At 44.9% G+C, this 144,179-nt stretch overlaps 1 protein-coding gene across 7 annotated transcripts; it reads right to left on the reverse strand.

Moving 5' to 3' along the window:
• Positions 1 to 13,775: 13,775 nt before the first annotated feature.
• On the reverse strand, positions 13,776 to 85,982 carry EP300 (E1A binding protein p300). Of its 7 annotated transcripts, none has more exons than XM_056523733.1 (32): positions 84,660 to 85,982; positions 70,118 to 70,737; positions 67,423 to 67,593; positions 66,009 to 66,294; positions 65,019 to 65,132; positions 64,667 to 64,912; positions 63,730 to 63,823; positions 62,567 to 62,704; positions 62,219 to 62,336; positions 61,581 to 61,755; positions 59,509 to 59,586; positions 59,227 to 59,330; positions 58,574 to 58,768; positions 57,784 to 58,245; positions 54,394 to 54,579; positions 52,142 to 52,292; positions 50,545 to 50,663; positions 48,606 to 48,866; positions 47,417 to 47,505; positions 39,018 to 39,128; positions 35,721 to 35,759; positions 35,228 to 35,284; positions 32,989 to 33,066; positions 31,337 to 31,404; positions 31,103 to 31,253; positions 26,860 to 27,006; positions 25,459 to 25,572; positions 25,205 to 25,370; positions 23,654 to 23,818; positions 22,899 to 23,060; positions 19,233 to 19,514; positions 13,776 to 17,940 (listed from the first exon to the last, which is right to left on the reverse strand). In XM_056523733.1, the coding sequence occupies exons 1-32, from the start codon at positions 84,970 to 84,972 to the stop codon at positions 15,715 to 15,717; spliced, it is 7,686 nt and encodes a 2,561-aa protein (XP_056379708.1). In that variant the 5' UTR covers positions 84,973 to 85,982; the 3' UTR covers positions 13,776 to 15,714. The 7 variants fall into 7 exon arrangements, with proteins under 7 accessions (XP_056379708.1, XP_056379709.1, XP_056379710.1 ...); XM_056523734.1 differs by having other exon boundaries at positions 13,777 to 17,940; positions 48,606 to 48,845; XM_056523735.1 differs by having other exon boundaries at positions 13,777 to 17,940; positions 39,018 to 39,098.
• Between the last annotated feature and the right edge of the window lie 58,197 nt (positions 85,983 to 144,179).

The raw sequence follows: 144,179 nt of genomic DNA on the forward strand, positions 1-144,179 counted from the left end.
GGAGGGGGCGTGTCTCCCTTGTGGTGGTGGGAGGGTGCATGTCTCCCTTGTGGCGGTGGGAGGGGATTGGTGTGTGTGTGGTGGGAGGGGGCGTGTCTCCCTTGTGGTGGTGGTAGGGGATTGGTGTGTGTGGTGGGAGGGGGCGTGTCTCCCTTGTGGCGGTGGGAGGGGATTGGTGTGTGTGTGTGGTGGGAGGGGCGTGTCTCCCTTGTGGCGGTGGGAGGGAATTGGTGTGTCTGCTCATGCAGCCTTGTCCAGGAGTCATCTCTTGTCCATGACAATGGACATGCTGATGCAGAACTGGTGAGCGTCTCAGTAGGTATGGGGACCCCTGGTGGTGGGATTTTTCAGGAGCAGTTTTCATTATTAAATGATATAAAGAAAAATGTAAACAGTCATATTACAAAAGGTCTTTAATTTTCATCAGTAACTAGATACAAAAAGGTTTTGGATCTGACCGTGTCCATTTAATAATTTATGAACTGAATGACCATTTATACTTTGCATTAGGGCTTAGGGTAATTGGCCTTTGCAGTATTTCTACACTTTGTATCATGTCATAACCAAGTGTTTTCCTACCAGTGTGCTTGCAGCTGTTGCAATACTACAACTCCCAGCATGCCCGGAATTGTAGTTTTGCAACAGCTGGAGGCACGCTGGTTGGGAAAGGCTGTCATAACCTGTACTGCTTATTAATTGTGTAATTGATGACACGTCAGAAATGCCCCCATATTAAAATGGAAAGTATTTTTATTATACAACATTAGCAAATCCTCAAATGTCGTGGGAGAATTTTTCAGTTTTGTAAGGTGCGGCCTATTTAACTATTTTCTTATTACTATGCATTTTTTGTGTGTGTGTGAAATAAAACGGCACCTTTTTTGAAGAACCTTTTTGTCTGTGTCTTTTTATTTTCTTCAGAATAAAAGGAGAGACTAAGATATGTTACCAAATTCATTAACAATTCTGAAATCTGCGTGTTCATTAGAAAAATTGTCCAGCGAAACTACAGAAAGATATTGAAGGGAGACCGATGCAGTTGCCTCCCATGTTGGAACCCTGTCCACAAACTTAAAGGGGTACTCCACTCACAGGCATCTTATTCTCTATCCACAAGATATGTGTCTGATCGCGTGGGGATCCAGCCGGCAGAGACCCACCATAATCTTCTGCCTGACAACCTCTTCACTCTGTGCCGGATTTCCACAGCCCAAAGCTGTGGCTGTTACGCCCCCTCCATTTATCTCTATGGGAAATCCCTCCATAGACATTCATGGAGGGGGCAATGACAACCATAGCCACCCGAAGTCTAGCACAGCCGGCGTTCAAAACATAATTGTCAGAACTCCAGGCTGGAGAGCACGGGCTCCCAGTGGTCAGACCCTCCGCGATCAGACATCTTATCCCCTATCCTTTTGGATAGGATATCTAGGACCGCAGTACTCCTTTAACCCCTTAATGACCACGGACGTAAATATACGTCCTGGTTTGGCGGAACTTCACGCACCAGGACGTACATTTAAGTCCTGTGAATGACCGCGAGAATCGGATCGGTGCTCGCGTCATACACTGCAGGTTCCGGCTACTATCAGCAGCCAGGGACCAGCCGGTAATGGCCAACATCCACGATCGCGCGGATGTCCGCCATTAACCCCTGAGATGCTGTGATTGATCCAATCATCTGTAATGGCGGACGGAGGTCCCCTCACTTGGCTCAGTTCATCTCCCGGCGTCTCCTGCCCTGGTCTGGTCTGAGATCGAGCAGACCAGAGCAGAAGATCACAGATAATACTGATCAGTGCTATGTCCTATGCATAGCACTGAACAGTATTAGCAATCAAATGATTGCTATAGATAGTCCCCTATAGGGAAATAAAAAGTGGTGTAAAAAAAAAAAAAAAAAAAAAAAATTTTAAAATAAGTTTAAAAAAAAAAAGTGAAATCCCCTCCCCCAATAAAAATTGTCAGTTTTTTATAAACATATTTGGTATGGCCGCGTGCGTAAATGTCAGAACTATCAAAATATAATGTTAATGGTCCCGTACGGTGAATGGCGTAAATGTAAAAAAAATTTAAAAGTCCAAAAATGCTGCTTTGTCACATTTTATTCAAAACAAATAATAAATGATATACGTTTTATTTATGCAAATGTGGTATCGATAAAAAGTACAGATGACTGCTCAAAAAATGAGCCCTCATACCGCCCTATATACGGAAAAATGAATAAGTTATAGGTGGTCAAAATAGGGCGATTTTAGATTACTGATATTGTACAAAAAGTTCGATTTTTTTTTTTTTTATAAGCAGTACAAAAATATAAAAGTATCTAGCCATGGGTATCATTTATCATATTGACCCACAGAATAAAGAACACTTTTCATTTTTACCGTAAATTGTACAGTGTGAACAAAAAAACCTCAAATGTGCAAAATTGTGGTTTTCATTTAAATTTCCTCCCTAAAATATTTTTTGGGGATTGCCGTACATTTTATGGTAAAATGAGGTTTCATTACAAAGTACAATTGGTCACGCAAAAAACAAGCCCTTATATGGGTTGGTAGATGGAAATATAAGTTATGGATTTTAGAAGGCGAGGAGGAAAAAACTAAAATGCAAAAATTAAATTGTCCTGGTCCTTAAGGGGTTAAAGTCCCATGTAGGAAAATTAATCCCGGGTGGAGGGAGTCTACAATGAAGTTGTTCCTGTCAGAAAAGAGTTCTCAAATTGAGGGCGAACGTGAGGGCTCTTCTGTTTTGCCGTAAGATGTCAAAACATCTTCCCCTTAAAACCAGGGCCCTCATTAGATACTTTTAGAGCAATATTATTCTCCACTGGGGCAGACACCCACGGGGTCCAGATGTACTTTTCTCTCAATGGCCACCAAGTCCAATCTTGCATAGTGTTTGTAGGATTGGACAATGTGTGCTTAGGGAGGCTAATGTCCAGTGCACCTTGGTCCGGACCACAGATGTGTCTGTTATAGGTGGGGGGCCCAGCTGGGAAAACATTAGGTTTAAGAAAGATCCAGAATAAAGGTTGTTTTCATTGAATCAGAGCAACTAAGGACAATACGTTCGGCCCTGGTACAATTTTGTCATCGAGGACAGCACTGAAAAGGTTTAAAGGGTTACTCTGCCCCTAGACATCTTATCCCCTATCCAAAGGATAGGGGGATAAGATGTCTGATCACAGGAGTCCTGCTGCCCCTGGCATTCGTTTAGAGCATTGGGTACAGCATCAGAGGCTTGTGACAGACACGTCCCCTCAATTCAAGTCTATGGGAGGGGGCATCACTGACATCACACCCCCTCCCATAGACTTACATTGAGGGAGTGTGGTCATGACATCAGGAGTCTCTGCATCGCCAGTCATCTGCCACAGAGCCGCAGCCGAGATTGCAGGGGCCCCCAATCAGACATCTTATTCCCTTATCCTTTGGATAGGGGATAAGATGTCTAGGGGCAGAGTCCCCCCTTTAATTCATCCTTTATCCAATTAATGGAAGAATCAGATTTTTTTTTTTTCCCTCATGGGAAATTGATAAGCTTCCCAAGATCCAAGTGATTCATATCAGAAACACTTTGAATTCCAAGGCAGGCTGTCTCAGCAGAAGTCACATGAATCTGGTGTTTTTTTTTTCAGCTGGAAGTCTTTCTCCAGGGGACAGAGAGGTTCAGCAGTCCAGAAAGCCAGGGTAAGGCTGGGTCCACACTACGTTTTGTCCCATACGGGAGCGCATACGGCAGGGGGGAGCTAAAAGCTCGCGCTCCCGTATGTGACCGTATGCGCTCCCGTATGTCATTCATTTCAATGAGCCGACCGGAGTGAAACGTTCGGTCCGGTCGGCTCATTTTTGCGCCGTATGCGCTTTTAAACCGGACCTAAAACTGTGGTCAACCACGGTTTTAGGTCCGGTTGTAAAAGCGCATACGGCGCAAAAATGAGCCGACCGGACCGAACGTTTCACTCCGGTCGGCTCATTGAAGTGAATGGCATACGGGAACGCATACGGTCACATACGGGAGCGCGAGCTTTTAGCTCCCTCCTGCCGTATGCGCTCCCGTATGGGACAAAACGTAGTGTGGACCCAGCCTAAATTGGAACTTATCCTATTTCTGCTCCATCTTAAGATGAGATCATCCAGACTGCTTAACCATTAGTTGGAGAAAAATCCTCATCTGTGTATTTCCTACCCTATTAATGAGGATACTCAACAAGATCATGGAGGGCCAAGTAGCAGCCATTGTGATTCTACCATTACAGCCCAGAAGGGTGTGGTATCAGCTCACGTTAAAGGTATCAAGCGGATACTTTTGGGAATTCCCTGTCTTCAGACTTCTTACTCATCTGTCTGTTTCATCATTGCCCCGAGAAGCTTCATCTCACAGCTTAGTTACTGAAAGATTCATCTTGAAACAAAAAGGTCATCAGAAAACCTCAACATGTAGATGGCTTCCCATAATCGTGGTCTAGGACCATTGTAAAAATATTCTGGTGCTCCTGGCAAACTGTTAACTCTCCTTTACCCAACATGTTGACTAAACATAGTGCGAGAAACACCATTTGGAGACTACTACTCTAAGCTAGAATTTTTATTTTTTATTTTTTTGGTTATCTACCAGAAAGTTGCAACCTCTGGTCACCAAGCCGATGCAGTCATAAGATCTAAGTGTTTAAAGCTCTTACTCAACCTCTTTCAGAAGCAAGAGTTGAAATTTCTTTCCTTTCCTGCAAAGACACAGACCCAAATTTTTCAACAGTTAAGTTTTGCACTGGATTATCCCCTTATTTTTTTATTTAATCAGCTGGTGCCAGAAAGGTAAACAGATTTGTAAATTACTTCTATGTAAAAATCTTAATCCTTCCAGTACTTAGCTGCTGTATGCTTCACAGGAAGTTATTTTTTTTTTTAATTTCCTTTCTGTCTGACCACAGTGCTCTCTGCTGACACCTCTATCAGTGCTCAGGAACTGTCCAGAGTAGGAGCAAATCCCCATAGCAAACCTCTCCTACTCTGGACAGTTCCTGACATGGACAGAGGTGTCAGCAGAGAGCACTGTGGTCAGACAGAAAAGAAATTTGAAAAGCACCTCCTGTGGAGCATACAGCAGCTAAGTAGTACTGGAAGGATTAAGATTTTTAAATGGAAGTAATTTACAAATCTGTTTAACTTTCTGGCACCAGTTGATTTAAAAAAAAAATATATATAGTTTCCATTGGAGTAACTCCTTTAAAGCTAGACAACGTTAACTGAAACCAGTCACAGAATTCAGCAAATCTATCACAGTAGCAAAGACCGTTAAATTCGGTGCAGCCTTAAAGGGGTTATCCAGGAAAATATAAATGAGAGATTCTATATCTATCTCAACTGGCTCCAGAAAGTTAAACAGATTTGTAAATTATATAAAAAGCAAGTGTGTGTGTGTGTGTGTGTGCAGCTCACAAACCAAAAATCCGAGGATGTAATTGGTTATATGCCGAAACCCCAACGGCCGGGAATAAAATATATAGGAAAAGGATATATAACCCTTCTAGGATTTTACCCCGAAAGGTACACAATGAATTCCAAATAAATATAGAGATGCTTCAATTAATAAAATTTTTTTTTAACAAACATATATAAAACAATTGTATTAAATTATTATAATCCTGGCACAGATGTATTAAAGGTGAAAGTCCACTGGGCCCTATGTTGTTAATCGCCAAAATATAATAATTTTATATTTAATATAATAATTTTATATTTAATATAATATATTTAATAATTTAATATAATAATATTTAATAATTTAATATAATAATTTACTTAAATTCCTACTGAAGAAAGGGTCATGCAATATAGCGAAAGAACCCTAAAACACGTCTAGGTCAATTACCGCACCTTGCAATACACATATGGTGTTAACCTGGCATAGAGACTCACGATTCATTGGAAGCGACAACCATTGCAGTTGCAGTCTGGTCTGGATTATCACCATGATTTGCCACCAACCCGAACCTGCTGGGAAAGATCTAACTTCCATCCGCCTTGAGAACACATTCTCCATTACCATCCACCACAAGGGACGCCAGCGCTGTGCCCGCCCTGTAACATCATCACAGGAGCAGTACGGAGGCCACTGGGGACGTTGTGCCAAACGCACCCCTGCACAAGCAAAACTCTGCACAAGTGACAGCCCTGTGCCAGCGCAGTCGGCGTATGGTGGACGGAGATATCATCGATCGTCAGGAGCGGGTGAGATACATTGTATCAGCAGTGTTCAGTACAGATCAGTTCAAAACCTGTATCAGCTAAAAAGACTGAAACAAGTAACTATATATTGGATACACTATTATATCATTTATTACAAAGGCTACATCTGCTTTTACATCTACTGCAAAAACTTTTTTGTATCCGCTGTACCAAAAAAGGACATGATATTTCTTTCCAGACTGGAACTTCCAGTAATACTTATTATACAGTTGCCAGAACTTAAAGTCTTCCATTAAATTATTATATTTTGGCGATTAACACCACTAGGGCTCAGTGTACTTTCACCTTTAATACATCTGTGCCAGGATTATAGTAATTTTATACAATTGTTTTATACATGTTTATTAATTTTTTTTATTAATTGAAGCATCTATATTAATTTGGAATTCATTGTGTACCTTTTGGGGTAAAATCCTAGAAGGATTGGTTATATATCCTTTTCCTATAGATTTGTAAATTACTTCTATTAAAAAAATCTTAATCCTGTCAGTACTTATGAGCTTCTGAAGTTAAGGTTGTTCTTTTCTGTCTAAGTCCTCTCTGATGACACGTGTGTCGGGAAACGCCCAGTTTAGAAGCAAATCCCTATAGCAAACCTCTTCTAAAATGGACGTTTCCCGAGACAGGTGTCATCAGAGAGGACTTAGACAGAAAAGAACAACCTTAACTTCAGAAGCTCATAAGTACTGAAAGGATTAAGATTTTTTTTAATAGAAGTAATTTACAAATCTGTTTAACTTTCTGGAGCCAGTTGATAAAATATCAACTAAAAGTATATAAAAGTTTTTTCATGGAATACCCCTTTAAACTGTCTAGTCCCAGTTTCATATCTAACGTTTATGCCCGCCTTAGGTCTTTAAAAAAAAATGTGCCTTTGTGAACCTAGCCCAAGAGCCATTTTTTTTTTTTTTTTTTTTGACAAAAAAAGCTACCATATCTAGAGCAGGATGGAACCTTCAATGGCCCCAACTATCTGTTTAGCAGAAGGGGGGCTGCAACCTGATATACCAAAGTACTTTGTTCCATAGGAAAGTGCTCATTGGTTAATGCAATATGGTAGGGACTTCTAACTAACCATTGAGCACTTTCCCTTAATACAGAAGAAATATTTTGATACCTATCACACAGTTGCAGGTCATATGGGTGAGAGGAGCCTGCATTAAGGGTACAGTCCCAAGTACTGTATAAAATAGTCTGCAGCAGCAGGAAATATGCTGCATAATCTCAGATGATCATACACAGGGCTAGCTGGCGGCAGCCATGCGTTTTCAGCAAAGATTGAAGGCAGAGCCGCGTGACTGACACTTGGCCCCACCTCCAGTCCTCACTGAAAGCACAGGGCTGCCGCCGGCTAGCCCTATGTGAAAGATCATCTGATAATACACAGCATATTTCCCGCTGCTGCAGATTTTGCACAGCGTGAAATACGCTGCGTAAGCGGTACATGGGACCGGATAACACGCTTTAAAGAAAATATCCGTCCACTTCAGCACATTGCAGTATGGTGCCAGAGGAGATGCCTCAACTTTAATGTGTACCTACGTTAACTTTTTTTTTTTTACATAATGTAGATAATATTTGTATATTTGTAAAATAAATGTATTGAAAAAATGCTGTCCCTACAGCTATTTCCTGTGTGTCTCTATGGAGGAGACCAAAAAGGAGATTTTTTTTGTACTCACCGTAAAATCTCTCTCGTAGTCTTCATTGGGGGACACCTATACTGATGGGTATATGCTCTTGCCACCAAGAGGCGCTGACTCTAGGAAAAGGAGTCGGCTCCTCACTGGCAGGATATACCTACCCACTGGAAGTGAGGAAATCAGTTTTGTCACAAAGCAGTAGGAAAAAAAACAAAGAAATGTCCGAAGGACCCTAGTAAAGAATCCTGGATAAATAAAAAAACAACCAGAAAAGAATATCCGGACAAAAAAAAAAAAAAGAAATGGGTGGGTGCGGTGTCTCCAAATAAAGGCTACGAGAAAGAATTTACGGTGAGTACAAAAAAAAAAAAATATATCCTTTTCTCGGTCGCTCTTCATTGGGGGGACACCTATACTGATGGGACGTACCAAAGCAGGGTGGGAACAACCACCACTAGCGAAAGAATCGGTCCCGTGACCGAACCCACTTGTCCATAAGGCCAGCGGACAAGACCCCAGGCCAGAGAAAATTGAGGCCTAAAAACAGGGCTCCAGGAAGGTCCCCCAGCCATGGAGATAGACTGGGCCGCCAAAGGAAGGGACCGTCCTTTGCAGGGACTCTAAACCTACAGTCCTCTTAGAGACCAGAAAAAGTAGACTAGGAAGCCAGAGGGGCCGGAACCATCCCGGAAGGAGGTAGGAAATCAACTCTAAGGAACACAGAACCAGACAGAGGGCTGGCCCGGCTGGGAAACAAAAATTCCGCCCGCCACGAGCACCATAGCTCAACTGGTGTAATCCAGACTACCGAAACGCCCTCCATTTCGAGAGAACATGGACCCTGAAGGAGAAGAGGGAAGGGAATAATAGCCAAGAAGCAGGGGAATGTCCAGAAAAGGGACATCTCGGAACACCAGAGCAACAGACACGGGAAATTGAGTCACCTGGAAGATGGAGACGAAAGAATAAACGGCCAAGAAAAAAGTGGAAGACCCTGAAAAGGAGTATCTAGAACACTGGAGCGGCCAACACTCGAAGGGTAAATAAACCCAACGTCCACGAAATGCTCCAGGTGACAAAAATCCGTGCAGAGATAGAATTAGTGCGATACAGAAAGACCGCCTCATAAATAAGATCACAGGGAAATCATGACAGGACCACTACACAAGCACGAGACCTCAACCATCACTAAGGCCCAAAGAACCAGGAGGGCCAACCTAGAGAAGAAGGCACACCACAGTGTTCAGGATAGTGGCCAAGACAAGGAGGCAAATAGGTCCTGGGCCCCAGCGGTTCGAGCGGACCATAGCATTCCAAAGCAACAAGCTGTCAGGATAGGAACAGAGGGGGAACAAAAGGGAACCGCGGCTTGGACTCCCAGGCTCTGAGCACAGAAAGGTAACTCTAGAAAACTGGAGTCAGTGTAGCGCTACTGACAAAGTCAAGGGAAGGTCGGAACAAACCCTACCAGGGAGATTGTGCAGAGGGGGGGAGGAGAGCAATGGCAGGACCCAAACGACAGACTGAGGCTAGTTGCAATAGTGGGCAGTAAGCACACAGGCAGCGAGCAAAAAAACAGGGCCCAGCCAGATATCCCACCTATAAAGTGGGATGAGAGAGATGACTCCAGCTCTGTGGTAGTAGAAAGCAACCAGCAAAATAGTCCCCCTAGTGGAGGGGAAAACCAGGGGTGGTGGAGATGGAACTCAGGCACTGACCATGCCAAGTCCCCTGATCCCCGTAAAAGGAGGATTGTCAAAGTGCACCAGGCACTGTAGGAGCAGAGCCAGGCCGCCCTGCGGCAACGGACAAAGCACTGGGTGGACAAAGCCCCCAGGAACTCTGCAAGAACATACAAATGCAAGGAACACACACACACACAGCAACCAACAGCGTTGAGGGGAGCACCCCATAGGGGTAAAACCCCGGGGCAGATGGGCACCAACGGAGCCAGTCTAGTCTTGTGAAAGGCAACCTAGCAGGTGCCTGAGCCACCCTGCACAGGAATCACCCTGCGCTGAACTGACTGACACCCCACCAGGCCCCATGCAAGAAAAGAGGTACTCAACTGCCGCAGACCTGTGGAAACAAGATTACAGGAAGGTCCGGAGCACACCCCACCAACAGAAGGGAAGATGTGCTCTACACGTGCCGAGGAACCTAACATAAGTAGGGACACAGACATGAATACCTCTCGATAGTAGTAAGGAACCAAGGGGGAGATTTATCAAAGTCTGTGCAGAGGAAAAGTTGACCAGTTGCCCATAGCGACAAATTAGATTGCTTCTTTTATTTTGAAAAGGGCCTCTGAGAAATGAAAGAAGCAATCTGATTGGTTGCTATGGGCAACTGGTCAACTTTTCCTCCACACGTTTTGATAAATCTCCCCAAGATTGCAGACATCCAAGTCCGCAGAATGAAAGACAGGCTCAGCACCCAATGGTGTGTCACAACCATGTCCCTAGCAGACCAACTTGGCACTCTTAGAAAGGGGAACAGACTGCAGTTGCCGTGATAAGCCATGGAACCTGTAAGAAACGCCCACACCCCATTTCCTAATGGTGCCCCACACCAGGAATGCTGTCACAGATGCAAGTGATGAAGGAGATATGTGGGGCAGGAAACATGCAGAGACTGTTTGAATGGTATAACCGGTTCCATGAACCCACAGACACAAACTTCATGGAACTTCACATGGAAAGTGAGACACCGGGATGCAGTGACGGGAACGTCAGGAAAGGGGGAGGTGACCTGGTGGATTAGAAACCCTGCACACACAGTCTGGCTATAGGGACCATGGCCACTCCTGGTTCCGAAGTCAGAACCACACATTGAAAGTGGGTTACCAGCTTTCAGCCGTGAGAACGGCAGACATTCAGAGAGGGACCTGGTAAAGCATGGAACCCTGCGAACCAGTATGTGGTGCATTGTATAGGGCACATGGAGCAACATGGGTTGACTCAGAACTACACCGCAGCAGTGGGATACCTGAACTTCCATCCACAGAATGGGAAGTGTATGGTAGTTGACCCGACATAGCAGTAAATCATGGCTGACCGGATTCCTGAATGCACAGGATCACTCCTTGGAACCCTCCCCACAGAACGTGGGGTACCGGAGTGCGGCCGATCCGATGGGCAACCTGGTGGTGCAGTACACCATGCAGACGAAATCTGGATGACTGGCATCATCCCTGTGCACTTGCAGGAACCCTTGTCCAGAGTCCTCCCACACAGAAAGGTACAGGAAAACACCGCCAAGCATGTGGCAGCCCAGTGGTTCCCTGTCACCCTGGAAGATCAGGGGAGGTTGAGGAGCCCTTGATCGCATCCCTGTCGCCCTGAAAAGGGTCGATAGGACACATAGGGTCACTTCTTCGGACACCGCGCCATAGCAGTGGGACCGTAACTCTTGAAGGGCAACCTAGAGGTGTAGGAGACCATGAAGACCACTGTCCAACTTACTGACACAGGGTCTCCTTATCCCCACCATCCTGGCAGATCAGGGGAGGCTAATGAGCCGTGGATTGTATCCCTCTCACTCTGTACAAAAACAATTGTACACACTGGGTCACTCCTTCGGACACAACTTGTTAGCAGTGGGAGCCGTAATTCCAGCTTCGGATGCGGCAGCCATGTGTAGTTACTGGCGGCAGAGGAAACCAAGCAGACCACTGTCTGTGGTATTGGGTACAGTCCATGTAGGAACACATGCTTAACCTTGCACTAGAAGTTTGTGGTGGTGGGGGGGGGGGGGGGGGGGGGATAAGAGATGGGTCCAGCACACTAGCCAGAGTCCGAAGACCTATAACGACCTGTGGGAGAAAATTTATACCACTGCGGACACAAGAGAACAAAACACCTGGGAAAGGCCCTCAGCTAAGGTCAAGGATGCATCTGCAGGGGCATTCCACTAGTGTCTCACCCTGGGAAAGGGGCTGGAATGCGGCTGTGGGCACAGCAGACCTGTCATTGCAGAAATGCCACGCACAATATCCCTGAGCTGGCGAAACGACCTTTGCCTCTTCAGGTAATAAAACAGGGTGGAGGAAGCGAATATTAAAGTGGCCCCCAAAAACAACATTTAGTATATTTTCCCCAGACCGGAAACCCAGCAAGTTTAAACCGGTAAAAATCAGACATCAAAAGACTGCAATAGCCGCCACAAGGGGAAGCCAAACAAGAGACCAGAAAGTACTAGTGAATGGCCACAAGAGGGGGGGTAAGAACAAGGACTGAGATTTTTTTTGTAAATAAAAAAAGAGTGCAGGAAGCAGTGCGCTGCGCAGGGACCCCGAGGCCAAAACCTGCCAGACCTCCGGGAAAGAAAGGATAAGAACTGCCGACAGAGCGCCCCCGTCCCCTGCAGTATGCCCAGTCACTGCCGAGCAGGGAGCAGCGGATATCGCACGCTGCGGGGAGATGCCGGAGCCGAATGGCAGGCCCCGGCATCCAAGTGCTCGTCCTCCCGGGAACAAGGCGAGGGGCAGAGCATGAGAGGCGTATAATGGGGGAAAGTAAAGTGTGGGCAGCGAAAAAGGCAGCCAGCAGAGGAGCAGAGACAGCGCACATCTTACCGAGCCCCCACACCCAAGAGACCCCCCCCAAAAAAATGTCAGGGATATCCCCCCGATGACAACCCCCAATAATCCTTAGGATTAACCCCTGTCAAGGTAAAAGCAGGGGGCGGGCGGGTGTTAAGGGGGGAGGTTGAGGATTGCTGCAGATGGGGCTGCCAATAGCGTGACCAGGAGGCCACAAGGTTAGCCCAGCACAGCCACATGTAATGGCGGCTGAGGAGCCCGTGCTGGGGAAAAGGGAACTCAGGATGGGGAAACCGTAAGCGGAGTACAGAAAAGGGGGGGGGGGGGGGGGTTGTTAGACAATCACCAACAGACTCCATCTTCTCATACTCACCCCAGCGTCTTCAACCAGCTTATGGCAACGCTGCATCATACCAGGCTAAGATAGTGGGGTGAGCAGGGGCAGTGGGGGATCCGGACCCAGGGTACAACCTCCAGGTGCTGGCCATTGGCAAGAAGGGGTTGACAGTACATACTATGTCTGTGCCCCTTTGTCGCATATGGGGGAACAGGTAGCGTCATGCTCCTGAACCCTCCCCTCAAAAAGGGAAACAAAAAGGGAGGAAAAAAAGCTAACTAAACAGCCCTTACTAGAAAATAATAAAGGACCAGGTCTGGGGAGCTCCCAGACCTGTGTCTTGACTCCTATTGACACTAGCTAAAACTGATTTCCTCACTTCCAGTGGGCGGGTATATCCTGCCAGGGAGGAGTCGACTTTTCCTAGTGTCAGCGCCTCCTAGTGGCAAGAGCATATACCCATCAGTATAGGTGTCCCCCAATTTAGAGCGACCGAGAAATACAGGAAGTGAGGGTGGACAAGTAGGGCTCTGTGCAGGCTCCTGGCCTATCAATCATCCTTATGAGCCGGGAGTGTGTCACAGAGCCCCGCTTGTCCCCGTTGCACAGAGCCCTGCTTGTCTTCAGTGTACAGTGCCCTGCTTGTTCACCCACACTTCCTGTATTTGGACACCTCACAGACAAAATAAACATTTTTTAAATCAATGCATAATACAAATATACATATAAATGGTATCTACATTATATAGAAAGTTTTTTATAACGACAGGTACACTTAAAGTGATTGTCCAGCGAATCGATAAACCTGTGTTTATTGTCAAAGAATAATAAAGCAACTCACTAATCTTTTATTAGCCATAGCGAAGAAATCTTCCATATCAGCTCTGCTCTCTCCGTTGTAAACGGTGATGTCACAGGCCCTGAAAGCAATCTGTTCCATCTCTCCTGTCAGCACAGGGCAAGACCAGTGATATGAAGAGGGGAGCCGGTATTAGTGCTTTTTAGATATAGGACTTACAGCTGCAACATTCAGATGGCAGGGTGAGAATTTGTTGTAAACAACATGAAAGCATGGATCCATCCTGCCTTATATCAATGGTTCAAGTTACTTAAATTTTCATTTGAGGGCTGCAATGTTCGTGTAACCAAAGCTGGAGATCCACCCATGGCGTAGTATAATAAATCTATGGATCAGATTAAACAAAATCAGGAATTGCTCAGCGACTATACCTGCACCATGGTAGAAATAAGACTACTCAGAATTTTCATCTGTCTCACACAGTTTATTTAACAATAAGTAATAAATGAAATGCAACAATTTGTACAGTGATTTAAATCTTGTATTTAGGAGAGCCCGGTTCATTGCATGATTTACACCATTTAACACCACGTTATTGAAAGAGGAGGGGGGGAGGGAGACATGGAAAGACAGTCTCTTTCCTGTTTCTCCATGTACAAATTTTCCAAAAAGGAGAAAAAGGATTGAACAGTCATGACCAGCATCATGGAGAACACTGGCATTCTCAGTTCTCTTTTATTCTGATGTTACAGTAACATGAATGGGGGTAATAAAAAAAAATAACCCCAAAAAAATAAAAAAAAATAAAACAAAAGTGTTTTAATAACTAATAACCTTTTCCAGAATCTACAGTCCAATAAATATAGTACATCTGACCTGGCTGGTGCAATAATATACTAAAAAATAAAATATATTTCCTTGATGCCCCTTTGAAACATGTATACATAACACCATTTAGGTTGCAAATACTTGCCTTAACAGAATATTTTTTCTGGGCTTCTCTTGTAAAGATAAGGTACACAAGGCAAAAGGGGAAGGGGGGGGGGGGGGGGGGGGGGAGGGGTAAAAATTTACATTATTCTTATGCCTTGTACCCGATCCACTCCCAGCACAGAAAAGAAGGGTGGGGCTATTTTATTTATATATAGATTTATTTATATATATATGTATATATATATATATTTATATCTCTTCTGTTTTAAAGCAACATTAAACCATCCTCTGAAAACCTCTGTGTTCGCAGCACAGCAGTCCCTTTCTCACCCAATTTCATACCATCCATGCCCGGGAATAGGGCAACTGACCATACAAAAATAACAAAACAAAAAAAAAAAAAAAAAGAACAAACCCTTTCCGGCTGTGATTCACGATTCCTTTACCAAAGGAGTCAGATATAATATAATATTTTGGTTATTTTAATAAATAAAATATTATAGTATATATGTAATAAAATCACAGCCCCTGGAAAAAGTGTGAGCCCTGTGTCGAGTGCAACTTGTGGCCAGTGAAAGAATTCTATTGACGTGGATTAGAGACAATGACGAAGACGAGGATGGTAACACAGGGGGGGATTGGGGGAAAAAAATGGCTATACAGAAACCGTCTAACACCAAATAAAAGCAGTCAACGTTTTATCCATTTTCATTAATTTAAGAAAATTAAGACCAAAAAAAAATAATAATTCACAACATAAAAACAGATACTCATGTGTTAGGTGTGGAGAAGATAAGGAGCTAGGGAATACTCTGCATCATAACAGGAAGATATCAAGAGGCTGGCCCAGCCACTGAAAATATATTCTTTGTAATAATTATAATAACAATATTAATATATGCCCCTCCCCACTGTCTGCAGGCCTTTTAGTTTTTTTTTGTTTTTTTTTACCCTAAGCACAGCGTCTCTGGAGAATTAAAAAAAAAATATGAAAAAAAAAAATTTTTTTTTGAAAATACCCACAAGCCCTTCTTCCCACCCTCCCCAATCCACAAAAAGAAACACAGCTGTTCTTCAGTATAAAAAGTCAGTCTGAGAAGAAAATAAGTTTGTTTTTCTTTTCTGGATTTTTTTTTTTTACACGTAGTCTTTTGCCAATGTAAAGGATGGAAGTGCGACTTCCTTCTGTCCCTCCCCCCCAAGTCTTAGTGGATGTCTAGTGTACTCTGTGAAAGGCTGGGATTAAGGTCCGAGTTGTCTCCACTCAGACCCAGGTCAGAGATTCCCCCTCCGTGAAGACCAGCCATCTGAGACAGCATAGCTGAGGGATCCGGGCTCCCGTAGTGTCCTTGATCCATAGGGTTCCCTTGCCCTACGCCTACCATTCCCGGATGAGGCGAACTTGTCTGGGGAGAAACGTGATGAGGGGATGGCTGGGGCTGCATGCGAGGAGATGGGCTAGAATGAGGGGGTTGGGATTGGGGACGTGGAGATGGTACGGGCTGGGGGGACCGCACCTGGTTACTTAATGAAGGAGGGAGTTGCTGGCCTTGGAGGTGGGGCGACTGGGCAGGACCCGGCAGCATATGTTGCTGTGGACTCATTGGATTCTGCTGTGCTGGAGATCCAATCTGCTGGTGCAAAAGGCGCTGCTGGAAGGTCTGCAAACTATTGCCAGCATCTCCAGGAATTCCCTGGCTCATCTGTGCAATGCTACCTTGTTGCATCTGCATATGGTGCTGAAGTCGTTGCTGCTGCGTATAACCGCCCATAACCTGGTGCTGCTGAAACTGACTATGGTTCACCATCCCAGGACCAGCTCCTTGTTGCTGTTGCTGCTGTTGTTGTTGTTGCTGCTGCTGCTGCTGTTGTTGCTGCTGCTGCTGCTGTTGTTGTTGCTGATGCATCATTTGTTGACGTCGAAGAATCATTTCCCGGAACTGTGACGATATTCCAGCATGGTTCATGTTCACCTGTTGGCCCTGTGAATTCATCCCCACAATACCTGTTTGCGAAGGTGGCTGTTGTTGAGGTGACTGCTGCTGAGGTGCTTGAGGTGGCTGGGACATGGTAGGGCGCGGTCCTATTGCCTGCATCGGATTCATGCCCTGCATGCCTGCATTGGAGTGCACAACTTGGGATGGCATTCCTGGCATGTTGCCAACACCCTGTGGGGCTTGGTTGCTGGCGTATTTGGCTGCTCTCTGCTTGATGAAAGCGGCCAAAAGCTGCGGATTAGAGTGCAGGATATTCAGTACCTGCTGCTGTTGCATTGGTGAACTGGGAGATCGTAGAGTGCGCAGAAGGTTTTGAAGTGCAGCTTGCGGCAAGGTGCCTTGCTTAGCTTGGCTTGGTCCAGGAACTTGTCCCATACCTGGCTGACCAGGAGGCATATTTATTGGTTGCCCCTGTTGTACAGGCATGACAGGTGTTCTCTGCATGTTTGGCTGCATTGCTTGGGGTTGGCCAAGGCCGGTTTGTACCCATGGAGGTTGTGGCTGCTGTTGGGGCTGTTGCATGCCTGCTGGATTCATTCCAGAATCCATAAGACTGGGTCCTCGTGGACCTTGCTGTGGATTCATTCCCATTGGCTGCATGGGTTGCATTTGGTGCGAGTTCATCATGGGCCTAGGGAAAATCTGAGTCTTTGCCATTTGCCTTTGAGTCTCTGCTGCCCGCTGAATTTGCATGGCTATCTCCACAGCCGCAGGCGGAGGACCAGGCTGCTGCACCGATCCTCCCTGGGGTGGTGTGGGTGGAGTCATTTGTCCAGCTGCCTTGCCTTGTGATATATTACTGGAGGACTGAGCACGTCCCATACCATATGGAGGCATACTATTGGGTGGTGGTGGCTGAGGCTGCGATGATTGCTGGGACTGAGGTTGAGGGGTCTGTGGTGTTGGAGGTTGCTGTCCAGTGGGTGTTGTTGGGCCAGCAGAATTTGGTGAGGGAAGCCCTTGCTGGGGAACAACTACACCTGTTCTCTGCATGCTAGCCATACGCCTCCGCAGCATTTGGGCTTGCTGAAGTCTGTGCTGTAGTTGTTGCTGCCGTAATTTCTGCTTGATATTGAGGCAGAAGGGCACAGGGCACTTGTTCTCTTGGCAGTGTTTAGCATGATAGCAACAGAGAGCAATGAGTTGCTTGCAAATAGGACAGCCGCCATTGGTCTTGCGTTTGCAGCCCTTTGTGTGCTGAACCACCCTTTTCATCTTCTGGCAAGATGGCAGAGAACAGTTTGCATTACGGCACTGGCAAGCATGAACCAAAGACTGGATGCAACGTTGTATGCTGAGTCGGCGAGAATCTCCAGGACTTTGTATTGCGGCCGATTGCTGATTGTTACTCTCATCATCCAAACCAAGCCCAAGTTTCTCCATTTTGTGCTCATGGGTTTTTGTACTAAAGCAAGTATTGCACAAATCGTAATCCTGAATAGGAAAGAAAAAAGAAAAAAAAAAAGGCTTGATCAGTAAAACTTGGAATCTGAAACATTTTGTAATTAGATTAGAAATGTAAAAATATATTGTATCACATTTATATATCCACTGCTGAAAAAATAAAGGGAACACTAATATAACACATCCTAGATCTGAATGAATGAACTAATCGTATGAAATACTTTCGTCTTTACATAGTTGAATGTGCTGACAACAAAATCACACAAAAATTATCAATGGAAATCAAATTTATCAACCCATGGAGGTCTGGATATGGAGTCTATCACGTCTGTCATGTGCTCAGTGTGAACCTGCTTTCATCTGTAAAGAACACAGGGCGCCAGTGGCAAATTTGCCAATCTTGGTGTTCTCTGGCAAATGCCAAACGTCCTGCACGGTATTGGGCCACAACCCCCACTTGTGGATGTCGGGCCCTCATACCACACTCATGGAGTCTGTTTCTGATCGTTTGAGTGGACACATGCATATTTGTGGCCTGCTGGAGGTCATTTTGAAGGGCTCTGGCAGTGCTCCTCCAAAGACGGAGGTGGTGGTCCTGCTGCTGGGTTGTTGCCCTCCTACAGCCTCCTCCACGTCTCCTGATGTACTGGCCTTTCTCCTGGTAGCGCCTCCATGCTCTGGACACTACGCTGACAGACACAGCAAACCTTCTTGCCACAGCTCGCATTGATGTGCTATCCTGGATGAGCTGCACTATCTGAGACAGTGGTGTGGGTTGTAGACTCCGTCTCATGCTACCACTAGAGTGAAAGCACCGCCAGCATTCAAAAGTGACCAAAACATCAGCCAGGAAGCATAGGAACTAAGTGGTCTGTGGTCACCACCTGCAGAACCACTCCTTTATTGGGGGGTGTCTTGCTAATTTCCCATAATTTCCACCTGTTGTCTGTTCCATTTGCACAACAGCATGTGAAATTGATTGTCAATCAGTGTTGCTTCCTGAGTGGACAGTGGGATTGACTTGGAGTTACACTGTGTTGTTTCAGTGTTCCTTTTTTGAGCAGTGTACATCTCTATAATCCATACATCTTTTATACAATATTTAATTTATTTTTTCACTTTTTATTTTCCTTTATTTTAATTAACTTAAGGACACACACCCTCTGATCAAACTATTTACATTACAATTAAATTCTACATCAGCCGTGCACTGGGCACAAGAAATTGTACGTCTTAAAAGCATAACTATGTATCAGGCCCTTTTTACGCTGATCTTGGTACAGGCAATAAAATTGTAATAAGTAATAATACCGCAAGCTTACCTCACAAACCGTGCAGTGCCATCTGGTTTCCACATGATGCTTGCATTCATTGCAGGTGTAAACAAAGCGGTCCTGGCTCTGGGTGTGAAGTTCCACTAACATGCACATTGTCGACCATTTGGCTCTACGTAGAGAAGAGAACTCTAGGTGTTTGTCCCTGGCCAGAGTTAGGAAGGCATCCCGTCCATCCATCAAGTCACAAGGGATTAGGGGATCTGGTTCCACAATTGGGGGAAGAGTGTTGGCAGTGGGGGCAGCGATCAGACGGATAACAAAAAAGACCTATAAAAATAAAAAAAATTACAGTAAAAATTAAGAATAATGATAAAATTCTGAACAAATGAGAACTAGTTTAAAGCTATAGGACAGCGTTTCCCAACCAGTGTACCTCCAGCTGTTGTAATATAGCAACAGCTGGAGGCACACTGGTTGAGAAACACTTTTAGGGTAAAAATATAATTGTCTATATAAGAGTAATGCAGAAGCAAGAGAGACTCGGCAACTCACCATTTCTTGCAGAAATCACGTTCCTTTATTCCAAAAGGTAAGACTGATAACACATTAAGGCAGGGGAGGGCAGCAGAAGAGGCGTAGCTTGAAGAAGTGCCAACCTGGCACGAAACCGTGCAGTCCTACCCGCACCCCCTGCCTCTTCTGCTGCCCTCCCCTGCCTTAATGTGTTATCCGTCTTACCTTTTGGAATAAAGGAACGTGATTTCTGCAAGAAATGGTGAGTTGCCGAGTCTCTTGCTTCTGCATTACACTGATTGTAGGTCTATTCTTGTGGCACCACCTGATTCTGCACCTGTGACAGCCGGCAGCAACATACACGCTCTCCAGTTCAGACGTTGCGTCTTTTCTACATTATATATTATTTATATATATAATATATTTAAATATTATATATATATATATATATATATATATATATATATATATATATATATATATATCACAATAATTCTCTCTCTCTATAATTATACACACAGTCATGGCTTATTTGCTTTGTGTGTATTGGAACTAAACCAAAAAAGGGAGGGAAAAAAAAGCAAATTGGACATAATGTCACCAAACTCCAAAAATGGGCTGGAAATGACATCAGTCGCTTCCTATAACCATCAATAAGCTTCTTACACCTCTCAGCGAGAATGTTTGACCACTCTTCCTTTGCAAAACTGCTGCAAGTCCCTTATCCACAGATGTTCAATGGGATTAGATCTGGACTCATTGTTGCCACTTCAGAACTCTCCAGCACTTTGTTGCCATCCATTTCTGGGGGCTTTTTGACTATGTTTGGGGTCATTGTCCTGCTGGAAGACCCTAGATCCCTGATTCAAACCCAGCTTTCTGACACTGGGCTGTATAGCGCGACCCAAAATCTGTTGGTAATCCTCCGATTTCATGATGCCTTGTACACATTCAAGGCCCCCAGTGCCAGAGGCAACAAAACAACCCCAAAACATCATTGAACCTCCACCATATTTCACTGTAGGTACTGTGTTCTTTTCTTTGTAGGCCTCATTTCGTTTTCAGTAAACAGTAGAATGATGTGCTTTGCCAAAAAGCTCTATCTTGGTCTCCTCTGTCCACAAGACATTTTCCCAGAAGGATTTTGGTTACTCAAGTTCATTTTGGCAAAATGTAGTCTTGCTTTATGTCTGTGTCAACAGTGGGGTCCTCCTGTGTCTCCTGCCATAGCGTTTCATTTCGACGGATAGTTCGCGCTGACACTGATGCTCCCTGAGCCTGCAGGACAGCTTGAATATCTTTGGAACTTGTTTGGGGCTGCTTATCCACCATCCGGACTATCCTGCATTGACACTTATCATCAATTTTTCTCTTCCGTCCACGCCCAGGGAGATTAGCTACAGTGCCATGGGTTGCAAACTTCTTGATAATGTTGCGCACTGTGGACAAAGACAAATCTAGATCTCTGGAGATGGACTTGTAACCTTGAGATTGTTGATATTTTCCACAATTTTGGTTCTCAAGTCCTCAGACAGTTCTCTTCTCTTTCTGTTGTCCATGCTTAGTGTGGTACACACAGACACACAAGACTAAGTGAACTTCTCTCCTTTTTATCTGCTTTCAGGTGTGATTTTTATATTGCCCACACCTGTTACTTGCCCCAGGTGAGTTTAGAGGAGCATCACATGCTTGAAACAATCCTATTTTTCCACAACTTTGAAAGGGTGGCAATAATTTTGTCCAGCCCATTTTTGGAGTTTGGTGTGACATTATGTCCAATTTGCTTTTTTACTCCTTTTTTGGTTTAGTTCCAATACACACAAAGGGAATAAACATGTGTACAGCAAAACATGTGTTACTGCAATCCTTTTCTGTGAGAAATACTTAAATTTCTAGAAAAATTTCAGGGATGCCAACATTTACGGCCATGAGACAGTGTGTGTGCAGGGGCGGACACAGACAGCAGAGGGCCCCTGTGCAAAGAATGTGCCTGCCCCCCATATGTCTATTGTTCAGGAACCCCCCCCGCTCTCATTACCCCTCCTGCTTCCATTAACCCCCTGCTCCTTGCATTCACCTCATCCTGCCCATCCACTTCTATTACCCCCCCCCCTCATGCTTCCATTGCCCCCCCCCTGCTCTTTCTTCCATTCACCCCTCCTGCCCCTGCTTCCATTCACCCCCTCCACTTCCATTACCCCCTGCTCCTTCCATTCTCCCCATCCTACCCCTTCTTCCATTCACCCCCATGCTTCCACTACTCCCCTGCACCCATTAACCCCTCCACCTTCCATTCACCCCATCCTGCCCCTATCCTTAGGTAGATAGATCGATATGAGAGATCGATAGATATGAGATTGATAGGACATAGATCAGTGTTTTCCAACCAGGGTGTCTCCAGCTATTGCAAAACTACAACTCCCAGCATGTCTGGACTGTAGTTTTGCAACAGCTGGAGGCACCATGGTAGTGAATCACTGATCTATGCCCAGTCTACCTATCTATATATCATAGTGTTTACCAACCAGTGTGTCTCCAGCTGTTGCAAAACTACAACTCCCAGCACTCCCTTTTTGTGTCTAACTCCCAGCATGCCTGGACAGCCAAAGGCTGTCCTGGCATGCTGGGAGTTGTAGTCTTGCAACATGTAGGTACTTTTGTTGAGAAACACTGCAAACTTGCAAAGCCCTAACCCGCTCATCTTTATAAAGTTACCTACTGTTCACACAGCCCACGGCCCTCAACTCACCGGGGATGCCATGTAATCCGAGACAGGGGCCACATGATGCCGGGGATGAAGAGGAGCTGAGGCAGTTGTTCCTCATGAAGTTATCGGGGGATGAAGCACGGCCTGATGCAGGGACAGGTCAGAGGGCTTGGAGCTAACTTCCTGCCTGTGCGGGGCACGTCTACTCCAACCAGCCCCTCTGCTCTTAGAGCGACAGTTACACTAATTGGGGGGGGGGAGGGGGGGGGGCTGGGGGGCTCCCTCTCAAGGCCCGGGCCCAGCGTACAGATACCTCTATAGCTATGCCACTGGCGGTGGGCCCCCTTACTTGCTGGGCCCTTGTGCAGTTGAACCTGCTGCACATATGGTTTGTCCGCTCCTGTGTGCGCGCGCGCATATATATTTTTTTATCTATATATCTGTAGTACATGACCTGCATTATATCGGTGTCAGCTTGATGAACCACCCACCTCTTTGTGTTTCTCCATAGTCGCATACAGTTTCTGAGACAAATCATTGGAAACGTTAGGCATTCCAGGTTTCTTCTTACTTCCTCGACTTAAACTGCTCTTGTTCTTACTGGTCTTTTTATTGTTCTTCTTCTTAGCGTTTTTGCTATCACCTTTTCCAACCTTATTGAATAGAAAATAAAGAAAATTTTTATATTTTCTGCCAATTAGTGGTTAAAAAAAAAAAAAAACAACAACAACATTTTAATAAAGTTTTCAGACACAAGATGTTTTCCAGCAAAACACATTTATCACCTTTCCACAGCATAGGTGATAAATGTCTTATTGCTGAGGGCTCCACTGCTAGGACCCCCATTATCACCAGTATGGAAGCTGCACAAAAGGGAGAGATGACCGGAAGATGCAGCCATCGTGCTTCCGGTGCCACTTGCATCTTCCCCTTTCTCTTTTTTAACAACGAAAACAAAAAAGGGAAAACCTTTTAATACTGCACCTAGAATATTAAAAATTTTAGAAAATATAGTCTTTACAGACTGCCAAAAAACACCAAAAGCTAAAAATAAGCATATACATACTCTATAATGATTTATAGAAGAGAGATCGAGATATATATATATATATATATATATATATATATATATATATATATATATATATATATATATATATATATATATAAATATATTATATATATATAAATATAAAGATATATTTAAGTTTATGAACTTGTAGTTTAAAAAGGAACCTGCATTTACCTCAATGCTTTCACTGCCGGTATTTTCTTCCCGCTTTCTTTCTTCCTCCTCCTGTTCTAACTCTTTAATACTTTCTTCTAGAACATTTGGCCAGAAGTCGCCTTCAAAATATGGCAACTCCTTTGCGCTTGTCAGCCTGTCCTCTGTTGCCTGCTTAAAAATATCCTGTTTGGGGAAAACAAATGTGATGGAAGTTACACAAGATGCACAAAAAGTATCTAAAAGGTGATGTTACTGAACGATTTCTAGGAGTCTGTTCTAACAATGATATTTTATAAAAAAAAAAAAAAAAAAAAATTATATCTACCGTATTTATCGGCGTATAACACGCATTTTTTAAGTGTTATACGCCGATAAGCGGGCGCTTTAAATCAATGAACTGCAGCGGCTTTTGCAGGGGCAGAGACCTGCCGTCTTCTCTGCCCCTGCCTGTCCTGGGGTCTAGAGCCCTGCTGCCGACGCTTCTCTCCCCCTGGCTATCGGTGCCGCTGCCCCATTGCAGGCGCCGATAGCCAGGGGGAGAGAAGCGGCGCCGGCATTGGGGCAGCGGCGCCGACAGACGGGGGAGAGAAGGGGAAGCGGCACCCATTGCCGGCGCCGCTGCCCCCCCCCCCCCCCATTCCCGCTTGTATAATTACCTGTTGCCAGGGTCGGATCCACGCTGCTTCAGGCCTCCGGTGTGCGTCCCCTGCGTCGTTGCTATGCACTGCGAGACGCAATGACGAGTGACGTCACTCGTCATTGCGTCTCGCAGCGCATAGCAACGACGCAGGGGACGCACACCAGAGGCCTGAAGCAGCGTGGACCCGACCCCGGCAACAGGTAATTATACAAGCGGGAATGGGGGAGGCAATGGGGCCGCTGCCCCTACTCTCCCCCTGTCGGCGCCGCTGCCCCATTACCGGCGCCGACAGCCAGGGAGAGAGAAGGGGCAGCGGCGCCGATAGCAGGGGGAGAGAAGCGGCGGCAACAGGGCTCTAGACCCCAGGAAAGGCAGGGGGAGAGAAGCGGGCAGCGACGGCCTCTCTCCCCCTGCCTTTCCTGGGGGCTTCTGCGGGGTCAGAAACAGTTAATCGGGGTATACGAATGCACCCTAATTTTACCAAGGATATTTGGGTAAAAAACTTTTTTTTACCCAAATATCCTTGGTAAAATGAGGGTGCGTGTTATACCCCGATAAATACGGTAAATAAAAAACTTTGTAGGGAACTATTAAAACATATCTATATACTTTACAACATCCTATTAAATAGGGCAGTGTTTCCCAACTAGGGTGCCTCCAACTGTTGCCAAACTACAACTCCCAGCATGCCCAGACAGCCGAAGGCTGTCTGGGCATGCTGGGAGTTGTAGTTTGGCCACAGCTGGAGGCACCCTAGTTGGGAAACACTTAATAGGTAATGGCATTTGAACAAATTTTACGACGATCAATAGTTTGGGGGGGTATAAAAAATGCTTCTTTCTCCTGCTATCAAACTCCCCCTAAAAATTTTATATCCGAATTAAAAAGCCTGCAATCCGATTCCCATTTTCTCAACAAGCCACACAGACCTTGTAGTCATGAACGATGCGCTCTGACACAGACTTGTCCAACATCTTCTTGTACCATTCTTGTAGGCGTTTGGGTTTTGGTATCTTCTGGTCCATGGGGTGACAGTGGAAGATGTAGTCATCGCCCTCACTAGGAGGACAGGCCCATATATGCCCTGTTGTGTACCTGGCAGAAGACGGGAAATAGGTTGGTCATGTAGGACTACCATTTTACCTGGTAAGGTGACTGACTTAACACAGGCTGTGGCACTTACCCAAGTCTCTTCACATACTCCAAGTAGCCAATTAGGATTTCATGGTAGACCGCCGTTCTTAGATGCCTTGGCCGAAAAAAGTGAACACTATCCAGATAGGAAATGTATACTCGCCTAAAAGACAAAACAGGAAACAAATAAATAAAGAGATCTAAAAGTATACCAACATATACATATTGATAGCCGGGGGTAAGGTCCCCAAAAAGAGTGGGAGAACACAAATTTATCATTAAAACTGAACCTTTATTGTATCTTTCAAACATTTGTAACCGCGACCCCTTTACAGCGCAGGAAGGGAAACTTTTTTTTTATTTTTTATATGAGTGAGGTTTGACCAATATTTGTTTTATTTTCTGACTAAAAGATAGTCCATTATCCAGCATAATAAATAGATTTATTCTCTTTTGGAGTAAAAACACCATTGTCACCTATGCAGTGGTGTTTGGTGGCAGTCAGTCAATCTTGGCTGCCACCAAAACTATTAAATAGTTTGTTGTTTTTAAACTGGGAACCAACCTTAATATTTAGTTATTTTATTCATTTATTTTAAAGGGCAGGTCACCTTAAAGATTTATATATAACTTTGTGAAAGTAGTTCCAGGATAACATGTCTTCTATTCATGCAAATCTCCATTCTGGGCTAAGTAGTCAAGTGGGCCGTCCTTACTTAGTGACTGACAGCTATTTGTGTATTAAGAGTACTGTCAATCACTGAGTAGGACCACGCTTGACAAGGGGGAACTCCGGTGGAAACAAGTAGAAAAGAAAGGATTTCAATCAACTGGTGCCTAAAAGTTAAAAGAGATTTGTAAATTACTTCTATTAAAAAAATCTTAATCCTTCCAGTACTTATTAGCTGCTATATAATACAGAGACATTTGTTAATTTCTTTCCAGTGTGACAACAGTGCTCTCTGCTGACAGCTCTCTCCGTGTCAGAAACTGTCCAGATTAGAATCATATCCCCATAGAAAACCTCTCCTGCTCTGGACAGTTCCTGACACGGACAGAGGTGTCAGCAGAGAGCACTCTGGTCAGGCTGGAAAAAACTTCACACATTTCTCTGTAGTATATACAGCAGCTGATAAGTATTAGATGGGTTAAGATTTTTAAATAGAAGTGATTTCCAAATATGTTTAACTTTCTTGCACCAGTTGATTTGAAAAAAAAAAAAAATTTCCACCGGAGTTCCCCTTTAAAGTGGGATGCCCAGCAGTCCGTCTGATGACATGAGTTTCAGCACTAACCTCAGGCAACAGGATTGCACTTTTAGTTTAACAGTATCTTGTAGCCAGCCACCTTAAATTACGCTTGAATTAGTTTTGCATCCTGTCCTTGCCCTGAGCGCTCCATTGTCAGACATTAAGTAATCATTTAGATCCGATCTGTTATTGATACCTACCTCTGGTTGGGTTGTGGACAATCAGAGCCATATTCCTGTACATGCATGCCAAAGAAGCACAATTCTGCACCATCCACTTCTTCGAAGGCAAATAAGGCTTTTGTCCGATAAGGAAAGGATTCTGCCATTTCTCCAGTGTCCACAAACCTAAAATACACATCAAACGTTACATTTAAGCCTTCTCTGAAGTATTCAGGTGAACATTTATTAAGTAAACTGCATGCTGACATTTCAAGTATCAACACAACTATTGCAAATATTGAAGTATTTATTACAATTTCTTGTAATCATTTGGCCCATCTAGTCTGCCCAATAATCTGAATCCTATCAATAGTCCAGAGCATATCCAGCGGGAGATGGCCTTGGAAGCCGGGAGCCCCTTGCGTCTCCCATCAGGAAGAAAAAACAAAAGAATCAAACCTCCGGAAGTAGGAAGTGACCAACAAGTAGGTCCCAACCGCTCGAACCAGCTTGTGAAGCCGGCGTTCCCGCGCATGAGAAGGGGACGAGCAGAAAGAAGGCAACACTATCTCCTCGTTCAAGTGAAATTAAGTCACAACCTTGGGTTAAAAGGAGAGTACCGTCGTAGGACCACCTTGTCTTGGTGAAGCACCAGAAAAGGGGAACAGCAAGAGAGGGCAGCCAACTCAGACACACAGCAACCTGACATGATGGGGACAAGGAATGTCACCTTCCAGGAAAGGAATCGAAGGGAAACCTGCCCAAAAGGCTAAAATTGAGTGCCCTGCAGAGCATCCAAAACGAGGTTGAGGTTCCAAAGTGCAGTGGGGGACCGGAACAGAGACCTCGTGAGCCATGCCCTGTAAAAAAGTGCACAAATGAAAGTTGGCAGCAATGGGGCGTTGGAAAAAAACAAAGTGCCGAAACCTGCACCTTGATGGAACTGAGGGCAAGGCGCGTTTCCAGGCCCGATTGCAAAAAGGCCAAGAGATTTGGCATGGAAAAAAAGGTGGGAGAGAGAGAACGAGCCTCACACCAACAGAAATATGCCCAACAGGTACAGTGGTATATCCTGGCGGACAAGGGCTTCAGGATACCGAGCATGGTCCGGATCACACGGGTAGAGAATTGCGCGCCCTCAAAATCGCGGTTTCAACCGCCACGCAGTCAAACGCAGCAGAAGTGAACTGGGGTGGCAGAGAGGACATAAAGAGGTCGGGACGATCCGGAAGATGGAAGGGAACATCTGCCAAGAGACTGACCACGTCCATGTACCACACGCAACAAGGCCAATCCGGAGCCACCAGGATCGCCGAGACACCCTCCGCCTTAAGCTTCTAGATGACCCTGGGAAGAACTGGAAGAGGAGGGAAGAGGTAGGGGAGAGTGAAGGGGGTCCAAGGAACCATGAGGGCATCCACTGCCAGGGCCAGGGGATCCCGCGACCTGGAAACTAAGCAAGGGCCTTTCCTGTTCCAGCGGGACGCGAAGAGATTCACGTCTGGAGTTCCCCAGCAGTGACAGATCTGAGCATAGACCTCTGGGTGAAGGGACCACTCGCCAGTGGTGGAGCGACTTAGAAAGTCCGCTTCCCAATTGTCGATCACGGGAATGTGAACCGCTGATATGACTGGAACGTGAAGTTCCACCCAAGAGAGGAGGACTTCAACACTTCCCTCATGGCCGCTGAGCTGCGATTGCGGTCCTGGTGATTGATGTATGCCACGGCTGTGGCGTTGTCCGTCTGCACCCGTTCCGGAAGACCCCGCAGCAACTCAAGTGAAGAAGGCACAGGAAGATCGCACGGTGCTCTAGAACATTGATGGGTAGGCCGGGCTCCGAAGGGGTCCAACAGCCCTGGACCATTTTGTCCCAAAAGACAACACCCCCCCCTCCCCTCCCACCACCACCACATCCGAGGAGACTCACATCCGTGGTCAGAACATGCCAACGGAGAGGCAGTAAGGAGCAGCCCGGAGGAGAGGAGACCAAAGCCACCAAAGGAGGGAGTGGTGAACTCTGAGCAGAAGCCTGATCCCGTGGTGGAGAGGGGGGATTTGTCCCACAGAGAGGATGGGCCACTGGAGGGGACGGTACCGAAATTGAGCAACGAGAACTGCCTTCATGGAAGCCACCATCCTGCCCAGAACAGACATGCAAGCACGGACGGACAGAAATCAGACCCGGCCACCGAAGTAAGCAAATTCCCAACAGCTCCCGGAGCTTGCCCTCCGGAAGAGTGAATCGAGCCGCCGCTGCATCGAAGCAGATCCCGGGAATAGTGAGAGATTGGGATGGAGACAGGTTGGATTTCTCACAGTTGATAATCCAACCGAAACTAGAGTTTCTGCAGAGTGATGTTGAGAATGACCCAATTCTGCTCCAGGGAGGGCACCTTGATGAGAAGGTCGCCCAGACAGGGTAGGACGGAGACACCGCGAGAGCGGAGGACAGCCACGACTGCCGCCAGCATCTTCGTGAAGACTTGTGGTGCAGTCGCCAGCCCGAACGGCAGGGCGACAAACTGAAAATGACCCGCAGGAACCGTGAACCTGAGAAAATGCTGGGTGGCCAGGAAGATAGGAATGTGCAAATTGGCGTCCTGTATGTCCACGGAAGAGAGGAATTCCCCCGGATGCATGGAGGAGACAACTGACCGCAGGGATTCCATCCGGAAGTGTTGCAGCAGTACATGATGTTTTAGAAGCTTCAAGTCGAGAATGGGCCGAACAGTGCCGCCCTTCTTGGGAACTACGAAAAGATAGGAGTAGAACCCTGAAAAACACCAGGCACGATCACGCACTGGAACAGGAGGGTGTGAAGGTCCACCTGAAAAGCGGGAGACCGAGGGGGGGGGGGCAGTATCTGAAAAAATTATCCCGGGGGAATAGAAGAGAATTCGATTTCGATGGCAATAGGACATGACCTGACGAACCCAAGCATCCTAAACGTGCGCCAGCCAAACGTCCCTAAAGAGGGACAGACGACCACCCACCTGAGTGTGAAGACTCGGATGGGGGCGCACCCTCAGGCAATAGGAGGCTTGCGAGTCCCGGACTTGGAAGAGGGGCGGTTGGAGCAGGGGCCCCAATTCCAGGAGGGGCGAGACTTGAAGGACGGCCCCCTCCTATCCGGTGAGGTCGCCGGTTTGTGTGAGTGACCCGAGAAACGAAAAGGAGCGAAAAGAAGTCTTCCGTGGCGAGTCCGATATTGGGGCAAATGAGAACTCTTGCCCCCAGTAGACTCAGAGATGATCTCATCTAGGTGCTTGCCAAAGAGACGAGACCCCACAAAGGGAAGCTCAGTAAGGAAAGCTTAGAGGCTGCATCGACATTCCAAGCCTTAAGCCACATGGAGCGCCGAAGAGCCACTAGATTGCTCGAGGTAAAGGCAGCGCAGCGAGCCGACTCGAAGAAGGCCGAGCAGAGGTAGTCTCCTGCACTGGCAATGTGCTGAGCTAGATCTGCCAAATCTCCGGGGGATGCACCCGCTAAAATCCCCTGACGCAACTGACCGGCCCAAATCAAAAAGGGCCTTGGACACCCAAGTAGAGACAAAGGCTGAAGCCAAAGCTGAACCTGCCGTCTCAAAAGCAAATTTCGTCAAATGTTCAATGCGCTTATCAGAGGGATGATTAAAAGGAGGGGTCCTAGGGTCGGACATAAGCACTAGTAAGTCAGACAGCCAGCAAGAAAAGGAGAGATCTCATGAAACCACCGAGACTCTCTTTGGAACTTCACCTGGAAAATGAGTAACCGGACTGTAACCGCGGGAGCGGCAAGAATGGGGAAGGTGACCTGGTGGAGTAGAAAGCCATGCAGACACAGTCTGGCTATCTGGCATAGGAATCATCACCACACAGGGTGCTGTAGACAAATCGACCGAGAAAAGTTTCTTAGTGGTAGCCAAGCATGGTCAGTGTTTTTAAATTTAATTGCTATGGGGTGGACAGTGATCGCCCCATTACTGTCCTCAAAATCTATCAGTCGCAGACATTGAAAGTAGAGGCAAGATGAACTGTCTAGTTGCTCTGCTCTAAAGGGAACACAATCCCCTGAATAGGGTTTACAGCATAAGGACACCCAGTGATCAGTCTCACTTATTCAATTCTGCCAATAAAGGCCATCATGAGCCAACCTAACATTTTTGCAAACATCTAGAGTTGGCATAACTTTTGAATATAATTTTAGAACACAACCCAAAAAGTCCCCCACACTGTGGGATACAGAAAGAGGCTACATGTAAGCAAATTGTTAACCCCCAGCTTCTGTCCAGTACTTACTTTGCCTTCATCCCGGGCTTTACTTCGACTGTTTTATCAGACGCATGAACGACACGCACTGACACTTCTCCAGCCTCAGTATTTGCTTGTCTTCGCAGATATTCGTTGACACGATTCTCCAAAAAGGTGCCCAATCTTGTAGTTGGGAGCCCTGTAGAGAGAGTTTGTAAATGTGAAATTAATGCAATGCCAAGCATCAGGCAGCGCTATCAGGGTTTCCTCTCAACCACTTACGTTTTGCAGAAAACTTGTTCTCTTTTCTGGTCCGGCCAGTTTTCTTTAAGCAGCCGTCACACACAAAACTGCAGTTTGGAAAAGAAATCACAATTTTATAAAACAGAATAAAAAATTAAAAAAATATAACAGTAAGAGTCAACTTAAAAGGCTTAGCTACCTTACAAAATCTGACTTTATAACTGTAATCCTGTACATATAAAGTTAATGCAGAGATCTCGTCTCTATTAATCCCCAGGACTATATCTATAATACAGTGGCCACTTGTTTCCACACCAGCACAGAACAGTGAGAACTATGGAACTCTGCATGAGAAAGTTATCAAGGGAATGTCATTTAAAAGTAATATTACCCAATATAGTTTATGTATTACTGGTGCAGAAATGTCATATTTGGGGTCATAAAAGAAAAACTGTCTTTTTTGCCTTCTTTCAGATCAGCACTGCAGGGCAATAGGTAAGAAGAGATGGACCCGCAGTTAGGGCTGGGCGGTATACCGGTTCATACCGAATACCGAAATAGTTTTGCTGCACGATATGAATTTTGACCCATATTGTAATACCAGTTTGGCCCCTCCCCTTCAGGAATGAATGAATTATCAGCCCAGCGCTGCACTGTACCCATCGGGGAACTAATCATATGTGACCCGCGAGCGCTGTTCTGCCCCCCCTCTCCCCAATTAATTATAAGAGATACCATTATACACCGTGGAACCGCCATAAGTTACAAAAATACCGCGATACACATTTGGCCATACCGCCCAGCCCTACCCGCGGTATTGTTTAACAAGTATCATACAGTGACCTCAGGGTCCCTTTTTAAAAAATAAAATGTGCGTTTTAACTAACTTGCAGGTTCCCAGGGCTATAAGTATTGTATGTGTTACCCCCAGCATTTCCTGTATGTGATCGTAGTGACTTAAAGGGTACCTCTCAAATAAACTTTTGATATATTTTAGATTAATGAATGTTGAATAACTTTCCAATAGCACGTTAGTGGAAAATATGCTTCTTTCTATTGTATTTTTCCCGATCAGTCCTGTCAGCAAGAATTTCTGACTCATGCTGGAGTCCTAAACACTCAGAGCTGCCAGCCTGCTTTGTTCACAGCCAAACAGGCTGTGAACAAAGCAGGCTGGCAGCTCTGAGTGTTCTCCTTTGTGAACAAAGCAGACTGGCAGCTCGTAGTGTTTAGGACTCCAGCATGAGTCTGAAATGCTTGCTGCCGGGACTGGTAGGGAGACCCCTAGTGGTCATTTCTTCAAAGTGGAAAATTAAATAGAAAGAAGCATATTTTTTAATAACATGCAATTGTAAAGTTATTCTGCATACATTAATCTATAATATATCAAAAGTTTTTTTGATGAGAGGTACCCTTTAAATGGTATTTCCAGGGAAAAACCCATCGTGGGCCTATTCATTGGATAGGATTACAGTGAAAAGGTGACAGCAGTAGATACATAAAACAATCCCTGAAGCTCAATCCCATATGGGACAAATGCCCATACCTCATACGAGATAAGCATTATGTATGTTTTTAGAAGATTTTTATTTTATTTATTTTTTACCTCAGAAATGTAATCTTGTATTCTGGACATGCAGCAGTTACATTTTCCCATTGACAACCTAAAACTATGTGAAGAGAGAACTCACCCCGTTGGCCAAATGGTGTCATTGTGTAGGACACAAATTTGGTGCATTTTCCGACCACATTCCAAGCATTCCACTAACCTAAAATTAGAAGATCCATAGTTATACATCAGCTTCATCTCAAGAGAGGTTTTGTTGCATAGACATAAAGAGGTCTAAACTTGTCTGTTGCAGAGATGTGAATATAAGCCCTGACAGCCGAGCCCTTAAAACATTTCTGCACTTCAGCAGCACAATTTCTAAGAAGAAAAAACTTCACATTAAAAATACCAAAAGTTCACATTAACTATGGCTGCTGCACCACAATTTCGCTGCGCCTCCAAGTGCATGAAAACTGTAGTGCACAGCAATTGACACACACTACGCCGCCAGTGTTCCTACGCACAAAATAATGACCTACCTTTCCTAAAGCAAGCCATATAGCAGAAGGTGTAAAACAGACAAACTTGAATATATATCCTGAAAACAGGGGTCAATGTCCCTCAAATGAGAAGCAAAATATCTATTCTCTATGGGTTTTCCAAACATGATACTTTTGGCAATGTGCAGAAGTCCCATACAGAGTGAATGGCAGGGTGGTCGAGCATGCACACTGCTCCACCGTTCATTTAGGGGACAAATGACCTTCGTTCTCATTATCAGTGGGTGTCCTCTGTGATCATACTTCCAATGATCAGCCACATATATCCTAGTGTGTAGTTAGGGCAGTGTTTCCCAACCAGGGTGCCTCCAGATGTTGCAAAACTACAACTCCCAGCATGCCTGAACAGGCTTTGGTTGTCCAGGCATGCTGGGAGTTGTAGTTTTGCAACACCTGGAGGCAACATGGTTGGGAAACACTGAGCTAGGGGCATAAGTTTGGATAACTGATGACCCTTTAGGCATTACATATTGCCCATCCAAATCAGAGGAGAACTGTATAATGTGGGAAAGCACCTCCAGAGGAAGAGACACTCCAGAGGACCTCCCACCCCCATCCCCACTTAACGTTAGCAAACAGAAAATATAAAATATGGATTTTCTATACTAGACAACCCCAAACCCATGTAAGATCTTGAGCAGCTCTTAGTGTCCTTAAGATTCTAGACCAGTTTTTCCCAACCAGGGTGCCTCCAGCTGTTGCAAAACTACAACTCCCAGCATGCCCGGAGCAAAGTTCAGTACACTATAAGGACCCAATGGGGCAATATTTCCATACCAGGGTGCCTCCAGCTGTTGCCAAACTACAACTCCCAGCATGCCTAGAGCAAAGTTCAGTACAATATAAGGACCCAATGGGCCAATCTTTCCATACCAGGGTGCCTCCAGCTGTTGCAAAACTACAACTCCCAGCATGCCCAAAGCAAAGTTCAGTACACTATAAGGACCCAATGGGGCAATATTTCCATACCAGGGTGCCTCCAGCTGTTGCAAAACTACAACTCCCAGCATGCCCGGAGCAAAGTTCAGTACACTATAAGGACCAAATGGGGCAATATTTCCATACCAGGGTGCCTCCAGCTGTTGCAAAACTACAACTCCCAGCATGCCCAAAGCAAAGTTCAGTACACTATAAGGACCCAATGGGGCAATGTTTCCATACCAGGGTGCCTCCAGCTGTTGCAAAACTACAACTCCCAGCATGCCCGGAGCAAAGTTCAGTACAATATAAGGACCCAATGGGGCAATGTTTCCCCAACCAGGGTGCCTCCAGCTGTTGCAAAACTACAACTCCCAGCATGCCTGGACAGCCTTCGGCTGTCCAGGCATACTGGGAGTTGTAGTTTTGCAACAGCTGGAGGCACCCTGGTTGGGGAAACACTGGTCCAAACTATAAAACCCCTAAATAGTAGATATTTAACCAAGACTAAGCTGCTTCACAGTATTGCTCTAATGTACCTAAAATATAGTTGTGTGCTTGCATATATCCTTCAATGTGTCTGACCAATGCAAAGGCTGTTATTCAATATTTGGGGGTTTCCCATCAGAAAAAGTTATCCCCCTATTGGTGATGTTGAGAACAGGGAACCTTAGTCTCCCGTTACAATAGAATGGCGGGTTGTGCATGCGTGCTACCGCTCCAATCATTCTCTATGAACACTGTACTTGGCTGTTTCCACAGAAAATGAGTGGAGGCGCCACATGTGGACCCCGTCTCTCCATTCTAACGTGAGATAAAGGTCCCTGAACTTGAGAGCTGTGGGAACTTTCTCAAAATGGGTAAACCACTTATTATAAATGTAACATGACAGCAGATACATACAGTTCTGGGTCCAGGGTGTCGTTTTTCCGTTTGGAGAACTGTTCTTTGCTGATGGTTCTACGATAAACACAAAAACAATAAACACACAATAAAACACAGTTTACTAACATGCAGTTAAAGGGATTGTCTAACCCAGCATTTCCCAACCAAGGTGCCTGCAGCTGTTGCAAAACAACAACTCCTAGCATGCCAAGGCAGCCAAAGGCTGTCCAGGCATGCAGGGTGTTGTAGTTTCGCAACAGCTGGAGGCACCCTGGTTGGGAAATACTGGTCTAACCATTAAAGCGTTACGGTCACAAACTTTTGACAGTCAGATCTGACTACTGGCCGCAAAACCAACTAGTTGTAAATCATGATCATAGCAAATCTCAGGACTAAGAACAGGCGCGAACCTAACATCACATGCCTGGACAGAAGGTCAGAAGTTTATTAAGTGACAGTAATGCTTAAAGACTTAACAGGATAGAGGACATGTATGATTAGGGGAACCCACCGCTCTGCGATCTTAAAACTGGGGATCCAGAGCCTCGTTCTGGAATAGAGTAACAGTCAAATAACAATGCCATTCCATTCATTGTCCATGGGAGCGGCAAATAACAAAACATGACAGAACAACATCTAACTCCAAAGACAATGGATAAAGCGGTAGTGTTTATACCGGTCCACAATAAGATACCCTCCATGATCATACATTTATCAATGATCCTCTGAATAGGGGATAAAGTCTTAAAGGGGTACTCCAGCGCAAAACATATCCTGTATCCGTGCTGGATTACTGGCGACTACAGCCGCAGCGCCCCCTACATTCAGGTCTATGGGAGGAGGCATGACGGCTATGTACTAGTCATCACGCCCCCTCCCATAGACATGAATGGAGGAGACGGGCATGAGGTCATGAACGCGGGAACTCCACGCTGCCGTGTATCGGACGCCGCTACTGCCAGCCCGGAGATCACAGGGGTCCCCAGCGGTGGGATCCCTGTGATCTAACATCTTATGCCCTATCCTTTTTATAGGGGATATGTTTTGCACCAGAGTACCACTTTAATAGTAGGACAACCCTTTTAAGGCATACACCCCCTCCTCCACAGTATAATGCATACTATAAAAAAAAAGGCAAGAAAATGTATGTGACAGTACAGAATATAGCTGCATACATCTACATTTGTCTTATTGGGCCCTTCAAAGATTTAAAGGGGTATTCCAAGCTGTGGGCCTCAACTTTGTATTCTGCACCACTACCCATTCACTGGTCTTAACTCGGGGCAGGACATTTGTGACTGACTGAAAGCTCAGGCCTAGTGTCACGTCTGGTGATTCCAGCCTGAACGTCCGTGCTCAACGCTGATCTACACTTATAGCTGCATCTATTTACATAGAGTGGTTCCAAAGCAAAATGGTGCCCTAAGCTATTAATATGCGCACGGCATAATGTCCATTTCAAGCACCATGCTGCCTGCTGAATCTCTCTTTCCAATGAAAAGCTTTAAAGGGGTTCTCCGGCACCAAGCTGTCACGCCCCCTCCCATAGGCTTGCATTGAGGGGGCGGAGCATGACATCACATGGGGGCAGAGCTGTGATGTCACAATGCTCCAGCCCCATGATCGCCAGTCATCAGACCCTGAGCAAACATGCTCCAAAGGCTGATGGTAACAGGGTGCTGCCTGCAAGATCCCGGGGGTCCCCAGCGATCAGGCATCTTATCCCGATAAGATGCCTTAGCGCCGGAATACCCCTTTAAGGCTAATGTTCCTGCCCTGTGGATGCAGGATAGACTGGACCGGGAGCTACTGTGCATGTACTAGACTGAGCGCTCCTGAAGACTGGTATTGTGAAAGTGTGGCCATCGCTGCAAGATCACAGTGGTCATAACTAGAGATGAGCGAACTTACAGTAAATTCGATTTGTCACGAACTTCTCGGCTCGGCAGTTGATTACTTTTCCTGCATAAATTAGTTCAGCTTTCAGGTGCTCCGGTGGGCTGGAAAAGGTGGATACAGTCCTAGGAGAGTCATTCAGGTCTATGGGAGGAGGCATGACGGCTATGTACTAGTCATCACGCCCCCTCCCATAGACCTGAATGGAGGGGGCGGGCGCGAGTTCATGAATGCGGGAACTCCACGCTCCCGTGTATCGGACGCCGCTACTGCCAGCCCGGAGATCGCGGACTGTATCCACCTTTTCCAGCCCACCGGAGTACCTGAAAGCTAAACTAATTTATGCAGGATAAGTCATCAACTGCTGAGCCGAGAAGTTTGTGACGAATCAAATTTACTGTAAGTTCGCTCATCTCTAGTCGTAACCCCAGGCAACAAGCAATAAACCGGAGAAGAACTGCATATCTTCAGAACGCAGCATTTTGGAAAACTACATGGAATTAGTAAGATTATTGTTGTTGTTATATCAGCTACTTGTTTACATCTATTATATGTGATGGGAATTCCCCATTTAAGGTTCCTGTACACAAAGGACCAAGGTCAGACAAACTTGCATATTCTGACAGGACCTGACAATCATTTTAGGCAGACTATGGGAAGAGGAGAAGGACCAGGCATATTGAATAAAAAACCTCAGTCCTTTTTGTTCTCAAGGAAGATAATCCACCAGAGATGTCTGGCAGCGACTTCCTTCCTTCTACCTAATGAGAACACATGTATGCCTGGCCAAACTGAGCATGCATGTGTATGGGGAGCACAGATTGATTGCAGTCGGCCAAACATCTGTGTATCCTCTCATTGCTTCTATTTCCCCATTGGCTACACTTCCGAGAAACTGCTGCTGGTGAGTGATATCAGCTGGACACACGCACTAGTGCAGTGTTTCCCAACCAGGGTGCCTCCAGCTGTTGCAAAACTATAACTCCCAGCATGCCCGGACAGCCTTTGGCTGTCCGGGCATGCTGGGAGTTGTAGTTTTGCAACAGCTGGAGGCACCCTGGTTGGGAAACACTGCACTCGTGTCAACTACCATTTACTTTTATAGGAGTAACAAAAACAGCAGTTTTTGGCTTCACAACCACCTCCGGCGGCTGCAACCAGGATGGTAGGGGGGGGGGGGGGGGGGGGGGGGAGCAAGATGGGACTCAGACATTCATGGTATATGCAGCTATACTCTGATAGGAAAAACTATTTATACAGGCTGTACGTATATAAAAAGCCAAAAGAGAAATGTTCTAAAATAAAAATACATAATTAACAAGATCTTAAAGGGGTCCTCCACTGGAAAAACTTTTTTTTTTTTTTTTTTTTTAAATCCACCGGTGCCAGAAAGGTAAACAGATTTGTAAATTACTTCTATTTAAGAATCTTAATCCAGTACTTCCAGTACTTATCGGCTGCAGAAAGTTCCAGAGGAAGAGCTTTTCTTTTTGAATTTCTTTTCTGTCTGACCACAGTGCTCTCTGCTGACACCTCTATCCATGTCAGGAACTGTCCAGAGCAGGAGAAAATCCCCCATAGCAAACCTATCCTGCTCTGGACAGTTCCCAAAATGGACAGCAGAGAGCACTGTGGTCAGACAAACGAAATTCAAAAAGATAAGAACAGTAGCTGATAAGTACTGGAAGGATTAAGATTTTTTTTTTTTTTTTTTTTTTTTTTTTTTTTTACAAAGTAATTTACAAATCTGTTTAACTTTCTGGCACCAGTTGATTTAAAAAAAATTAAATTAAATTAAAAATCCCCAGTGGAGTACCCCTTTAAGTATTTCAGAATGTATTATAATTGTACATCTCTATGCATTCTGCACACATTACAGGAAGGATAAAAGAAATAGGAAATTTACACTTACGTCTGGGGTTGGGTGGGGTCATCACCTAGAGACACGCTCTCCCCTTGGATCTCGTTGAAGCATTTCTCACAGAAGTGGTACCTATCAGCAAGAAGGCCATATTTGGGTGAACTGTTCGTTCACGTAACCACAGCCGAACCACGCGAGACGGGAAGCCATCAGTCAGAGGATGTTGCAGGAGAGACACAGGGTGTACGCAGGAGGTCACGTCAGGCCAAGCCACGAGCCCAGGGTAATTTTTGTGTTTGTTTGTTTTTTTTTATTTAAAGGATTTTTGGGGGATTTCATTGCAATCAAAGCCACCACAGGTACAAGCAGGGGAAGGGCAAGAAATGAACATAAAACAGAGAGAAAAAAATAAAAAAAGAGCAGGGTTGGGGTGGGCATGACAAAAAGCCGGACAAGACAGACAAAGCAGAAAGCCAATGCAAAGCACAGATTAGCAAAGGATTCTCTTGAAATGGGATTACAAGCAGCAAAATCATTACAGCAAATCAAAGGGAAGATTAAACAAAAACTAATAAAACAAGGTCCAGAGACAAGGGTACAGTTTGTCATCCTGCTCCGCTTACAGTCTCCATATATATCGGGGGGGGGGGGAATACAGCTACAACCACAAGTTCCTTAACTGGAAGAACCGCCTTCACAAATAAATATTATATATATATATATATTTATTATTATAAATGTATATATATTTATTAATTATTATAAATGTATATATATTTATTAATTATTATAAATGTATATATATTTATTAATTATTATAAATGTATATATATTTATTAATTATTATAAATGTATATATATTTATTAATTATTATAAATGTATATATATATTTATTAATTATTATAAATGTATATATATATTTATTAATTATTATAAATTTATATATATTAATTATTATTATAAATTTATACATATTTATTAATTATTATTATAAATATATATATATATTATTATATTATTATTGGTATATATTAAATATATATTTTTTATAACTGTGTCAAAACATCTAAACAAATACTTTGTTCTGTGTCCCCTAATTATTTCTAAACCACTCTTTCCAAACCAGTGTGCCTCCAGCTGTGGCAAAACTACAACTCCCAGCATGCACGGACAGCCAAAGGCTGTCCGTGCATGCTGGGAGTTGTAGTTTTGCCACAGCTGGAGGCACCCTGGTTGGGAAACACTGGTCTAAACTTGGTAGGAGGGAGAAGATATGACTCCAGGATCAGCCAATACAGGGTCTGTGTGCAGCCTGTAACCACAGAGACACTAATCTGTAAAAGATATTGAGACGCAAAGCTTGAGATTTTTACATTGGCCGCTTGAGGTTATTGAAAGAATTACTGCCAAAAAAAAGTGAGATTTTGATTATTTAAAATTGATCGGGGCCTCAGTGCGGAGGCCTCCACCAATCTCCAGATATAGCAAGGAGAAGCATGCAGCTGAGCCCTTCACTCCCCGGATTGCTAAATCCAACTGATTGCAGGAGATTGCGTCCTTTGTAACTGTATGGAGCCCGTGTCCTGTCATGTGCTGGATCGGGAGCCATTATGCCACCATCTTTCATGGTCTGCCATTGATTGATGTATAATACTACTTCCCATTTTAAATCACTGTATTGGGACCATCACTGTGGCAATAATTGGTGGAAATTAATGAAGCTATTTTATTATTATTTTTTATATATAAGTATACTGATCATTTCTGCAACATTTAAAAAGGGGTAATCCAGAGAATATTTTTTTGCCAAATCAACTGGGGCCAGAACGTTATACAGATTTGTAAATGACTTCTATTTAAAAAAAATCTTAATCCTTTTAGTACTTATCTGCTGTATGCTCCAGCAGAAGTTGTGTAGTTCTTTCCAGTCGGACCACAGTGCTCTCTGCTGACACCTCTGTCCATGTCAGGAACTGTCCGGAGCAGGAGCAAATTCCCATAGCGAACCGGACAGTTCCTGACATGGAGAGTGGTGTCAGCAGAGAGCACTGTGGTCCGACTGGAAAGAACTACACAACTTCTGCTGGAGCATACAGCAGCTGATAAGTACTGGAAGGATTAAGATTTTTAAATAGAAGTAATTTAGAAATCTAGTTTTCTGGCACCAGTTTATTTAAAAACATTTTCCCCCTCAGAGTACCCCTTTAATGTTGTTAATTGGTTGTGAAGGCGGACTTTTCATCATACCGATGGCCTGGTTTGCACGGTGGAGCCCTCCTTAGATTGCCACAACTAAATGCTCATTTGTACAACAGTATAGCTCTCCCAAGCCCAGATATTGTAGGTTTAGTTAAATAGGTAGGGACTAGAGATGAGCGAATTTACAGTAAATTCGATTCGTCACGAACTTCTCGGCTCGGCAGTTGATGACTTATCCTGCATAAATTAGTTCAGTTTTCAGGTGCTCTGGAAAAGGTGGATACAGTCCTAGGAAAGAGTCTCCTAGGACTGTATCCACCTTTTCCAGCCCACGGGAGCACCTGAAAGCTGAACTAATTTATGCAGGAAAAGTCATCAACTGCCGAGCCGAGAAGTTTGTGACGAATCGAATTTACTGTAAGTTCGCTCATTTCTAGTAGGGACAAAATAGGTTCGAAAAAATAATGGCAAGTGCGGATAAAGATTTTACATGGCCGACAAACTAACCCTGCCGTCAGGCATTTGGGGGAGGGGGGATGTTTTTTTAAATCTTTGTAATATTATCTGTCTCAAGCACCTGAACAGATTCTACGAATGAGAGCGGAGCAAAACGACAAACTGAGAACAAATCTGTAACATGACAAATGGAACAAGTCATTCTATGACGCTAGCAAATGTTGCGCTGCCAAAGCATTAATTTTTGTAAGTACACCATTGATGTGAAGAGCCACAAATTCAATCTAACCTTACCCTATCATATAGCCCCTATCACGAGACAGTAAGGGTACGTTCACACGCGCAAATTTTTCAGCGGGGTTTCAGCTGCGTATTCGAAAGTGGGCGGGCTCTTCTCGGCTGTCCGCAGCAGATTATCTACGGCGGAATTTAGGCTGCGGAAAATCCGCCACAGTCCCTACTGACTTCAATGGGGCTTGTGGCGGATTTTCTGTAGTGTACATTCCGCCACGGAAATTCTGCTGCGGACAGCCGAGAAGAGCCCGCCCACTTTCAAATACGCAGAGGAAAACCCGCAAAAATAATCAGCGCGTGTGAACGTATCCTAACACCCTAGGCATCGGCCAGGAAATCCACCAAATATAAGCTCTAGGGCAGCGTTTTTCAACCAGTGCGCCTCCAACTGTTGCTAAACTACAACTCCCAGCATGCCCGGACAGCCGTTGGCTGTCCGGGCATGCTGGGAGCTGTAGTTTAGCAACAGTTGGAGGCCTGCTGATTGGAAAAACACTTCTCTGGGGGATATGTGGGGGACAGAAAGCCTGTATTACTTGCATTCTGTTGCACCGACGACATCCTTTTTAACGGGAAGTAAAAACATGGTGTGATCAGGGCCTTTGGGAAACCGTATTGAAGCAGTGCATTTTAGGGGGGTAGCTATAGAGGTAGCAGTTGCACCAGGGCCTTGGTGCCTAAGGGGGCCCCAAAGCACATGTTCCCCCCCATAAGTGACCAGTTTTATAATTGGCATATGGAGCCCTGTTGCAGATTTTGCATCGGGGTCCAGAAGCTACAAGCTACCCCTCTGGTTGTGGTTTTCTAGACAAACACCCAAAGGGGTACTCCGGTGGAACTTTTTTTTTTTTTTTTTTTTTTAAATCAACTGGTGCCAGAAAGTTAAACAGATTTGTAAATTACTTCAATAAAAAAAAAAAAAAAAATCTTAATCCTTCCAGTACTACAGAGGAAATTATTTTCTTTTTGGAACACAGAGCTCTCTTGCTGACATCACGAGCACAGTGCTCTCTGCTGACCTCTCTGTCCATTTTAGGAACTGTCCAGAGCAGCATATGTTTTCTATGGGCTTTTTTTTCCCTACTCTGGACAGTTCTTAAAATGGACAGAGATGTCAGCTGAGAGCACTGTGTTCTGAAAAGAAAATAATTTCCTCTGTAGTATTCAGCATCTAAGTAGTACTGGAAGGATTAAGATTTTTTTTTTATTTTTTTTTTTTTAATAGAAGTAATTTACAAATCTGTTTAATTTACTGGCACCAGTTGATTTAAAAGAAATAAAAAAATGTTTTCCACCGGAGTACCTCTTTAAGAGAAGTTATCATCAAGTGGTGATAAGTTCCTATATGAAGGGGAATTGGCAAAACCTGTTCCCTACAAAAGCCCATCTGGCCAGCACAGCGCATGGGAAACAACTGTTCGCATGTGGCAGATTCTGTGGATTCCGAGAGACTATCCTTATCCACAACTCTATAAAGGTCAGTACCAAGGCAGGATGGAGGTTATACAAAATCCCATTCATATACAATCTGCTAACATTTTACAGAATCCTGCAATTTTCCTGCAAATAGACTTTCATTGAGGGGGGCAGGTCGTGACATCATGAGGGGGCGGGGCTATGATGTCATGAGCTCCTGGCGCCAGCGTTCGGAAGAGTTTTTTTTCCAAACGCTGAACAGCAGAGTACCCCTTTAATCCTGTTGTAGATCTGTTTTAGAGTTCCCAATAGATCTGCCAGCCTGTACTGCAGCAAAAAAAAAAAAAAAAAAAAAAAACTGCACTGTGTAAACACAACCCTAGGGGTAACGTCCAACAAAAGTAACACCTAAAACTGTTAAAGGAGTAGTACCATGTAGGAAAAAGTATCCCCTATCCAAAGGATAGCAGGGTCGGCACACATGCCCTACATACATCTCTATGGGAGAACGGGAGATACACGATCAGCAGATGCATGGAGGGCACGTGGTGACCCTGCTCCGTGCCCAAGGAGAGCCAGGGCGCCGCGCAGGAGATCATGTGGGTCCCGCAGTCAGATCGCACCCCGCCCCACAATCACACACTTACCTCCAATCCTTTGAATAGGCAATACATTTTCCTACATGGGACTACTCCCAAAAGGGGTATTCCAAGTTATACTGTGCAATACGCTTCTGCGCTTTATTCTGTTTATACTGTGCAAGTCTTTATCTTCCCGTTTTCTCTGACCATTTCTAGCATTCCATGCTGCCAGGTACAGTAGGTCATGTCACAATCTCCAGTGGGCGTGGGATAGCAGGGTGGAAGGGATTTACTGAAGTAATGCTATCCTCCCACCCATTACAGAATAGCCTCACCACTGGAGACCACATGACCTATGACATTGTCTCTGGCTGCATGGAATGCTGGGAAATGTCAGACATCAGTAAAATAAAAAGACTTTCACTACAACACTTCCGGGAGTTAAGGCTTCGCATAAGAATTGGATAAATAGGAGCATGAAGGTAATAGAACCATATATACACGGTTTTATAAACTTTGTTTCACCGGCCTAAAGCCCAAAGACCAGAAAAAAAGCAAAACACCCCCTTTAAAAAAGGTATAGCTTTAGGGGAAACTCCTTTCTAAAAAGGCTTCTATGTTTGTTAAAGGGGTACTCCGGTGGAAAACAATATTTTTTTAATTTTTAATTTTTTTTAAATCAACTGGTGCCAGAAAGTTAAACAGATTTGTAAATTACTTCTATTAAAAAAAATCTTATCCTTCCAGTACTTTTTAGCAGCTGTATGCTACAGAGGAAATTCTTCTCTTTTTGAATTTCTTTTTTTGTCTTGTCCACAGTGCTCTCTGCTGACACCTGATGTCTGTATCAGGAACTGTCCAGAGCAGGAGCAGATCCCCATGTAAACCTATGCTGCTCTGGACAGAGGTGTCAGCAGAGAGCACTGTGGACAAGAGAAAAAAAAAAAGAAATTCAAAAAGAGAAGAATTTCCTCTGTAGCATACAGCTGCTAAAAAGTACTGGAAGGGTAAAGATTTTTTAAGAGAAGTCATTTACAAATCTGTTTAACTTGCTGGCAGTTGATTTAAAAAAATAAAATAAATGTATATATATATATATATATATATATATATATATATATATATATATATATATATATATATATATTATATATTTTCCACCGGAGTACCCCTTTAAGTCAAAACCTGCAGCGATTCTACAGCTACAGATTCACAGCAGACAGAAGACGGAAAATCGAGGGTATACTTCTAGTCTGCATTACAATGAAGGTTTTGCTTTAGTATTTGTTTCCGTTAAGGGACATCGGGGGGGTTTAACCACTAGGAGATAGCGTCCGGTCTTATTTTAGGAGATAGCGTCCAGTCTTATTTTAGGAGATAGCGTCCAGTCTTATTTTAGGAGATAGCGTCCAGTCTTATTTTAGGGGTAGAGACATTGAAGATGTGGCTCTTCACAGAACTCCTCTGCATTTCAGCTGAGAAAAATAAGGATCTAGCACAATGCCTGCCCACACGTAACAGTAAATGCTTTGTGAATTAAGAGGTAGACAAACTTATGTTAAGTACCTTTCTTTAGCGTATGACTAGAAGCATAGCATAGAAGCCAAGACATCTATTGATTACAGGCAGGGTACAAACAGAAGCAGAAATAGGGTGACGAGAAACGGCACTTCTCATTATACTGTTTGCTTTTCAACATTAAACGAAAAATCCTCTAAAGTACAGATACTAGAATGTTTAGCTTCCCATCTGAACACAACTGTTACATTAACTTATAATAGTGTCTGGTGGTGAACGTCAGAGGCAACAAGTAGAGATGAGCGAACTTACAGCAAATTCGATTCGTCACGAACTTCTCAGCTCGGCAGTTGATGACTTATCCTGCATAAATTAGTTCAGCTTTCCGGTGCTCCGGTGGGCTGGAAAAGGTGGATACAGTCCTAGGAAAGAGTCTCCTAGGACTGTATCCACCTTTTCCAGCCCACGGGAGCACCTGAAAGCTGAACTAATTTATGCAGGATAAGACTTCAACTGCCAAGCCGAGAAGTTCGTGACGAATCGAATTTACTGTAAGTTCGCTCATCTCTAGCAACAACGTATCCTTTAAAGAGCAATTCCACTCAAGTACCTGGACCTCAACTATTACTAGACGTAAACTGCAAAATAGGTTATACTGCATTATTTTACTTAAAAATTCCACTAAATCTATACCCAGACACATTCAGTGGATCCCTAGGTTTATGTACAGATTAATATCCACTAAATCTAAGCATGTGCCCAAGTTAATGTGTTTAATCTGGGTGGCATTTTATTGTCTCTGCTTGCTGAATACTTAAAGGGTACTCTGGTAGAATTTTTTTTAATTTATTAATTTATTTTTTTAAATCAACTGGTAACAGCAAGTTAAAAACAGATTTGTAAATTACTTCTATAAAAAAAAATCTTTTCCCTTCCAGTACTTATTAGCAGCTGTTTGCTACAGAGGAAATTCTATTTGCGAATTTTTTATTTTAATTTTTTGTCTTGTCCACAGTGCTCTCTGCTGACACCTGATGCCCGTATCAGGAATTGTCCAGAGCAGGAGAAAATCCCCATAGCAAACCTATGCTGCTCTGGACAGTTCCTGACACGGACAGAGGTGTCAGCAGAGAGCAGTGGACAAGACAAAAAAAAAAAAAGAAAATCAAAAAGAATAGAATTTCCTGTGTAGCATACAGCTGCTAATAAGTACTAGAAGGGTAAAGATTGTTTTAATAGAAGTCATTAACAAACCTGTTTAACTTTCTGGCACCAGTTCATTACAAAAAATTAAAAATAAAGTTTTCCACCAGAGTTCCCCTTTAACTCAGGAGCAGTGGTCTCAAGCTGTGGCCCTCCAGATGTTGCAAAACTTCAACTCCCAGCATGCCCGGACAGCCGCTGGCTGTCCGGGCATGCTGGGAGTTGAAGTTTTGCAACATCTGGAGGGCTACAGTTTGAGACCAATTCTCTAGAGTATTCTCATTTCAGCAAGTTATGCCCCTCTCTTGTAAATGGGAGGGGGTCCAGCCGCAGGAACCTCCCCCTATCCCCATATTCTGCATGAAAGTAGTGAGGCATACATGCAGGGCTACCACTTGCAAACATTGCCAAAAGCAGTTATGCCCTAGTATAGGGAATAAATTGATGACATAAGAATACCCTCTAAGGTTTAAGGGGGACCATCTTGAGTATGTCAGGTGTCGACTCTCAGGTATATATAATTAGAAAAGAAAACAAAAATTCGGGCAATTTGGAATTTCAATGCCTAATCCTTTCCTTATCCAGGGAGAAGCTGCTGTCAGATGTTCGTCACTTATCAGAATGTAGATAATCTGCTTTAGCTACTGTACAGATTCTACAGCCCCGCTTGAATAAAGATCAGGAGGGGGAGCCAGTATTCTTACTACCATATTGAGTGGAATTGCTCTTTAAGCATTGAAATCTAATACTTTAACAAAGAGGCATTTTCTGGGAGTACTTACCTATTCTGATAACTGTAGTACGTGGCGTCACGTGGAATCGTGCATAACTGCTTGCCGTAACAGCACAGGGTTTGCGGGGAGAATTCAAGCTGCAAGACAGTGTAAAGTGTAGGTATGTCAGTAAGAAGCAAAGATCTCATGCTAGTAAACCCATCGTAGAGTATACAAACTCTCTGCTTTAGGTTATCATCGGCTTTGTACAAGATTTCAACACTAATATTTTGCTATACATCTTCTACGTCACAATAAAATCTTGGTCATGTAGTGGGGGAATACAAATGTTCATTCAAAACGGAACAAATATTTTATCTCTGTCTATGTCTAGTGCTAGATCTATATATATCTATACACTTTATCTCTCTATATACATTTTATATATCTATATATCTCTATACACATTTTATACATCTATATATACATTTTATACATCTCTATACATATCTATATATCTCTATATACATTTTATACATCTCTATACATTTTATATATCTATATCCATATCTATATATCTCTATATCCATATCTATGTATTTCTATACATTATATCTATATAAATATCTCTATACATTATATATCTATATATACACATTTTCTTTCTCTATATCTATATACATTTTCTCTCTATAGCTATATATACACATCTTTCTCTATAGCTATATATACATTTTCTCTATATCTATACACACACACACACATTTTCTTTCTCTATATCTATATACATTTTCTCTCTATAGCTATATATACACATCTTTCTCTATAGCTATATATACATTTTCTCTATATCTATACACACACACACATTTTCTTTCTCTATATCTATATACATTTTCTGTCTATATCTATATATTTTCCTTCTCTATATCTATATATACATTTTCTCTATATCTATCTATATACATTTTCTCTATATCTATATACATTTTCTCTGTCTATATCTATATACACATTTTCTCTCTCTCTATATCTGTATATATCTATATATCTCTCTCTCTAATATGTATATATCTATATATAGCTATACCAGTGTTTCTCAACCCAGCCAAAGGCTGTCCAGGCATGCTGGGAGTTGTAGTTTTGCAACATCAGGTGGCACCCTGGTTGGGAAACCCTGATCTATACATATAAATTACCGAAAGCACATATAGCCCCTGTAAGTATTTGATATTCTTGGTATACAAGTTATACTAACCTTTCTGCCACAGCAGTATCCCAGACTTTGCATGACCGGGTCGATCTCCTGTTCGAACACTTCGGCTAACTTTGAGCAGTACTTGTAGACGCGAGATGTCTTCCGGTTGTACAGCCAGGCATTGTTAAACATCAGCCAGATGTCTTCTACGTACTGCCAAGGTTCCTGGTACTGCCCCGTGTCCAACTTGCGTTTGATGGTCGACAGGTCCATAGGAGTCTTCACGATCTCAAAGTAATCCTGCAGGACAGAGGTATTTTTCTGAATCATAGAAAGTTACATAAAGCATTACTGGCCTGTGAGGGAAGCAAAGCGCAAAACAAAGCAAAGCACAATCCTATCACTACTGAGTATCACGTAGCAAAGTCATCTCTGTAAGCAAGAAGCAGACGGAGGAAGCAAGAGTAGTAAATTACCAATTACAACCTTCTAGACAAACTAACATCTTTTCTATTTTGAAAGAAGGGCTTATAAAGTAAAATAAAGACTAAAGCGACTGACCTAGCAAAAAAATAAGCCAATTCCTACAAAGGGAAGAATTCTTGCTATTTTTCTCAGATCTAGTCACATCACACTAGTATAATAATATGGCCACATTGTTATGTCTGTATTGCAGCCACAAGCCCCGACAGTTTAAAAGGGTACTCCGGTGAAAAACACTTTTTTTTTAAAATCAACTGGCGCCAAAAAATTATACAGATTTGTAAATTGCTTCTATTTAAAAATCAATCCTTCCAGTACTTTGCTGCTGTATGCTCCACAGGAAGTTGTGTAGTTAATTTCAGCCTGACCACAGTGCTCTGTGCTGACACCTCTGTCCATGTCAGGGACTGTCCTAAGCAGGAGCAAATCCCCATAGCAAACCTCTCCTGCTCTGGACAGTTCCTGACACGGACAGAGATGTCAGCTGAGAGCACTATGGTTAGACTGGAAAGAACTACACAACTACCTCAGGAGCATACAGCAGTTGGTAAGTACTGGAAGGTCTCATATTTTTTAATAGAAGTCATTTACAAATCTGTATACCGTATATACTCAAGTATAAGCCGACCCGAAAATAAGCCGAGGCCCCTAATTTCAGCCCAAAAACCCAGGAAAAGTTATTGACTCGACTATAAGCCTAGGGTGGGAAATACATCATCCCCCCCCCCCCCCCCCGTCATCATCCAGACCCCTGTCATTAACACCCCTTCATCATCACCGCCTGTCAATCCCTTCTCAGTGGTCTTCAACCTGCGGACCTCCAGATGTTTCAAAGCTACAACTCCCAGCATGCCCGGACAGCCGATGGCTGTCCGGGCATGCTGGGAGTTGTAGTTTTGCAACATCTGAAGGTTGAAGACCACTGATAAGGGATTGACAGGTGGAGATGGACGGCCGGGACCATCCCCTCACAGCTAAAGCCAAAAACTTTTTTTTTTGTTCACTCGAGTATAAGCCGAGGGGGGGCGTTTCCAGCACGAAAAATCAGGCTGAAAAACTAGGCTTATACTCGAGTATATATGGTAACTTTCTTGCACCAGTTGATTTGAAAAAATAAATAGTTTTCCACGGAGTACCCCTTTAAGGCATCAGATCAGTGGTCAAGCTGGGATTTGCAGCCATAATACAGACCAATAAAAAAAAGCCTCTGCTGTATGCTGGTGCTATCAGCTTAGTGCCGCGATCAGTGACTACAGTTAAGTGACATTTCCTACATTTAGTCTAACAAACAACCTACAGCAGTTATAAACTGTCCTACTGAACATAAATCAGGTGTGGTATCGCCCTTTACAGCTATGTTAAACATTTGTATTTTAAACATATACTCATCGTCCATCATTGCAACCAATTTTTTTTGGTGCTCCAGTGCATCTAAAATAGAAAGTTTGGCAAAACTTTGCAAACTGTATTCGGTAAAAACTTATGGCAGTCTAAGTTTGGATTTGATGTAACTTACCGGGATTCCTAATAACTGTGGATCTACAGGCTGCCGGAATGGGAGGGATTCTGGATCTTGGCGGTATAATGCCTCTAGCGTAGGCATGAGGGCTTGGCGTAGTTCCTCAGGCTTAAAAACTTAGAGGGGGAGGAGAAATGAAAGAAAGTAAGCATTTTTAGCAAAACAGCATGTCATTGAAAAAATAAACTGTTAAAATGTAACTAATGTCTTTCTATCTATAATTTTTCTACTGTTGTTCTTTCCCCCACTTTTTTTTTCCCTCTATTCTCTGAATCACATTTTAGCCAAAATATGTGATCTTATAATTCTTTTATCCCCAGTCCATTATAAATCTTGTTATAAACGATAGAGAGGATTACACCTTTATTTGTGTATACAATATGTTCTTTATTAACGTTATAGAGAATAATGGTTAGGTTGCATGAATACTGTTACAAATTTTGCTGTATCATATAGTAATATGCCAAATCTTATTCCTTATTGTAATTAGATGTGTACTTTCATGAAACTGAGTTATAGAAGTGAATTATACAATTATACAATTAGAGGACTAACAATTTATTGGTTCGGATTCAGATAATACCAATATATATTTTCTTTTTATTTGTTTTCAATGTCTGTTTTTTCTTTTTTGATTCCCTTACTGTTAAAATGAAAAATTGTTTATAAAATATAAAAATAAACAGTGATTATATATATATATATATATATATATATATATATATATATATATATATATATATATATATATATATAAAATTAACTAATGTACAGAGATTTAAGAGGGACATGTTAAAAAAAAAATCCAGTCCTTGAGCTAGAGTTAAGAAAAACAACTCATTGGGGGGACTGTAGCCGCATCATTTCCCACAAAGCAGCAGCATTACTTAAAGGGGTATTCCACCCATAGACATCTTATCCCCTATCCAAAGGATAGGGGATAAGATGTCTGATCGCGTGGGTCCTGCCACTGGGGACCCCCATAATATAGCATGTCCTTGTCCGGAAGCGCTGGAGGGTCTAGGTCCCGTCCACGGGAACAGAAGTTTGTGACATCACGACTCCGCCCCTGTGTGACGTCATGCCCCCTCCCATAGACTTGCTTTGAGGGGACGGGGAGAGACGTCACACGGGGGCGGAGTCGTGACGTCACGAACTTCCGTTCCCGTGGACAGGACCCAGATCCTCCACGCTTCTGGACAAGAAACATGTGGGGGTGCCGCATGCTATATTGCAGGAGTCCCCCGCGATCAGACATCTTATCACCTTTCTTTGGATAGGGAATGAGGTGTCTAGGGGTGGAGTACCCCTTTAAGATCACTGACCGTGCGGGGCAAAAACAAATTGGCCCGGTCATTAATGCCAAAACAATCCTAGGTCATTAAAGGGTTACATTTTATATTATGTCTGTGTGTTTATTCATTACACAACTGTGCTTTTGCGTGCGCCTTTCAGAATGGCTTTTCCCCACTAATCTACTGGTACCATGCTGTACATCACTTGTAGAGCCAGCCCTTCCTTTGTGTCTGTTTTATTAGAAATCTTCAAAGTAACAATAGGTGATACGTTTTAGCCCCACACATTAAAAACGTACTTTTCTTTTTGGACTGTCCAGTGGGAGAAGATTGTGCGGCAGGCGTGTTCGCTTTCTCATCCTCCTCCTTGACTTCTGGTTTTACATCTTTGCTTTCTTCTGGCTCCATTGGCTCAGGTTTGCAGTCTTCAGCCGAAATTTCAGGTTTCTCCTTTTAAAAAGATATAAATAAAGTGACATCATGCTTGGGATACAGCAATCTTCCTGTCATAAGGGTTACAGCTGGGATGGTGTAATAGGCTTAGTTCTACAATGGGTACAAGAATGCTTGGATCACACATTGACTTTAAGGTCCAAAGGGGTCAGGATATTTTTATAGTAATTGCAGTATAGACTGCGCTATTATCATCACCTTTGGCTGTCAGAGGATAGGGGATAAGATGTCAGATCGCGGGGGTCCCGTTCCTGGGGACCCCCGGGATCTCTGCTACAGGACCCACCTGTTTCGGCTTCCGGAAACGCTGGAGGCTTCGGCTCCCGACCATGGTGAAGGGAGATCGTGACGCCACGACTCTGCCCCCGTGTGAGGTCACGCCCCGCCCCTCAATGCAAGTCTATGGGAGGGGGCGTGACGGCCGTCACGCCCCCTCCCATAGACTTGCATTGAGGGGGCAGGGCGTGACATCACACGGGGCAGAGTCGTGACGTCACGATCTCCCGTCACCGTGGTCGTGAGGAGTTCAGATGAGAGCCCCCAGCGCTGCCGGAAGCCGCAACAGGTGGGTCCTGCGGCCGAGATCCAGGGGTCCCCAGCGATCTGACATCTTATCCCCTATCCTTTCGATAGGGGATAAGATGTGGAGTACCCCTTTAATGAAATACAATGGATTTTTGAATGATATTCTAATTTTTCGAGTTTCACCTATAGAGAGCACTGGATTAAAGGTTTCAAAAACTGTTGTCAAGCGTTCTTAATTTATAAATAACGCTTAGGTCTTACTCACATTTGTGTCCAAGCTTTCCACTGTTTTGCTCCATAAAACACAATGACACCAGTGCCGGATGAGCGAAATGTCTGACTACAACAGGCCCGTTGTGTTTCCAGCATGGAGTCTGGCATTTAACCTGACAAAGCAGCACTGCACACTGCCGAAATCTGAGATTGCGGCTCCTAACCAAACCGCTAATGCAGATGTGAACGCAGCCTTTTCACTTGTAAATACAAGAACCCCCCCCGACCTACGATGGCCCCGACATACGATCATTTCAACATACAATGGCCTCTCAGAGGTCATCGCATGTTGAAGGCAGCATCAACATACGATGCTTTTGTATGTCGGGGCCATCGCATAAACGGCTATCCGGCAGTGCAGACTGCTTCAGCTGCCACCGGATAGCAGTTTACGGTGCCCCGTGTGGTCCGCTGACGATCACTTACCTGTCCTCGGGGCTCCGGCGCATCCTTTTCAGGATCCCCTGCAGCGTTGGCGCTCTCCATAGTAGTCATCACGTCGTTGCGTACGCCGTCCAGTCATCCAATAGGAGCGGCGTGCGGAGCGACGTGATGGCGGCGACGGAGAGCGAGGATGCCGGGGAAGCAGAGGCCTTGCCGGAGCATCGGGGACACCCCGGGGACGCGGCGACAGCGATGGAGGGCGCCATCCAGGGCAGCGGTGACGGTCCGGAGTGGCAGGGACACGTCAGTATAACCTCCAATACCAGTGGTCTTCAACCTGCGGACCTCCAGATGTTGCAAAACTACAACTCCCAGCATGTAGTTTTGCAACATCTTGAGGTCCGCAGGTTGTAGACCACTGTCCTGTACATTACATTGCACGGATCCCTCAACATACGATGGTTTCAACAAACGATGGTCCATTTGGAACGGATTACCATCGTATGTTGAGGGACCACTGTAAAGTGCAAATAGGTGAAAATGAAGAAAAGAACCATCATTTGAGCAACAAGTCAGGTTCCAGCTTTCACCTTTGCAGTTTCTAAAATCAAAGCAGTTAGCCAGACTGCAGGCTGCGTGCAGTAGCAACTTTCTGAAAGGGGAGGCCCATGATGCCATACTGCATCCATAGCTACTTAATACATGGAGAACAAGGTTATTCTGTCTGCAAGCAAAGCAGCACAGAAAGGAGCCAAAAGGCGACAGAACAGCAGCACAGAAAGGAGCCGAAGGCGACAGAACAGCAGCACAGAAAGGAGCCGAAGGAGACAGAACAGCAGCACAGAAAGGAGCCGAAGGCGACAGAACAGCAGCACATCACTAAGTTCTCTATAGGGCATACCAAAGTAAAAACTACCTCAGGTTTCTCATCTTTGGGCTCCACTACAGGCTCAGCTTCCACCGATGGTTCTTCCTGTTTGATCTCCATTTTGACTTCTTGGTGTTGCTGCTCACTTGCCGGCTGCTGAGAACTGACGTCAGGGCTGTTTGTGGATGGCGGATTGGATGTTGGTCCTTCCATAACTGCTGGCGGCTGGGAAAGCTGTTAGAAAGAAATAATGTTTACGGTTTGATAAGGAACAGACTGGATATTTTTGGTACGTTTAATACGACATTATTTCACACTGCACTGCTTTCTACTTCTTGAAGAAGCATCTTTCTATACGACAGGAGTGGCATAGTTTACAGTGTGCTACCTTCAGCTATGGTTTAGGGGAGAGATTGCTGTCCGTATAGAACTCATCTCACATATTAGATCCAACAAAAACCTGACCTGAGCCCTCCTAATACGGAATGCTGTAAAGCAAATCATCATCTATGACCCCAGGCCTGGGCTACACAGACTTCCTGTAGTGCTACAGATGGGTACCTGTCACCAAGTAAATACTATCTAATCTAGTAGTAAATATGTTCCAGCATAAGAGGAGCTAAGCGGATTGATATCATTTAAAGGGGTACTCCACCCCTAGACATCTTATCCCCTATCCAAAGGATAGGGGGATAAGATGTCTGATCGCAGGGACCACCACTGGAGACCCCCGCGATCTCCCTGCTGCACCTGGCATTAGTTTAGAGCCTCGGGTGCAGTGCTGGAGGCTTGTGACGTCACGGCCACGTCCCCTCAATGCAAGTCTATGAGAGGGGGAGAGACATCCTTGCATTGATGGGAGATTACAAAACATGTTCATGGTGACAGGTTCCCTGTAAGATTACATTCACATCTATGTACTACTCCAGAATGCAGTCAAGACCTTAGTGGAAAAAAACATTTAAAGGGGTACTCCGGCACTAAGACATCTTATCCCCTATCCAAAGGATAGGGGATAAGATGTCTGATTGCGGGGGTCCCGCCGCTGGGGACCCCCATGATCTTGCACGCAGCAAACCGTTATAATCAGTCCCCAGAGCGTGTTCTCTCTGGGTCAGATTACTGGCGATCACATAGGCTTGCATTGAGGGGGCGGAGCGTGACGTCACACATGGGTGTAGCCCTGACATCACAATGCTCCGGCCCCCGTGATCACCAGTAATCAGGCCCGGAGCAAACATGCTCCGGGGACGGATTATAACGGGGGTCCCCAGCTGCAGGACCCCTGCGATCAGGCATCTTATCCCCTATCCTTTGGGGTACTACGGTACTTTAAAAAAAAAAAAATCTTAAATCAACTGGTGACAAAAAGTTAAACAGATTTGTAAATTACTTCTATTAAAAAAAAAAAAATCTTAATCCTTCCAGTACTTATTAGCTGCTGCATTATTTTTGGAACACAGTGCTCTCTGCTGATATCTCTGTCCATTTTAGGAACTGAACAGAGCAGCATATGTTTACTATGGGGATTTTCTCCTACTCTGGACAGTTCTTAAAATGGACAGAGATGTCAGCAGAGAGCACTGTGGTCATGATGTCAGCAGAGAGCTCTGTGTTCCAAAAAGAAAAGAATTTCCTATGTAGTATTCAGCAGCTAATAAGGACTGGAAGGATTAAGATTTTTTTTTTTTATAGAAGTAATTTACAAATCTGTTTAACTTTCTGGCACCAGTTCATTTACAAAAAAATAAATTAAAAAATAAAAATAAAAATGTTTTCCACCGGCGTACCCCTTTTAACTATTCGTTGCAATGATACAAATATTAAATTAAATTTAAATGAACCTATGATTCAGTTAAAGGAATGGAGAGAAAACCCCTAGCATCCTAGTCACTACAACATGTATTTTATTTAGATCCGAGCCATTAGGAACAAGTGGACACAAAGTTACATCAAGGTGTCCTCCAGACTATGGTCACACTGTGTTGTACCTATAAAAAGCACTGCATTAGGACAGTACTAGCACCCCCTGTACAGACATGGCACGTAACCACCATAGCACACATCATAATGTAGTATGACAAGTACATCAAGGTGTGAAATACTATACTGAATTACACTAGCCTAAAAGTGCTCTGTTATAGTGCAGAATTGGAAGGTTAAAAAAAATAAATAAAAAGGGGACCCTGCAGCGCTGCTAAACTAGGACCAGGCACCGTCTGGATCAGGGTTTCCCAACCAGGGTGCCTCCAGCTGTTGCAAAACTACAACTCCCAGCATGCCCGGACAGCCGAAGGCTGTCCGGGCATGCTGAGAGTTGTAGCTTTGCAACAGCTGGAGGAACCCTTGTTGGGAAACAATGGTCTGGATCAACACGGCAGGGGATTAGGGCAGGCAGGTAAAACTTTCCGGTCCAGCCCAAGCCGGGACATTTTATATTTTTGTACAAACTATTTAACAAAACAGGCAAAAGGTTGGAAGATTATTCAAAGTCTGTGTCAAAAAGAGATTGCTTAATACTGCAAGCTATGTTTATATATACAATCTATGGTCAAAAGGATGTAGCGACCTGACAAAACCTATAAAGCTTTTATAGGCCCATTCACACGACGTATTTTTACAGCAGAATTCTGCTGAGAAATTCTGATGCACCAGCAGCCTCCAATTGTTTTAATAGGATTTTGCTCCAACATTCAAACTACAGAATTTTCGTGGCAGACTTCCCACCAAGGAAAATCCAGATCCCAGACTCTGCTGAGAGAACATGTTCATCTTTTCGGCAGAATCCGCTCTGAAATGCATTGCCGTCTATTGAGATGCTGCACCTTCAAGCGGTCCCTATCGCCAAATGTGTGAATAAGGAGTCCTTACACTTCCTATTCTAAAACTAAAGCTGTAATCCCAAAGGATAGGGGATAATATGCCTGATCGCGGGGGTCCCGCCGCTGGGGACCCCCATGATCTTGCACACATCACCCCATTAGAATCAGTCCCCGGAGAGTGTTCACTCTGGGTCCGATTACTGGTGATCACGGGGACGGAGCATCACGCCCCCTCCCATAGGTTTGCATTGTGAAGGCGGTGCGTGATGTCACACGGGGGCGGAGCAGTGACGTCCCTATGCTCCGTCCCCGTGATCGCCAGTAATCAGACCCGGGGCGAGCATGCTCCGGGGACTGATTCTAACAGGGTGCTGCGTGCAAGATCACGGGGGTCTGTAGCGGCGGGACCCCCGCAAACAGGAATCTTATCCCCTATCTTTTGGATAGGGAAAAAGATGTCTCAGTGCCAGAGTACCCCTTTAAAGGAATATAATCTGAGCTTAGAAAATATGGTTTGCTGACAGGTACTCTTTAACACGACCATCTACTGTTATTTTACAAGTTAAAATCCACTGCCACAAAACTTGAAAGTCAGACAGTATCTTAGCGGACTTACCGGAGTGCTTGGATGAAGCTGTAATTGTGGCGGTGCAGATGGGGTTGAAACCGGTGTCGATAAATTTGGCTGAGAAGGAGGCCTTGCTGAAGGCGGCTGTGCTAGCTGCTGGGGCGGTGGTGGTGTGGGAACAGACTGCTCACCAACTGGAATGACAGAGGCCGAAGGGGGCAGGGAAGGGGGCCCCTGAGGAGGGGGAGGAGTGGGGCTCTCACTGTTCTGTAAAGGCATCTGAGGCAAGGATGCTGCCGACGACATTAAAGGATCAGAAGGGATTGATGGCGGCTGTGTTCCCAGACTTGGTGGGGTGTGATGGGGTGTTGGTGTGCGGCTCGGGGCAGGAGACGGAGAGTTACGATGAACTGGGGTCTGCATATTACTTGGGCAATGAAGCGGATTTCCAGATGAACCCGGAGGAGGTATAGGAGAACTCACAGGATGAGCTAGATTGGACATCTGGGCCTAAAATTAAAATAAAAGTAAAACTTAATGAAGAACAAGACAAAACAGTGTGCAATGAGCACGTGCAAACGTGTACGACACTGCAGAGCCCTGTGGATCTACATTATCGGGTTGGGTTATGCAGATACTTTAATAATTTACAAAACCCCATTGACCTGCATTGCAGATGTGTTAGATACTTATCCAACTGCAATGCAAAAGGTAAAAATATAATCAAATCAGGATGCAAGACAGGGCTAGTTCCCCAGCCTAAATTATGTGATAACTTAGCCTTCACATTCTTGAAAAAATTGCAGAAATACAAATAAAATAAATAGTTAATCCCTACCTGCACAGGTGGGTTCTGCCCGGTCGACTGCGGTACTGGTAAACTGGAAGAATTTAAGTTGCTTGTATTTATTCCGCCACTATTCATCACAGGAGAAGACGCCTGAAACGAACTTGCTGACATGAACTGATTCTGCACATTCTGCACAGGCTGTGCCATGCCTGAAGGTTGTGGCATACGGGAAGGAAACGCCATCTAGAGGAAAGTGTAAGTCTCCATTAGTCATTATTTAAGCATGCAATGGATCAAAATCTTCCCATGCAAATCGCTGGGGACCCCAGCAATCTTGTATTCGCCACCCTCCTGTTCACAAACAGCCGGGTGGCGACCACGGAGCATTGTGATGTCACGACTCCGCCCACGTGTGACGTCACCTGACGCTATGCAAGTCTATGCAAGTCACACGGGGCAGAGTCATGATGTCACGATACTCCAGCTCAGTGGTCTCCACCCGGCTGTTTCTGAGCTGGCACCGTGGCGTGCAGCTCAAACAGGTGGGTGGCGAATACAAGATTGCGGGGGTCCCCAGCTGTGAGACATCTTATACCCTATGCTTTGGATAGGGGATAAGATGTCTCAGGGCCGGAGTACCCCTTTAAGGAGACATTTTATTGAGATAGGATTCATTCCAAACAGGTACATGCAGTACTAACCTGATTCATGGGTGCAGGCGGACCTTGATGTTGGCCAAGCGGTGACTGTTGTCTTTGTACCAATGACTGCATGGGCATGCCCACTGGACCAAACTGGTTCATGACTACAATTAAAAATCAGGAGGAAAGGTTTAGTTACAAAGTATCTAGTTTAGAACGGTACCAAGAGATAAAAAATGTTATGTAGTTTCTAATTTTTCCTCCGTTGTTTTAGGCTTCAACTAAGAAATCCCATGTTAGTTTGAGAACACTGTAAAACCCAGTCTGCTTACATACACTCACCTGATTGGTTTGGCATAGGATTCACTATTTGATTTGGGACATTCGCACGCATCATGCTTGGGTCTTGAACTGGGCCATCTATACAGCAAGAGACAGAATCAAATAAAAAATCTGAAAGCATTTTTTTCCATTTGTAAAATTTGAACTGTAATGTTTGAATAATGCATTGCTTCAGCTAACAAACCTTTAAATGTTAGATTACCATACATTGAATAAATCTTGTTTTAAAGAGAAGGATTGCCTTAAAAAGGGGCTGTCTTATGAAGACAACATTTCCTATCAGCAGGTAAGGTGCAGCTGACCAGTCAGGAGCCCTTGTGATCAGAGGATAAAGTGCTAAGTAAAATCAGCAGGCAATGGAAGAAACTATCCAGCTCCCGATGATCCAGATAAAACTAACACATCCGAGATTAAAAAGGCATTGCAAGGATGGAAAGTGATATGTCACTCATAAAAACAGAGTGAAACTCCGACACGTTTCGAGCATAAGCTCTTAAAGAGTACCTGTCATCAACTAAACTTTCCCTGATCCCCCTCCCCATCTGTCCCTTACTCTATGCCTATCCCTGTGTTTATTGAGGTTTAAAATGCTGTGGAAATACCTTTTTTTTTATCCCTCTTCATTAGCTCAGGAGCACTGTCTTTCTGAGGGGTGGAAGGAGGCGGGTCCCGGCAGGCATGATGTCACATGAAGCCTGGCCAGGACTCTGCTTCTGCCAGTCTTCCTGTATGCTGCTCTCCCTCAGCAGTTTTTCCCAACCAGGGACCTCCAGCTGAAGCAAAACTACAACTCGCAGCATTGTATTATCTCACTGCACTCACAGAGCAGGGAGTGCAGTGAGATAATACAATGTATAAGATAACCTGTGGTGAGGGGCAGGGAGAACAAAGAGCAGGGGGAGGGGGAGGTGACTGGCCTCTGTTATATGAGAGGCATATGCAGGCTTGTAGCACACAGTGCTGCTCCAGGCTGGGAGCGAGTATTGAGCTGAGAGTACTGAACTTCCGGTGAAAGGACCAGAGCCCTTCAGCATTAGTCCTAAAAGCTGTACACTTACTATGAAAAGCATAGGAAGCTGCCTGCAGACCAGGCATAGAAGAGACCCCCCTAGTGGCCAAAAGTATGAAATGAAAAAACTGGTATAAATATTAATATTTTTTAATGAAGATATATAACAATATGTCTTCATTAATGATTATGAACATCATATTAAAAGTTTTTGTTGATGACAGGTACTCTCATGGCCATGACTAAGAGCTTATGCTCGAAACGCGTCAGCTTTACTCCGTTTTTATGAATGACATGTCACTTTCCATCCCTGCAATACCTTTTTAATCTCATCTTGGATGTATTAAATGTTAAGTTTTATCTGGATCATTGGAAGCTGGATAGTTTCTTCCATTGCCTGCCTTCAACGGGGAAAAGCTGTTCCCTGCACCCGTGCTTCCAAACATACACCTACTAGCGCTCGGCTGTTTATAATCAAGTCGGTGAGCTGATCTCTTTTCTTTTCATAAGCAAAATCAGCCCCCGCCTAGGTGAACCTGCTTCATTCATGTTACATGGCTGTCCATTTGTCTGAATGTTCAAGATGTGATACAAAATCCTCCCCACACACACACAAACAGAACCGCTTCTGACTGATAAAAGGTTACACTTTCTTTAGAGAAGAGGATGATGTCATGTAACAACCCTTTCAACTAAAAGTTTTACTGAATTTCTACAAAATTCCTACATAACTGTGATATGCCAGTGTATGATATGCGAATGCACCTATTGCCGTATACAATGCATAGTATGCACCAACAGCACTGAAGACCCTTAAACATACCCCTAGCTGGGTCATAGACCCAGCTAGGGGTATGTTTAAGGGTCTTCAGTGCTGTTGGTGCATACTATGCATTGTATAAAGCTACCAGGACCCTGATAACACCAATAAAGTATGACAGCCTTGCTATCTAAGCTGATCTTCTATGTAAACCTCTAGTACCATTACGAAACCATTATTAATATATAATCAGCGGGATTTTTTTTATTGCAAAGAGGGAAAAAAGGCAAAACAAAAACCTACTTGTTGTCATGACCGGTTGTGATGGGGGCATACCCGAGCCCTGATTCATTGCTGCAGGAGGCATGCCAGGAGTATTGGGCATTAGATTTTGCTTCTGTATCCTAATGCGACGTTTTTCTTCAAGTTCTTTCTGGATCTTGTAGATTTTCTCAGCTAACAGATGATAGTACTCAGCCTTTTTAAGGAAATGAACGAAAGTAAATAGATGTATAAATATATTTTTTATGTTTAATGTAATGTGCAATTTTTGCCAACTGTACTGTGTTTATGGCAATGACTAGAGATGAGCGAACTTACAGTAAATTTGATTCGTCACAAACTTCTCGGCTCGGCAGTTGATGACTTTTCCTGCGTAAATTAGTTCAGCCTTCAGGTGCTCCGGTGGGCTGGAAAAGGTGGATGCATTCCTAGGAAAGAGTCTCCTAGGACTGTATCCACCTTTTCCAGCCCACCGGAGCACCTGAAAGCTGAACTAATTTATGCAGGAAAAGTCATCAACTGCCGAGCCGAGAAGTTCGTGACGAATCGAATTTACTGTAAGTTCGCTCATCTCTAGCAATGACATAACTAAAAAGGAGTGTGTTACAATGGAATTCATGTATGACCTATAACATAGCACATTAATAAGAATGACTTACCCTGCTGTTCGCAGATTCATACATATCACCTTCCACTTTCCGAGCGTAAGCTACCAAGTTCTCCATCCGCCTGTCCTTTAATGCAGCAGGGTCGGGGGTTGGAAATATGGCTTGAACTCTGCCAAAAAAAAATAATGCAGAAGTAATTTATGCTTTTCTAAAATGTAATCCTATTTAGTGCTGAGAAGTTCAATCGATCATAAAGGACTTTTTCTTTTTTTTTTAGGGGGCTTTGACTGTGGATCCACACATTGGCATGGTACCATAATCTTCCTTTTATTTAATGACCTTAAAAATATAAAGATACTAAACTGCATATAATCTTTGAATACTTTAACTAGTACTTACAGTTTGTGAACTAGATGGTTCCTCAAGTCTTGAGTTATATCTTCATGCCAAGGTTTCCGTATTGCAGTGCTAGATGGTGGAGCTGCTGTAGGCATGGATCCCAAATTGGAAACATTGCTGCCATCGCCCATCATTACACTACAAGAAAAGCATAAAATTGTAGTTGAACAACATATGAATTAAACTGTTCCACGCAAAACCTCTAAACTTTCAAAATGCTCAAAGTCAAAGTGAAGGCGTTACCTAAAAATCACATCCCTTCCCCTTCACCCACGCATAGCCCTTCCCTTCAATTCTTTGGTTGAATTTAATGGACGTATGTCTTTTTTTCAACTGTACTATGTAACCTACTTTTTTTTTTTTTTGTACCAATGAGTGTTAGATACTCAAGTTCTCTTAATAGTTCTTTTTTCTAATTCGTTTCTATATTCTGAATGTAATTATTTTTTTTCAGTGACATTCTTTATCAAACCCCTTGAACATGAGCAATAATAGTCTGGACCTGTCCCACTGACATGAAGAGGAAAGGTTACTAGCTATGCTCTGTGCAGTAATCATTTTACAGGGAAGGGGAGGCTGAGCGGCTATTGTCTCATCTATATACTGGAGTCCTCCTTCGCTTTAATGCTGTACAGATCACTTTCTAGCAGCCTTCTCATCAGACAGTATAGGAAGTCTCAGCTTAGTTTTAGGGCAACAGGCCAGACAGAAAACTGCAAGATTTCAGAATTTTATAATCAAGATAATGCAAAATTTGAAGAAAAAAAAAAATCACCCAAAGTGTTTAAAAATTGGTTGTTTTCTGATGACAATCTCTTTAAGGTCAAAAAAACACATTAGACTGACTATTGCTGCTTAAAAGGGGTACTCCGGTGGACAGTTCCCGACATGGACAGAGGTGTCAGCAGAGAGCACTGAGGTCAGACAAAGATTCAAAAAAGAAAAACTTCCTCTGGAACATACAACAGCTGATAAGTACTGGAAGGATTAAGATTTTTAAATACCCCTTTAAGGTGTTTGTCTGAAGTTTATTCACGTCTAGAAGCAGCTTATTTTCCTGGCCACATTGAAAACGCATGCATGCTGACCCAAACCAAGCATACATGCGTATGGGAGAAACAGGGTGAATAGCTCTTGGCCAACACAGCAACTTGCATACATACCTCTGAGCGTTCATCCCTGGATGAAGCATCGAGTCCGGAAGAAGACCAGAACCCTGGACACCCACACCACCATTCACTCCTACTGGGCTTGCACCTGCGCAAAAAGACCACGGATCAGTTTATACAACAACATAAGTAATTATATTAAATACATTACATATATATATATATATATATATATATATATATATATATATGGGGAGATTGATCATTGCATTTTTTTTTGTCTATGTTTTGGCGCAGTTCAGGCGCAAGCAGCATATTTAGCAACTTATGCGTCTTTTGATAGACCGTTTCACTCTTTTGCCTACCTGTAGAACCTTTTCTTTTTGACCATGCAGTATTCACGTATTTATCATTTGGGACTTTTGTGAAAAGTCGCTATTTTGTGCGCAAAGGTACTTTTATAGGCGCAAAGCTACAACACCTACCAGTAAACCTTTAACCTCTTGTGGACAACAGCGTCCCTCTCCCCTTCTATGACACGTGAATCATAGCTGGGTGGTTTTGGCAGCTACCTGCCACTAGGACCTCTCTCTAATGCCAGACATCACTGATCTCGGTGATTCCCAGCTTTAACCCCTTAGACTCCGCAATCAAATTTGATTGCAGCATCTAAACAGCAAGTAAAAATGTCCCGACAGCTCTGTGAAAGTAAAAACACCTAACCTGCCAAATTCAGGACCCAGGAAAGTGTCTACTTCCCTCCCTCACAAGCGTCTAGAAAGTGTATGTGGTAGAGCTTTTCCCACCACAGCAGAACTGCGCAAAATTCATCATCCTGCTGCACCTTCTTGATAAATAAGATGGACGCTAGTCAAACCCACCACCCAAATAAATGTGGGAAAATAAGCTCTAATGTAGACATTCTTTGATAAATCTGGGCCATAGATTACATTTTATACAGTACAAAAAAAAAAACAACAATGTTTCTTACTCATTGAGTTCATAGAGCGAATCCCCTGAGGAGACTGTCCCGATTGCTGACCCTTCACTTGCGTCTGGGACTGTGTTTGCAGTTGGCCTTGATATGGTAATCCCAGGGCAGCATACGCCCGTTCTATGGAGCTTGGATCAATCTGGTTAGCAGGATTAAGTGAAGGCGCAGGAGGCTGGCCCACATTACCAACCGTTCCCACATTGCCAGCAGTACCTAAAGACACTGGTGGACTCCCAAGTAAGGCTGCCAAGGATAAAAAAAAAAAAAAGAAGGAGTTTAATATCACTTCACTAATCCTGGAGTAAAAGCATACCACCATCAGTAAATGTAAAATTGTTGTTGTACGCACATTGTTGGTTGCGTTTGTCCCCTGCATTCTTCAGAGGCAGACAAACTGGACAGTCATGCCTCGTGCAGTTTTTCCAGTGAGAAATGATCTGTCGTGAAGAGGCGCAATGTGCAACTAAAAGACAGAAAACCGCAAATGTTAAGGGAAAAAAAAAAAAAAAAAACACAAAAAGGTTATAACCAAATATTTAAGGGGTATTCTCAACATCAAAAATGATCCCTTTCAACAGAATAAGGGCCGGTTCACACTACATTTGTAGTGTATGGGTGCCGGATCCGGTTGTGAGAGTGGAAACCAGCCGCTCCTGTATCCCAGCCGGATCCCCATTCATTTCAATGAGCCGACCACAGTCAAACGCTGACTCCAGTCGGCACAATTTTGCCCCGTTTGCACGGTTTTAGGTCCGGTTATAGAACTGTATACGGGGCAAAAATGAGCCAACCAGAGTCCCCGTTTGACTGTGGTCGGCTCATTGAAATGAATGGGGATCCGGCTGGGATCCAGGAGCGGCTGGTGTTCGCTCCTCCCAGCCGGATCCAGCACCCATACACTACAAACGTAGTGTGAATCCATCGTAAGTGATACATATGTTATTGCAGGAGATCTGACCACTGGGATCCACAGTGACCACGAGAACAGAGCATAAGTCCCCATCTGCGTGCCAATCGCACAGAATCTGCCATGGGAAACCACTGACTGGCTTAGTGGAGCAGTTTCTCTGGGTTTAATTGAAAGCCGGGTGGGGGGGGGGGGGGGGTGTGGTTCTGCCTCAAAGCTCCAGTCGGGGTGTAACTAAGTGTGAATATACACATACAATATTAAAAAAAAGGGGGAGGGGGGGGGAGAAATAATGTAGGTGAATATAGCTTGTACATTATTTTTACACAACCCCAAGCCTTATTAGAAAAACAACAATGTTCTCCCCCGGACAATCACTATATAAGCATTGTACAATGAAAGCTTTTGACCAGTATTAAATAAAACAGTCACCTTGGCATGATTTTCCAGCCTGGCAATGGGTCATGTGATTCAGGACATTCTTCATGGTACGACAATGGGGTAAATTGCATTGTCGCACCTCACCGTTTGCTTGTTCTCGTCTCTGGCACTTGTGGGCATGCAATAGAAGAACCAGTTGTTGCTGTATGAGCTTTCGCTTCTCAGGATCTGCTGTTGGGGCTCCTGAGCCAATCCCCGGAGATGCACCAGTGCCCATACCTTGAGGGGATGCTTGGACAAGGTTGGCTTGCGGTACTTGAGTAGATGGCTGTTGACCCTAAAAGAAAAAGTTAAGATTTTTAGCCTCATGTCTATTCTAACACATACAGATATTTGTGGGATCAATTTGCTTTCTTCTGCCACAAATTCTATTATTCTACCACCTGGCCTGCTCCACCTTCCTAAAGTGAATGGTACTTTTCACATCCAGCTGAATGAAGGGGTCACAAAGCTTGTGCGATTGGTGCGATCTCTTTATTTCCTACCAAGTTCCATACATTTGGCCTCCACCTGGTATTGCACTTGACCATGTGAAGTGAATAGGAAGAAGTTGCATTATCAGGTAAAGTCGCTACCAGATTTACCAAAGAGTCTGGTAGGAAGTAAAGAGGGTGCAGCGCTCGCACAAGCAAGTGATGGTGTCCGGAGTTAGACCACACTAATATATACCTAGGACATCAATAGAAGGTCCTGGAAAACCCCTTTATGGCTGTGTGGATGAAGTTTTTAGAAAACTAGGGATTTTCCATTAGTTTTACATATAGTAAGTGGGAAAAAAAATAAAAATAAACACATTAGGGTATCTAATAGAGGAATACACAGATATGTACAGCCAGTCCAGTAACTATGCTATTCTATTCTATACTAGGCGTTAACGCACATAACGGTGTATTTTAATGTTTTAAAGTGCAGATTTTGTAATACAAAGAACCAGTCACTAGACTTTTGGCCACATAACCACCATGTCATCGTACAGATGGGGAAAATCTTTCTAAACATGTCCCTGTGTCAGCTTTAGTGCTATACAAAGAACTTATAATAAGGTCACGCTGCATGTAACTCTCTGGAGAGAGTCATGTGGGCGGTGCTGGACTTCTTAGGAGACATGGGGGGGGAGATCAATACCTCTCTAAAGGAAGTGTTGCTGAGATGCCCATAGCAACCAATCAGATCGCTTCTTTCATTTTTCAGAGGCCTTTTCAGAAATGAAAGCAGTGATCTGATTGGTTGCTATGAGCAACTTTCCTTCTGGACAGGTATTGATAAATCTCCCCCATGGAGTGCTTGATGTCCTACAGCCCGAAATATGAACTTACCCACCAGGAGGGTTATCATTTGTGCAGTGACGTGAGGTCAGTGTGTCCTATATCTGCAGACCAGACTAGAAGATATCCCGTACACTCACCATATTTGGCATGCCAGGTCCAGATTTTTTGTCCATTGAAAACTGGTTCAGACTGTTCTGGAGAGCGGATTTGTTCTGCATCTGGGAACCGAGCCCTGTATTTCCCAGCTGGGGACTGGTATTCTGACCATAATTTGTCCCATAGGGGTTAGGGTTGTTCATTATCCCAAGCTAGAAGACAAAAGTCATTTACAAGTGTCAGGCAGATGCAGATGGGCCAGTTGTGATTTGATCTATACCAGGTAGGTCCGTATGTGGCTTTTGTAGGATCACACTATTCTACAATGTCTATATCCACACATTGTAAAATCGAGTCATGTTTTACAAATATACCGCAGTAAAATCACTTAAAAATGGCCATATTTTTGCTAAATAATATCCTGAATTAAATTCTGTGGAAAAGTGGCCATGAGTGCACAATCTATGAAAAAAAGGTAACTCAGAACAGCCAGTAAAATAAAGAGCACAACAGAAAAACCACAAATGGCCGTAAAAACCATTGAGAGAAAAAAAAAGCTGCAAATTTTACAACTGTCATTTTTTATGGCTACAAATACGAATTAAAATATACTGTGTGATTATGGACCTAAAAGGGGTACTCTGCTGCTCAGCGTTTGGACGTCATAGCCCGTCACCTCATAATGTCACACCCCGCCCCCTCAATGCAAGTCTATGGGAGGGGGCGTGACAGCCATCACGCCCCCTCCCATAGACTTGCATTGAGGGGGCGGTGTGTAACATCATGAGGGGACGGGGTTATGACGTCACAAGCTCACGGCGCGGGCTCCAGCTTTCCGAACAGTTTGTTTCAAACACTGAGCAGCGGAGTACCCCTTTAAAAGCATACTGAAAAAACACACTGCAAAATTATCTCCTGATCCTAAAGCCATCAATCAAATCATCAATTTTTACTATGAAGATTACTTTGGATTTGTTGAAAGATCCATCGCTGGGATCCAAACCTCTATCATCAATGGAACCAGTTTGATGCTATGTGAATCACTCATCCCAAGTGTCAAGAAATGTTAGTAGGCATGTTAAAGATATTAAGTGTTTCTAGGATTATTAAGATCTTTCTGGGCAGATCTGCAGTGAATAGTGGATCACTATACAGAGACCTGGCTATGGGAAAAGATACTGAGCATGTGCGTCCTCTAACACTTAGCTCTGTAGGTGAATATGTACATTATGTACTTTAAAGGGGTACTCTGCTGCTCAGCGTTTGGAACAAACTGTTCCAAACGCTGGAGCTGGCAGCTCGTGATGTCACAGCCCCGCCCCCTCATGCCGTCACGCCCCACCCCCTCTATGCAAGTCTATGGGAGGGGATGTGACAGTCGTCACGCCCCCTCCCATAGACTTGCATTGAGGGAGCTGGGCGTGACGGCATGAGGGGGCGGGGCTATGATGTCACAAGCTCCCAGCGCCGGCTCCAGCGTTCGGAACAGTTTGTTCCAAACGCTGAGTAGCGGAGTACCCCTTTAAACACCAGGTTTTGGGGGGGGGGGTTGATAGGCTTTTCATTGTTTGTTATTGTTTATGTTGTTTTTTCCAATAATGACAACAACCACAAAGCAAAATAGTCAAGTAGTAAAAATACAACAGTTTTATATGTTTTCACTCTGCCTCTCATTACTCCTGAACGAACGTTTCTGAGATTTTGGGTCACATGGCGGCTCCTCTGGTTGTCAACTACGCAAAAGCAACTGTAGTAACAGTAAAGAAAATGCCTATATCTCTAAGTACGGTGGAATTCACAACCGTTTCGGGCAGCACAATGGAGGTGGACGTATGGATATAGGCAAAAAGAAATGCTGAAGTATACCAAAGCACACTTATTTTAATGGACCAAATATAATCTATAAGTGACAACATTTACTTCCAAACATCTCCATTTCTCTTTCCTGATTGAGTGCAGCACATTGTGGCATACCCTTATCGAAAACGTATCCAACATACAGCGCAAGCGTAATGGTCATGCAGCTTAAAGGGGTACTCCGCTGCCCTGCTTCCAGAGCTCCGCTCCCCAGTGTCCGGAAGTTTATTGTTCCGAATGCTGTGTGCGGGTTTCCGTGTTCAGGGCCGCCCCTCGTGACGTCACGCCCGCCCGCCCCCTCAACGAAAGTCTATGGGAAGGGGGTGCGACAGCCGTCGCACCCCCTTCCCATAGACTTTCGTTGAGGGGGCAGGCAGGCGTGACATCACGAGGGGCGGCCCTGAACACGGAAGCCCGCACACCGCATTCGGAACAAACTTCCGAACGCTGGGGAGCGGAGCTCAAGAAGCAGGGCAGCTGAGTACCCCTTTAAAATATAACTTGACTAACATTTGGTGCCTGGTTATCTTTCATTTACTAATAGATGGGCTTTTGAAAGGAATCTAACATCAGTTCTATGCTGTCTGTACCACAAGTCATTGGGATGGGCTGATGGCTTCTCCCACCCCGCCAGCCTTGATCGATAGCTCTCTTATATGCAAACGGGGAGAGATCAATCCAGGCCAGTGGGGCAGGCAGAAGCCATTGGGGGCCATCTCAATGGCTCACAGTTCAGGCAGCATGATGGACATCCTCTAATTATTAGTGTGGAAAACATCCTGAATATTTTCCCATTATAATAGAAGTAAAAGCTTGCTGAAGAGACAAAGCACACAAAGCTTACAAATCAATCATGTGTTCAGTAAAGAAGTGCCCTACCTTGTTCATGGCGGTTGGCTGCGGGCTTCTCATTCCTGGCTGTCCTGCCATTGTCGGCCCCCCTTGCTGAAGTGTCTCTGCTAAAATGTTACTAGAACTGCCCATGCCTTGGTTCTGGTATTGCATTCCAGGTCGCCCCCTTCCTGCACCAAGTGAACCATTCATCATTTGCCCCTGCATCATGTTCTGTCCATTTCCAGCTTGCATCATACCCGTGTTCATGCCCATTCTAGGCTGGTTTATTGGGTTGTTTAGGGAAGGCATCATACCAGCTGCTGAGGAAGGATTTAGGCCTTGAGTGGGTTGTCCTGGATTGCTGCCATTACCTCCCATACCCAAGCCTGTCAATCCGCCTTGAGCCATTGGGCCCTTCACCATGTTGTTGAGAAGTCCGATACCTTGGCTGGTCTGTTGGGTTTGCTGACCGAGGCCCATACTCATGTTTGCACTACCACCTCGTAAAAGTTCTGAAAGCTGCTTGTGCTTGGCAGCTGCGTCGGGTACCATGCCCATGCTGGCGTGCAGCTGACTGAGCTCTCCTCCATTGCTCGCGCCAAATTCATTGGAGCTTATTAATTCATCGGGCAGATCTTGCTCCAGGTCAAATAAGGACCCAAAATCTAAAAGGAGGGAAAAACAGACAGGTTATTGCCATTATCACTCTTAACTAAGAAAAAGCTAAACAGCATCAGTATACCAATGATCTCTATCTGATATAAGGGTGCAGAGAATAACCGGCGGCTCTGTCTGCATAATAAAGGGGTTTTCTAGGACCTTTTCACTGACTATTGGTAATCTTTATCTGGTCAGTAAGGAGCCACAGAGCCCACATGCACAATGAATGGAGCCGGAAGCAGACCATTATATTATGTAGTGGCCATGCGGAGTTCACCTCAAAGGGGGAAGAGCTGCAGTAACCCAGCACGGCCACTACACAATGTATGGAGTAGTCTGTTTCCTGCTCTTTATTTCGGAGCATACCTTACACACCCCCCCCCCCCCCCCCCCCCGAATTACGCGTATGGTCACTCCTACATAGCACTCCGTGATATGTATGGACACACAAGGGATGGTAGAGCAGAACAGAGTTTTACAGCACGGTAGAGCAGACGGTGTGAATTGCTGTCGGCTTCTGTCACACACATCAACGTGTCACGACGCTCCGGTTGAAACACAATGAACTGAAAACTCAGATCCTAAAAACTCCTCATAGGGGGGTTCCAGAAAGCAAATTCTGAAGAAATGCATTATAGCAATTTTTTTTTTTTTTTTTTATAGATAAGAACACTAACACGACAACTCCATGTGCAAGATGTACAGTGGTCTAAACGGACCATCGTTTGCTGAGGGATCCATGCAATGTAAAGTATAGGACAGTGGTCTACAACCTGCGGACCTCCAGATGCTGCAAAACTACAACACCCAGCATGCCCGGACAGCCAACGGCTGTCCGGGCATGCTGGGAGTTGTAGTTTTGCAACATCTGGAGGTCCGCAGGTTGAAGACCACTGGTATTGGAAGTTATACTCACCTGTCCCCGCCGCTGCGGACCGTCACCGCTGCCCTGGATGTCGCCTTCCATCGCTGTCGCCGCGTCCCCGTGGTGTCCCCGACACTCCAGCAAGGCCTCTGCTTCCCTGGCATCCTCGCTCTCCGTCGTCGCTACGCACGCTGCTCCTATTGGATGACGGGACGGCGTGCGCACCGACGTGATGACGTCGATGGAGAGCGCCGACGATGCAGGGAATCCCGAAGAGAACGCGCCAGAGCCCCGAGGACAGGTAAGTGATCGTCAGAGGACCACACGGGGCACCGTAAACGGCTATCCGGTGGCAGCTGAAGCAGTCTGCGCTGCCGGATAGCCGTTTATGCGATGGCCCCGACATACAAAAGCATCGTATGTTGATGCTGCCTTCAACATGCGATAGCCTCTGAGAAGGGGGGGGGTGTCACTGTATACTTAATATCAAACAGTAGTAAAGGTACACAGCTGATCCCACCTTCCTAAGTAGGCTTCAGGGTCTTACAACTACAGTGCAGTCTAAAAGGTGAACATCTCTGGGGGGCAATCTGGGCAAGATTCCCCATTTCCAAGGGAAAGATCATAAAACATGACAGAAAATATTTGTTCTTGTAAATCGCTTTTTAGCTTTACGGATGCTGACCAAGTTTGTGTTTTTTTTTTTTATAAAATTTTTTTTAGCAATGGGCAGAATATTGTGACATACAGGCATTTGGTCCCTAAAATATAAACCTGACAGAATGGAGGTGTAAACAGGGAGCTAGAAGGAACGAAAGCTGCCCATGAGGGACGTGTCAAAAGTTTTGATCAGTTGATCTTAGGGGGAGATTTATCAAAACCTGTCCAGAGGAAAAGTTGCCCAGTTGCCCATAGCAACCAATCAGATCGCTTCTTTCATTTTTGAAAGCAGCGATCTGATTGGTTGCTATGGGCAACTTTTGCTGTGCACAGGTTTTGATAAATCTCCCCATTAGTGCTCAGAACCCCAACTGCGTCTGGGTCCCTTTTTTTTTGCACTTAATAAAAAAAAATTTTTTTTTTGGTAAAATTTTTTTGGGGGCCTTAACTTATTTTTGTGTCAGCGTGCATTCACACCAATATTGTGCAACACAGCAGGAGGACTTTAAAAACTGCACGCTGCTGCTTCACGGCCACATCCCATTCATTTGAATGAGTCAAATTGAGTCAGATAGTGACTAGAATCCGCTCAATTTTGGACCGTGTCCGGTCTGCCACTGTTTTTATTCCAACAATAAAACTGATACCGTTCAAAAAAAATGAGCCGACTGGAGTCCCTATCTGACTACTTTTGGCTCATTCAAATGAATGGGGTATATCACGGGTTGGGCAGGGATACGGCAGCGGATGGTTTTTAAATTCCCCCGCCGGCCGAGAAGGACTGACTCCAACGTCCAGCCTAAACCCTGGAAGTGATCGGCTATTGGCCTTAAAGGGGTTCTCCGGTGCTTAGACATCTTATCCCCTATAAGATGCCTGATCGCGGGAGTCCCGCAGCTGGGGACCCCCAGGATCTTGCACGCGGCACCCCGTTTGTATTGATTACCGGCGACTACAGGGCAGGCGGCGTGTGACGTCACACTCTACCCCTCAATGCAAGCCTACGGGAGGGGGCGTAATAGCTGTCACGCCCCCTCCCATAGGCTTGCATTGAGGGGTGGAGCGTGAAGTCACACTGAGGCGGAAGTGACACGCCGCCGGCCCTGTGGTCGCCGGTAATCAGACCCGGAGCGAACACGCTTCGGGGACTGATTACAAACGGGGTGCCGCTTGCAAGATCCCAGGGGTCCCCAGGGGCGGGACCCCCGCCATCAGGCATCTTATCCCCTATGCTTTGGATAGGGGATAAGATGTCTAAGCACCGGAGAACCCCTTTAAAGTTCACAGATTATCATATCGGCCCTAAAAAAAAAAAAAAAATCATTATCGGTCGATCCCTATATTCAACCACACTGATGTGCCTTAGAACAAAGATAGGCTTATTGGGCCGATCTGAGCTATGAAGAGACTCTGCTGCAGAGTTTTCCCTCTGAACCCAGAAACTCAGGAGAGTACAACAAGTCCAGATGGGGCGTATACTGTGACAGCACTCACCAAAGTAACCTCTGCGCCGAGTACAGCTAGTCCCATCCCCTACATCATAGGTCTCCAAAACGTGGTCCTCCAGCTGTTGAAAAACTAAAACCCTGAGCATGGCCGGACGGCCGTTAATTGCTGGGAGTTGTAGTTTTGCAACAGCTGGAGGACCACAGTTTGGAGACCAGCGACCTACATTATCCATTATCGCTCCATTCAAACTGTGGTCCCAGCAACTGATATTTATGGAAGTAAACGTGCGCATAATATAGAATATGTGGCCAAGTGGTAACCTGTGTGAACAAAGCCTTACATACAACTGGAATTCTTACATGGTGATCAGTCACGGAATATAGGACAACTACTAACAAAATGATAACTATACAGTCACCTATAGCGGAATAAGCCTGAAAAAAGCCACAGTAAGCCAAAACATACAAACAAAAAAATAAAGGATTTTACAAACTGCCCCCATGGTTCTTAGTACAGGTAGAACGAATGTTCACTTATATTACACAAAAGAAAAGTTGCCATTTGTACCACTATACGCAGGATTCCTATACACAGATCTATACTGGACCAGAGAATAACTAAACACAAGTCTATATACTATATATACTATTATCTAATATAGAGTGTCCCCAAATAAGGCATGCTGGGAGTTGTAGTTTGGCAACAGCTGGCATTTAAATCAACTGGTGCCAGGGAGTTAAACAGATTTGTAAATGACATCTATTAAAAAATCTTCACCCTTCCAGTACTTATTAGCAGCTGTATACTACAGAGGAATTTCTTTTCTTTTTGAATTTTTTTGTCTTGTTCACAGTGCTCTCTATTGACACTTCTGTCCGTGTCAGGAACTGTCCAGAGCAGCATAGGTTTGCAATGGGGATTTTCTTCTGCTCTGGACAGTCCCCAATACGGGCATCAGGAGTCAGCAGAGAGCACTGTGGACAAGACAAAATTTCAAAAAGAAGAATTTCCTCTGTAGCATACAGCTGCTAAAAAGTACTGGAAGGGTAAAGATTTTTTTAATAGAAGTCATTTACAATTCTGTTTAACTTTCTGGCACCAGTTGATTTAAAAAAAATTTAAATAAAAATGTTTTCCACCAGAGTTCCCCTTTAATATAACTGCATGAGGCCCACAAGAGGAAGATCATGTGCAATACATGGCTGAACTAAACATCGGCTAACAGGAGACCAGAACCTAGGACTGGACCCGCAGTATAAATGTGGAGAGGTTAGGCTTCTGCTTTGTTTTCTTCTCAGCAAAAATGACTAAAAAAAAAAAAAAAAAAAACTGCTGCACTGCATTTTTTGGGTGAAAAAAAAGCCACATCTGGAAGTCAATAGGGAATTATGAAACTTCAATCACACTTGCCTTTATTTATATATTTTTTTATATCATCACCTTTGGTGTTTTTGTGCGGTATTGGGCTCAGTGGCGGTTTTCCAAAATCGCAGCATGTTGAAACTAAGGAGTTGTAGAAGTCTATGGTAAAAATAATAAAAAAAAAAAGCCATTCCAAAACCCCAGGTGGGTTAAAGGGGTATTCCAGGATTTTTTTTTTATTTGACTATGCTACAGGGGCTGTAAAGTTAGTGTAGTTCATAATATAGTGTCTGTACCTGTGTGTGATGATTCTCACAATTCACCCCAATATTTATTTTTAACAGCACACAATGACTGTTGTCACAGATTTTTCCCAACTTGCAAAGCGGCCGAGACCTGACTCACTAGTCAGCTGATGACAGGGAGCCTGTCTGCTTCAATGGGTGGAGGGATGAATCTGCAACTAATGCAACAGCTGTAGGCACCCTGATTGAAAACCATAGGTCTGCAGCTCATTTAAGTTTCAATGGGTGGGGTGGCTGATGTGTGGGAGGGAGGAAAATGGAATCATGGGATTTGTAGGCAAACAAGAAAACTGAAAACAGGAAATACCAGTTCACAGAAAGCTAACCACAGAGTTATGGTAATCTCACAGCATAGCCATTTATCCCCCAAGACAAGCGCAGATCCTTCCTAAGCATGTCCATTACTGTCTGCCAGGTACGTACTCAAATCACCTTATGCTGGAGAACTCCTTTAAGCATTGGCTTTTTTTGTTCCCACCATTATCAAAGAAACATGACCTGCCATGATAAAAACAAAGGAGGGAAAAATACCAAAGGAAAAAAAGCCAAGGCTAAAACCTGCTATTTTTGAAAAAAGCGCCACATTTTTTGTGGCTTTTTTTCGGTAGGGATATAAATAAAACCTGAGCGGTAACGTCGCCTCATACTGGGAAATAAGAAACTCTAGTGACCAAGGCCAAGTCTTCTTACAGACATTGTTTGGCATGCTGGGAGTTGCAGTTTTGCAACAGCTGGAGGCACCCTGGTTGGAAAACACCTAGATATAGGGCCTCGGCTCAGTAGACACACTGGATTTTTATATTTCACTTTATTACCCGAAATTGCTACACCCGAATTTTACATGAACATCTAAAGCAGTGGTCTCCAAACACTGAACCTCCAGCGATTGCAAAACTACAAATCCCAGCATGCCCACATAGAGAATAAGTTGTTTAACCATTTAAAACCTTAACCAAAAGTGTGAACGGGGTGCAGGTGAGCGGATGACTTACTATGATTTTTTTTTTATGGTCCTAAAGTTAAAAAAAAAAAAAAAAAAAAAAAAAAAAAGCATAGTATTTTGTTGTAATACGGCTATTTTAGAAGCGAAAAGAAAACATAAAAAAAAACATTTTTGGCATAGTTTTCCTTAAAATTTTGACATTTTTGAGCATACACACTTCAAAATACCTGATTTGCATAAAAGAGGTTTAAGAAATATTCTGTCAAAAGATGTGCAAGATAATTTTCGAGTCGAAAAATGCCAGAATCAGAAAAAAAAACTCAGTAAAGCCTTTTCTTCATAGTGAACAGCAGATCAGTGCGAGAAATTTTTTTTTTTAAAATAAATAAAAACCTTTTGGTGGAAACTTAGTGTGTTTGGGAACCTACTGCCCTTTATGTACAAGTGCAGACTCTTTCGATCTATAAGGCTCCCCATAGCGCTGAACAGGTCTATTGAATATTTAAAGCCATTTATTCATTGGGGCCTTTGCGCGAGGAGCAAGAACGGCTTCTCGTGTCGTCTGACAGTCACTTGCATTTTTGTTGACAGACAGAACGGCAGCTTAAAGGGGTACTCTGGTGGAATACAATTATTTTTTTTGATCAACTGGTGCCAGAAAGTTGAACCGATTTGTAAATGACTTCTATTTAAAAATCTTAATCCTTCCAGTACTTATCAGTTGCTATGTGCTCCTGATTTCTTTTTGCATTTCTTTTCTGTCTGACCACAGTGCTCTCTGCGGACACCTCTGTTCATGTCTGGAACTGTCCAGAGCAGGATAGGTTTGCTGTGGGGATTTGCTTCTACTCTGGACATTTCTTGACATGGACAGAGGTGTCAGCAGAGAGCACTGTGGTCAGACTGGAAAGAAATGCAAACACAAAATAACCTCCTGTGGAGCACACAGCAACTGATAAGTACTGGAAGGGTTAAGAGTTTTATATAGAAGTAATTTACAAATCTGTTTAACTTTCTGGCACCAGTTGATTAAAAAAAAAAAAAATTATTGTTTGCCACCAGAGTGCCCCTTTAAGCAACAAGAAACCTACTGTACAAATTGCCAAACCAAGGTAATCCGCTATCCATTGGTTTAGTCTTATTTGCACAATCCCTGCAGCCGTGTACGATGCCGCTTTAGCTGTAGCTACAACTACAACTCTCAGCATGCCCAGACAGCCGTGCACAACTGCGACTCTCAGGATGCCGAGACAGCCACTGGCAGTCCGGGAATGCTGGGAGTTGTAGTTTTGCTAAAGCTATAGAGCTGCACATTGGGCAACACTGGTATAGACCTGTGGTGTCCAAGCTGCTGCCCTCAGCTGTCTGTCAGGGCATGCTGGGAGTTGTAGTTTGGCAACAGCCTGAGGAGCCACATGTGAAGTCGGGGCATGATGGGTGTGTAGTTTTGCAACATCAGAAGAGTCATAGGGTTAAGTGAGGGCATGCCGCATGTTACATAGTAGGGTTGAAAAAAAAAAAAATTAAAAGACAGATGTCCATCAAGTTCGACTAATAGTTGTAGTTTTGCAACAGCTGGAAAGCAACAGGTAGGGGAATGTTCGTATACATTCTACAGAATCCATAAGTATAAGAGTAGACATGTGCTGCCCATTACATGCATCAGCCAAAATGCCCAGCTGAAACCCATGCAGGGATCTGTATACATCTCCATCCCGATACATTAACCCAAAGATCTGCAGACAAAGCAAAACTACAACTCCCAGTATGCCCCGACAGCCGTTGGCTGTCGGGGCATGCTGGGAGTTGTAGTTTTGCAACATCTGGAGGTTATACCATCACCCACCCAATCAGTGGCGGGAAAGCTAGGGGGGGGGGGGTTGCACGTGTCCCAGCCACCAATCACTGCAGATTTGATGGGCCAACACTGATTTGTTATTATGGGCCCTACTAGAGATGAGCAAACTTATAGTAAATTTGATTTGTCACGAACTTCTCGGCTCGGCAGTTGATGACTTATCCTGCGTAAATTAGTTCAGCTTTCAGGTTCTCCGGTGGGCTGGAAGGTGGATGCAGTCCTAGGAAAGAGTCTCCTAGGACTGTATCCACCTTTTCCAGCCCACCGGAGAACCTGAAAGCTGAACTAATTTATGCAGGATAAGTCATCAACTGCCGAGCCGAGAAGTTTGTGACTAATCGAATTTACTGTGAGTTCGCTCATCTCTAGGCCCTACTTTCCCTTTCTATACCCCTTTTTTAAATAAGCCTATGGAGTCTAACCTAACAAAAACTAAAATAAAAACTAAAATAGAAAAAGAAACCAGCCCTCCCCCTCAGACATTCCTCTGCACCGACGGCCAGGAGCCACGGCCTATAGTTATTAAAGGAAATCTGTCACCAGCACTTACCTGTCAGTACCGACAGAGAGCAGGTGACACTGATGACAACGGTACTTACCTTGTCCCGTTCCGTGGCAGGGACCTCCGGTAATCGTTGCCGTTCGCTCCAGCTCCGGGCACCCGACTTGGGGCATAGACGGAGCTTAGTGATGTCACCGCTGCCGCTCCCTGCTGGGTCCCGCTGCCAGAGAGCAGCAGCGGTGACGTCAATAAGCTCCGCCCGTGCCCAAGCCGGGTGCCCGGAACTAACGGAGGAGATTACCGGAGATCCCCGCCACGGAACGGGATAAGCTAAGTACCATTTTCATCAGTGTCAACTGCACTGTCCGTACAGACAGGTTAGCGCAGGTAACAATGGTGACAGATTTGCTTTAAGGAAAATAGCAGAAACTTCAGATAAACATCTTTTATTTCTAAAACTTTTAAATCACCCACACAACAATGTGCATCAGGCCCGACACCTTTCAGTTACTACCTTAATCAGAGTCTATGATTAAGGCCGCAACCAAAACGCGTCAGGCCTGATGCACACTGTTCCTTGCTGTTTGGATGAGGTTTCACAATTCTTACAAATAAATGTTTTTATCCAGATTCGTACTGCTAGACTAAATACCTTCTGCATCTTCTCCCTAACTAGGGGCTATATTTTTTTGCGCACACCATTCTATCCTACATCTAGATGTAATGATCGGCTTGTTTAATGTGCCCCAGTTTTCAGGTTCATTTTTGCCCAAATTTTTGTCAGATAGAAAGTGGTGGGTGACTACGATTTTTCATCCTAATTCAAAAACATTTCTATAGTATCTGTATTTTTTGTGTTTATTACTATTATTGTGTATGTAAATAAATGAATTGTATCACTAGGTTTCTATCCAAGTAATTGTACATGATCTATTGCATATATAATAGCGTAGGAATAGAGTAGAACAGCCTTTCCCAAACAGTGTGTCTACAGTTGTTACAAAACTACAACTCCCAGCATGCTCAGACAGCCTTAGGGTGCGTTCACAGTACGGAATTCCACAGTGTGAACTTAACATTAGTGTGAGTGGGTCTCCGCAAGACCCATTCACACTGCGGAATTTCCGCCGCTGAAATTGTTGCGCGCAAAGAAAGAGCATGTTCATTCTTTGCGCAGATTCCGCGAGCACGGCATAGCTGTCAATGGTGAGGTCTCAGTGCCCCGCGGCCCTACCACCAAAGCGATATCGGCGGCGGCCGCCAGGCGGAATCTCCGCAAGAAGAGATTCCACAGTGTGAACGCACCCTTAGGCTAAGCATAGTTTTGCAACAGCTGGAGACACACCATTTGGAACACACTGGTGTGAAGATTAAGATACAAAAACTGACAAAACCATGTGAGAACGCCCTACCCCAAGTCTGACATACGATTTTTAGACACATCCGATTAGACTCTGATTTAGCCCCCCCACCCCCATCCCCCCCATTTCGACAATACATCTGATGGATGCAAAAAAAAATTGTTATGTGAATGCGGCCTAATTCTTTTAAAGCTGAGCTCTAAATTGGCCTAACCCATGACAACCAATCACAGCTTTTGTTTTACCAAAAGACCAGTGAAAAATTTAAGGGGATATTCCGATTTGACAGAAACTACTCAGGTAAAATAAAGCTGCGATGTGATTGGTTGCCAAGTTTGTCAAATCAGAGCTCAGTTTTAAACAATTTAGGCAAGATGATGTCAGCTGTCATTGGTTGCTATAGGTCAGTGTTTCCCAACCAGGGTGCCTCCGGGTGTTGTAAAACTACAACTCCCAGCATGCCTGGACAGCCGAAGGCTGTCCAGGCATGCTGGGAGTTGTAGTTTTGCAACATCTGGAGGCCCCCTGGTTGGGTAACACTGCTAAACATAAAAGCAGAGCTCAGCTTTAATATGGTAAACCAGAGGCTGCACTGATCGGCTGCTCTGGATTAAGACAGGGTTCCCTAACCTGTGGCCCTCCAGCTGTTGTGAAACAACTCCCATCAAGCCTTGGCAGCCATAATGGGAGTTGTCGTTTCACAACAGCTGGAGGGCTATAGGTTGAGAGAACATAGGGGGAGATTTATCAAAACCTGTGCAGAGGAAAAGTTGTCCAGTTGCCCATAGCAACCAATCAGATCGCTTCTTTCATTTTTACCAAGGCCTCTGCAAAATGAAAGAAGCGATCTGATTGGTTGCTATGGGCAACAGTGCAATTTTTCCTCAGCACAGGTTTTGATAAATCTCCCCCATTGTGTCAAGAAATTAAAGCTAAATTCCAATTGGACTTAACACCCCGGCAGCCAATCACAGCGCTGCTTTCATTTTACCTGAGCAGCTAACTCAATGAAAGCCCAGCCCTGACTTGACATAAACAACAACCAATCAGAAGGCAGCTCTTCATGCTCCCAAGGCTGCGTTCATAAAGCTTTATTGCCGATTGTTTAACACATACACTTTATAGGGGGAAATGGACAAGTTCTTATAGACTTACAATATTTAAAAAAAAAAAACTGCCCGTAACGAATCCGTTTTTTTTTTTGCGTGACTGATCGCGTAATTTTACATAAATCTAAATTATTTGAATGGTAACTGAAACCAACAGAGGGTGAACCCGGGACAAACCGAATATATAAAAGCCGAGCTCTGATTTGTCATAACCTGAAGGGTGCGCGTTCATACCGCGGTATTGCTGCCCGCTCAACGCATACATTTTATAGTAAAAAAATATACATCTTAACGAATGCTAAAAATAGACGCTACACAGTATGAGTTTCCCATTGACATACATTATAAAGAGAGAGTGGCCATAATGGTTGCAATTTTTCTTTTTTTTTTTGGGCACAGCAAAATTAAACAGGAGTAATGGTGGAAACAGCGAAATGGAGACCAAAAAAAAAAGAAACAAAAAAACAGTGTGAACCCTCCCCAAGTTGAATATATAAACCAGCATTTGCCAAACAGTGTCTCCAGCTGTTGTAAAACTAAAATCCATCATGCACGGACTTCACAATGTTGCTCCCCAAACTGTTGCAAAACTACTACTCCCAGCATGCCCAGCCAGCCATTTGCTGTAAGCAGTTGTAGTTTTGCAACAGCTGGAGAACTATACATTGGGCAACACTGTGGTGTCCAACCTGCAGCACTCCAGCTGTTGCCAATCTACAGCTCCCAGTATGCCATCAGTTTGGCAACAGCTGGAGGCACTCTGGTTGGGAAACGTTTTAATGCGCTTATGTTAAGGCTGTCTGGGCATGCTGAGAGTTGTAGTTTTGCAACAGCGAAACGCTATTCTCTTACGTTAAGTCGTATCCTACTGTACGCTACTTAAGGCGGCATTAACGGATGCTAAAAACGGATGCCGTACAGTATAATCGGGTTCCCATTGACTTTTATTATTTAAAAAAAGTGACCGTGACGAATCCCCTTATTTTTTTTGGAAAGGGGAGGAGGTACATGCTTTTGTATACAGAAAAATTAAATAGACGGTAACCGAGCAAACCGTGAAATGGAGACAAAAAATTAATTTAAAAAAATAAAAAAAGCAGTGTTAACCTAAATTCTAAGTTGGGAATATAAAACAGAGGCATGCTGGGAGTTGTAGTTCTGCTACAGCTGGAAAGTAGCATAACCAATCAAAGCCAAGCTCTGGCTTGTCATAACCCACAGCAGTGATTCACAGCTTGGCTTTAATTCACCCAGGTAAAGTTTAACCCAGTGTTTCCCAACCAAGCTGCCTCCAGATGTTGAAAAAACTACAACTCCCAGCATGCCTGGACAGCCTTCGGCTGTCCAGGCATGCTGGGAGTTGTAGTTTTGCAACACCTGGAGGCAGCTTGGTTGGGAAACACTGGTTTAACCAATGAAAACTAAGGGTGCATTCACGTCACGTTTTTTGCTATACAGTTCCCATATACGTTTTCTATGTGAAAACCGTACGGAACCGTATTGAAAACCATATGCATCGACTCTCCATTGAAAACCGTATGCCAAAAGATGCATCAGGTTGTGTCCGTTTTTTTACTGTACCCAAAACCGTAGTCTACCACGGGTTTTGGTCAGGGTGAAAAACTGTATTAAACCGTATACGTTTTTTTTACATGGAAGTCAATGTGAATTATACAGAACCTTATGTGCTTACAGTTCCCTCCGGTTTTTGACTTTGCACAGTTTTTCTTCTTGGAATTTCAATCAAACAAGTGAAACTTTATTCATAATGGCGTGAAAAGTTAAAAACGTACACTTTTTTTCCTTAAAAAAAAAAAAAAAACGGATGCAACCGGACATCATTTTTTTAAACCGTATACGGTTTTTAACTGTATACAGGTTAAAATTTCTACATACATTTTGATACAGTTCAGTCCGGTTTTGAGGAATCAGTTTATCAAAAACCTGATACGGGAACTGTATTGCAAAAAACGTGGTGTGAATTCACCCTAAGGCTGCATTCACATCTTGTTTTTGCAATACGGGTCCCGTATCCCGTTTCCGTACAAAAAAAAAAAGCGTATGTCTCCAAACCGGACCAAAACGTATGCAACCATATATGCCTCCATGTTTTTTTAAACCGTATACGGTTTGAAAACAGATGTCCGTTTTCATACGTTTTCCTTTAAAAAAAACAAAACGGATACGGTTTTGTGTTTGTCAACATTTTAAATAAAGTTATTTTTTTTAAATTAAATTTCCCCCCAAAAAAAGAAGAAAAGAAAAACCGTATTGTGCAAACCGGATGTAACCGTACGCACATACAGTTCAATACGGTTAGCATAGAACTCCATTTTAAAATAACCGTATACAGGTTGGATACGGTTTTTCAACCGGACTTCAAACCGTAGCAGACCGTTTTTTTTTGTGTGTGCGAAAAAAAAAAAAACCTGCATACAACCGTAAATGAAGCAAAAACGTACGCAACCGGATGCTACAGTTGTCAACGTAATGTCTATGCATACGGTTTGGAATACGGTTCACTAAGTTTTTTGGGGCTAAAACGGGATACGGCAAACCGTATTGCAAAAACGTGGTGTGAATGCAGCCTTAGGGTGGGTTCACACCACGTTTTTGCAATACAGTTCCCGTATGAGCGTCAAAACCGTATGGAACCGTATTGCAAACCGTACTCATTGACTTTGTATTGCAGACCGTATCATGCGGTTGCATACGTTTTGTATCCGTTACAGTTAAAAGCGTTTTAATTTCCCGTACTTTAAACCGTAGTCTACTACGGTTTGAAGTCCGTTTGAAAACCCGTATTTAAACCGTATCCTTTTTTTATACAATGGTGGTCTATGAGAACCGTATTCAACCGGATACACTTACATCCGGTTTTCACAATACGGTTTACGAATCTGCACATGCGCAGCTGGTTCCGAAAGTTCCACCAGCTTCTAAAATCTATCTGGGAGTGTTTTACCGTATGCATCCGTATATACGTTTTTTTTATTAGAATGCGGTTTTTAACCAGAATCCGGCATATACGATTTAGTACGGTTTTTAGCGATACATTTCCTTCAAAAAAAAAAAAAACGTGACACGGGAACTGGATTGCAAAAACGTGGTGCAAACCCACCCTTAGCTGTGATTTGACACAACACACAATGACCAATCACAGCACAGCAAGAGGCCTAAAAGCCGTTCTCTGATTGGTTGCTCTAGAACAGTTGGTCTACAACCTGCGGACCTCCAGATGTTGCAAAACTACAACACCCAGCATGCCCGGACAGCCAACGGCTGTCCGGGCATGCTGGGTGTTGTAGTTTTGCAACATCTGGAGGTCCGCAGGTTGAAGACCACTGCTCTAGAGGGAGAAGTTTAGCCTCCAATCAAAGCTGTTAAAACCAACACTGTGACTGGTTGCTAGGGGCAACCCTCCACTTCCCTCCCAGCAGGGCCAACCATGACATTACCCTCGGGGACTACTCCTCCCATCCTCCTGTCACTGAGCAGCATGTGTCACGTTACCTGGACCATCGGAAGACAGGGCAGGAGACGAGATCTTGGGCTTCTTGGCAGAGGGCGGCCCTGGATCCAGCAGATTTTCGGCCATGGCTGCACACAGCGTCCTCCTCCTCTCTCCTCTATAGTCGCGGTCCTCAGCTCTGATCACTACTACAACACACAATGACCGGCGACCAGAAGACGCATCTAAGGTCTGAACACTGGAAAAAGGGGAAGAAAAAAAAAAAAAACCGCAAGAGGGAAGAGGTGGGGAAATAGAGGACTGTTCACAAACACCCGCACAGGTAACGGGCCTGGAAGTGCTCAGCCGCCCCATCCCCGGTGCTGAGCCGGGCACGGTACCGGGGCCTCTCCGGAGAAGTCATCCTGAAACACAAAGACTCTTCACCCCCCACCCGAAAAAAAAATAAAAAGGAAAAAAAAAAAAGACAAAAATAAAATAAAAAAATTATAATAAATGTGGATTATATCTAGTGCAACTTTGCGCCAAGAAAACCCAATTTAAATAGTGAGTGTGTATGGCCGGGGCTCAGAGGCGCAGACCCGGGGCTCTCCCCCCGTCAGAGGGCGGCATCGTGAATCGGCTCGGGTTGCACGGCTCCGGGGGAGGGCTTACATGGCGGCGCGGTAACGCAGGAGGAACCGTAAGGGCTGTGTGAGCGATGGGGCCGCCTTCAATTATCTCCCGGGGATAGGGGGATCGTTCTCCAGCCTCCTCCGCGGCCTCTAACGCGCACACTAGATGGGGGATCGGCGGATGACGGATTCAGGGGGGGCCGGAGGAGTAAAGAACCGGAGCCGGGGCAGCTATGTCTCTGGGGATCTGAGCGGTAGCGGTATCCCGGGGAGGATGAACACGGGATGGGGGGAGGGGGGGCTGGTGATCAGAGCTCGGGTGTCCACAGCGGATGACGGCGAAACGTTCCCGTTCTCATTCAGCCTCCTCCGGGCTCCCGGCGGCTGGCGCTCCGCGTCCAATTCAAGTCCGGGGGGCTCCGTCCCTCACACACACAAACAAAATGGCGGCTGTTGTTTCTTCACTCCGCTCGGGGAAGCTTCGGCAGTAGCGGCCGGAAACGACGCAACACGATAGTAAGGAAGAGACACGCCCACCGCCTCCTCCTCCAGGGAGGGGGGAAGAGGAGGAGCCACGCCGCGGAGAGGGAGGAGCTTAGAGCTGATTGGACGCTTCACACAATGAACCCCCCGGACTCCGGGCGCACTGCGGCCCACGTGATGCCGTCCTGAGCGTCTGATTGGTCCGTTTCACTGCAGATCCCTTTGGTTGTGTCATGGCCCCGGTCTGTCTTTTCTTAAAGGAGAGGTGGAATAAGCCTTAGGTTTTTTTTTTTTTTTTTTTCTTCGTTCCTCCTTCCGCCATATGATTCGGCTGAAAAAATAAACTGTTGTATTGTGTAAAAGCCAAATAAATGTATTTATATATATGTATATATATGAATCATCCCGTAATCTGGGTGATGTGAGGAGCGACTGAGGCAAAGTGCCGTGAACGAGATAGAAGGGGCAAGTTATGTAGTTGTGGAAGATGGAGAGAATTGTTATAAGAATACGTGAGGCTTGAGTTTACGGAATAGGTGTTAGGGGAGCGTTCACACTGCGTTGAAATTACTGCGCGCAATAGGGCAAGGCGAATTTATCGCGGCGTACAGTAGGATACGATTAACGTAACCGCATACGGCGTTTTCCGACCAGGGTGCCTCCAGCATACATAGAGAGCCTTAAAGGAGAAGTCCAGCCTAAACTAACTTATCCACAGGAGCCGATCACAGGGGGGTCCGACTGGTGGTACCCCTAGCGATCTCTAGAACGGGGCCCGGCTCTCAGTGACGTAGGGACGGGACGCGCTTAATTTTTTATGGGAGCGCCGGAGAAACCCGAGTACAGCACTATGGAAATGAATGGAGCGCGTGCCATCTACCGGTAGACGACACGCACTCCTTACTGACAGCCAGGGCCCCATTCCGGAGATCTCGTGGGGTCCCATCGGTCGGACCCCTGCGATCAGCTACTTAACCCCTATCCGCAGTTTTAGTTTTGGCTGAAGTTCTCCTTTAATAACACCCAACATGCATAAGGCTACGTTCAGACGAGCGGATTTTCCCAGCGTATTTCGTTGCGGATCCGCCGCTGAAGGACCTCCTATATTCTGGCTTTACATGTGCCTGCTCGGAGCGGCAATACGCCGCTATGAGCAGACACACTGCGATGTGCGCGTCGCCGCACGCATGCGCAGTATATTCGCACGTCGCGGCAGCTCATTGAACAGGGGGAGCGGCCGCGATGTGTGCGAGTACACCGCGCATATGCGTCGACTCGCACATCGTTTCAGTGTGTCTGCACGTAGCTGCCTATTGCCGCTCCGAGCAGGCACATGTAAAGCCAGCATATAGAGGTCCTTCAGCGGCGGATCTGCAGCGTAAAATCCGCTGCAAATCCGCTTGTCTGAACGTAGCCTTATAGTGTTTCCCCACTAGGGCGTCTCCAGTTGTTGCAAAACTACAACTCCCAGCATACCCAGACAGCCTTAGGGTTAACAACTAATTCAGGTACCTCCAGCGCTCCCATAGACAATGCATGGGGCGCATGCGGACCCACCGCTAAATGCTAAATATCCCAGAGGTTAGAAGCACCCCTCCACTCATCTAATTTACTCTTTGTCAGTGTTTTCCAAACAGTGTATCTCCAGCTGTTGCAAAACTACAACTCCCAGCATGCCCGGACAGCCTTTGGCTGTCCGGGCATGCTGGGAGTTGTAGTTTTGCAACAGCTGGAGACGCACTGTTTGGAAAGCACTGCCCTATGTAATGTTCCAGCCTTTTTTTTTGTTCCCTCTACATAACTACAATAAAAATAATATAATAATATATGAGCAGACTTGATGGACCAGTTGGTCTTTTTCTGCTGACAATCTTCTACATTTCTGTCTGTGAAATTATATATATATATATATATATATATATATATATATATATATATAAATATATCAAAAATAGAGGAATAGGGAACCTTTTAAAATGTTCCCTATTCCTCTATTTTTGATATTTTTGTACTAGTTGGGAGACCTATATCCTCCGGATTATTGTTGTTTTATATATATATATATATATATATATATATATATATATATATATAGGTTTGTTTGTTTGTTTTACAAATTGTCCAATTTTTGGTTTGAATTATATCCTTCATTTGTTTTAGTATTTTCCGTAGTGTAGCTTTCCTTCTTACACTGTGCTTCTATTTTTTGTTAAAGTATTAACTTTTATTTTAGTCATTCACGTAATGTTGCTGACATACAGATGTAAAAAAAACAAAAAAACAAAAGAAAAATGGACAAATATGGATTTATTTTTACCATTAATTAACTTTTCTCAAATGCACATAATAATTGTACAAATGCAATTATGTCAGTATATAAAACTAATAGATCCAGCATGAAATGGTTGGGATAAAATCACAAGGCCTTCACATTTTTATACATAGAAAACTTGAAAAACCTTAACCCATTGAGCAATACTAAGAAAGACGTCCAACATTTGCGCCACTTAAATACAGTTGGCTTAAAAACCTACTTGGTCGAAAACGTAAAGTGGAGGCATACTCGCATGGCACCTTTACCAAGACACCTCCTCAATGGGCTTTTGAGGTCCCCAAGGGTTCCCTTAACAATGGCGAGAAGAGCCAGGAGAAGAGCGCACTAAGCAAGACAAACTTAGAGATTTATCAAAACCTGTGCAAAGGAAAAGTTGCCCAGTTGCCCACAGCAACCAATCAGATCACTACTTTCATTTTGCAGAGGCCTTGTTTAAAATGAAAGAAGCGAGCTGATTGGTTGCTATGGGCAACTGGGCAACTTTCCCTCTGCACAGGTTTTCATAAATCTCCCCCATAATGTCAGTCTATGGAATTGTCTCGGTCAGCCGTTCTTTTCTACCAGCTCTATCTAGCGTTTGGTCGGGGTCTGGACACCCAGTCCACGATAATTATAACTTTTGACACGTCTCTGGGACGTGTCAAAAGTTTTTGAAAGATACAGGTACACTTTAAAGTACTTTCGTAAAGGGCGCACATCATTAGAGTCGGCGGTAATTGAAAAGCAAAAATTGCATGATGGATTAGCTTAAAGGAGAACTCCAGCAAAAGTAAATTTATCCCCTATTCACAGGATAGGGAATAAGTAACTGATTGCGGGGGTCTGACCGCTTGTAGACAGCACGACCTCAATTCATTTCTATGAGAGCGCCAATGATGCCCAAGTGCTGTACTCGGGTCTTTTCGTCACTCCTATAGAAATGAATGAATGAAGCGCATACCACCTGCAGTATGCGCTCCTCAATGGGTGCCGTGTGATCGTGGAGGGTTCCAGCTGTCGGACTCCCGCTATCAGCAACTTATCCCCTTATACTGTGGATGGGGGATGAGTTTATTTTTGCCAGATTTCTCCTTTAAAGGAGTAGTGCAGTGAAAAATAACTTATGCTCTATCCAAAGAATAGGGGATAAGTTATAGATTGCGGGGGGTCCGAGCGCTGAGACTCCCTGCGATCTCCTGTATGGGGTCCGGCAGTTTGCCAGAAGCGGCCATTCCAAGCCCCACAGGAAGCTGCGGCTGACACACCCCTTCCATGTATCTCTATGGGATACATGGAGGGGGGGGGTTTCGGCCGGCGCTCCGTGCGGGGGTCGGCATTCCCCCTTCCAGCAGACTACCGGGGCCCCGTTCAGGAGATCGCAGGGGTCCCAGTGCTTGGGCCCCCATGATCTGTAACTTTTTTCCCTACAGAACCCCTTTAAGCTACGTTTTATTTATTTATTTTTTATTCACAATAGCTTTGCCTAACTCAAAGAAACCCACAAGGTTTTGTTACGACATGTTATTGCTAAAAGAATGAGGTAAAGTCGTCCTGGGCAATAGAATATGGGAATCTTGGTAGAGAGTCTTAGATGACTAAAGGAATGGACTTATTTGTTTTTCTCCTTCTCTTGAGACCTCCAATAATTTGCCAGAGCAATATATAATGGGATACCTGAGGTCCCCTCAATGAGAAGTCATGTTGAATCTCCTGTAAGGTGAGCTAATGACTCTATGTTTGTTTCCACATATCACTAGTCACCTTTTACCCATACTCTCTCCAATGGAGAAATAAGCCAATGGTGTCCCCTTAGGTTAAAGTTGGGTTATGCCACAGTGGTAAATATTTTGAACATTTCCAGGAGAGACCATAGTGAGATTAAAGTTTTTTTTCCATATTAAATAATTGTGTCCCACAGAAGGATAGATCGCTTAAAGAGAATCTGACAGCTGTTCACCCACACTAAACCCAGTTTACTGAGTTATAGAGCATGTGAACAGCTTTAAAATAAGAGGTTACTCACTGAAATCCGTGACTTCTGTGCATAGTTATGCATGCCCCAGCACATTGGAGGCGGGGGCCGGCTGAACAAGCTCCCATGCCTTATCTATATTTACTCCCAGGCCAACCCCCAGCTTCATTATGCAAATTCTTCCACTCTCACTTCACTAGGATGTTAGAGCCAGCAGGGTGAGGTGAGCACATCACTGAAGCCTCGCTACACCAAACTTCCTGGTGTAGCAAGACAGTGGTGTATGCGCTTTGCTCAGAAAGCAGAGCGCTCACCTCCCCCGCAGACTCTCGCATCCTAGTAAAGTGAGAGTGAAGAATTTGTATAATCAAGCCAGGGAAGGGACGGGGAGTGAATATAGATGAGGCAGGTGAGCTCGGCCACCCGGCTCCCCACCTCCTATGCACGCTGGGACACATTAGGAATAAATTGATTTACAAGCATAACTATGCACAGAAGCCACAGATTTCAGTGAGTAAGCTGTTATTTTACAGCTCTTCACCCGCACTATAACCCAGTATGCAGTGCAGGGTTAAGAGCACGTGAACGAGCTGTCAGATTCTCTTTAACCAGCAGATGGAGATAAGTATGCTTATTTTCTCTCTTTGGTTGAAATTACATAGGTCATAACTGTTGTGCAATTTACCTGCAGATTGGCAGCCGCAGCATGGTCATTAAGTTATGGATTTGTGATTGTTTTTGATCTGTTTATGTGTATAGGGTGAGATCACAATATAACAACAATCCCTGGTGAGTCTTAATGATCAATTTCCAACCCCTTGGGGATTCCCTCCTGCGGGTAAAAACCCTCATCTAAAGACCCCCCTAAAAATATATCTTTATTATGCTACATTAAAACAGTGGTTATACTCCCCTACAAACACGATCAGTCAGTGCCTATGATGATGTTCCTTCACAGTTTTGTCTCACACCACCTTTTGCTTCTAGCAAAAATAAATCGTATGCTGTAAATAACTTTTTATGACATCATAGGCCGACTGTAGTTAAAAACGTGAACAGCCTTGCCGACGTTTTGCCATCTTTCTTGGATTTGTCAAGGGTAAGTAGGCTAGTAACGGCGCTTGGGAAGCAACGGTCCTTTTATAGTTTCCCATACCGACGCCATCTTTGGGTGAGATCCACTAAGGCCTCTTTCACACTATGAAATAGTCCCATTTAGGAACTTCCGTCACAGGTTCCGTCACTATATCAGGGAAAACCTGCCATTACAAAACCCCTGACGGCCGTGACTAAATCGCATTGCAGCCTATGGGGTTTTGTAACTGCACGTTTGCACCCGTATATGCCTGTAATTCATTACGGACGTGATACAGTGACGGGACATCGTGGCGGATAAATTACTGCATGCATGAAAAAAATCCCATGCAAGTGGGATCACCCTAATGTATTCAGTCCGAGTGCTAAGAGCAACAGAGCAACTTAGAGATGAGAATACAGCCCTGCACCTATCTCTAGAACAAGGCCTCACCCCCCAGCCTGTCCGTCAGAATGTGGCTGTTAGATTCTGAAGGGTATTCCCATCTCAGCCATGATTGTCTAAGATAAGAAAACGCCTTTACATACTCCATTAAGCTGGCCATAGATGTAATGTTAATTAAAAACAAATTGAGAACCTATTGATACATAAACAATTCTGGTTAAAGAATAAGCCTTAACGCTGATCCTTCTTGCTTGAAAAATATCTTTGTCCCTTAGTGATAAACTCTGCATAGGGTGGTGGATACATTTTCCAAAATACTAATGATTTGCGCCCTTCACGAAAGTACTTTAAAGTGTACCTGTTGCTTTTAAAAACTTATCGTGGACTGGGTGTCCAGACCCCGACCAAACACTAGATAGAGCTGGTAGAAAAGCACGGCTGACAGAGACAATTTCATAGACTTACATTATAACTCTTGCTTTGTGCACTCTTCTCCTGGCTCTTCTAGCCATTGGTCGGGGTCCAGGCACTCAGACCACAAACAGTTAAAACTTTTGACATGCCTCTGCAACATACCAAAAGTTTTTTTTATTTAAGTGACCATGTCCATTTAAGGTGGGTGTAGAGATAAAATATTTTCCAAAAATATATACAATCAGTACATTCTGCGGCAATGTAGGAGCATAAAAAATTAAGTGTCATAGCAAGATGTTCAATTGTATTGGTGAAATAGTTTTTCTATACAATTTATTATGAAAAGAAAATAATGCACAGAAAAAATGTATAGGTAATACAGTCATGGCCGTAAATGATGGCACCCCTGAAATTTTTCAAGAAAATTAAGTATTTCTCACAGAAAAGGATTGCAGTAACACATGTTTTGCTATACACATGTTTATTCCCTTTGTGTGTATTGGAACTAAACCAAAAAAGGGAGGAAAAAAAGCTAATTGGACATAATGTCACACCAAACTTCAAAAATAGACTGGACAAAATTATTGGCACCCTTAACTTAATATTTGGTTGCACACCCTTTGGAAAAAAATAACTGAAATCAGTTGCTTCCTATAACCATCAATAAGCTTCTTACACCTCTCAGCCGGAATGTTGGACCACTTTTCCTTTGCAAACTGCTCCAGGTCCCTCTTATTGGAAGAGCGCCTTTTCCCAACAGCAATTTTAAGATCTCTCCACAGGTTTTCATTGGGATTTAGATCTGGACTCATTGCTGCCACTTCAGAACTCTCCAGCACTTTGTTGCCATCCATTTCTGGGGCTTTTTGACGTATGTTTGGGGTCATTGTCCTGCTGGAAGACCCAAGATCTTGGACGCAAACCCAGCTTTCTGACACTGGGCTGTACAGTGCGACCCAAAATCTGTTGGTAATCCTCACAGTTCATGATGCCTTGCACACATTCAAGGCACCCAGTACCAGAGGCAGCAAAACAACCCCAAAACATCATTGACCCTCCACCATATTTCACTGTAGGTACTGTGTTCTTTTCTTTATAGGTCTCATTCCGTTTTCGGTAAACAGTAGAATGATGTGCTTTACCAAAAAGCTCTATCTTGGTCTCATTTGTTCACAAGACATTTTCCCAAGGATTTTGGCTTAGGCTGGGTTCCCATTACGTTTTCTCCATACAGGAGCACATACGGCAGGGGAGAGCTAAAAACTTGCGCTCCCGTATGCCTTTCTATATGCGCTCCCGTATGTAATTAATTTCAATGAGCCGACCGCAGTGAAACGTTCGGTCCGGTTGGCTAATTTTTGCCCCGTATGCGCTTTTACAACCGGACCTAAAACCGGTTTTAGGTGCAGGGAAAAAGCGCGGGGCAAAAATGAGCCTGTTACGCCGAGCGCTCCGGGTCCCTGCTCCTCCCCGGAGCGCTCGCGGCGTCTCTCTCTCTGCAGCGCCCCGGTCAGACCCGCTGACCGGGAGCGCTGCACTGACATTGCCGGCGGGGATGCGATTCGCATAGCGGGACGTGCCCGCTCGCGAATCGCATCCCAAGTCACTTACCCGTCCCGGTCCCCGGCTGTCATGTTCTGGGGCGTGCGGCTCCGCTCCCTAGGGCGTGCGCACGCCAGCTCTCTAAGATTTAAAGGGCCAGTGCACCAATGATTGGTGCCTGGCCCAATCAGCCTAATTAGCTTCCACCTGCTCCCTGGCTATATTACCTCACTTCCCCTGCACTTCCTTGCCAGATCTTGTTGCCATTGTGCCAGTGAAAGCGTTTCCTTGTGTGTTCCTAGCCTGTGTTCCAGACCTCCTGCCGTTGCCCCTGACTACGATCCTTGCTGCCTGCCCTGACCTTCTGCTACGTTCTACTCTGCTCTTGTCTACTCCCTTGTACCGCGCCTATCTCAGCAGTCAGATAGGTTGAGCCGTTGCCGGTGGATACGACCTGGTTGCTACTGCCGCTGCAAGTCCATCCTGCTTTGCGGCGGGCTCTGGCGAAAACCAGTAGCAACTTAGAACCGGTCCACCGACACGGTCCACGCCAATCTCTCGCTGACACAGAGGATCCACCTCCAGCTTGCCGAATCCTAACAGTAGATCCGGCCATGGATCCCGCTGAGGTGCCGCTGCCAAGTCTTGCTGACCTATCCACGGTGGTCGCTCAGCAATCACAGCAAATTGCCCAACAAGGACAGCAGCTGTCGCAGTTGACCGCCACGTTACAGCAACTTCTGCCACTGCTACAGCAGCAACCATCTACTCCGCCAGCTCCTGCACCTCCTCCGCAGCGACTGGCCGCTCCTAGCCTCCGCTTGTCCCTGCCGGACAAATTTGATGGGGACTCTAGACTCTGCCGTGGCTTCTTGTCTCAATGTTCCCTACATATGGAGATGTTGTCGGACCAATTTCCTACAGAACGGTCTAAGGTGGCGTTCGTAGTGAGTCTTCTTTCTGGAAAGCCCTTGTCTTGGGCCACACCGCTCTGGGACCGCAATGATCCTGCCACAGCCACAGTCCAGTCCTTCTTCGCTGAAGTCCGTAGTGTCTTTGAAGAACCAGCCCGAGCTTCTTCTGCCGAGACTGACCTGCTGAACCTGGTCCAGGGTAATTCTTCAGTAGGCGAGTACGCCATCCAATTTCGTACTCTCACTTCCGAATTATCTTGGAGTAACGAGGCTCTCTGCGCGACCTTTAAAAAAGGCCTATCCAGTAACATCAAGGATGTGCTGGCCACACGAGAGATTCCTGCCAACCTGCAAGAACTTATCCATTTGGCCACCCGCATTGACATGCGTTTTTCTGAGAGACACCAGGAGCTCCGCCAGGAAAAAGACCTTGATCTCTGGGCACCTCTCCCACAGTATCCTTTGCAATCTACCCCTGTGCCTCCCGCCGAGGAGGCTATGCAAGTGGATCGGTCTCGCCTGACCCATGAAGAGAGGACTCGCTGTAGGGAAAAAAATCTATGTCTGTACTGCGCTAGTACCGAACATTTCTTGGTGGATTGCCCTATTCGTCCTCCATGTCTAGGAAACGCACGCACGCACCCAGCTCACGTGGATGTGGCGTCCCTTGGTACGAAGTCTGCTTCTCCACGTCTCACTGTGCCCGTGCGGATTTCTCCTTCTGCCAACTCCTCCCTCTCAGCCGTGGCCTGCTTGGACTCTGGTGCTTCTGGAAATTTGATTCTGGACTCTTTGGTGAATAAGTTCTGCATCCCGCAGACCCGTCTCGTCAAGCCGCTCTACATTTCTTCGGTCAACGGAGTGAAGTTGGACTGTACTGTGCGTTACCGCACAGAACCCCTCTTAATGTGCATTGGACCCATCACGAAAGGATTGAATTTTTCGTCCTTCCCAACTGCACCTCTGAAGTCCTCCTCGGTCTGCCATGGCTCCAGCATCATTCTCCCACCCTTGACTGGACCACCGGGGAGATTAAGAATTGGGGTTCTGCTTGCCGTAAGAAATGCCTCACGTCTGCTCCCAGTCCCGTCTATTGGGCCTCAGTGTCTCCTCCTGTGCCTGGTCTCCCCAAGGCCTATCAGGACTGTGCCGTGCCTCCTCATAGCCCCCGTCCTGGTGACACTCTGCCCCGTGACAAGCTTCACCCCCTGCCCCCCCTCCCCATTCCCACTTCTTCTGAACTACCTGCCGCTGGTATAGCTACCCAGGACTTCTTTTTTCAGAAGGAGACTCAAGAGGCGTCCCCTATGTTCTCGTCTCTTTTGAAGGGACAAGGAGACAAAAAGAGGGGGAGACCTAAGGGGGGGGGTACTGTTACGCCGAGCACTCCGGGTCCCTGCTCCTCCCCGGAGCGCTCGCGGCGTCTCTCTCTCTGCAGCGCCCCGGTCAGACCCGTTGACCGGGAGCGCTGCACTGACATTGCCGGCGGGGATGGGATTCGCATAGCGGGACGCGCCCGCTCACGAATCGCATCCCAAGTCACTTACCGGTCCCGGTCCCCGGCTGTCATGTTCTGGCGCGCGCGCGCCAGCTCTCTAAGATTTAAAGGGCCAGTGCACCAATGATTGGTGCCTGGCCCAATCAGCCTAATCAGCTCCCTGGCTATATTACCTCACTTCCCCTGCACTTCCTTGCCGGATCTTGTTGCCATTGTGCCAGTGAAAGCGTTTCCTTGTGTGTTCCTAGCCTGTGTTCCAGACCTCCTGCCGTTGCCCCTGACTATGATCCTTGCTGCCTTCCCTGACCTTCTGCTACGTCCGACTCTGCTCTTGTCAACTCCCTTGTACCGCGCCTATCTCAGCAGTCAGAGAGGTTGAGCCGTTGCCGGTGGATACGACCTGGTTGCTACCGCCGCTGCAAGTCCATCCTGCTTTGCGGCGAGCTCTGGCGAAAACCAGTAGCAACTTAGAACCAGTCCACTGACACGGTCCACACCAATCCCTCTCTGACACAGAGGATCCACCTCCAGCTTGCCGAATCCTAACAGAGCCGACCGGACCGAACATTTCACTGCGGTCTGTTCATTGAAATGACTTACATACAGGAGTGCATAGAAAGGCATATGGGAGCGCAAGTTTTTAGCTCTCCCCTGCCGTATGCGCTCCCGTATGGGGGAAAACGTAATGGGAACCCAGCCTTACTCAAGTTCATTTTGGCAAAATGTAGTCTTGCTTTTTTATGTCTCTGTGTGGGGTCCTCCTGGGTCTCCTGCCATAGTGTTTCATTTCATTTAAGTGTCGATGGATAGTTCGTGCTGACACTGATGCTCCCTGAGCCTGCAGGACAGCTTGAATGTCTTTGGAACTTGTTTGGGGCTGCTTATCCACCATCCGGACTATCCTGCGTTGACACCTTTCATCAATTTTTCTCTTCCGTCCATGCCCAGGCAGATTAGTTACAGTGCCATGGGTTGCAAACTTCTTGATAATGTTGCGCAAATCTAGATCTCTGGAGATGGACTTGTAACCTTGAGATTGTTGATATTTTTCCTCAATTTTGGTTCTCAAATCCTCTTTCTGTTGTTCATGCTTAGTGTGGCACACACAGACACACAATGCAAAGACTAAGTGAACGTCTCTCCTTTTATCTGCTTTCAGGTGTGATTTTTATATTGCCCACACCTGTTACTTGCCCCAGGTGAAAAGGTGCCAATAATTTTGTTCAGCCCATTTTTGGAGTTTGGTGTGACATTATGTCCAATTTGCTTTTTTTCCTCCCATTTTTGGTTTAGTTCCAATACACACAAAGGGAATAAACATGTGTATAGCAAAACACGTGTTACTGCAATCCTTTTCTGTGAGAACTACTTCATTTTCTTGAAAATTTTAAGGGGTGCCAACATTTACAGCCATAACTGTATTAACATTAAATTTGTAAGAAGATGACCAAAAAAATAAATAAATAAATAAGGGAATCCTAACATGCATGGTGTACTTAAACGGGTACTCCGGTGGGGAAAAAAAAAATTCTAAATCAACTGGTGCAAGAAAGATAAACAGATTTGTAAATTAACCCTTCCAGTACTTATCAGCTGCTGTATACTACAGAGAAAGTTATTTTCGAATTTATTTTCTGTCTGACCACAGTGCTTTCTGCTGACACCTCTGTCCAAGTCTGGAACTGTCCAGAGCAGGAGAGGTTTACTATGGGTATTTGCTCCTGCTCTAGACAGTTCCTGACATGGGCAGAGGTGTCAGCAGAGAGCACTGTGGTCAGACAGAAAAGAAATTAAAAAATAACTCTGGAGCATACAGCAGCTGATAAGTACTGGAAGGATTAACATTTCCACTGGAGTACCCCTTTAAGCCAGCACTTGGCATGCTCAAGACAAAGACAAGACAAAATTGACAATATTCCTGTTGGCTCAGAGGTTTGGTACCTGAGGACCTTCAATTGGAGCTTCTTCACAGAACTGACCCAGACAGTCCCTTGCACAACACTCACCAATGGGTCCCATTGACTTTTAATGGAGTCAACCTGATATCTGTTGTTTTTCAGGAGCTGAGAAAAGAAAAAAATGGATCTGCAGTAATTTGTTCTCTGTTCATCCCCCGTATTTGAACAGATTCTGCGATCGGAGCTCTGAATACAGATGTAAACGAGCTCTAAGATCGCTACGATGTCTAAAAAGGGACACATGCATAAGAAGAAGTTTGTGACAATCACAGAAACAGTACAAAACAAAGTTTGTGTAAGTGCTGAATCGTCTACCTTCAGGAAACATAAATCACATTGGAGAAGACTACATGTCCTTGTAAACGCTGTTACTAAAAGTACCATGACATTAGGATGAGCAGCAGTAAATATTGAGGCTGCAAGTCTCTTTAAATAGCTGATCTATGGGGGTTCCAGATGTTGGATCACCACTGATCTGATAGTAATGGCCTATCTGGAGGATAGGGGATCAGTTTGAAAGGTCAGATAACTTCTTTAACCTCTTAAGGATGTAGGGATTTTTCATTTTTGCACTTTGTTTTTTCCTCCTCCCCATCTAATAGCCATAATGCCTTCAATTTTCTACCTACAGACCAATTTAGTATTTTTTTGTTTGTTGCGCAGTTCCGGTTGTATGCAGTGCACTTTTTTTTGGTAAAAATTACAACTTATCTTTATTCTGGAGGTCCATACAATTAAAACAATACCCAATTTTAGTTTCAAAGTATCGAACACGGCACCATTTTTCTCATTAAATATATTTCCAAATGACATAAAATTTTTACCAAATGTTGGTAACAACCCAAGTGTGGTGTCCCGGTACTGTACGTGTACTGTACCTTGTGTAATAAGTCCCCAAAGTCAGAGTTCCTCCGTACTGATAGGATGCTCTTAGTGGGATAACCCCTAGTCGCCTCTTCCTTCTTTAATTTTATGTATATATTTTATATATTGTATAGTGTAAATGTTGCTTCCAGGACCTTAGGTCACATGATTAATAATTATATTGTTCTGTTAAGGTTAAGGACCTTCTAGGTCATGTGCTCATGCCATGTGATGTACCACAATGCTTTGTAATCGGACTGACAGGTCTGGGGGACTAATAAGCTATGAGTCTGCCCCTTTAGATATAAGGGCGCTGTTATCCAATCCTCGCTCTCTTGGGTTCCGGACTAGCAGAGAGAGAGAGAGAGAAGCTCCGTGTATACCTTCAAGACAAATCTAGGCCTGAAGCCTGCTCACTTCAGCCGAATACAAAACCGTGAGTTCAATCTATCTCAATCCTAATCCTACGTGACTGCTGGACCTAAACAATACCCCTAAATCCAGTGGAACAGCGTAAGGCAAATCCTTCAAGCTTGTTCCCTACAACGTCCCAACCAAACCTGTGAGGAACCTAAAGTCCGGTCCTCTGTAAAGACTGTTACTACGTTTAACCTGCATAAAATCTGTAGTAAAGTTATCTTCAGTTCACTAAAAATCCAGTTGTGGACAATCCTTTATTCCTCCCTATCGTTCCTGGAATGGGTGACGGTAGGATACATATACAGAGAGGAACCTGCACCCTGGCGTCACGACAGTTAAGGGTTAATCCAACACCCTTTCATCACTGCACAGCTACACCCTACCTACCCTACACCCCCAAGCTACCACACAAGTAATCCATACATCCAAAGAAACCAACACAAATAAGCTCAGAAATTAATTATGTCTAATAATGTGAAATGACACAGGGGAAAAAGTATTGAATACGTGAAGAAAGGGAGGTGCAAAAGGCATGGAAAACCAAGACAACAGCTAAAATCTATCAGTAATTAAAGCAATCCAGCCTCTTGTCAGTGCAAATAATATCAGCTGGTTCAGACCCATCTAATGGCTAAAAAAAGGTCTCATTACCAAGGTGTCACACAAGACACATATCATGATGGGTAAAAGCAAAGAGCTGTCTCAAGACCTTTGCAACCTAATTGTTACAAAAGATAATGATGGTTATGGTTACAGCAACATTTCTAAGCTTCTGAATGTCCCAGTGAGCACTGTTGGGGCCATAATATGGAAGTGGAAAGACAATCATTTCGCCATTCATTTGCCTCGATCAGGTGATCCTCACAAGATTTCTGACAGAGGAGCGAAAAGAATAATCAGAAGTGTTGTACATGAGCCAAGGACACTTGTGGAGAGCTTCAACAAGACCTGGAATTACCAGGTACTGTTATGTTAACGAAAACAGTAAGTAATGCATTACTCTGCTGCCATGGCCTGTATGTATACTCACCACACAAGACTCCATTGCTGAATAAAAAGCATGGTGAAGCTTATTTCAACTTTGCTGCACAATATTTGGAATATCCAGTGAAATACTGAGAGAATATAGATTAGTCAGATGAGAGCAAATAGAACTGTTTAGATGCCATAATACATACCATGTATGGAGGATAAATGGCCCTGCACATCACCCTAAAAACACCATATCAACAGTGAAGTTTGGAGCTGAATAAAGGATGAATGGGCAAATTTACTGAGACATTCTTGACAAAAATCTGCTGCCATCTACCAGGATGATGAAGATGAAATGAGGGCGGACATTTCATGAAGACAGTGATCCCAAACACACAGCCATGGAAACTCTAACATGGTTATAAAGTAAGAAAATAGAGAAGGCCCACAGAACCTTCAAGATTTGAAGAGTAAAAAAAAAAAAAAAAAAAAAAAAGGGTAGACGTTAAAGGAGGTGACAGCAAAAAACACGATACTCTACGTAGTGTACAGAAATCAAGTAGAGAGGGAGCAGACCTTTAGGTAGACGTACTGGAATAAAAGGAATATATAAAATGTATAACAGATATGAATGGTTCGGCTGAGTGAATATAAATTATTTATTCATATAAAATTGATAAAAATGAACCCACTATCATTGCTTCCAATGAAGTGGTTATAACAACAAAAGTGGTACCGTGCACCAACCTCCTCTAATATTATCCTACTATAAGAAATTTCATATAGGAGAACTATACCACCAATGAGTCTATCTCCTAAATGAAACATTATTTATGGATGTAAACCACTATATCACCAATGACTATTTCTACTAATATATACTAAAGATAGAACTGTGGAGATTAACGAACTAATTGCCGCTATACAGACATTTCTATGCTACCATTGTGTTTTCTAATTGATATATTGTCAGGATTCGGCAGGCTGGAGGTGGATCCTCTGTGTCAGAGAGGGATTGGCGTGGACGTACCGGAGGACCGGTTCTAAGTTGCTACTGGTTTTCACCAGAGCCCGCCGCAAAGCGGGATGGTCTTGCTGCGGCGGTAGCAACCAGGTCGTGTCCACCGGTAACGGCTCAACCTCACTGACTGCTGAGAGTGGCGTGGGACAGAAGGACTAGACAGAGGCGAGGTCAGACGTAGCAGAAGGTCAGGATGGATGAACAAGAAAAAAACCGGTGCTAGTAGCGCAATCCACTGCAGAAGCTGTTTCAAGTAGGTATACTTCTTTATTAAGCCGTGCAACAACGCGTTTCGAGGCCACAATGCCTCTTCATCAGGAAGAATGGCTTACAACATGTAAGCCATTCTTCCTGATGAAGAGGCATTGTGGCCTCGAAACGCGTTGTTGCACGGCTTAATAAAGAAGTATACCTACTTGAAACAGCTTCTGCAGTGGATTGCGCTACTAGCACCGTTTTTTTTCTTGTTCATCCATCCTGATATCCATCGGTCGGAGTTCCTCCATACCGACGCCGGGGAAGCAGCACCACCATTTCTTTGGTCTTGAATGACCCATGCGCATATAGTTGTTGTGGCTTTCTCACAACAACACCAGGTGAGCAGTTTTCCTTTTGAGTGTTTTATCTAATGACTCTGCTCCAAAATACCTATAACGATACCGCGCTATGGGAAGCTATGCCTCTCTTTTGTTCTAGGTAGCAGAAGGTCAGGGCAGGCGGCAAGGTTCGTAGTCAAGGGCAACGGCAGAAGGTCTGGTATCACTGGTAAGGGCACTCACAAAACGCTTTCACTAGGCACTGAGGCAACAACATCCGGCAAGGACAGGAAGGGGAAGTGGGTTTATATACACATGGAGCAGGGAAGCTAATTGACACTGATTGGGCCAGGCACCAATTAGTGGTGCACTGGCCCTTTAAATCTTAGAGAGCCGGCGCGCGCGCGCCCTAGAAAGCGGAGCCAGTACGTGACAGCCGGGGAACGGGACAGGTGAGTAGATTGGGTTGCGACCCGGGAGCGACCCGGGAGCGGGCGCGTCCCGCTACGTGGATCTCATCCCCGCCGGCAGTGACAGTGCAGCGCTCCCGGTCAGCGGGTCTGACCGGGGGGGTTGCAGAGAGGAGAACGCCGCAAGCGCTCCGGGGAGGAGCAGGGACCCGGAGCGCTCGGCGTAACATATATTCTCTTGATTTTATGCATATTGTGCATTTTTATTATTATAATTTTGCCAATTTTATTACCATATACATTGTTATAACCACTTCATTGGACGCCGTACCATTCATATCTATTATACATTTCATATATTCCTTTCACTCCAGTACGTCTACCTAGAAGGTCTGCTCCCTCTCTACAAGATTTGAAGACTGTTTGTGTGGAAAAATACTGATTGTTATGGGCAAAAATTCCACCAGAACAATGCATGCGACTAGTTTCTCCTTACAGGAGGCGTTTTGAAACTGTCATTGCCAACAAAGGCTTTTGTACAGAGTATTAAATAAATATCAGTAAGCGTGTTCAATACTTTTTCCCTGTGTCATTTCACATTATTACACAAAACTTACCGTATTTTTCCCCGTATAAGACGCACTTTTTCTTCCCCAAAACTGGGGGGAAAAGTTGGTGCGTCTTATACGGCAAATACACATTAAAACCCTGTCCTATCGCGGCGGTCCCTGCGGCCATCAACGGCCAGGACCTGCGGCTAATACAGGACATCACCGATCGCGGTGATGCCCTGGATTAACCCTTCAGACGCGGCGATCAAAGCTGACCGCCGCTTCTGAAGCGAAAGTGACACTAACCCGGCTGCTCAGTCGGGCTGTTCGGGACCGCCGTGGTGAAATCACGGCGTCCCGAACAGCTTACAGGACACCGGGAGGGACCTTACCTGCCTCCTCGGTGTCTGCTCCGTGCCGGGATCCCCTGCATCGTTGGCGCTCTCCTTAGTCGTCATCACGTCGTCGCGCACGTCGTCCAATAGGAGTGGCGTGCGTAGCGATGTGATGGCGGCGACGGAAAGCAAGGATACCGGGCAGCAGAGATGTTCCGGAGCGACGGGGACACCCCGGAGACGCGGCGACAGCGATGGAGGGCGACATCCAGGGCAGCGGTGACGGGTCTGGAGCGGCGGGGACACGTGAGTATAACCTCCTATACCAGTGGTCTTCAACCTGCGGACCTTCAGATGTTGCAAAACTACAACTCCCGGCATGCCCGGACAGCCGTTGGCTGTCCGGGCATGCTGGGAGTTGTAGTTTTGCAACATCTGGAGGTCCGCAGGTTGAAGATCAATGTCCTAAACTTTACATTGTATTTGGTTCAGAATCTTTTTTTCTAGATTTTCATCCTTTAAAATTGGGTGCGTCTTAAATGACGGAGCGTCTTATATGCCAAAAAATACGGTAATTTCTGATCTTAATTGTTTTGGTTTCTTTGTATGTACGGATTACTTGGGTTGTTACCAACATCTAGTGACAATTTCATTTCAGTAGCATCTTTGGAAATATATTTGTGTATGTTTATTTTTGTTTACATTATTGTATTTAAATAATTAGGAAAAAGAGGATCCTTCAAAGTTTTATTAGCGAAGGAGCTTATTCACGGTTATTTAAAAATGTATTATTATTTTACATGCATTATTTATTTTATATTTTATGAATTATTTGCATGCAATCGGCGATGTTCGGCATTAGTCGTGGGTCCTGGCTGCTGATAGCAACCAGGTATGAAGAGCGCTCCTGGTATACTGGTGTTATTGGGCCAAATGCTCGACCTGTCAGTCCGCCCCAGAACAACTGATGACTCTGAGGAGGACTTTTTGATTGCAACTTTGCCCATTGACGACATTTGCAACAATAATCCTCATAACTTTCGTATGGAAAAACGTTTTTTCATCTCATTAACATTTTGTTAAGGAAAAAAAAAATGATGTTGATGGAAAAATAATACTGACTTTCCTATTTTTTTATTTTCATTTGTTTTGTTGTGCTTTTTTTAATTTTTTTCTAGGCATATTGCTTTGGGTTTTCTATCCTGATCCTTTGGCATCATCTTGGTCCACATATTTAAAGGGGTACTCCGCTGCTTACACATCTTATCCCTTATCCAAAGGATAGGGGATAAGATGCCTGATCGCGGGAGTCCCGCCGCTGGGGACCCCCGGGATCTTGCACGCGGCACCCCATTTGTAATCAGTCCCCGGAGCGTGTGACGTCACGCCTCCGCCCCCGTGTGATGTCACGCTCCGCCCCTCAATGCAAGCCTACGGGAGGGGGCATGATAGCTGTCATGCCCCCTCCCGTAGGCTTGCATTGATGGGCGGAGCAGGACGTCACACGGGGGCCGAGGCGTTACGTCACACGCCGCCGGCCGTGTGGTCACTGGTAATCAGACCCAGAGTGAACACGCTCCGGGGACTGATTACAAACTGGGTGCCACGTGCAAGATCCCGGGGTCCCAAGCGGCGGGACCCCCGCGTTCAGGCATCTTATGCCCTATCCTTTGGATAGGGGATAAGATGTGTAAGCACCCCTATAAGTCCATGTATTTCTCCTATAACCTTTACATTTTGTTTATATTATACTTTTGCAACTCTCTGTGCTGTATTTCTGTCATATGGGTAAATTCACACCTACATAATCTGCTGCAGATTTTCCAGATTTATCTACCATTGACTTCAATAGGTCCACAGTAAATCTGCAATAGTATTGGATTTGTAGATTTGCTGCAGATACTGTATGTTGAAGTCAATAGGGTCTGAGGCAGTGTCACGATTCGGCTTACAGGTTGTGGATCCACTGTGTCAGCAAGGGATTGGCGTGGACCGTGCTGGTGGACCGGTTCTAAGTGGCTACTGGTGTTCACCAGAGCCCGCCGCAAAGCGGGATGGTCTTGCTGCGGCGGTAGCAACCAGGTCGTATCCACTAGCAACGGCTCAACCTCGCTGACTGCTGAGAAGGCGTGGGACAGAAGGACTAGGCAGAGGCAAGGTCAGACGTAGCAGAAGGTCGGGGCAGGCGGCAAGGTTCGTAGTCAATATGGATAGCAGGAGATCAAGTAACACAGGCTTGGACAACACTAAACGCTTTAACTGGCACAAGGCAACAAGATCCGGCAAGGGAGTGCAGGGGAAGTGAGTAGATATAGCCAGGGAGCAGGTGGAAGCTAATTAAGCTAATTGGGCCAGGCACCAATCATTGGTGCACTGGCCCTTTAAATCTCAGAGAGCTGGCGCGCGCGCTCCCTAGAGAGCGGAGCCGCGCGCGCCAGCACATGACAGCCGGGGACCGGGACGGGTAAGTGACTTGGGATGCGATTCGCGAGCGGGCGCGTCCCGCTATGCGAATCGCATCCCCGCCGGCAATGTCAGTGCAGCGCTCCCGGTCAGCGGGTCTGACCGGGGCGCTGCAGGGAGAGAGACGCCGTGAGCGCTCCGGGGAGGAGCAGGGACCCGGAGCGCTCGGCGTAACAGTACCCCCCCCTTAGGTCTCCCCCTTTTTTTGTCCGGCAACTGCTTTACCTGGGACGAGGACACCGGGAGTGAATGTAGGGTTTCTTCAAAGGCAGGCAGTACAGCAGGAGTGGGAATGGGGAGGGAGGGCAGAGGGTGAAGCTTGGCATGGGGCAGGGTGTCACCAGGACGGGGGCCATGAGGAGGCAAGGCACAGTCCAGATAAGCCTTGGGGGGACCAGGTGTAGGAGGAGGCACTGAGGCTTGCCTGACGGGACTGGGAGGGGGGGAGAGGCATTTCTTGTGGCAAGCAGAGTCCCAGTTCTTGATCTCCCCGGTGGTCCAGTCAAGAGTGGGAGAATGAAGCTGGAGCCATGGTAGACCGAGGAGGACCTCAGAGGTGCAGTTGGGAAGGATGAAAAATTCAATCATTTCGTGATGGGGTCCAATGCACATTAAGAGGGGTTTTGTGCGGTAACGCACGGTGCAATCCAATCTAACTCCGTTGACCGCGGAAATGTAGAGCGGCTTGACGAGACGGGTCACCGGGATGCAGAATTTATTCACTAAAGAATCCAGAATAAAATTCCCAGAGGCACCAGAGTCCAAGCAGGACACGGCTGAGAGGGAGGAGTTGGCAGAAGGAGAAATCCGCACGGGCACCGTGAGACGTGGAGAAGCAGACTTCGAACCAAGAGACGCCACACCCACGTGAGCTGGGTGCGTGCATGCGTTTCCTAGACGTGGAGGACGAATAGGGCAATCCACCAAGAAATGCTCGATACTGGCACAGTACAGACAAAGATTTTCTTCCCTACGGCGATTCCTCTCTTCCTGGGTCAGGCAAGACCGATCCACTTGCATGGCCTCCTCGGCGGGAGGCCCAGGCGTAGATTGCAAAGGATATTGTGGGAGAGGTGCCCAGAGATCTAAGTCTTTTTCCTGGCGGAGCTCCTGATGTCTCTCAGAAAAACGCATGTCAATGCGGGTGGCCAAATGGATAAGTTCTTGCAGGTTGGCAGGAACCTCTCGTGCGGCCAGCACATCCTTGATGTTACTGGATAGGCCTTTTTTAAAGGTCGCGCAGAGAGCCTCGTAATTCCAAGATAATTCGGAAGCGAGAGTACTAAATTGGATGGCGTACTCGCCTACTGAAGAATTACCCTGGACCAGGTTCAGCAGGGCAGTCTCGGCAGAAGAAGCTCGGGCTGGTTCCTCGAAGATGCTACGGACTTCAGCGAAGAAGGACTGGACTGTGGCTGTGGCAGGATCATTGCGGTCCCAGAGCGGTGTGGCCCAAGACAAGGCCTTTCCTGAAAGAAGGCTCACTATGAACGCCACCTTAGACCGTTCTGTAGGAAATAAGTCCGACAACATCTCCATATGCAGGGAACATTGAGACAAAAATCCACGGCAGAGTCTAGAGTCCCCATCAAATTTGTCCGGCAGGGACAAGCGGAGGCTAGGAGCGGCCACTCGCTGCGGAGGAGGTGCAGGAGCTGGCAGAGGAGATGGTTGCTGCTGTAGCAGAGGCAGAAGTTGCTGTAACGTGGCGGTCAACTGCGACAGCTGCTGTCCTTGTTGGGCAATTTGCTGTGATTGCTGAGCGACCACCGTGGTAAGGTCAGCGAGACTTGGCAGCGGCACCTCAGCGGGATCCATGGCCGGATCTACTGTCACGATTCGGCTTACAGGTTGTGGATCCACTGTGTCAGCGAGGGATTGGCGTGGACCGTGCTGGTGGACCGGTTCTAAGTGGCTACTGTGTTCACCAGAGCCCGCCGCAAAGCGGGATGGTCTTGCTGCGGCGGTAGCAACCAGGTCGTATCCACTAGCAACGGCTCAACCTCGCTGACTGCTGAGAAGGCGTGGGACAGAAGGACTAGGCAGAGGCAAGGTCAGACGTAGCAGAAGGTCGGGGCAGGTGGCAAGGTTCGTAGTCAATATGGATAGCAGGAGATCAGGTAACACAGGCTTGGACAACACTAAACGCTTTCACTGGCACAAGGCAACAAGATCTGGCAAGGGAGTGCAGGGGAAGTGATGTGATATAGCCAGGGAGCAGGTGGAAGCTAATTAAGCTAATTGGGCCAGGCACCAATCATTGGTGCACTGGCCCTTTAAATCTCAGAGAGCTGGCGCGCGCGCGCCCTAGAGAGCGGAGCCGCGCGCGCCAGCACATGACAGGAGGGGCCCGGGACGGGTAAGTGACTTGGGATGCGATTCGCGAGCGAGCGCGTCTCGCTATGCGAATCGCATCCCCACCGGCAATGTCAGTGCAGCGCTCCCGGTCAGCGGGTCTGACCGGGGCGCTGCAGGGAGAGAGACGCCGTGAGCGCTCCGGGGAGGAGCAGGGACCCGGAGCGCTCGGCGTAACAGGCAGATTTTCGGCAACATAAATTTCGCTGCCAAAAATCTGCTTCGGACAACCAGAGAGCCCGCCAACATTCAATCTCGAAGGGGGAAACACGCTGTGGGTTCGCAAGGAAATCCATCCGTGTGAACAAGCCCTAAAACTGTTTTATAATCTGTTCCATATTGCTTCAAATTATAATTACTTACTATTAGAAACTGGGATGATGCAGTTAAAAACCTCAATGCTACACAACCTGATTGTGTGTTTTCACCCTTATTTCCCATTATTAACCCCTTAAGGACTCAGCCCATTTTGGCCTTAAGGACTCAGACAATTTAATTTTTACGTTTTCATTTTTTCCTCCTCGCCTTCTAAAAATCATAACTCTTTTATATTTTCATCCACAGACTAGTATGAGGGCTTGTTTTTTGCGCGACCAGTTGTCCTTTGTAATAACATCACTCATTATATCATAAAATGTATGGCGCAACCAAAAAACACTATTTTTGTGGGGAAATTAAAACGAAAAACGCAATTTTGCTAATTTTGGAAGGTTTTGTTTTCACGCTGTACAATTTATGGTAAAAATGACATGTGTTCTTTATTCTGAGGGTCAATACGATTAAAATGATACCCATTATTATATACTTTTATATTATTGTTGCGCTTAAAAAAATCACAAACTTTTTAACCAAATTAGTACGTTTATAATCCCTTTATTTTGATGACCTCTAACTTTTTCATTTTTCCGTATAAGTGGTGGTATGGGGGCTCATTTTTTGCGCCATGATCTGTACTTTTTTTTGATACCACATTTGCATATAAAAAACTTTTAATATATTTTTTATAATTTTTTTAATAAAATGTATTAAAAAGTAGGAATTTTGGACTTTTTTTAATTTTTTTTCGTTCACGCCGTTCACCGTACGGGATCATTAACATTTTATTTTAATAGTTCGGACATTTACGCACGCGGCGATACCAAATATGTCTATAAAAAATGTTTTTTACGCTTTTTGGGGGTAAAATAGGAAAAAACGGACGTTTTACTTTTTTATTGGGGGAAGGGATTTTTCCCTTTTTTTTTACTTTTACTTTTACATTTTTTTAATTTTTTTTTTACACTTGAATAGTCCCCATAGGGGACTATTCATAGCAATACCATGATTGCTAATACTGATCTGTTCTATGTATAGGACATAGAACAGATCAGTATTATCGGTCATCTCCTGCTCTGGTCTGCTCGATCACAGACCAGAGCAGGAGACGCCGGGAGCCGCACGGAGGAAGGAGAGGGGACCTCCGTGCGGCGTGATGAATGATGGGATCCCCGCAGCAGCGCTGCGGGCGATCCGATCGTTCATTTAAATCGCGAACTGCCGCAGATGCCAGGATCTGTATTGATCCCGGCACCTGAGGGGTTAATGGCGGATGCCCGCGAGATCGCGGGCGTCAGCCATTGCCGGCGGGTCCCTGGCTGCTATCAGCAGCCGGGATCAGCCGCGCATGACACGGGCATCGCTCCGATGCCCGCGGTTATGCTTAGGACGTAAATGTACGTCCTGGTGCGTTAAGTACCACCTCACCAGGACGTACATTTACGTCCTGCGTCCTTAAGGGGTTAAACTTGTACCAGTATTAGTCATAGAAATGTAAATTACAAGTGGACCCCATAAGTGTAAGCCGTACATCCAGGGCAGAAACTTAAAATTTTTAAGAAATGTAAGGTTATGCACTTGGGCCATTAAAAAAAACTAAATGTAAAAGTATATGCTAAATAATAAGACATTAGGTAAAACTACTAACCAAAAGGACTTGGAGGTACTGGTGGACAGTGAACTCAACTTTTGTGATCAGTGCCAGGCAGTTGCTGCCAAGGCTAATAAAGTCATGGGATGTATTAAGAGGGGCATAGAGGCAGGTGACAAAAACCACATATTCAATTTTGGGCACCTGTATATAAGAAGGAAATGGCTGAATTGAAGAGGGTGCAAAGGTAATGCATGGTATGGGACGATTACAGGACTAAGACAGGTTATCAATCTTGGGGTTATTTCGTTTAAAGAAAAGACATTTTAGGGGCGAGCTGATTACAATATACAAATATATGAATGGACAGTACAGAGATCTTTCTGGTGATCTTTTTACACCTAGGCCGGTATCCAAGACAAGGGGGCGTCCTCTACATCTAAAGGAAAGATTATTAATACAGGTTCTAGCATAAAGCGTGCGTAATCACCCCTTGCCTCTATGGCATACAATCGGGGGCGCACTAATTCCTGCATAGACACAGGAGAACTCATAATACCATGTACACAAAAAGAAAATCAAGTTCAAACAACTCCTTAATTAAAATCATGATTTTATTGATACAATTTAAAAAACAATGTAAACAGACGCCAATAATTGGAGATGGGATTAAGGTTAGATTCCAGTACAAAAAAATAGGGCTACTGCCAGCTGCAATGGGCTAACATATAATATGGTGTAAAAAAATATATGGTATCTCAGTCTCTAAGAGAACTGCACTGCACATAAATTATTACTACTAAAGTGCTCTATATACGGTATTTATAATATGCACTGACCACAATTGTGGGTATTATTGAATATAAATTAGTGCAAACAAGTGCTAAAGTAAATTGCAACTCACATGTGCATATACATATAAAGATAAAATATTGCGCAATAATAGTGTGATAATATAATAGTAGCACAAGCACTTATCTATGGATCCATGCAGACTGCAGAGAGACACAGAGACTAGTAAGATAAAGTGCATATAGTGACCTTACCCATATTAAGCTGCAGAGCCCTGACCCCTACGATCGTTTCGGTTTCCCTTTATCAAGAGGTACTCAATTTATGTGCAGTGCAGTTCTCTTAGAGACTGAGATACCATATATTTTTTTACATCATATTATATGTTAGCCCATTGCAGCTGGCAGTAGCCCTATTTTTTTGTACTGGAATCTAACCTTAATCCCATCTCCAATTATTGGCGTCTGTTTACATTGTTTTTTAAATTGTATCAATAAAATCATGATTTTAATTAAGGAGTTGTTTGAACTCGATTTTCTTTTTGTGTACATCTAAAGGAAAGAAGGAATAAGTGTGCTGATTCCTTCATTTTGACAGAATTTGTAGACATCCACCTGTCTACATTCATAGGGAATCTTTATACCTGAGATTAAGGGTGCGTTCCCACCTGGCGTATACGCAGCGTATTTCACAGTGTATTGCGCAAAATTTACATCAGCAGCGGGAAATAACCTGCGTATTCCTCGCTCACTATACACACAGGGCTTTCCGGCGGCAGCCCTATGTGTGTAGTGAGTTTTGGAGGTGGGGCTGTGTGCCGACGTGACTGTGATGCGTGGTTCCGCCTCCAAAACTCACTGCACACATAGGGCTGCCACCGGAAAGCCTTGTGTGTATAGTGAGCAAGGGATACGCAGCGTATTTCCCACTGCTGCCATGAATTTTGCGCAGCGTGAAATACACTGCATATATGCCAGGTGGGAACGCACCCTAAAAGGTCATCAATTAACAAGTAAATGACATTCATGTGAAATCTAAACTTTGGTTTCTTTAATTTTGCATATTTGTCATATACTGTAATTGTAACCAAAAGACAACCTGAGTAAGTAAAACCACAGCTTTTAAGTCATCGGTTAATTTATTTAAAAAAACACATAAGGGCTGATGGGCCCTGAGTAAAAAATAATTATTTTCTTAAAGGACATCTGCTGCGTGATTAACACTTATCCCCTATCCACAGGATAGGGGATAAGTGTTTGATCGCGGGGGGTCCGACCGCTGGGACCCCCTGTGATCTCCTGTACGGGGCCGCGGCTGTCACATGCAGGGGGCGTGCCGGCCGCAGCATGACGTTGCAGCCGGCACGCCTCCCCCATACATCTCTATGGGAGAGGCGGGGAGGCAGCGTTCGTGCCTCCCCATCTCCCCCATAGAACTGTATGGGGACGGGGAGGGGACGGGGAGGAGACGGGGCATCACCGTCGACCTCTAGGTCAACGCAACTCGCTTAAGCGCTCACCATGAGCGCTAATGGCGGCGCCCCGTTAGGGAGATCGCGGGGGGTCCCAGCTGTCGGACCCCCACAATCAAACACTTATGCCCTATCCTGTGGATAGGGGATAAGTGTCACACCGCTGCAGTTGTCCTTTAAGGTCTGTTCACATTACACAGATTTATTAACCTGTCTGAAACCAAAACTTCTGGTTTTGTCCATAACAACAAATCACAGCTCAGCTTTCATATGTTAACCAGCCCTGGTAAAGTGAAAGCAGAGCTACGATTGTTTGTTACGGTAAACAACAGATAGTTTTGGTTTCAGGCAGATTGATACATCTGGGCCAATTAATCAAGTAATGTAAAATAGATACCAAATTTATTTGTGGGTCTGATTATACACGCTTACAAATAACCAAAGACAATTCGATATCGGGCACAAGACGTGGGAAATTTAATCCATCTGAGATTTAGTTTTGTATAATTTACTAAGGGTCTTTTCTTTTGCTGCTGAGGTGATGATACTACATGGTTGATGTGATTTCATTGGTCATGTAAACCGTAACTGTATCTAACCTTCTTCTCAAGAAAATGGCCCTTATTTACTATTGCAAACTTGACATGTATTGTCGGGCTGTGCGCCAGATTCTGTCGCATTGCGCCAGAAATTTTGTGTGCGCCAGAATTTGCGCAAGAATAGAGAAAAACCCGACTAACTCTCCATTTTACTGAGAAAACCCTAAAAGGGGTGTGGTTTTCGGGATAATGGGCATGTCCACAGAAAAGGGGCGTGTTCCCGACATTTTCACATAAATCCTACATATTTACTAAGGTTTCCACAGAGAATGTAGTGGATTTGAGCTGAGGAAACCCTACAGATCAGAGCATGTGTAAAAAAAGCAAAATGTAGGGAAAGTGCAAAATGTAGGGAAACCTTAGTAAATACCGTGGAAAAAAAATTGTAGGGAATAAAAACCCACAAAGAAACCTACACAACACTCTTAGTAATTCAGGGCCAATTGCCCTCATTTACTAAGAGTGGAGTGTCAGTTTGAGCTTGACGTTTGCTTTCCCGACCTTTTTTTCTCTTGGTATTTACTAATCTGTCGCACTTTTCCCGATCTTTTTAGTTGTAGGGAAAAAATCTGTTGCACGGTAATTTCTGTCGCAGGTTTCATCTGTCGCATGGTAAAATCTGTCGCAGGGTTAATACTGTCGCACAATAAAATCTGTCGCAATGAAAATTATTATTCAAAATAATTTGTGAAAATATATATGTATAGAAATATATAACTACATATATATATATATATATATATATATATATATATGAAGAGAGAGAGAAATTTAATAAATTTAATAAATTAGTCTATATATTTTATACATATATGTATATACACACATATAGATGTATTAAAATTAGTATATATATATATATATATATATATATATATATGAAAAAAAATATTTTGATTCACCATTATGACTGAAACAATAGAAAAAAGAAAAAAAAACAGGTGTCGGAAAAATTAAGCTAAAACGTTGTTTAAAAATAAATTGTGCAAAAAATAAATAAAAACATTGCTTGAAAAAGACGAGGCAGGCAAAGGAGCAAAAATCCAGAGAATTTACTCCACTTTCTGAAACTTTATACATGCTTTAAAGCAAAGGTTTCAAACTGAAATTATCCGGGGCCACTGGAGGTAGCAGCTGGGTGAGGCTGGGCCGCATGCGCCCATTACATATAATGCCCTCATCATACGCCCCTCATCATCCATCAGCAACACCCTCCACCAGCAGTAGCACCCCCATCATCCACCAGCAACCCCCCCCCCCATTCCCCCTACCCCGTGTGGTAATAGCATGAGCTGACGGATGATGGGGGTGCTACTTTTGGGGGTTCCCCACATTAGGTAGGCAGCAAGTTCCCCACATTAGGTAGGCAGCAGGTTCCCCACATTAGGTAGGCAGCAGGTTCCCCACATTAGGTAAGCAGCAGGTTCCCCACATTAGGTAGTCAGCAGGTTCCCCACATTAGGTAGCAGCTGGTTCCCCACATTAGGTAGCAGCAGTTTCCCCACATTAGGTAGCAGCAGGTTCCCCACATTAGGTAGCAGCAGGTTCCCCACATTAGGTAGCAGCAGGTTCCCCACATTAGGTAGGCCACAGGTTCCCCACATTAGGTAGCAGCAGGTTCCCCACATTAGGTAGGCAGCAGGTCCCCCACATTAGGTAGGCAGCAGGTCCCCCACATTAGGTAGGCAGCAGGTTCCTCACATTAGGTAGGCAACAGGTTCCCCACATTAGGTAGGCAGCAGGTTCCCCACATTAGGTAGTAGCAGTTTCCCCACATTAGGTAGAAGCAGGTTACCCACATTAGGTAGTAGCAGGTTCCCCACATTAGGTAGAAGCAGGTTCCCCACATTAGATAGAATCAGGTTCCCCACATTAGGTAGAAGCAGGTTCCCCACATTAGGTAGAAGCAGGTTCCCCACATTACGTAGTAGAAGGTTCCCCACATTAGGTAGTAGCAGGTTCCCCACATTAGGTAGTAGCAGGTTCCCCACATTAGGTAGCATTTTCGATTACTACCCCTCCCCCCGACTCACACACACACACAGACACACACAGACACCCACACATGCACACACACATAGACAGACACACACACACACATGCACACACACATAGACAGACAGACAGACACACACACACATGCACACATACATAGACAGACAGACACACACACACACATGCACACACACATAGACAGACAGACACACACACATGCACACACATAGACAGACATACACACATGCACACACACGCAGACAGACAGACACACATGCACACACAGATAGACAGACACACACACACACACATGCAAAAAAACATAGACAGACACCCGCACATGCAAACACACATGCACACACGCAGACAGACACACACACATTGACAACCTTACCTGTCCTGCACTGCGCTTCTCCTCTCCGGAGTAGTGAAGTAAACTGTGTCTTGAAGCGTTCTGTGTCCCGAATAGCTGAGGAAAGTGCTGAGTCACTGTGCTGAGTGCTGAGACACTGTGATTGGTTGATGGAGGGGGAGGGGGGGGGTACGTGTGCAGTCTCTGCTCTGCTCAAGACACAGAACTGCTTCAAGACACAGTTTTCCTCACTACATACCTGGCACAGGCCACAAACTTTCGTTCCGCAGGCCGCAAATGACCTGTAGGCCGGGAGTTTGAGACCCCTGCTTTAAAGTGTAGAGTTTTCTTCCCAGAAAATTCACATGATTTTCGGAGTGATTTTTAAAAAAGACGAGTGATGAAATGTAGAGAACACGCCCCTTTTCCTGAAAAAAAACAACAAATATTTTGTAGGGTTTTTTTTTCACTCAGAGTGATTAAGATTCTGTCGGTTTTTTTCTGCCGCACATTTAGGCGCAAACCCGACAAAAAAGAGTCGGAATCCTGTTAGTAAATGAGGGCGAATATGTTTAAAAAATGTTTAACAGTCATCCCCAGGCGGCGGAGATCTCCCCATCCCCCAATCCTTGGAGGATTGGTTTAATTAATTAAATCTTCCAAATTCAAAACATGGAGGAACCGGTAGCTGTTAATCGTAAAGATGTTGATGTCTATGGCGCTACTTGGTGCCCTTGATTAGATTTCTGTTCTTCTCAACATTATACTGTAGGACTTGGCTTGGGTTATAACGTTTTTGCTTCTTGAGATTTTCTGGGGTTCGCTGGGGACCACTTGATACTTGTTGCACATTTCTTCCACTACTAGCGTCTATGACAAGGTTTCTCATGGTTTTTCTTTTCCTTTTACTTACATTTTATTTTCTCTTGTGTGTCCTTTTTTCCTTACTTTCTTTGCTCTTTCTTTTTTGTTTCATTGGCTATCCCTCTTGCCCAGGCATGCCCTTCTTCTGCCTGGTTCACTCCCTGTTGCCCTGGCTGCTTCATCCAAGTTCTTTAGAAAGAGTTCTAGTTCTAGTGACCAGTTGGTTTTACATACCGTATATACTCGAGTATAAGCTGAGTTTTTCAGCACGATTTTTCGTGCTGAAAACACCCCCCTCGGCTTATACTCGAGTGAACTCTCCACCCGCAGTGGTCTTCAACATGCAGACCTCCAGAGGTTTCAAAACTACAACTCCCAGCAAGCCCGGGCAGCCATCGGCTGTCCGGGCTTGCTGGGAGTTGTAGTTTTGAAACCTCCGGAGGTCCGCAGGTTGAAGACCACTGCGGCCTTCGACATCATCCAGCCCCCTCTCACCCCCTTTAGTTCTGTACAGTACTCACCTCCGCTCGGCGCTGGTCCGGTGCTGCAGGGCTGTCCGGTGAGGAGGTCGTCTGGTGGGATAGTGGTTCCGGGCTGCTATCTTCACCGGGGAGAACTCTTCTAAGCGCTTCTGGCCCGGCCCCAGAATAGTCACGTTGCCTTGACGACGACGCAGAGGTACGTTCATTACCAACGTACTTCTGCGTCATCGTCAAGGCAACACCTCTATTCTGGGCCCGAAGCGCGGAGAAGAGGCGCCCCCCAGTGAAGATAGCAGCCCGGAACCACTATCCCACCGGACGACCTACTCACCGGACAGTCCTGCAGCACCGGACCAGCGCCGAGCGTAGGCGAGTACTGTACAGAACTAAAGGGGGTGAGAGGGGGCTGGATGATGTCGAAGGCCGCAGTGGTCTTCAACCTGCGGACCTCCGGAGGTTTCAAAACTACAACTCCCAGCAAGCCCGGACAGCTGATGGCTGCCCGGGCTTGCTGGGAGTTGTAGTTTTGAAACCTCTGGAGGTCCGCAGGTTGAAGACCACTGAGGGCGGATGATGACAAGAGGATGATGAAGGGGGGGTGTGGGATGATGACAAGAGGATGATGAAGGGGGGGGGTGTGGGATGATGAAGGGGGGTGGGGATGATGACAAGGGGATGATGAAGGGGGGGTGTGGGATGATGACAAGGGGATGATGAAGGGGGGGTGTGGGATCATGACAGGTGATGATTATGAGGGTCTAGATGATGACAGGCGGTGATGATGATAAGGATGTTAATGACGGGGGTCTGGATGATGACAGGGGGGGATGATGTATTTCCCACCCTAGGCTTATACTCGAGTCAATAACTTTTCCTGGGATTTTGGGTTGAAATTAGGGGCCTCGGCTTATACTCGGGTCGGCTTATACTCGAGTATATACGGTATGTGCCTTATTGTTTGACTCTTTATCGCAATTTATTATGTATGCTTCATCTATGTTGTGGTTGCTGGACATACCACATTTGTTTAAATTCACTGGCTGTTGTATATATTTTTTTATTATTCTGTTTCAAAAAATTTTAAATTTGCAAAAAAAAAAAATTGTTAAAAACATTGAATAAAAATTCAATAGTTGAAAAAATTCTAACATCATTACATAAATATTTTAACAAAGAAGTAAAAAAAAAAGTATTGCTATATTCATAAAAGTTCTTACTATAAAAATGTAATGTTATTAGTCTTGTATGGTGAGTTCCATAAAAAATAAATTTAGTAATACCTTTTTTTATTCACACCCTACACCCTACTCGTTTAACATTTGTATTTTCCCAAAAATGGTGCCAATGTGAAACACAGCTCTGCTTACAACATAACAGGCCCATATTGCAAAATAAAGCCTATTTAAGTAGAAATTAAAAAACATATATTTTGTAACTATAAAATGAACACCACAGACACTAACAAAAGCAGGTATAAATAAACGTAATTTCTAAAACGGGATATAAAATCCTCAGCAAAAGGTTAATACTCCCATGAACAACAATGGAGTCATTTATAGGAAATATAAAAATATACTTTATTGATAGCACACATATATATATATATATATATATATATATATATATATATATATATATACACCGTATTTATCGGCATATAACACGCACTTTTTAGGCTAAAATTTTTAGCCTAAAGTCTATGTGCGTGTTATACGCCGATACACCCCCAGGAAAGGCAGGGGGAGAGAGGCCGTTGCTGCCCGCTTCTCTCCCCCTGCCTTTCCTGGGGTCTAGAGCCTTGCTGCCGGCCCTTCTCTCCCCTTGGCTATCTTGGCCGCTGCCCGTTCTGTCCCCCTGACTATCGGTGACGGTGCGCCATTGCCGGCGCCGATAGCCAGGGGGAGAGAAGCGGCAGCGGCACCCATTGCCGACATAATTACCTGTTGCCGGGGTCGGGTCCGCGCTGCTGCAGGCCTCCGGCGTGCGTCCCCTGCGTCGTTGCTATGCGCTGTACGGCGCAGCGCATGACGTCAGTGCGCCGCGCCGTGCATAGCAACGACGCAGGGGACGCACGCCGGAGGCCTGCAGCAGCGCGGACCCGACCCCGGCAACAGGTAATTATGCCACCGGGGATGGGGGGAGGCAATGGGGCAGCGACTCTCCCCATGGCTATAGGCGCCGGCAATGGGGCGCCGGCACCGATAGTCAGGGGGACAGAACGGGCAGTGGTGCCGATAGCCAGGGGGAGAGAAGGGCCGGCAGCAGGGCTCTAGACCCCAGGAAAGGCAGGGGGAGAGAAGCGGGCAGCGACGGCCTCTCTCCCCCTGCCTTTCCTGGGAGTGTATCGGGGTATACACGCGCACACACGCACCCTCATTTTACCATGGATATTTGGGTAAAAAACTTTTTTTACCCAAATATCCTTGGTAAAATGAGGGTGCGTGTTATAGGCCGGTGCGTGGTATACCCCGATAAATATGGTATATATATATATATATATATATATATATATATATATAGTAAAAATGGAGGACTTCCACCCAGATGGAGGAAAGAACAGCAAAAACAGATGACCCCTCAGGTCCAAATAGGAGCTAATAGGACACAAAATGCAAAAGACAAGACCGTAGCAGAATATACAGATAGACGAATATGATCATGTGTCCAATAGGATTACAAGGCAAACAGTACTAATAATGATAAATCATACTTAGCCTAAAAATGCTCCAAGACCACCTGAGGGGACACCACCCCAATGCAGCGTTTCAGGATCAAAGCCCCTCGACAAAGGGATCTGGGTTCACCGTCCATCAGGATGGTCACAACATTCTGGTTCACAAACCGTTGATAAAAAGGGTGCCATCTCCACGCCTTCCCACACGTCTTCGATAGGTGGTGCTTCGCCGGGGGTCATCCGAGACAGTACATCGGCATTGACGTTTGACTTGCCGCTTCTGTACTTTATAGTGAAATTGTAATTGTCCAGTCTTTCTCAATGGCACCCAACTTACATAGTTCCATAGTTCATAAGGTTGAAAAAATACCAGAGTCCATCAAGTTCAACCTATATCCCTAATGAGTCCCTACTGAGTAGATCCAAAGAAAGGCAAAAAATCCTCATACTAGAAGTAAAAATTCCTTCCTTCCCGACTCCAAATATGGCATCAGAAAAAATCCCTGGATCAATGTTCTGTCCCTATAAATCTTGTATACATAACCAGCAATGTTATTATTCTCCAAAAAATTCATCCAGACCCCTTTTGAACTCTTTTACAGAGTTCACCATGACCACCTCTCCCGGGAGAGAATTCCACTGTCTCACTGCTTTTACAGTAAAGAACCCCCATCTGTGCTGGTGTAGAAGCCTTCTTTCCTCTAGACGTAGAGGATGCCCCCTTGTTATAGATACAGTCCTGGGTATAAATAGATCATGGGAGAGATCTCTGTACAGTCCCCTGATATATTTATACATAGTTATTAGGTCGCCCCTAAGACTTCTTTTTTCTAAACTAAATAACCCTAATTCTGATAATCTTTCTGGGTACTGTAGTCCTCCCATTCCCCTTATTACCCCGGTTGCCCATCTTTGAACCCTCTCCAGCCCCACTATATCTTTCTTGTACACTGGTGTCCAGTACTGTACACAGTATTCTATGTGTGGTCTGACTAGTGATTTGTACAGCGGTAGAATTATTTCCTTGTCGTAAGCATCTATGCCCCTATTGATGCACCCCATGATTTTATTTGCCTTGGCAGCAGCTGCCCTGCACTGGTCACTCAGCTAAATTTACTATTAACTAAGACTCCCAAGTCCTTTTCCACATCAGTTGTCCCAAATGTTCTCCCATTTAATACATACCGTATTTATCGGCGTATTTATCGGCTGTCGGCGCCGCTTCTCTCCCCCTGGCTATCAGCGCCGGCAATGGGGCACCGGTACCGATAGTCAGGGGGACAGAACGGGCAGCGGCGCCAATAGCCAGGGGGAGAGAAGGGCCGGCAGCAGGGCTCTAGACCCCAGGAAAGGCAGAGGGAGAGAAGCGGGCAGCGACGGCCTCTCTCCCCCTGCCTTTCCTGAGGGTATATCGGGGTATACACGCGCACACACGCACCCTCATTTTACCATGGATATTTGGGTAAAAAACTTTTTTTACCCAAATATCCTTGGTAAAATGAGGGTGTGTGTTATAGGCCGGTGCGTGGTATACCCCGATAAATACGGTAATCCCCGCCAGGATTTTTCCTCCCCATGTGCATTACCTTACATTTATCAATGTTGAACCTTCCCAGCCCAAACCTCCAACTTATCCAGATCCATGTGTAATAGTGCACTGTCCTCTATAGTGTTTACCACTTTACAGCGTTAAGTATCATCTTCAAAGATTGCTACTTCAAAGATTGCTACTTTCATCCCCTCTACAAAGTCATGAATTAATATATTAAATAGAACAGGACCCAAAACGCACCCGTGTGGTACCCCACTAGTAACAGTCACCAAATCAGAATAAGTACCACCCTCTGTTTCCTATCCCTGAGCCAGTTACTTACCCACTAACACACATTCTCCCACAGCCCATTCCTTCTCATTTCATGTGGGGTACCCCTACCGAATTTGACGAGCAAATAGACAAAAAAAAAAAAAAAAGGTTGAAATGTATCTGTTGGCTATGTAGATCACAGTGCTGCTTCATGCAGCAACTCACAAGTGACGTCTTCTAAAATCAGCATCGTTCCCTTCTCTTCTCCTGGTCGTCATAACATAGGCTCCGCACTTTTCCTACCTCAGCCTCCAGATTCCCCTTTTACAAGTGAAGAGGAATACAGGGGCGTATAGGTGTAATGGGGTAACAGAGGGGTGTAGAATGGTGTACATGGGTGACAAAGGGGTGTAGAAAAGTGTAAATGGGTGACAGGTGTGTAGAGGAATGTACATGGGTGACAGAGGGGTGTAGAATAGAGTACATGGGTGACAGAAGGGTGTAGAATAGTGTACATGGGTGACAGATGGTTGTAGAAGAGTGTACATGGGTGACAGACCGTTGTAGAAGAGTGCACATGGGTGACAGAGGGGTGTAGGGTGTGACAGAGGGGTGTACATGGGTGACAGATGGTTGTAGAAGAGTGCACATGGATGACAGAGGGGTGTAGAGGAGTGCACATGGGTGACAGAGGGGTGTAGCGTGTGACAGGGGTGTACATGGGTGACAGATGGTTGTAGAAGAGTGTACATGTATGTCAGTGGGGCATAGGGGGTGACAGAGGGGTGTACATGGATGACAGAGGGGTGTTGAGGGGTTTACATGGGTGACAGATGGTTGTAGAAGAGTGTATGCGGGTGACAGGCGGCGTAGGGGGTGACAGAGGGGTGTACATGGGTGCAGAAGAGTGTACATGGGTGACAGGGGGCGTAGGGGGTGACAGAGGGGTGTACATTGGTAACAGGGGTTTTGGGGGTGTAGAGGAGTGTACATGGGTGACAGAGAGTTGTTGAGGGGTGTACATGGGTGACAGATGAGTGTAGAAGAGTGTACATGGGTGACAGGTAGGCTTAGGGGGTGACAGATGGGTGAACAGGAATGACAAGGAGGTAACAGAGGGGTAGACAGGGGTGACAAAGGGACAGAGGGGTGGGGAACATGGGTAGAGAGGATGGTCCGGGGGCCGGGAAGATGGTTCCGGGGTCGGGAGGATGGTCCGGGGGCCAGGAAGATGGTTCTGGGGCTGGGAGGATGGTCCGGGGGGCGGGAAGATGGTTCTGGGGCCGGGAGGATGGTCCGGTGCACCATCCCCATTAAATATATCTCCTTCCCAGCCTGCGCGCCTGTGACTCACTCATGGCGACGCAGGGAGGAGGGGGACACTGTGTGTGTGTATGTACACGCAATGCGCATGCAGGCTTCCCTCCCCCTGCACCACCGTGATTCACAGGCATGCAGGCCGGGGCAGGAGATTAAAAAATATATATTGCCGAAGCATCGCAGTACCACGGGCAGGGCCTGACAGGACCCCGGGGTTCCGAGGAACCCTGATTGGGAATAACTGGTGTAGACAGTAAATGTCTTGGCAGCCAAATAGTCCTTGAACTTTTCAGTCACAGCCCACACCAAGGCGAGAAGTTCCAATTTAAATGAGCTGTAGTTGGCATTGTTCATCTCTGCTCCTCACAGGTTACAACTGGCATAAAGTAATTACTCACTCTTGTCCATCCTGGACTTGGGACAGGACAGCTCCCAGACCATCAAATCTGGCATCAGTGTATAGACGGAACGGCTGAATGTAGTCTGGATACGCCAGGATGGGTGGTTCTGTTAACAGACGTTTAAGAGCTCGGAATGCCGTCTCTTGCTCTGCGGCCCCCTCAATGAGTAGTCTTCCGTTAAAATTCTCCTTCACCGTACCCCGTAGGAGAGCTGTGAGGGGTTCTGCAATCTGGGCGAAGTGTGGAATGAAGCGGCGGTAGTAGCCGGAAAGTCCCAGGAAGCTTTCACCGTGCACGGGGTAGGCCAGTTCTTCACAGCTTCTACCTTTTCAGGATTGAGCTGGACTCCCACTGCGCTGACAACATGACCCAAGTAATGGACCTGAGCAGGTGACACTTGGACAGTTTAATTTTCAGTCCAGAGTGGAGAAGTAAGCAGCAGACCCAAGGGCGGTAAGCGACTCCTTGATCCTTGGCAAAGGATAAGCGTCCTGATGTGTGACATTGTTCAGTTTCCTGTAATCAACACAGAAGCGGATGGTTTTCTTTTTTTTTTACCAGGACAAGTGGTGCCACCCAAGGACTCGGACTTTCTTGTATTACATCCGCCTCCTTCATGTCGGTCAGCATCTTCTTGACAGTCTTGTACATGCCTGGTGTGACTAGGCGGTGCCTTTCCTTGATAGGCGGGCTGTCGCCTGTGAGGATACGGTGCTGGATCATCGAAGTCTTCCTGAAGTCTGTGGGTTGTTTGCTGAAAGCTTCGTGATACCTTTTGGCAACATTGATGACTCCATTGACCTGGTCTTTCAGGGTAGTGTCGTCCCCAAAGTGGAGCTGTGCCCACCATAGATCCGGGAGGGTTAGCACTGGATCCTTCCGAAACTTGAGCTGCACGCTGTCGGGCCACCAGATGTTCTGTCACAAAATCTTTTGACTCTAGGAAGTACAACTGAGCCACTGGAGTGTATTTGGGTAAAACAGTAGCAGAATCAGACTGGTTTACTAATCACACTGGGACTCTGCCATTGGTGACAGTGATGAGACGTCTCGTAGCTCGGACAAGAGAATGATCTTCCAACTGCATAGGTTCCAGCAGGGCCTGATAGCCCTTTTCTTGACTCCGGAACATGCATGGCACCAGATAATGGTTTCAGTGTGGGGTTGTAAGGTCACCAACCTGATATCTTGAACTCGTACTCTGCAGATTTCACCTTGCTTGTTGGCAAACTTCTGTTCCGCTTGTAGGACTTTCAAGTGGTGCTGCACAGCCTGCTGGTCTGAAGGGGACATATGGGGAAGAGAAGCATACAAGGCATCTAATATCTCAGTGAAACAGTTTTTCATAATGTTCATCCCCAATATAAACTCAGCAGACCCCTTATCTGTCACATTAGTTACAATCACTCCCTGCCCTTTAGGTACATGTTCACCCAATTGAATGGTTGTCTTCCAGTATCCATGTCTGGGGATTGGTTGCCAATTACCTGCAACTACTTGGAAATTAACATCATCAGGCTCACACAATACACGAGCATTCCAATTCTGATTGAAAACGCATTTAGATATGGTAGACACTTGTGACCCTGTATCTATTAACACCTCTAAAGGTACACCTTTTACAATAACCGTTACAAAGGGGCAGGAGCTAATATAAAGTGAGAGTCCTGATTTAGGTCGTTCTGGAGTTGAGCCTGCTGACTTTTCTCCTGAGGGCCGTTCCTTGACCCCTTAAGGAATTCCTTTTAAACCGCAGCAGTATATTTTCCAGTAGCTGGACTTGTTACAGTAAGTACAGAAGGGTCTGTTACTCTCAGAATACCTAGCGGGTGAAGGAGCACAGTAATTGGGATTACATGGGGCAGGAGCAGAAGGGGATTTTCTAGACAAGGATTTCTCAAAGGAGAGTGGAGCAGGCCGGGTGGCGAGCTCCTTGATCGTCTTTTTTCCTCCTTACCTTTAAAAAATCATAATTTTGCACCTAAAAATCCATATGATGGCTTATTTTTTGCACCACCAATTCTACTTTGTAATGTCAGTTATTTTACCCAAAAATCTACGGCGAAACGGAAAAAAAAATTATTGTGAGACAAAATTGAAAAAAAAACACTGTTTTGTAACTTTTGGGGGCTTCCGTTTCTACACATTACATTTTTCGGTAAAAATGACACCTTCTCGTCCATGCGATTAAAATGATACCCTACTTATGTAGGTTTGATTTTGTTGTAGTTCTGGAAAAAATCATTACTACATTCAGGAAAATGTATACGTTTAAAATTGTCATCTTCTGACCCCTATTTTCTGCGTATGGGGCTGTATGAGGGCTCATTTTTTGCACCGTGATCTGAAATTTTTATCGGTACCATTTATTTATTGATCAGACTTTTTGATCGCTTTTTATGAATTTTTTCATGATATGAAAAGTGACCAAAAATACACAATTTTGGACTTTGGAATTTTTTGCGCGTACGCCATTGACCGTGCGGTTTAATTAATGATATATTTTTATAATTTGGACATTTCCGCACGCGGCGATACCACATATGTTTATTTTTATTTACACAGTTTTTTTTTTTTTAATGGGAAATGGGGGGTGATTCAAACTTTTATTAGGGAAGGGGTTAAATGATCTTTATTCACTTTTATTCGCGGCATCCCGAACAGCTTACAGAACAGCCGGAGGGTCCCTACCTGCCTCCTTGCTGTCTGATCGCCAAATGACTGCTCAGAGCCTGAGATCCAGGCATGAGCAGTCAAGCGGCAGAATCATCGATCAATGGTTTCCTATGAGAAACCATTGAACGATGTAAAAGATCAGTGTGTGCAGTGTTCTAGCCCCCTTTGGGAGCTATAACACTGCAAATAAAGGGCAAAAAAAAGTGAATAAAGATCATTTAACCTCTTCCCTAATAAAAGTTTGAATCACCCCCCTTTTCCCATAAAAAAACAGTGTAAATATAAATAAAATAAACAAATGTGGTATCGCCGCATGCGGAAATGTCCGCATTATAAAAATATATCATTAATTAAACCGCACGGTCAATGGCGTACGCGCAAAAAAATTCTAACGTCCAAAATAGTGTATTTTTGTTCACTTTTTATATCATGAAAACATTTATAAAAAGCGATCAAAAAGTCTGATCAATAAATAAATGCTACCGCTAAAAACTTCAGATCACGGCATAAAGAATGAGCCCTCATACCGCCCCATACGCGGAAAAATAAAAAAGTTATAGGGGTCAGAAGATGACAATTTTAAACGTATACATTTTCCTGCATGTAGTTATGATTTTTTCCAGAAGTCCGACAAAATCAAACCTATATAAGTAGGGTATCATTTTAATCATATGGACCTACAGAATAAAGAGAAGGTGTCATTTTTACCGGAAAATGTACTGTGTAGAAACGGAAGTCCCCAAAAGTAACAAAATTGCGTTTGTTTTTTTTTCAATTTTGTCTCACAATGATTTTCTTTCTGTCTCACCGTAGATTTTTAGGTAAAGTGACTACTACTTCTCCTCATTTGACCATTCCGATTCAAGTCTACACTCCAGCCAAGACATCTTTCTTAGCTTCTGCCTTTTTAGACTCCGGTTCCGCTGGAGATTTCATTGATGCCTCTCTGGTCCATAATCATCGTCTTCTATTGGCTCGACTTGCTAAGCCTATGTACATTTCCTCTGTCAATGGAGAAAACCTGAACTGTATTGTGCTTTTCTGCACTGAACCTCTCTTTTCTGCACTGAACTTTTTCTGCACTGAACCGGTGTTTTACATAAGGAAAAAATTGAGTTCTATGTGCTTCCACATTGTACTTCGGAGCTTCTTCTTGGTCTTCCTTGGCTTCAACGTCACACTCCACTCCTCGACTGGAGGTCTGGTAGGGTCACCCGCTGGGGATTCTTTTGCCAAAAACATTGTCTTGAGCATACCTTGCCTAACTCTATCAATACGCCTTCTTCTATGCCGGGATTGCCTCTTCCTTATCAAGACTACTCTGATGTATGCAGTGAAAAGCAGGCTGAAATTCTTCTACCACATCGTCCCCATGACTGTCCTATTGACTTACAGCCAGGGACTTCGCCTCCCTGGGGAAGAATTTATCCTTTGTCTGTTCCAGAAACACAAGCCATGGCTAAATATATCCAAGAGAACCTCCAAAAGGGTTTCATTTGTAAATCCTCCTCCCCAGCCGGAGCTGGTTTCTTCTTTGTTGGGAAGAAGGATGGTTCTCTTCATCCTTGTATTGACTACCGGGGACTTAACAAAATTATGATCAAAAATCGCTATCCTTTGCCTTTAATTTCTGAACTTTTTGATCTTCTTCGGGGAGCCAAGATTTTCTCAAAATTGGATCTTCCGGGAACAAACAATCTCTTTCATATTCGTGAAGGAGACAAATGGAAGACAGCCTTTAACACCCGAAATGGACACTTTGAATACCTTGTGATGCCATTTGGCCTCTGTAACGCTCCAGCTGTCTTTCAAGAATTTGTTAATGACATTTTCCGTGATTTGCTTTACACGTGTGTTGTGGTATATCTTGATGATATACTGATTTTCTCATCCAACATGGAGGATCATCGTTCTCATGTCCGGCAGATTCTCCAGCGCCTCAGAAATAATCGTCTGTATGCCAAGCTTGGAAAGTGCCTATTCGAGAGATCAAGTCTTCCTTTTCTTGGTTACATTGTGTCTGGTCAAGGTCTTCAGATGGATCCTGGCAAGTTGTCTGCAGTTTTGGACTGGCCAAGACCTACTGGCCTTCAGCGTTTCTTGGGGTTTGCTAATTACTATCGTCAGTTTATTCCTCATTTTCTTCTGTGGTCACCCCGATTGTGGCTCTCACAATAAAAAAACTGTAATCTCAAGAATTGGACTCCTGAGGCCGATGAGGCCTTCTCTCGACTAAATTCTTCCTTTGCCTCAGCACCAGTTCTCTCTAGACCTGATCCAGAGAAACCCTTCTATCTGGAGGTAGAAACATCCTCTGTAGGAGCTGGCGCCATCCTGACTCAAAAATCCTCCAAGGGCAAGACTGTTACCTGTGGCTTCTTCTCCAAGACCTTTTCGCTTGCAGAGAGGAATTATTCAATTTGAGATCGGGAACTTCTCGCTATTAAGCTGGCATTAGAGGAATGGCAACATCTTTTGGAGGGTTCTCCTCATCCTGTTAACATCTGTATGGAGCATAAAAATATCTTATACCTTCAAACTACTCAGCGCCTGAATCCCCGGCAGACTAGATGGTCCCTTTTCTTTTCAAGGTTCAATTTCTTCATTCATTTCCGTCCTGCGGACAAGAATGTCAGAGCCGATGCCCTTTCTAGATCCTCCGATGTGGTTGGTCTGGACTCTACTCCTGGGCATATTGTTCCTCCTGAGTGTTTGATTTCTGCTACACCTGTCAATTTTCTGCAAGTTCCTCCTGGAAAATCTTTCATGCCTTCTTGACTGAGAGGAAGAGTCTTGAATTGGGGACATTCTTCCTTGCTGGCGGGTCATTCTGGAGTACGGAAGTCCATTTAACTTATTTCTTGGCATTACTGATGGTCGAACCTAGAAGGCGATGTCACAGATTTTTTTCCGTTCTTGTGCTATTTGTGCTCGCGACAAGACTCCTAGGCAGAAACCAGCAGGTCTTCTACAGCCTTTGTCTATTCTGGAAACAGCATGGTCACACATAGCAATGGATTTTATTACTGATTTGCCACCTTCCTGCAACAATACGGTCATCTGGGTGGTAGTTGATCGATTTTCCAAAATGGCTAATTTCATTTCTTTGCCTGGTCTTCCATCTGCTCCTCCATTTCATTTTGTTAGTTATCGGTATCGGCATCTAACCTTGCCGATAATGCGTCTTGCCCGCGAAACCCGGGCCCGGAGAACGGTACTGCTGGCTGCTTTTTTGCATCTCCTACACAGCCACAGCAGCCCTGTAAGAGAACCACAGTGGCTGCCTGGAAGAGCAGCTTTGAACTCCGGCGTGGTGCTGCTGCGCTTAGACGTGATGTCACGTCACTGTGGGGGTGACGTGACCTCACGTCTAAGCGCAGCAGCGCCACATCGGAATTCACTGTGCCACCGATCAGTGCGCCCGCCGCCCTGCTCTCTCTCTCTCTCTCGTACAGGGCCCTGCTTGTCCTCAGGTACAGAAATCAGCTTGTCCTCAGTGTACAGAGCCCTGCTTGTCCTCAGTGTATAAAGCCCTGCTTGTCCTCAGTGTACAGAGCCCTGCTTGTCCTCAGTGTAAAAAGTCCTGCTTGTCCTCAGTGTACAGGGCCGTGCTTGTCCTCAGTGTACAGATCTCTGCTTGTCCTCGGTGTACAGAGCCCTGCTTGTCCTAGGTGTACAGAACCCTGCTTGTCCTCAGTGTACATGGCCCTGCTTTTAAATGCCCCAAAAATAAAATGCAAGGAAGTTATCAGCTATCGGCCTGAAAGTTCACAGGTTATCGGTATTGCCTCTAAAAAATTAATATTGGTCGATCACTACTAGAGAGAGTTAATCAAATCCTGGCAGATTATCTTCGTCATTTTGTCTCAGCTCGGCAAGACAATTGGGTCGACCTTTTACCTTGGGCAGAATTTTCTATGAGGACTTCACCATTCTTTGTTTTCTATGGTCATCATCTTCATCCTCCTCTTCCTCTTCCAGCTTCTTCTGGAGTACCTGCCATATATAAACAAGTACAGGACTTTAAGGTCATCTTGCAGGAGACTCGTCGTTCTTTGCTTCACGCTTTCTCTCATATGAAATCTCAAATGGATAAAAAGAGAAGGTCTCCTCTAATTTTCGCTCTTGGTGATAAGGTCTGGCTCTCTTCTAAATACATCTGTTTCAGGATTCCCAGCTACAAATCAGGTCCTCGCTTCCTGGGACCATTCAAGGTTTTGCAACCAGTTTCTTACAATCTTCATCTGCCATCCTCTCTCCATATTCCGAATTCTTTTCACGTCTCCCTCCTCAAGGCAGTCGTTTTCAACCGTTTTTCACAAAAAGTAATTGTTCCCTCTCCTGTCTTCTTTGGATTCTGGCAATGAAGACCGTAAGAGGGAGACGTTATTTTTTTAGTAGACTGGAAGGGCTTCGGTCCTGAGGAAAGGTCCTGGGAGCCAGAAGAGAATATTTTGGACCACTACTTGGTCCAAATTTTTTTTTAACCCAAAAAGAGGTACTGTTACAGCAAGCGCTCTGGCCGGTCACACTGGCCATGAGTGCTCTCTTCCTCTATCCTCCGGTGGGCCCAGATTTGCATCGTGGGATGCGTCCGCATGCGGATCTTGGGCCGTCACTCACCTCCTCCTTCTTCTGTTTCCTCCGTGTTCTCACACCGCTGGCGGACACGTCCTTGCCTCCTAGGGCGCGTGCCGGAGCTCTGAGATTTAAAGGGCCAGTGCACCCTTAATTAGTGTTTGCACCTGTCCCTTCTCTATAAGTATGTGCACCTCCCTCTACCTCTTGCCAGATCTTTGTGTGCCCAGTGCCCTAGTGAAAGCGGTTATTGTGTTTTACCTTACTGTGTTCCTGACCTACCTTCTCCGTAACCTGACCTTGCTCCTGTGCTGCCTGCCTACTGACCTCTTGCCATGTCCCTGTTCTTGCTACCGTGCTGCCAGCCCTGACCTTCTGCTATCCTGACTACGAGTTGCCATATTCCTCCTGTATCACGTTTTCTCCTCAGCAGCCTGTGTGGACGAGTTGTGTCAGGGGTAGCGACCTTGGTGCCGTCAGACGGAGCAAGTCCATCCCGCTTTGCGGCGGGCTCTGGTGAAAACCAGCCGCACCTTAGACTTGGATTGGATTGGTCCATTATAGTAGGTAGGGACTGTGCATTGGTTCAGTCCACAGTTAACTGACAGACAGTTGGGAGGTAGAGAGGCGAACAATGCCTAAAACAAAAAAGCAATCCCAGGAACAAATGGTTAAAAAATGTGTGGCAAGATGAGCTAAAGAATCTGAAAAGGAAAGGGCACATAGATGCTAAGAAATTAGAAAACAAAGCCTGTACATGCACTCGGTTATCATCCATATGTTAGATTAGACTAATAATTTACTGAGCTGGTTACTTCATACATAATAAAGTATGTGAATAGAGTGAGGTCTACTTGTTACCAAACTGGTATTGTCTTTGAATGTGTCCACAAATTCTGTATCAGCATTCAAGTGCATTTACAGTAACTCTTTATTTGAGTTTGGCTACAAAGAGCATTTTTGATTCTGGAAGATCTGTCCTGACCTGCATTACTCGGACAACACTTTGATGTGAATGGGCAGTGTGTGATCTTTATTATTGCCTGTGGTGGCGCTGCAGGAGAATAAAACACTCACTGGCAGGTTTCTCCACAGATTACAGCCGATCACTGGAAGGCACACCTGGGTGACGATGTAATCTGTTTATTGTCAGGGAATTAAAAGAGGGTCTATAAATGCATGTCTATTATTTTTGTGAAGCTTTTATCATCTTGATGTAGTAGTAAGTCAGGTCTGTACAAATCAGATTATTCCCAACTTATAAAAGCAAAGTGGTTCTGTACCCTCTATTAGATGCCCATAACGGTGACCCATCATGGCTATTAAAAAAGTACAAAACGTTGTTCATCCGGGACCTGACACCATCAGGACAGGCAGCAGTTGATCGGTTAGATGAGTATAACTTATATTTCAGTTATATTACCTTACCTCCTCCCCTCTGATAGCTTAGATACTCTAAGTTCTAGGTCCCATCTGTCCCATCTCTCTCGTCCTCCATAGGGTCATCATACAGTTGAGAGTAATATTGTGTGAACTAATTTATAATATCGTCCTGAGATGATCCCTGAGGTCCCTTAACTAGTTACAATTGCACCTTGAATATGGTATTTTGTGTCAATCCAGCAAGTCATTTTACCAATTTATTACCCTTCTTATAAAATTGGTATTTCCAGTAATGTAGGTGTTGAGCAGTCGATACCTCCATATAGGAATCTTATTCTCTCTTTGCCTGTAGACATAAATCTCGTTTTTAATTTTTTATTTTTTGCAAAGTGTGTTAAGACAGGTATATTGAAAATGCTTATGATAGATTACATTTAATGCTCATTTTTTTTCTAATTCAATTCCTTGCATTCCCTATCCATATAATCCAGTATTTGTCCCCCTTTCAACAGCACAGAAAATTAACAGTCATTCTGTTCTACATTTTCATGTCTGTTCCATTTTGGCTTCTTATAAAATCAAAGATCATCCTAAGGTGATTCCCTTGGTTACTTTTCAGATCAAAAGTTTATACAAGAAATATGGCGTTTTCCATTGCTAGTTTAGAAAAGGCTCAAAATTTAAAATTTCTTAGTCATTGTGTATTCCTTTTGAGGTTACAGAAAATAATATTAGCAACATACAATTCTTAACTTTGAAATTGCAACACAAAAATGGAATAGTCATGGAATTGTGAACATCACAAGAGCAATAGACATGTTAGTAATAGTGATATGCAAAATATGTAAAAAAGATATATATTTATAAGACATCTAAATGTATTCTGCTATGCGCAGAGTTACGCCCCCTTACATGCCTTGACATCCTATCAATAAGGTTCTTAATGGTTGCCTGAGGAATGTTCTGCCACATTTAATGCACATGAGCTTGTAAATCATCAAGATCTGCTGCTGGCAGCTCCCTTTGCAAAGCTGACCAATGACGTCCTAGATGTGCTTAATGGGAGACAAGTCCGTAGATGCTGCAAGCCTCGGTAGTGTCTAGGCCACTCAGGCTGCTCACAGTAGCATGAACAACATGGGGCTTGGCACTGTTGTCTTGAAAGATGGTTCCTGGGAAACTTTGAAGAAATGTCTGTACCACTGGTTCCATGACCAAAATCACTGTACCTCTGACCTGTTAATGTACCTGGAATGAAGACTAGTGGGATTCGGCTACTGTACATCATGCCATCCCACACCATAATGTCGGGACTCATTATTAAAGAGGGTAATCCTCCATTCCAACCTCCATTGCTATCTTGTTCTGCACCATCATAGCCGGTAGCATGAGGTCAATGGAACACCTATATATGAACATCTGATATGAACAATATTGCTCAAGCGCCTTCGGCCCTGGGCTTGGTATGTGACGTCCGATTTCACTTGCAGTTCAGAATAGATCACTATGCGCCATTCTTTAATCTGATGATCCCTCTGTGCACTTCTTGCTGTTATTCCAGTTCAGTGTTGGTCTCCTAGCCATTGGGATTCATAACGTTGAACAGTGATGACATCTCAGCCCATATACAAAAATTAACGTGGCAGTCCACTTGCGGTGAAATAATGAAAAGATTTATATTTTTTGCAATCCAAATAAAGTGACGTTTTGGTCAATTCAGACCTTAATCAGACCGATTGCTGTGGAGGAGGGGATCAGTGATGGTAAGGATTCCATTGCGACTGTGATATGCCATACTTCCTGCTACCTTGCACGGTACTTGACCATTATCTTACCTTGACTGATCCCCTCCTCCGCAGCAATCCGATCTTATTAATGGGGTACTCCCGTGGAAAACTTTGTTTTTAAATCAACTGGTGCCAGAAAGTTAAACAGATTTGTAAATTACTTCTATTAAAAAATCTTAATCTATATACTATAGAGGAAATGCTTTACTTTTTAGATTTCTCTGATGTCATGACCACAGTGTTCTCTGCTGACCTCTGCTGTCCATTTTAGGAACTGTCCAGAGCAGCATATGTTTGCTATGGGGATTTTCTCCTGCTCTGGACAGTTCCTAAAATGGACAGCAGAGGTCAGCAGAGAGCACTGTGGTCATGACATCAGAGAAATCTAAAAAGTAAAGCATTTCCTCTGTAGTATATAGCCCCTAAAAAATACTGGAAGGATTAAGATTTTTTAATAGAAGTAATTTACAAATTCGTTTGTTTCTGGCACCAGTTGATTTTCAGGGAGTTTTCCACGGGAGTACCCCCTTTAACCCCTTAACGACCAGGGACATAAATTTACGTCCTGGTTTGGCGGGACTTCACATTTACGTCCTGTGTATGACCGCGAGCATCGGAAGGGTGCTCCCGTCATACACAGCAGTTTCCGGCTGTAATGGCCCGCCCGTAATGGCCGACATCCGCGATCACGCGGATGTCCACCATTAACCCCTCCGATGCCGTGATCAAAACAGATCACGGCATCTGCGGCATTACGGCACTTTGATTGGATGATCTATTGTTATAGATAGTCCCCTATGGGGACATAAAAAGTGTAAAAAAAAAGTTGAAAAATGTAAAAATCAAAAGTAAAAAAAAAAGTGAAAAATCCCCTCCCCCAATAAAAATGAAAATTGTCTGTTTTTCCCATTTTACCCCCAAAAAGTGTAAAATAATTTTTTAAATAAACATATTTGGTATCGCCGCGTGCATAAATGTCCGAACTATCAAAATATAATCTTAATCATCCCGTACGATGAATGGTGTAAACGTAAAAAATTTAAAAAGTCCACAAATGCTGCTTTTTTTATCACATTTTATTAAAAAAAAGTTATAAAAAATGATCTAAAAGTTTTATATATGCAAATGTGATTTTAGGCGATTTTAGATTACTGATTTTGTACAAAAAGGTTTAGATTTTTTTTAAGCAGTACAAAAATATAAAAGTATCAAGCCATGGGTATCATTTTAATTGTATTGACCCACAGAATAAAGAACACGTCATTTTTACCGTACAGTGTGAAAACAAAACCCTTCAAAATGTGCAAAATTTTGGTTTTCATTTAAATTTCCTCCCTAAAAAATTTTTTGGGGGGGTTTGCCGTACATTTTATGGTAAAATGAGAGGTTTCATTACAAAGTACAATTGGTGATGCAAAAAACAAGCCCTTATATGGGTCTGTAGATGGAAATATAAAAGAGTTATGGATTTTAGAAGACGAGGAGGAAAAAACGAAAACGCAAAAATAAAATTGGCCTGGTCCTTAAGGTAAAAATGGGCTTGGTCATTAAGGGGTTAAGGTCTGAATTGACCAAAATTTCATTCATTTGGATTGCAAACAATAAAAATCTTTTCATTATTTCACTGCAAGTGGAGTGCCACATTCATTTTTGTATATGTATTAAGACGGTTTGGGACCCTATCTGGGCTCCCACACCTGATTAGAGAGTGCCGTAATTACTACATTGACATTTCAGCCCATGTGTGTAGCGATCTGCTGGAGTGATAAACCAAGGTCTCTTAGTTTAAGGATTCTGTCCCTCTCAGTTTGCTACAAGTAGTGATGACTGGCACATCAACGAACCTGAAGGCATTGCACATGATAATATACTGATCTGATCTAATTTCTGAGGTTTCATGTGGCTAAAAAAATTTGCTTTTGATCTGACTTTTATACCATTGAAGCTTCTCCTACATGTCACAGATGGAGCTAGGTGTTTAAAAATTTGATCATTTTCAGATCCTAGCCATCCCTGCTACTTCCTCAATTTGCATATCCATATGGCTTGTCCTTCTTGGTGTTGTAGTTTAAATGTTAAGCTTTGAGTATGGAAAATTAGAAAAATGAAGAAATGCTTTCCAGCAGACCAGAGAAGAAGTAAAAATACATTTGAATAAGCCCTTCTCCCAATAAAAATTTTAATTGCACCTTTTTCCCATTTTACACTTAAAAGCGTAAACATTTTTTATAAACATATTTGATATAGCTGCTTGCATAAATGTCTGTACTATTAAAATATAATGTTAATGATCCCGTACGGAAAACAGCGTAAACGTTAAAAAAAAAAAGTCCAAACTTGCACTTTTTTGTCACATCACATTCCAAAAGAAGTTAATAAAGAGCGTTTAAAAAGTCACATATGCGCAAAAGTGGTATCAATAAAACTACAGATCGCGGCGCAAAAATTTGCCTTCGTACATCCCCGTGTACAGAAAAATGAGAAACTTGTTGGGGTCAAAATAGGGCCATTTTAAACATTAATGTATAAGTATTTTGAGTTTTTTTAAAGCAGTAAAATAATAGAAAAGTATCTAAACATAGGTATCATTTTAATCATGTTGACACAAATTTTTTTAATTTTTACCGTAAAGTGTACAGAGTGAAAATGAAACCTTCCAGACTTAGCAAAATTGCATTTTACTTTTCAATTTCCCAACACAAATAATATTTTTTTTGTTGCACCATACATTTTATGGTAATATTAAAGGTGACATTACAAAGGACAATGGATTGCACAAATAACAAGCCCTCAAATGGGTCTGTGGATGGAAAAATAAAAATTAAGATTTTTAGAAGGCGAGTAGGAAAAAATTAAAATGCAAAAAAAACAATTGTCTGGGCTGTGTCCTTTTTTTTGCATTGGATTACCATATTCTGACCCCTATAACATTTTTCCATCCACAGAGCTGGTATGGTCTTGTTTTGTTCAGGGAGAGCTGTAGTTTCTATTGTTACTATTTTAGTGATTTTTTTTTTTTTAATTGCTTTACAATCCCTGCAAAGTAACCAAAAGACAGCAATTCTGGTATTGTGTTTTTTTTTATCTGCCATTTACCATAATTTAATAAGCCAGGGATGGAGGGGGTGACTATATGGTTTCTAATTGCCTAGATGTTGCACACTACTGACCATGGCATCTAAGGGGTTTAATTTATTGGGTTTGGGCCTGCTCTGTGGCAGGAAAACTGATATTAAATCTCTACAACCAAAACAGCCATGGCCTCTACTACTGAGGAGCCTAGTGTTGCTCCATGCTGCAGTAGGGGAGACTGGTGCTGTCTGATCCTTAAGTTGACCTGTAACTGTAGTAATCATTAGAGTCTGGCAAACTACAAGTTGTGCCAAAGAACAGAAATTAAGAACCTTAAGGACTGGGCCATTTTTCATTTTTGCACTTTGGTTTTTTCCTTCTCACTTTCTTAAAATCATAACGCTTTAAATTTTCCACCTACAGACCCATATGAGGGCTTGTTTTTTGTGTCACCAATTTTACTTTCCAAATCTATGGCGAATATCATTTCACTACAAAATCTATGGCGAAGCCAGGAAAATAAATGTTTTGGGGGCAAAACAAAAACAAAAAAACACCAATTTGTAAATTTTGGGGGCTTCCGATTCTATGCAGTGCACTTTTTGGAAAAAATGACACCTTATCTTTATTCTGTAGGTCCATACGGTTACAAGGATACCTAATTTATATAGGTTTTATTTTATTTTACTACCTAAAAAAACATTATAACTACATGCACCAAAATGAGTATGTGTAACGATGCTGGATTTGGGTCCACTGACCTGTGTGGCTGATGACACGGGACGTATCGGGAAGCAGAGTCTAAGGTGCCGCTGGTCTTCACCAGAGCCCTCCGCAAGGCAGGATGGGCTTGCTGCGGTAGGCGACACCCAGGTCGCTACCCCCGATACGACTCGACCACACAGGTAGCTGGGCGAGGCGAACTACAGTAGGATGAGGCAGAGATGTAGTCAGACGCAAAGGTGCGTAGTCAAATAGCGTAGCGGAAGGGTCAGAACACGGGCTAGGCAAACAGACAAAGGGTACGCTTAATCTCAGGCAAATGGCCCTGAAGATCCGGCAGGGAAGAGTGGGAAGTGCAGGGACTTATAGAGTAGTGTCAGGTGTTGCACATAATTATGGGCGTACTGGCCGTTTAAATTTCAGAGCTCTGCTGCGTGCGCGCTCTAGGAGACGGGGAAACACGGGCCGGAGCCTTAGAGGGAGAGGAAGAGACAGCAGAGGAGCGTGGTAAGTGATGAGCTGGGATTTGCATGTGGGCGCGTCCCACAATGCTAATCCCAGCCGTGCTGGCAGAAGGGGAAAGGGGGACAATATGCTCACGGCCAGCGCATGTGGCCGGAGCGCAGTATGTAACAGTATTGTCACGATTCGGCTGGCTGGAGGTGGATCCTCTGTGCCAGAGAGGGATTGGCGTGGACCATGTTGGTGGACCGGTTCTAAGGTGCTACTGGTATTCACCAGAGCCCGCCGCAAAGCGGGATGGTCTTGCAGCGGCGGTAGCAACCAGGTCGTATCCACCAGCAACGGCTCAACCTCTCTGACTGCTGAAGATAGGCGCGGTACAAGGGAGTAGACAAGAGCAAGGTCGGACGTAGCAGAAGGTCAGGGCAGGCAGCAAGGATCGTAGTCAGGGGCAACGGCAGGAGGTCTGGAACACAGGCTAGGAACACACAAGGAAACGCTTTCACTGGCACAATGGCAACAAGATCCGGCGAGGGAGTGCAGGGGAAGTGAGGTATAAGTAGGGAGTGCACAGGTGAACACACTAATTAAGCCTGCTGCGCCAATCAGTGGCGCAGTGGCCCTTTAAATTGCAGAGACCCGGCGCGCGCGCGCCCTAAGGAGCGGGGCCGCGCGCGCCGGGACAAGACCGACGGGGAACGAGTCAGATACGGGAGCCGGGATGCGCATCGCGAGCGGGCGCCTCCCGCATCGCGAATCGCATCCCGGCTGAGAGAAATATTGCAGCGCACCCGGTCAGCAGGTCTGACCGGGGAGCTGCAAATGCGAGGATGTTGCGAGCGCTCCGGGGAGGAGCGGGGACCCGGAGCGCTCGGCGTAACAGTACCCCCCCCCCTTGGGTCTCCCCCTCTTCTTGGAGCCTGAGAACCTGAGGATAAGACTTTTGTCTAGGATGTTGTCCTCAGGTTCCCAGGATCTCTCTTCTGGGCCACAGCCTTCCCAATCCACCCCAAAAATTTTTTTTCCTCTGACCGTCTTGGAGGCCAGAATCTCCTTCACGGAGAAGACGTCAGAAGAACCGGAAACAGGAGTGGGAGAAACAAGTTTGGGAGAGAAGCGGTTAATGATGAGTGGTTTAAGGAGAGAGACATGGAAGGCATTGGGAATACGAAGAGAAGGAGGAAGAAGGAGTTTGTAAGAGACAGGGTTAATCTGGCACAAGACTTTGAAAGGACCAAGATAGTGTGGTCCCAGTTTGTAACTGGGGACACGAAAGCGGACATATTTAGCGGAGAGCCATACCTTGTCTCCGGGAGCAAAAATGGGGGGAGTTCTTCTTTTCTTATCGGCAAATCTTTTCATCCGGGATGAAGCCTGTAAAAGAGAATTTTGGGTCTCTTTCCATATGGTGGAAAGATCACGAGTCACTTCATCCACAGCGGGCAAACCAGAGGGCAAGGGAGTAGGGAGGGGGGGAAGAGGGTGACGGCCGTACACCACGAAAAATGGGGACTTAGCAGAAGATTCGGAGACTCTGAAGTTGTATGAGAATTCGGCCCATGGTAGAAGATCTGCCAAGTCATCCTGGCTGGAGGAAACAAAATGCCATAAATAGTCACCCAGGACCTGATTAATTCTTTCTACTTGCCCATTGGATTGGGGATGATAAGAAGAAGAGAAGTTTAATTTAATCTTGAGCTGTTTACAGAGGGCCCTCCAGAATTTAGACACGAATTGGACGCCTCTATCCGAGACGATATGCGTGGGCAAACCGTGAAGGCGAAAAATGTGTACAAAAAATTGCTTAGCCAACTGAGGCGCTGAAGGAAGACCAGGAAGAGGAATAAAATGTGTCATCTTGGAAAATCGATCAACGACCACCCAAACAACTGTGTTGCCACGGGATGAGGGCAAGTCTGTAATAAAGTCCATACCAATCTGTGACCAAGGCTGTTCGGGGACAGGCAGAGGATGAAGGAGGCCAGCAGGCTTCTGGCGAGGAGTCTTATCCCGGGCACAGACAGTACAGGCCCGCACAAAATCAACAACATCCGTCTCCAGAGTCGGCCACCAATAAAAACGAGAGATGAGTTGCAAGGATTTTTTGATGCCCGCATGGCCTGCGAGGTGGGAGGAGTGTCCCCATTTGAGAATCCCGAGACGCTGGCGTGGAAAAACGAAGGTCTTCCCTGGAGGAGTTTGCCTGATGGAGGCTGGAGAAGTGGAGATCAGACAGTCAGGAGGAATGATGTGTTGCGGAGAGACCTCTACTTCAGAGGCGTCCGAAGAACGAGAGAGGGCATCGGCCCTAATGTTCTTGTCAGCAGGGCGAAAATGAATTTCAAAGTTAAAACGGGCAAAGAACAACGACCACCTGGCCTGGCGAGGGTTCAGTCGTTGGGCAGACTGGAGATAGGAGAGATTCTTGTGATCAGTGTATATGATAACTGGAAATTTTGATCCCTCCAGCAGATGCCTCCATTCCTCAAGCGCCAATTTAATGGCCAGTAGTTCTCGATCCCCGATGGAGTAGTTTCTCTCCGCCGGAGAGAAGGTCCTAGAAAAAACCCCACAAGTAACAGCATGCCCGGAAGAATTTTTTTGTAGAAGGACAGCTCCAGCTCCCACTGAGGAGGCATCTACCTCCAATAGGAAGGGTTTAGATGGGTCAGGTCTGGAGAGCACGGGAGCAGAAGAAAAGGCAGACTTGAGATGTTTAAATGCGTCTTCCGCTTGGGGAGACCAGGACTTGGGATTGGCATTTTTCTTGGTTAAAGCCACGATAGGAGCCACAATAGTGGAAAAGTGTGGAATAAATTGTCTGTAATAATTGGCGAACCCCAAAAAACGTTGGATAGCACGGAGTCCGGAGGGGCGTGGCCAATCTAAGACGGCAGAGAGTTTATCTGGGTCCATTTGTAGTCCCTGGCCAGAGACCAAGTATCCTAGGAAAGGAAGAGATTGACATTCAAAGAGACATTTCTCCATTTTGGCAGAAAGTTGATTGTCCCGAAGTCTCTGAAGAACCATGCGGACATGCTGGCGGTGTTCTTCTAAGTTGGCAGAAAAAATCAGAATATCGTCCAGATAAACCACAACACAGGAATATAAGAGATCACGAAAAATTTCATTAACAAAGTCTTGGAAGACGGCAGGGGCGTTGCACAAGCCAAAGGGCATGACCAGATACTCAAAGTGTCCATCTCTGGTGTTAAATGCAGTCTTCCATTCGTCCCCCTCCCTGATGCGGATGAGATTATAAGCCCCTCTTAAGTCCAGTTTGGTAAAGATGTGGGCACCTTGTAGGCGATCAAAGAGTTCCGAGATAAGAGGTAAGGGGTAGCGGTTTTTTACCGTGATTTTATTAAGTCCGCGGTAATCAATGCAAGGACGTAGGGAGCCATCTTTTTTGGACACAAAAAAAAAAAAAACAGCTCCGGCAGGAGAGGAGGATTTGCGGATAAACCCCTTTTTTAAATTTTCCTGGATGTACTCTGACATGGCAAGAGTCTCTGGGGCAGACAGAGGATAGATTCTGCCCCGGGGTGGAGTAGTACCCGGGAGGAGGTCAATAGGACAGTCATAAGGCCTGTGAGGAGGTAAAGTCTCTGCTTGCTTTTTGCAAAAAACATCAGCATAGTCCATATAAGCCTTAGGAAGACCGGATACCGGGGGAACCACAGGGTCCCTACAGGGAATACTGGGAACCGGTTTAAGACAGTCCTTGAGGCAAGAAGTACCCCAGTTCTTGATTTCTCCTGTGGACCAATCAAGGGTTGGGGAATGGCGTTGAAGCCACGGTAATCCAAGAAGAATTTCAGAAGTGCAGTTGGAGAGGACCAAAAATTTAATTTTTTCGTGATGAGGTCCGATGCACATTAGGAGAGGTTCCGTGCGGTAACGCACGGTACAGTACAATCTTTCATTGTTAACAGAATTGATGTAGAGGGGTCTGGCGAGACTGGTCACCGGGATGTTGAACCTGTTGATGAGTGAGGCCAAAATAAAATTTCCTGCAGATCCGGAATCTAAGAAGGCCATAGCAGAGAAGGAGAAGGTAGAGGAAGATATCCGCACAGGCACAGTAAGGCGTGGAGAAGCAGAGTTGACATCAAGAACTGTCTCACCTTTGTGCGGAGTCAGCGTACGTCTTTCCAGGCGGGGAGGACGGATAGGACAATCCTTCAAGAAGTGTTCGGTACCGGCACAGTACAGGCACAGATTCTCCATGCGGCGTCGTGTCCTCTCTTGAGGTGTCAAGCGAGACCGGTCAACTTGCATAGCCTCCACGGCGGGAGGCACAGGAACGGATTGCAGAGGACCAGAGGAGAGAGGAGACGGGGAGAGAAACCGCCTCGTGCGAACAAAGTCCATATCCTGGCGGAGCTCCTGACGCCTTTCGGAAAAACGCATGTCAATGCGGGTGGCCAGATGAATAAGTTCATGCAGGTTAGCAGGAATTTCTCATGCGGCCAGCACATCTTTAATGTTGCTGGATAGGCCTTTTTTTAAAGGTCGCGCAGAGGGCCTCATTATTCCAGGATAATTCGGAGGCAAGAGTACGGAATTGGATGGCGTACTCGCCAACAGAAGAATTACCCTGGACCAGATTCAACAGGGCAGTCTCAGCAGAAGAGGCTCGGGCAGGTTCCTCAAAGACACTTCGAATCTCCGTGAAGAAGGAGTGTACAGAGGCAGTGACAGGGTCATTGCGGTCCCAGAGCGGTGTGGCCCATGACAGAGCTTTCCCAGACAGAAGGCTGACTACGAAAGCCACCTTAGACCTTTCAGTAGGAAACTGGTCCGACATCATCTCCAAGTGCAGGGAACATTGCGAAAGAAAGCCACGGCAAAACTTAGAGTCCCCATCAAATTTATCCGGCAAGGATAATCGTAGGCCGGAAGCGGCCACTCGCTGCGGAGGAGGTGCAGGAGCTGGCGGAGGAGATTGTTGCTGGAGTTGTGGTAATAGCTGCTGTAGCATCCCGGTCAGTTGAGACAGCTGGTGGCCTAGTTGCGCTATCTGTTGCGACTGCTGGGCGACCACCGTGGTGAGGTCGGCGACAGCTGGCAGTGGGACTTCAGCGGGATCCATGGCCGGATCTACTGTCACGATTCGGCTGGCTGGAGGTGGATCCTCTGTGCCAGAGAGGGATTGGCGTGGACCGTGTTGGTGGACCGGTTCTAAGTTGCTACTGGTATTCACCAGAGCCCGCCACAAAGCGGGATGGTCTTGCAGCGGCGGTAGCAACCAGGTCGTATCCACCAGCAACGGCTCAACCTCTCTGACTGCTGAAGATAGGCGCGGTACAAGGGAGTAGACAAGAGCAAGGTCGGACGTAGCAGAAGGTCAGGGCAGGCAGCAAGGATCGTAGTCAGGGGCAACGGCAGGAGGTCTGGAACACAGGCTAGGAACACACAAGGAAACGCTTTCACTGGCACAATGGCAACAAGATCCGGCGAGGGAGTGCAGGGGAAGTGAGGTATAAGTAGGGAGTGCACAGGTGAACACACTAATTAAGCCTGCTGCGCCAATCAGTGGCGCAGTGGCCCTTTAAATTGCAGAGACCCGGCGCGCGCGCGCCCTAAGGAGCGGGGCCGCGCGCGCCGGGACAAGACCGACGGGGAACGAGTCAGATACGGGAGCCGGGATGCGCATCGCGAGCGGGCGCCTCCCGCATCGCGAATCGCATCCCGGCTGAGAGAGATATTGCAGCGCACCCGGTCAGCAGGTCTGACCGGGGCGCTGCAAATGCGAGGATGTTGCGAGCGCTCCGGGGAGGAGCGGGGACCCGGAGCGCTCGGCGTAACAAGTATGTTTAAAATTGTCATCTTCTGACCCTTGTAACTTTTTTTATTTTTCCGTATACAGGGATGTATGAGGGCTCATTTTTTGGGCCATGTTCTGAAGTTTTTATAGGTACCATTTTTGTTTTGATGGAACTTTTTGATCGCTTTTTATAAAAAATTTTAGGGTATACAAAGTGACAAAAAATATGCATTTTTTAATGTAAACGCCATTGACCGTGCAGTTTAATTAACATTATATTTTTATATGAATGTAGGAATACTTCAGCTCACCTCTAAGGCCAAAAAACTGGGCGCGGATCGGTGCGAACCAACACCGGAAAGTCCAGCCAATAAGAAACAAAGGTCCAGCAAAGACACCTGTGCAATAAGATTCTTTTCTTTATTTCCACTAAGACATAACAGGATAAAAGTGACGCATTTCAGCTGTTCTTACCAGCCTTACTCATACTAATGTGCTATCACTACAGCCATACCTTTATGGGAAGGAGACCCATCAGCCAGCACGAGGAGCACCTGGCGGCAGGTGATAGGTCCACTCCCACAAAGGGAAATACTATATGAACGTACATAATGTGTATCAAGACATAATATAAAAATCACAATTAAAATACATAGACTGTATGAAAATGGCACTACTTACAGAAAGAATACATATATTTATATATATATATATATATATATATATAAATATATGTGTGTGTGTGTGTGTATGTGTGTGTGTGTACAATAAACTGTAATTACAATATCAGTAAAACCAACAATCCTGTAGAGTGCCAAAAAATACAAAATGGAGAACTATATCACAAAATAGAAAAGCATACCGTAATATATTCAAGCCATATGAAGAAAAAGTGTCAATCATAATGTTTTATTGGAGAAAACTGCAGACAAAAAATATATATATCTGTAAGGTAAATGTTAATAATGTAAAATAACATCTTGTCTGCAGTTGCACCCATTCGGAAAGCGGGTGTCAAGCTCTAAAATCCAAAAAACTTCACGGTCAAATATACTTTTGTCTGTAGTTACCACCTCTTGTAGGGGGTTAACCCTTTCAATTCCTTGTAAGGCAATGGAAAAGAAATCTCCCTGGTTTGCCTCAACACAATGCCTAGTAACCATAGAAGTGTGACGGGAATTGAAGTGAGCGATATCTGAAATGTGTTTTTGGATTCTTGTTTTTAATGTGTTACTAGTGCACCCTACATATTGGACTTTGCATGCACTGCCGGAAAAAAGGTATATGACGTGTGATGTGTTACAGTTTATGTATTGTTGTACCTTATAATTTTT

Source organism: Hyla sarda, chromosome 6, assembly GCF_029499605.1.
Source record: "Hyla sarda isolate aHylSar1 chromosome 6, aHylSar1.hap1, whole genome shotgun sequence".
Taxonomy (NCBI): Eukaryota; Metazoa; Chordata; class Amphibia; order Anura; family Hylidae; genus Hyla; species Hyla sarda.

Coding starts and splice junctions, on each gene's coding strand:
- EP300 (XM_056523733.1), bottom strand. CDS start 84,972: ATGGGGCGGCTGAGCACTTCCAGGCCCGTTACCTGTGCGGGTGTTTGT. Junction 61,756..62,218: donor ATGAATCTGCGAACAGCAGG/GTAAGTCATTCT, acceptor TTCCTTAAAAAG/GCTGAGTACTATCATCTGTT. Junction 25,573..26,859: donor TGTCCACAACCCAACCAGAG/GTAGGTATCAAT, acceptor TTTGTCTTTTAG/GCGAGTATACATTTCCTATC.